At 45.2% G+C, this 144,179-nt stretch overlaps 1 protein-coding gene across 2 annotated transcripts; it reads right to left on the reverse strand.

The window, feature by feature from the left end:
* Positions 1-629: 629 nt before the first annotated feature.
* Positions 630-101,062, reverse strand: LOC111141359 (ADP ribosylation factor guanine nucleotide exchange factor 2). 2 transcript variants are annotated; one of them, XM_022493838.1, is made up of 39 exons: positions 100,863-101,062; positions 88,400-88,430; positions 87,658-87,781; positions 79,915-80,061; positions 78,809-78,988; positions 78,125-78,359; positions 67,802-67,870; positions 66,104-66,255; positions 63,151-63,281; positions 61,818-62,052; positions 60,611-60,710; positions 59,728-59,867; positions 57,586-57,694; positions 56,761-56,935; positions 54,172-54,283; positions 53,455-53,660; positions 49,881-49,965; positions 49,610-49,781; positions 48,871-49,022; positions 47,667-47,795; positions 46,466-46,624; positions 43,517-43,664; positions 42,269-42,368; positions 36,770-36,810; positions 36,496-36,665; positions 30,309-30,460; positions 24,699-24,871; positions 21,269-21,429; positions 20,104-20,234; positions 19,826-19,955; positions 17,541-17,676; positions 16,549-16,687; positions 16,385-16,439; positions 13,684-13,798; positions 10,904-11,034; positions 7,234-7,402; positions 6,061-6,199; positions 4,144-4,261; positions 630-3,595 (listed from the first exon to the last, which is right to left on the reverse strand). In XM_022493838.1, the coding sequence occupies exons 1-39, from the start codon at positions 100,981-100,983 to the stop codon at positions 3,419-3,421; spliced, it is 5,349 nt and encodes a 1,782-aa protein (XP_022349546.1). In that variant the 5' UTR covers positions 100,984-101,062; the 3' UTR covers positions 630-3,418. The 2 variants fall into 2 exon arrangements, with proteins under 2 accessions (XP_022349546.1, XP_022349545.1); XM_022493837.1 differs by having other exon boundaries at positions 13,699-13,798; positions 100,863-100,993.
* Between the last annotated feature and the right edge of the window lie 43,117 nt (positions 101,063-144,179).

Below are 144,179 nucleotides of genomic sequence, written 5' to 3' on the forward strand. Positions count from 1 at the left end.
ATATTTTTACATAGAAAACTTTACATAGCATTTCATATTATATAATTCGGCTTATTCTTTCAAAAATGTATACATCCATTGGGCAAGGAATGCTTTTCATTAAATTACCAATATTAAATGCACTTAATCATCGTGTATAGATTAAACAAAAGTAGCTATTAACTAACTTTTAGGCATTTTAAGGAGGTAAAACATACATTTTGCACATAAAGAAATATTTGATGCAAATATGAAGGTAAAATTTTTAAAAAATTAGAACACTGAGAAAAACTACACCTTTGATGAGTGTCTTTTTTTTTTTTTTGAGAGCAAGGATTTCCAGATAGACTCATTCTTTTAAATATTCAGCTTTGGTTTCTTTGTTTCTCCAACTGCAAAGCTGCTGATAGTAAAACTCCAGGATTTCACATGAGTTCAAGCTACGTCTACTTTAACACAAATGTTAAAACAGAACTCAGAGAATGCAGTAGTAAGGATCTAGCTTCTGTCTCAACCCATATCCATTTGCATCGTAACAACAAACATCTGAATGGGACAGATTACTTGCCTCTGTTAGCAGGTTCCTTCAGTAACTATAAAGACTATGAAATGGAGAGCAGTAATCGCAAAAGAACAACAAAAAGGTCTAGGGTTTTTTTGTGGGTTTTTTTTTTTTTTTTTGGCATTTTGTACAAAAGTCACCTGTCAGAGGAAAATGGTTTGTTTCCAGATATTATGATACAATTTCCATAATGTATTTCTTTGGTTGTACGTGAGGAGTAACAGGAAAAAGGTGTATTTGACTCTTAAGATGCATATTAGCAATCACATTTCCCATCCATGTTTGTTGTTAAGATGCCAGAGCTGGTGATTTCCCGAAAAGACAGCGCAGAAAAACAAAATTGCTCAAAGTAGCAGAGTTGTAACAAAAACTTCTCTAGAGACCCAGCACATATAATCAACACTTAAAGCATCCTGACAAAGAAATAAGGCCTTGGAAATGCTTCATCTTCTCTAACTTTGCTAGTGAATGGTGTCCTGGCCCGGGGCTGCCGTCACACACACTCTCCTCACTAGTGTTTCAGTGGCACAAGCCACATTTACCATGAGATAGAACAGATTTATTCACAAAGTAGAATTTAGGCTGAATGGCTTATTAGTAGAGGTAAGGAATTCCTCTGTACTTCACGGGCCACTGGCAAGAAAAACTACCCCAAATGGTTTGACATCCCGGTTTTTAAAAGGTTCCATGCTGGTATGACTCAAATGCCTCATTCAGAAAATCCAATGTATTAAAAGACAGAGTTAAAAAAAAAATTCAAAGCTGAATGTTTGGGCATGGAACAAAATGAGCTCACACACTTCCCGCTCCGCAAGAGGTGGCAAGAATGAAAGAGAAGGCGGGAAGACTCTGGCGGCGGGGTCACCGTTGAAGACAACGGCACATGAGAACCTCAGAAGGAAAGCAAAAGTCTCCAGGTGGGGACACAGTGGCACGTGCCTGTGCATGCCATCAGGACAGATGTGGATGGAGAGCACGGACGTATGGAGGCTGTGAGCGGCCACAGTACCAGGGAGGGAGTCTCGGCTGCAGCATAAGGACGTAACGCATTCCAGGACAAGGTAAGTCAAAGGTGCTGACGTTTTCCATTCACAGTAAAATTCTCCCACGGTCCTTTCCGCCCAAATTATACAGCTCCTCTTCTCTAATGTATGTAAGTAACATAAAAACCTAAACCTGCTCTTTTTTTTCTTTGGTAGAGAAATTAAAATACTTTGGGGGAAAGAAAAAGAAAAAAAAAAGAGTACTGCTGGCCCAAACCAAACATTCCTCAAGGCTGTAAAACACAAACAAATTTAAGAACTCAGTTTCTTAGGAAACAAAAGCACCAGAAATCCTTCTCCATGAAGAAAAAAATATCCGATTTTAGATAGGTTCCCAACTTGCTAACTTCTAAGGCACCAGAGTTGACATCAATACAACCCAGTTTCCAGGACTGAAGGGCACAGGCGGAGTCTGGGTGTGTTATGACTCTGTGTAACACTGCTTCCACGGGGAGCGCGGTTCTGGGGAGCCCTGGGTGAGGGGGCGGGGTCAAGTGCATGCGCTCTTCCTCAACGACCGGAGTAAATCCAGCTTCCGACCAGACCAGACCGCCTGCAGGCGTCAGGCCCCATTTGCCGCAATCTTTTACAGAAGCTGCTGCATCAGGATTCAGTCCTAACTCCAGTTAAGACTACTGCACCTTTGTTAACACAATAAGGGCCCCCAGAAGCCAACCCTTCCAAAGAATGCAGTTCCGAGGCTCGAGTTCTGCCACCTGGGCACAGGCCATCTCCCGCCACGGTCACGGTTCAGCCAAGCTGGCCCCACCACAGCACAGGCTGACTCTGGGTCAAGGACTCATGACACGTGGCTGGGGAGTTCCACAGGTGGCCCTTCTCCCACACAGCCGCCATCCCTCTCTGGAGGCCCCTGAATGGGGACTGTGCAAAAGCAGGGACACTAAACTCACTATTCTGAGGTAAAAATAAAAGGTTTACTCAAATATAAATGAACTCTGTTAAATTACTTCATTTTTGTTACCACTTCATATATTAGATCAGAGGGTGTGAGATGGACAATCTATTTCGGAAATTTTCATACCCATCCACAAATACTTACTTCTAAGGAAGGCTAATCGTCTTCATTACATTTTTTACTTTTTCCTACAGACTTTTTCTCCCCAGGTTACTAAAACAGGGAGGGCCAGGAGGCACTACCTTTTTAAATTTTTTAACCTTGCAAGCTCTTAATTCTAACTTAATTACTAAACTCTGCTTTCAGTGAAATCTTCAATAATAGCTTTTCATAAAGTACTTTAAAAATCACTCAGACTTTAACAAAACAAAAACAACCCTTCTCCCCCACTTTCTCCAAACTAATCTAACTACAGCTGACTCACAACTGACAAAAACATTCAAAATTCTCCAACACACTCAAACGACGACAAAAAATCCAGCATATTTTAGGTGGCGTTTAGCCGTTACAAGAAATTTTATTAACATACTCTCTAATAACCACGAACCTCTACAGCTATGTTCAGTATTTTCAAGGAGAGCAACCTCCTCCGACAGAACACGTACAGCTGATCACGGGACTCTGCTAGGAAATGGTGCGTGTGCGGCGACAGGCTTGACGGTCTAGCCAGGAAGATGGAATGACGGAGATGAAACAGACTCCCCACCTACTGTGGTAACTGGGTATGCAACACTTTAATGGAACAGCACGTCTCAGCCAGGGACTGATGGGACCCGCATTGAGGCCAACTTCCTCCAGGCCATTCTGAGCTCCCAGATGCTGACTCCGTTTCTACGATCTGCCCCTCCACGAGCTGTGCCAGGCAGAGGTGGCGTGAACGATCTGCAGAGCTGCAGCAGTGGCCTGCAGGGACCAGGGCTACCACACTGGGGACAGTGTCCCTGGTACCTGGGACGGCTCTTCCGGAATCCATATCTTATAGACAACACCTATCCGCAGGAAGAACTTGCGCAGAACTGCTCGGAGCTCAGGAATCAGGTCAAACTGCATAATTTCACACAAGTAGGGGTAGTACATAGAAGCGTGTGCTTTAAACTTGAAGTGGGAGAGAAGGAGAAAGATCAAATTAGACAAGGAGCTCCTCTTTCAGGCACTAGTTTCTCAAAAGTATTCATCTCGCCCTGGAACCTCCTGCAATATTGATGTTTTATTTTTGCTATTTAAAAAGTTGGTGGGAAAAATTTGCAAATTAGAATGTCTTTTAGTTATGTCTAACTCCAAACACAAATTCTTTGGGGCCAGCTTTGCTACCAAAGTCAACGTTCGGTTCAGCAGAGCAGATTCCCCCTTCTGAACCACGGCTTTGCTATCTGGACCCTCTCTTCCAACACAGCCACACTCAAAATCCCTGCAGTTCAACTGCTGTGTGCATGGTTTCAACATCAGCCTTTCTCCACTGGGGATCTCTGAGAGAGAGAGCCCCAGCATGATACGGCACTCTTTGTAATGAATGAACTTTCCTCTGACGAATCTAGAATGGTGCTAGTTATGGAAGAAGTAAGGAAATCATTACCTTAAATTCTGAGTAAAAAGGAACCCAAACCTAGGTCCTAGTGGGGACATTAGAGTTTCCTGGTGTTTACCTTTTCATCGTTTATTTTGAGGGTTTTTGTTAGAAGTAACAACAGAAGACTTGTCCAGGCCTCCCGATGGCTCTCAGAATTCACGGTGATGAAGTAGGCAAGGGCCTCACTGCACACACTGGAGAACAAGAGAGGGGGAGACACGTCAAACACACTGACAGCTCACATTCTACTGGAGGGGAGAACTTTTTTAAAAAATATTATTTATTTATTTATTTGACAGAGATCACAAGTAGGCAGAGAGGCAGGCAGAGAGAGGGGGAAGCAGGCTCCCCGCTGAGCAGAGAGCCCGATGTGGGGCTCGATCCCAGGACCCTGGGATCATGACCCGAGCCGAAGGCAGAGGCTTTAACCCCCTGAGCCACCCAGGCGCCCCTGGAGGGGAGAACTCTGTTCTTGCAACAAGTAAGTAAGTAAATAAGTACTGGGCACCTGCTCTGGCCATGCCACCCGGAGCAAATCACTAAGCCTCAGTTTCCTCAGCTGTAAAACAGGGAGAGATGACCGTACCAAACTCAGGGGGTTGCTGTGTAGTTGGAATGAAGCCTGCCTGTTGATGTCTGCTGGGCCCAGGGCCTGCTCACAGCTTAGGGCCCAATCAGCGTTTGCACACAATGAACACAGAGCCAATCATCCACAGTTGACCACACACTGCCTTTCTCTCTCTCCTCCTGTCACATACAGTTGCTGCTACTTTTTCTTTTAAAGTAATCACCACCACCAATGTGGGGCTGAAACGCACCACCCCGAGATCGAACCAACATAGCCACACAGGTGCCCCTCTAAGACATTTTCTTTCTTTCTTTTTAAAAATTATTTATTTATTTACCTGACAGAGACACAGTAAGAGAGGGAACACAAGCCGGGGGAGTGGGAGAGGGAGAAGCAGGCTCCTCACTGAGCAGTGAGCCCGATGCAGGGCTCATCCCAGGACCCTGGGATCACAACCTGAGCCGAAGGCAGATGCTTAACCAACTGAGCCACCCAGGTGCCCTCTGAGACATTTTAAGTAGATTCCATAACAGTGGGATTACTGCGTCAGAGAGAGAGACTGAACATTTTAAGGCTCCTGATTTTAATGCCACCTGCTTTCTGGAAAAATTCCCTCCCTGGACATTCCCACTAGCATTAGGAGCCAGGAGAGTGTATGTCTTATCACATGGCTGTCAGCACTGCATGTTAATGGTTTTAAATCTTACAAGAGTGTAAAGGGCTTAAACATAGCATCTGGCTCACAGGAAGCTGGGTGGCGAAGATCTACTTTTCTGTCTGGGGCTCTCTCCATGCCACCCCACTGTCTCCTTATCGCTGCATTTCTGCGTAATCCAAGTCAGGACCGCCTGATAATCCACAGGATTCCAATACATTTCTCTTGGGAAGAAGGGAGGGTGGGAGGCTAGAGCCGACATCGCCCTAAAGGGACTTCACTCCAGGCCTGTTGATTTTTTTTTTAAATATTTTATTTGAGAGAGAGAGAGTGACCATGAGTGTGGCAGTGGGGGAGCAGAAAAGCTGGGCTGCACAGAGGGAGAGGGGGAAGCAGACTCCCTGCTGAGTGGGGATCCGGACGCGGGGCTGGATCCCAGGACCCTGAGATCACGACCCGAGCCGAAGGCAGAGGCTTAACCGACTGAGCCGCCCAGGTGCCCGCTGATTCTGAGCTCTAAGCATTTCTTACTGTCTATGTTTCTGAGCCTTAAGAAACTTATGAAAGAAGTGAGGTCCCGCCCTATTCAGGGCATTAAGAAAAGTGAAACACAAGTGCCAGCAAATCGAAGGAAGAAGCAAAAAGGAAAGAAGATTGTGAGGGGGCTACCACATAGGTATTTTTCTCTTATTCTTTTCAATTCAGAGTATCCTTGTGATGCATTTTGTGTCTTATGGATAAGACATTTAATCAGAAACCAGTCTTCTTACGTTAAAAGTCGCTGCTGTATTTCCTCCCAGGAATCCCTGCGGTTCTCATCAACATACATCCGAAACAGGATCCTCAGACAACAGGCCAGGCTGCTGGTTTCTTGCTTTAGAAGATTAGGTTTAGATTTGCCCTTAAAACCTAGAGATTAGACAGTCATGTAAACAGTGCACACTTCTGGGGTAATGCTGAGAAATCATGCATTACCTAGTTACTTTAGGGAACACCGAAAGAAATATTCCACATTCTTCTTTTTCAACTGAAGTCTGACATATAACGTTACTCTTAATCACATTTCCTTAAACAAAGCAGTACGAATCAGCCACAGAGATGTGTGAACCAATCTCACAAGCAAAGCCTTATCGCAGGCAAAGGCATAAATCATCTAGACATGTTAAAGCCATAAAGAAAAATGACATTATAAAATTGTGGATTAAAATAGGCATTTGGGAAGAAAATCAATGGTTATCCAGCAATAGTAACAAAAGTTATATAAAGTATCACTTTTGTGTAAAGTTCACAACGTGAGACTCCCACTGTCACCTTACATATATCGCTTACCTCCAGGGTTTATGTATGTAATTTTGGAAGCGGCCAAGAGAGAGAACCCCTAAAAGCCTCAGCAAATGTAGGACTGCTCTCTGTTTTTCCAAGACTACCAGAGTTTTTATATCACATTTAACTACAGAATTTTATTTATTTTATTACTTTTAAAAGATTTTATTTATTTATTTATTTATTAGAGAGAGCAAGAGAGAGAGAGAACATAGTCGCGGAGGAGGAGCAGGCTCCTTGCCAAGCAGGAGCCCGACTCGGGGCTCAATCCCAGGACCCTGGGATCATGACCTGAGCCGAAGGCAGATGCTAACCAACTGAGCCACCCAGGCGCCCCGGATACATAATTTTAACCTAATGTAAAAAGTCTTGGTTTGCTAGATCCGTTTAGTCTCTATCTATCAATTCATTTTTCCAGCAAATACTTCCTGAAAATCTCCCACGTGCCAGGTGGTAGTATTCCTGGTCCTGGGATGGAAAGTATCCAGCATGTCCTCCTTTTTCCCTCAAGCATGAAATATCTGGCAAGTTATTCCAGCTAAGTGTACAGTATCAGAGGAGTTTCCCAAAGGTTTTAATAACCAGTGCGCCCACCTGTCCTAACTGCTGTGTGGCCTTACCTGCTCTCCACAGGACAGTGCGTTGCTCGTAATTGGAGTTGAAGGCCTTTGAGAATGAGTGGGACTCCTGCAGGCAGTCCAGCAGCTTGAAGAGGTGCTGGGAAGACATGCACTTGTACATGCCCTGATCCTCTGTTTCTATGTGGATCTCTGCATCCAGTGTGTCTTGCTAGAAGGGGAGGGCAGGAGAGCTAAGTGAGGACGGGCTGGCTCTGGACATCGAAGCAGCCCTCACTTGCTGCAAGTCGTCCTCTGTCTGAGAATCACACACCTCATTCCTCACCACCCTGAACATTTCTCTGTTAGGTTCTGCTCACCAGCCGGGGGAAGAACTACGCCCAGCTCCTGCCTGACGTCAGGCTCTGCGGGCCCATGTTTCTGTTCTGTCAGTACTGCCTTTGCTGCGTGAACGTGAGTATGTGCTTCTCCAGCTATTTCACCACAGACTGCACTGTCCTCTCTTTTACATTTTAGAATGAAATCAGAAAACGAGAAAGTCAAATTATATTGTATGTGCTAGAAGGTGTGAGTCTCACAACACACTATGAAAGACGGAAACGGCTAAGCAAAGCCTGAGTGGGATCTTCAGCTTCACCAGATGATTAATGAACGTAGCAAGCTCGAAAACTGTGTTTTTCAAATGTGAAGGGGAAAAAATATAAAAATAGGCATAAAATGCTAGAAATTTTTATTGAATATGTCGTCTAAAATGGGAGACATACTTAGGGATTTTCTATTTGTTGAGCCTTTTAGGGATGGATCTATCCTTCTTATAAGCCACAGATTACAAAAAAAGTAAGAGTTTGTAGTATTCCCCAAATTGATCTATAAATCCAGTGCAATTCTTATTGAAATCCCACATTGCTACTTTGCAGAAATTGACAAGCTGGGTCCTAAAATTCATATGGAAACACACGTGACACAGAATAGTCAAAACGATGTTGATAAAAGAAGCACAAAGTTAAAAGACTCATACTTCCAATTCAAGACACTGTGGTACTGGCATAAAGATGGGCATATAGGTCAGTGGAACAGAACTGAAAGCCCAGAGATAAATCCTTATATTTAGGGTCAAGTGATTTCCCACCTGGGTACCAGAACAATTCACTGGGGAAAAACAGTCTCTACGATAAACGGTGCTGGGACAACTTGATAGCCATAGGCAAAAGAATAAAGGTCAATGAACTGAGCAAAACAAACATAAAACAAACTAAAAAATGGATCAAAGACCAACATGTAAAAGCTACAATTATAAAACTCTTCAAAGAAAACATAGGACTAATCCTTGTTACCCAGAATTAGGCCATGCTTGCTTAGATAGAATACTAAGATTACAAGGACTCAAGAAAAAACGGAAACTCAGACTTCATTAAATTAAAAATTTTTGTGCTTACAGGCCACCATCAAGTAACTGGAAAGACAATGCACAGAACGGAAGAAAATCGTTGTAAATCATGTATCTGATAAGGGACTAGTATCCAGAATCTATAAAAACTCTTATGATTCAATGTTAGTAAGTTAAAATATCCAATTTAGAAATGAGCAAAAGATTTGAACTGACATCTCTCCAAAGATACACAAATGGCCAGTAAACATAGAAGATACTCAGTGTCACTAGTCACTAGGGAAATGGAAACCAACACCACAGTGAGATACCACTTCCCACCCACAGAGATGGCTGTGATAATGAAAAAAACAAAAACAAAAACAAAACAAAACACCAAAAACCACCATTGATGAGGATGTGGAGAACCTAGAGCCTTTATCCATTGCGGCTGGGGAAGGTAAAACAGGATAGCTGTTCTAGAAGACAGTCTGGCAATTCCTCGAAAAGACAGGCACAGAGTTAACGTATGACCCAGCAATTCTACTCTTAGGTACGTGCTCAAGAGAATTTTTTTTTTAAAGATTTTATTTATTGGGGCGCCTGGGTGGCTCAGTGGGTTAAAGCCTCTGCCTTCAGCTCAGGTCATGATCCCAGCGTCCTTGGATCGAGCCCTGCATCCGGCTCTCTGCTCAGCAGGGAGCCTGCTTCCCCCCACCTGTCTCTGCCTGCCTCTCTGCCTACTTGTGATCTCTATCTGATAAATAAATAAAATCTTAAAAAAAAAAAAAGATTTTACTTATTTATTTGACAGAGAGAGAGATCACAAGTAGGCAGAGAGGCAGACGGGGTGGGGAGAGCAGGCTCCCTGCTGAGCAGAAAGCCCAATGTGGGGCTCCATCCCAGGACCCTAGGATCATGACCCAAGCCGAAGGCAGAGGCCTAACCCACTGAGCCACCCAGGAGCCCCCATGCTCAAGAGAATTAAAAACATGTCCACATAAAAACCTGTATACAAACGTTCACAGCAGTGTTATTCATCATAGCTGGACATGGGAACATCTGTCTGTCAACGATGACTGAATGAACAAAATGCGGTACCATACAATGGAATATTATTTTATATATGAACACACATACACACTTATGGAGTACATGGATGTTAACATGCTACAGGTACAGACTGCGACGTGGATGAACTTGGAAAACATTACGCTAAGTGAAAGAAGCCGGACACAAAAGCTCGCATTTGACATGATTCCAGTAATAGAAAATATATCCAGATTAGGCAAATCCATAGAGACAGAAAGGAAATTAGTGGTTCTCAAGGACTGGGCTGAGGAGGGAAGGGACAGTGACTGCTAATGGTTAGGGCATTCCCTTCAGCAGTGATAAAAATATTCTGGAATTAAACAGGGGTGATGTTTGCACAACTCTGTGAATATACCAAAACTCTGAACATTCATTCACGGATCTGCTAGCCCCTGGAGCACTGACCTCTACAACCTACGGTGTAATGTTACTGTCCAACTACCCAATCCTCTGTCTCCAAGGATAACATATTATATAAAAGGCTGTACATACAAAACAAAAAAGTAAACTTTATTTTTTTTTTTCAAAGGGAAATACTGCTTTATTGGAAACAACTTCCCTAAACTATAGTTTTCCAGAAACACAATTCTACTTTTATAATGCAAATTTAGGCACAAATATTACTTTAGAATACTCACTTTGGATAAGCTACTGAAAAATAGAAGAAATAATAAATGGATCATAGTTAACTAAATTTTCTGAGCTGAAATAAGGAAATTATTTTCACATACATCAGGTTAGCTTATTGATACAAAATTGATTATGAAACAAAACTAAAAACATCTGGAAAATTTCAGCATAGCAGCTTTCATTTCTGGATAACAGAACATTCTTATTTAGATCAAGATAAAAAAGTAAACTTTAAATGAAAACTGGTATCTTTATCCATACATTTTTCTCTCTCATTTATGATTAAACTGTATGCCAGTTATGAGGAAGAGTCCCCCTAATGAGTAACACTCTTTTTTCAAAGCACCAAGGTGGGGAGGATGGCATGTGACTAGGCGATGCTAGTAAACTGACTTTCTGGGAAATTTAAAGAAAAAAAAAAAAACAAAAAAAGCCCTGATTTTTAGTGTTTGCTGACTGCCGTGGTATAAATATTCCCATCGGAACCAATTTCTCAAGCCATCAATAGGGCATGACTGAAGGCAGGACTGGGGAGAGGTGAGCACGATGGGCTCCCCAGCACACCGCCGCACCTGAACAACCTCCCCACACACGAGGACATGCCCTCAAAGCGGGTCTTCTTACCTGGGCAGCAGCCATGTGCTCTGCGTCCTCCTTCTTGCTTGTCGCGGGGTAGAACACGATGTTATCGATGGTCTGTATCAATTCCAGCTGGACCACACACTTGATGAGGAGGCTGGCGAACAGTTTCTGATCTATATTAGATGATAAAGATTAACCCTAATAATGATTCAGCCAGTGCTGGATAAGTATTCCCCGATGTGTCAGGCAGGCATGGCTCTTGAGGCTGTGGCAGAACAGTGGAGAAGCCAGACAAAACCCCAGCGCAGAGAGACAATAAACAGGATCTTTAAGTCTGAGGTACAGTATGTCAGATGACGACGACAAAGGTAAGAATGGGGAGGAGGGAGAGGTGGTGTCGGGGTGGGGTTGCGAGTTTAGACGAGCTGGTCAGGAAAGGGCTCCCTGCCAATGGGATGCCTGAGCAAAGACCTGAGGGGAGGTGTCAGCTATACAGGGGCCCCATCTTCCAACCAGCTGCTCTGCCACCTGCCTGACTCCGACAGACAGCTCCGGACAGTGCCCCAAGCACCCCAGGCCCCAGGTTCCTGCAGCAGCCGGACTCTCCAAAATGGCTGCCAGTCAGTCTGAGGGGCAGGGGCGGGGGTCTTTTCTGCTCTTAGTTCCCTATGGCTTTCTGTCTGCTCTGGAGGTGGTATCCTCTTTCTGTATCTGCTTCGGTTTCCCTCAAGAGTCCCCCTTTACCTCTTTTAGTGCGTGGCCATCTTTGACTAGCTAATAATTCTTTAGGTAGCATCTTCTCTGTTCAAATTATTGGTGTGGTTTCTGTCTACTGACTAGACGCTGGCTAATATTTCCTCCCTCCATCTTTGTCTTCCCACTCCCTGGGCTCAGGGGCGGCCCATGTCGGGCACTTCACTGGTGTTGATTGGATATAATAAAAGTAGAGATTCCTTATTCAACTTATTGTTATAGAATCAGAATGTTGAAAATATTAAAGCATTCAGTGATGGCAAATGAGGATGAGATGAGGTCATCTCATCTCTTAAACTGTGTGTGTTTATTTATACGAATTCTCCAGCAGAATCAGTTTTAATTAAAGAAGAACATGGTGGAGTTGCAGCACATGTACATTTAATTTATGCCAATTCAGTGACATCACCTTGGACCAAAAACGAAAAGGAAAGAAACAGTCCAAGTGGTGTGAGACTGTGCCCGCCGCCCCACTCTCTGTACTGACACCCACACGGCGGGCTCGGTTGGGAGAAAGTAAGCATGTTCCCAGGAGGAAGGGCAGGGCTCTCATGTCCCAGGTTCCTCTCAGAGTACAGACCTCTTGCTGCACCAAAAGTGGCTCTATTTCAAGAACTGTATGTGTGCACCGCCCCCCCTCCCCGCCGGCCCACAAGCCAAGCCTTTCTCTGGAGCTGCTGAGGCAGGAGACCTGCTCCCCGGCCCCCGCGGCAGATATTGAGGAACAGTGTGCGAGTGTCTGACATGCTGTCTTTTTAATGGATTCCAAGGTTGGTTATGTTGGTTGGGGACCACGCACGGCTGTGTCTAATACACTGCTTCAGAAGTTAACAGCGGCGTCAACACCGACGGCCTGGCACGAGGAGAAGACGGTGGGACTGCTCTAAAGAAAAGCAACAGGGCCACAGCTAGAAAAAGACCAGACCACGAAACCAGGAGTGTTCCAGTTTCTCAGTCAGCTAGAAGTGTGTCTGAGTCTCAACCCTACTCCACAGGGGCAAGTCGTATTATCTATCTTGGTCCCAGATCACACAAACGTAAACAACAGCACCTCCTCAAAGGGCTTGAGGGACGATTACACGAGGTCACACACATGAAACACACAGTGCAGTGCCTACCTCACAGCAACTGTTAAATGCATTTTTTTTAAAAAACAACAGTAAACATAGTAAACAGTAAAACATAACCACGGTAAAACACAACCTCTTTGCCACAAGAGGCAAACTGATAAAAGTAATCTGAAACTCATGTCCAGAAAAGGGATCTCTAACACATAAAAAGCTCCCCCAAACCAATAAAAAGATGAACAGCCAATACAAAATGAGGACCAGTTTGAACAGATGATGCAAAAACAGAGAGGTTCTTAAACACATGAAAAACTGCTCAGTTTCCCTTAAAATTAGAAAACCACAAATTAAAATTACTCCGAAGATAGGAAACATCACCTATGTGTTCCTGAGGCTCATGTAAAAGGTACAACCTTAATGGGCAAGAATCTGTAATTATGTGTCAAAATGACAAGTGCACCTCACCCAGCAGTCCTACTGCTAGGAATTTATTATACAGACACACATATTAGGTGATTCAGGGTAGTACTGTTTGTAACAGAAAAAGATGGGGAGTAATATAAACGTTCGTTAGTAGGAACCCAATTAAGCACATAATAATCTATACCCTGGGATGACATACAATAAATAGTATAAAAGAATGTGAAAGCTTTTTAGGTACTGATTTTGAATGGTCTCAAAAATACACTAAATGAAAAAACAATAACACACAGTACTCTGTAATTTGTATAAAAAGGACAGGGGGCTTCGTGTGTGTGTGTGTGTGTGTGTGTGTATACATATGCGTGTGTTTATGGCTATGCTATTTCTTGCGTATGGATACAATTAGAAATGCACATAAGAAACTGGTGACATGGCTGGCAGGGACTGGCAGACTAAGGCATGGGGTGGAAGAAAGGCTTATCATGTTCACCCTTTTGTACCTTCTGAATATTTGAATTATGTAAACATGGTATCTATTTAAAATAAATAGATGAAAACAACTAGAAAATGTGGCCTTACTTGCATAAGGTCTACCTTTCCAGCTGTCATCGGTCGGGTTAGAGAGTTGGCTCTGGCCTCTCTCAGAGGCGTTCTTATCTATGCTGCTTAGAGACTGGCGGTCCAGATCCATATCCTGAAAGTTAACCCAAAGAGAAATACAACGTTCACTTTCTTTATCCACAATTCAGTATCTGGGTAGAGATGTGCCTGTTTTGACACTGTTGGCCCAACTTCAATTTAGGTGTCTGGCTTAGCTTGAAGTAAAATTATACTGCCCGCTTAACTAGGCTGCATAGGACAGACTACGGATGTGATGTATTTTCTCCCTCCCATTAAAATTTCACATTTTCTTATTCCTATTTTGAAGGTGTTTCTCTATATATCAATGATTTAACAATGAGTGTGACGTGGGGCACCTGGGTGGCTCAGTCAGTTAAGCATCCAACTTTTTTTTAAAGATTTTATTTATTTATTTGACAGAGAGGGAGTGAGTATAAGCAGGGGTAGCAGGAGAGGGAGAAGCAGGCTCTTCACTGAGCAGGGAGTCTGATGCAGGGCTCAACCCCAGGACCCTGGGATCCTAACCTGAGCTGAAGGCAGACACCTAACTGAGTGAGCCACTCAGATGCCCCCAAAGCATCAGACTCTTGATCTCAGCTCAGGTCTTGATCTCAGGGTTGTAAGTTCAAACCCTGAGTTGGGCTTCATGCTTGGTGTGGAGACTACTTGAAAAACAAACAAAATAATGAGTGTGGCAAATTTATGAGGACAAGCTCAAAAACAAACTAGTAATAGCTAGCTTTTTTTTTTTTTTTTAAAGATTTTATTTATTTATTTGACAGAGAGAGATCACAAGTAGACGGAGAGGTAGGCAGAGAGAGAGAGAGAGGGAAGCAGGCTTCTCGCTGAACAGAGAGCCCGACGCGGGACTCGATCCCAGGACCCTGAGATCATGACCCGAGCCGAAGGCAGCGGCTTAACCCACTGAGCCACCCAGGCGCCCCAATAGCTAGCTTTTTAAAACATTGACAGATGACAGTTAACAAAAGATGTTTAAATAAGGTGCTTCATTTTTTAAGTTGCTATATCCCAGATGCCTCTTTTTTTTTTAAAGTAGGTTCCACACCCAACGTGGAGCTCTAACTCACAAACCTGAGCTTAAGAATTGCATGCTCCCCTGACTGAGTCAGGCAGGCGTCCCCCAAATGCATTTTAAAATCTGATGGCCAGGGGCACCTGGGTGGCTCAGTCGGTTGAGTGGCTGCCTTTGGCTCAGGTCAAGATTCCAGGGTCCTGGGATCGAGCCCCGTGTCGGGCTCCCTACTCAGTGGAGAGCCTGTTTCTCCTTCTCCCTCTGCCTGCTGCTCTGCCTACTTGTGCTCTCTATCTCTCTGTCAAATAACTAAATAAATAAATCTTGGAAAAAAAAAAAAATCTGATGGCCTTACAGTTATCTGGGAATAGAAGTTAATAATACAAAGCCCCTGTACACCAAGGTATTTATTTTTTTTAAAAGATTTATTTATTTGACAGAGAGAGATCACAAGTAGACAGAGAGGGAGGCAGAGAGAGAGAGAGCCTGAGCCACCCAGGCGCCCCACACCAAGGTATTTAAAAGTGAGACTTGAATCAGAACTTCTCTATGTGGCCTCACACAGAAAATAAGAACCACTATCTCACAGGTGTGGAGAAAAGCATTCTTTATTTAAGATGATAATAAATAAGGATAATTATATCAAGGCATTATTTCTATCAGCAAAACACCGGGACTGAGAGTTCAACAAGGGAGAATTTGTTAAATAGGTTACAATAACGTACAGCCACTGAAAAATATGCTCTCAAAGAATATTTAAGAATATGGAAAGGGCGCCTGGGTAGCTCAGTGGGTTAAGCCTCTGCCTTCGGCTCAAGTCATGATCTCAGGGTCCTGGAATCGAGCCCCGCATTGGGCTCTCTGCTCGGCAGGGAGCCTGCTTCCTCCGCTCTCTCTGCCTGCCTCTCTGCCTACTTGTGATCTCTCGCTGTCAAATAAATCTAAAAAAAAAAAAAAAAAAAAAAAAGAATCTGGAAAAATGCTCACATGCTGTTGGGTAAAATGTTATGTGCCGAGTATGCCCAAATTTCAAACATGCGTGGGTTAGATGTGTGCCGTTACACAAAGAAAAAACTAGAAAGGCAAACTGTGGTTTTTACGGGGTGATATGACTTAATTTCTGTACTTTCTAGAACCGATGCTAATGAACACATATAGATGTCAAGCTTCGCCCTTTTTTGTTTTTAAAGTCATCTCTACCCCCAACGTGGGGCTTAACTCACGACCCTGAGATTAAGAGCTGCAAGCTCCACCATTGAGCCAGCCAGGTGCCCCTAGTTTTTTTTTTTTTGTTTTTTTTTTTTTTAAAGATTTTATTTATTTATTTGGCAGACAGAGATCACAAGTAGGCAGAGAGACAGGCAGAGAGAGAGAGAGAGGAGGAAGCAGGCTCCCCACTGAGCAGAGAGCCTGATGTGGGGCTCGATCCCAGGACCCTGGGATCATGACCTGAGCCTAAGGCAGAGGCTTTAACCCACTGAGCCACCCAGGCACCCCATGCCCCTAGTTTTTAAATCTTATAATCTTTTTTACTCACTTCCCATCAGAAAAGCATAAACTCTTTGGATTGCTTCATTTTTTGCTCTAACAGGAGATCAGAGAAAAGACAACAACAAAGAACCCTACCAAATGTTTTTCTGACGAATCTTCCTCCATTCCTGCAGGTCTCCAGGTCAGCAAGCTGAAGGGAATGCAAGAGAAGGAAAATGATCCATGTGAAAGGCAACTTGGGAGTCTTAAGATGTCTGCTGTGCACGGAAATCAACAGCGAGAGGCACATGCGCACTCACACGTGTGGGATGGTGGTTTTGAAGATATCCAGCATACAAATGCACGTCTCATCCCAGACGTCCGGGCTGAATTTCTCCCCATTGGATATGACTAAGTTTTCTAAGCAATTGGTACCTGACCGAGCCAACTGCTCATTATCTGCAAAATAAAGTGATATTCATCACCAAACTTCCACTGTGGTTTTCATTCCCACCAGGGCACTGATGCTTCGTATCATGGGATGGAGATGACATGACGCAGGGCGGGAAGGGGGGGTTCTGCAGGCTCTTATTTAAGGAAGCAACGATCCCGATAGTATTACAACTTTTATTGTTTAAGCAGGCTATAATGAGATAAAATTATTTATCACAGCTTTATTGCTAGGGATGGAAGAAGGTCAGTTTGTGACTTAATTAACTGGTTTCTTGTATGATAAATGGTAAAAGGTGGAAATATTAGACCAGCGTTTCTCTAAATTTCGTCCCTCAAACACTGCCATACTGGTATTAACTGTTTTATCATTTATTTTAAAACTGAGTCACTTTTTGGAAAAACTTAACACACTGAAGCTTTGTCCTAAGCCAAAACTATCTATAGAATCAGGTCAAATGGGCTACGTGGGTATTTTTCCTAGTATGCACTCTCTCAGCACTTAAGTACTCAAATGGAAATGTCCACTGATGAAGCTGTTGCTACCTGACCCCCATTGTACATTTTAAAAACATTACAGAAAATTTCAAATGTAGACAAAAGTAGAAAAAAACAGTATAATATATAAAGGCAAATTTTCTAAGATATAATAATAATTACAACCTATCTTTAAGAAGTGCTTTATAAACTGGCTTGGGGAGATTGTTTTTATGCTCCAATTATGTAAAAATGCACATTTTCCCCATTTAAATTATATACTATAATTCCTTGGCATTACCTTCTTGCTTTTACATATTGAAAAAATTCAACTCCCGTTAAAAATTAAGGCAAGAAGAATGACAGCCAGAGACATAGCGAGTACCTTGTTTCACACACCACTGCAACTGTGCAAACACATCAGAAAGAAGTACTTCATTCAGAGCTTCGTAAAACTGGGTGAACACGTCACAGATGGCATAGAGGGCGTGATTGCAAGTTGTCGTCATCCACTCAGATTTCTGAAAAAAACAAAAAGGTAATGTTGAGAGGCCACTCTCCTTGTGGGGAGACAGGCACTCTCCTACATGATGGGCATAGCTGTTCTAGTGTGCAACCTGGCAGTATCCGTCAACAGTCTTTACAACACTCACAACCACAGGTGTAGGAACAGGGCTGACAGGAACAGACTCTAAGGAAAGAATCAAAGATCTGGGGGCACCTGGGTGGCTCAGTGGGTTAAGCCTCTGCCTTCAGCTCAGGTAGTGATCTCAGAGTCCTGGGATTGAGCCCCGCATCGGGCTCTCTGCTCAACAGAGAGCCTGCTTCCCGCCCCCCCCACAGCCTGTCTCTATGCCTACTTGTGATCTCTCTCTGTTAAGTAAGTAAATAAAAATCTTAAAAAAAAAAAGAATCGAAGATCTGAGTGTGAAGGTCTGTGAATAAAGATGTTTACACCACACTGACATTTCACGCTGAAAACACAGATACGAACCAATACCCAGCAAGACGGCAACTGAATGATTTGGAAAAAGTGAATATGAGATTACGCTAACTACACCTTTTTACACCAAAAATTTACCTCTGGTTATTTCATGGCACTATTTCAAGTATTTAATATAGAGAGAGATTCAGAAAATCATCGAATAGGGAGGGGTTGTTGGTACTGCTAAACAAGATTCCAAAAGTGGAAGCCATAAGGGGAAAGACTGCTAGATTTGATTCTTTAAAAGCTAAAATTTTCTAAAATGAGAAGAAAATGAGCATAACAAAGTGGGCAAAATCATCTGCAATTTATGTAAGGACATACTACTTTATGTATACACTGAAAAGCTCTTAATAGGAAAAGAGGTGACTAACTCAAGAGATGGGCTAAGGATGTGAAACACCAATTCATAAAAGAAGAAATGTGAATTAGTAAAGTGAAAAAAAGTATGCAACCTCACTAGCAATTAAACTATGAGGCAGGGGCACCTGGTGGCTCAGTCGGTTGAATGTCTGACTCGTGGTTTCTCAGGATCATGAGATCAAGTCCCATGTTGGGCTCCATGTTGGGCTCCACGCTGGGCATGGAGTCTGCTTAAGATTCTCCTTCTCCTGGGACGCCTGGTGGCTTGGTCAGTCAAGTGTCCAGCTCTTGATTTTGGCTCAGGTTGTGGTCTCTGGGTGTCTGGCTCCCAGCTGAGCAGGTTAGTCTGTTTCTCTCTCTCTCTCCCCTCCTCCCCCTGCCACTTCCCCTGTTCACGCGTGGTCTCAAATAAATAAATCTTAAAAAAAAAATTCTCTCTGCTCCTCCCCACTCCCTCATGCACGTGCACTCTCTCTAAAAAAGAAAAACAAAACAAAAAAACTGAGGCGCTTGGTTGGCTCAGATGGAAGAACGTGTAACTCTGTTTCCAGACCATGAGTTTGAGCCCCATGTGAGGTGCAGAGAGAGATGGAGAGCCACAGTGGGCATGGAGAAACAGGGGTGCTCATGTACCGCTCAAGTATAAAAGGCTGCAAATTTATTTGGAAGTAACTTACAAGTACGTATCAAAAGCCTCAGTAATGTGCAAGCTCCAAACCTGATACACCACTTGCCCCAAGTAAACGAAGAAAAAAACAAGTACAAAGGTGGCGGCTAAGAACATTCATTTCAGGGCTAAGAGAAACTGGAAATAACTTCTTATGGGCCAGGGGATATGTGCAGCTAGAAATATTTTGCAGCTTTGGAAAAAACATCATGGAAGACTCAGGATTGTAGAAAAGCACTCATGTCTTAAGTTGAAAAGGAAGTTTATGGTGTGTGCTGGCATTCCTTTTTTTTTTCTTAAGATTTTTAACTTTTTTTAAAAAAGATTTAATTTATTTATTTGACAGGCAGAGATCACAAGCAGGCAGAGAGGCAGGCAGAGAGAGGGGGAAGCAGGCTCCCCAAGAGGCAGAGAGCCCAATGCAGGGCTCGATCCCAGGACCCAGGGATCATGACCTGAGCCAAAGGCAGAGACTTAACCAGCTGAGCCATCCAGGCGCCCTGGCGGTTTCCATTTTAAAATACACCCCAAAAGCTCGAAGTGTAAGACATGCTTGGGGATCATGATGCAACCCTGCAGCTGACGAAAGCAGAGAGCCCCCTCCCACTCCCACCCCCACCACCGTGTCCAGGGCACCGCTTCAGTCATCACCTACCTCTGACTGCTGCTCAGGGAGTTTCATATTGTCAAAAATCCTGAACACGATTCTGAACAGGTCCTGCCACCAGTGCTTTTCAAAGGTGTGACCGTAGCTCTTCATGATCTCAAACATGACCGTGAGTCCTCTGGAGGAACAAAGTCAGGCGCAGAGAGGGAATGGGGGGAAGAGAGGAAAGAACAGCAGAGAAGAGAGGGGGAGAGCATGGGGTCAGGTGAGCAGGTGACTGAGGCTCATTCTGTGGCAGAAGGGGCACCATCCTGGGACATGGTTACCTTGTCCGAACATCTAGCTTGCATCTGTTAATGATGCAGGAGAGCTCAAACAGAATGGGGAACCAGCCTCGGACCCAGACCCTGTCGCCAGGAGCCACATTCATGTCATCGCTGGTGTATTCCTGTAGCACCTGTCGGGAGAGTCACCTCTGAGATGCAGACTATGCAAGCAAAGGAAGAAACTAAAAGGGAACTACACGAAGATTAAGGCCCCACACATTTCCCCCTCTAACAACAACCGTTCAGCAAGGGCAGGATAGGAAATCCCTAGGAGGCAAACATAAGCCTCTCCCAAGTACATATGAGCAGTTATGCCTACGGACCTTTGTGGGTTTTGGAATAAGCTGAGTGGGCAGATCACTGCTAAGTTAACTGAGGCACTAGAATATGAAGTCAGCTGCCCAAAGTCATGCAGCTAGGAGCTGGTAGTCTTTCCCAGTCTGGATGTGAAGCTCCACTCCCTGCCCTACCTCTGGGATTTTGAGCCCTTCAATCTGTAATCACTCTTGAAGCGAGGTACTGTCTGTTGTAATGAAATTTCTTTATCAGCTCTGGTTACCCAACATTAGGCAATTTCTCTCTGAGCCTCTGTCAATGCCCCCGGTACAACGGGGTCATAATTGCCAATCTCATAGGTGGAAACTAAACACATTGATACACAGAAAAGGTCTGAAGGAGGGATCTGTATCATAGTTTAGATGTGCCAATTTCAGTGTCCGAGACTGCTATTTAAACCAAGCGGGCCTCTTCGGAAAGGTGAGACATAAAAGCCCCAAACATTTCTGGGAGAAAACAAAAGGTGATTTTTAAAAATGTAACTTCTCAGCCGTGTCACAATGGTAAAATCTCATTTCCTTAAGAGGGAGGTTTGCTTCCTTTTAAACAGAAACATCTAGCTTCTTCAGCTTTGCCACAATTCAAAGCTAAATACTATCATCTTCTATAAAACCAGCTGACAGAACACTAGGTAGAAGTTCAGTAGGAGTAAAAGAAGTAATTTCATACATGCAAAACGAGAGAAGGGGTAGAACCCCAGTAACAGGCAGCATTTTGAAGTGAATGCCCAGTTTAGGGCAAACATGCATTTCTAAAAGTGTAGCGGGGAATGCTCTTTGCGATTCTTTTTCTCCTCAGTGCCCAGCAGGGAGGAGAGGAAGTGACGTACCCGAGGCCTCTCGGAGACGTATTTCCCACAGAAGCGGATGAGCCGGATGGCCTCCATGCTCGTGTCGGGGAAGGCCGCGTTGCAGGCAAACTCTGACAAGCACTTCACAGCGTCCTGAAAGGAATCGATGGCTGCAGGGAAATGGTGCTGGAAGATAGTTGCTGCGGAAACAAAGCCATGTTTTTCATAAGACCAGAGACTTACAAATGGGGATCCTACACCTCCCACCCTGAGGGGACTACTTCTGTGAAAATCTAAGAAAAGCATGTCACTATCTCTAGGAGACAGCATTTCTTATTCAATTGTTCAGGAAATCGATTCAAGAATGAATCGATTGGGCACTGCCTGGGCTAAACTGGTTCCTGAGCTCCAGTACTTTCACTCATTCACTCATTCACTCATTCACTCATTCATTCATTCATTCAATCATTCACTCATTCATCCAGCCAGCCAGCCAGCCAGCCAGCCATCAAACATTTACTGAGTGCCAACTATGAGCAAAGCACAGTTGTGGGCCCTGGGGACAGAGGTAACCAATGAAATTTCCTGCTTCATGATACTCGTGCTCCAATGGGCAAGACAGACAATAATCGCCTAAGCCAATACTTATATAAAATATAAAATAATCTGAGGTTGGGTGAGTGCTGGGTGAGAGGAAAGAAGGCAGCAGGGGCTGCTTAGGCTGGGGGTCAGAGACGGACTCTCTGAAGAGGACCTATCAAGTGTCCCCAAGGAAGTGAGAGAGGACAAGCCACGAGAAAATCAAGTTTCACCAGGATGCCAAGGTATCCATTTCAACTTCGCTATTTTAGGGTGGAGCTGGAGGAAATGGGTAGAATAAACACTGATCTGTGTGTGAAGTTGGCCCTCAGTGGTCTGCCTGATGGAAGCTCTAGCCCTGGTTCAGTGAACCTGAGCACTCTCCTTTAACTCCCTGGCCATCCCTATCCCAGGACCACACCGCGTGCTACCCGGGTGGAATGCTGTGAAGACAAAGGGAGATAAAGAAGGTCAATGAGCTAAGGGTGAAAGGCAATTCAGAAGTCTAAGGTCTTCTAAAATCCTACGAACATCACCTAAGACAAAATATAAGTAGCAAGAAGCTTCTTAAGAGTTAAAAGATCTCTTGGGGCGCCTGGGTGGCTCAGTGGGTTAAGCCGCTGCCTTCGGCTCAGGTCATGATCCCAGGTCCTGGGTTCAAGCCCCGCATCGGGCTTTCTGCTCAGCAGGGAGCCTGCTTCCTCCTCTCTCTCTGCCTGCCTCTCTGCCTGCTTGTGATTTCTCTCTGTCAAATAAATAAATAAAATCTTTAAAAAAAAAAAAAAAAAAAAAAAGAGTTAAAAGATCTCAGGGCGCCTGGGTGGCTCAGTGAGTTAAAGCCTCTGCCTTCAGCTCAGGTCATGATCCCAGGGTCCTGGGATCGAGCCCCACATCAGGCTGTCTGCTCAGCGGGGAGCCTGCTTCCTTTCCTCTCTCTCTGCCTGCCTCTCTGCCTACTTGTGATCTCTGTCAAATAAATAAATAAAATCTTAAAAAAAAAAAAAAAGAGTTAAAAGATCTCGGGACACCTGGGTGGCTCAGTTGGTTAAGCTGCTGCCTTCGGCTCAGGTCATGATCCCAGGGTTCTGGGATCGAGTCCCACATTGGGCTCCTTGCTCATCGGGGAGTCTGCTTCTCCCTCTGCCTCTGCCTGCTGCTCTGCCTGCTTGGGCTCTCTCTCTCTCTGACAAATAAATAAATAAATAAATGAAACGTTTAAAAAAAAAAAAAAAGAGTTAAAAGATCTCAAAAAAGATTAAAGCTAATCTGATGCTTTCTCACCGTTACAAAGGCCAAGATGAGTAAACAGCCTGTGGTGTGATGACAGGCAGGACCAGGGCCGTCTGGTCAGTCCAGAAGAGAGACACATGGCGCCAACTCTGGGCTGGCCTGTCTGGGAGTGAACCCTGCCTCGCTACTTCCTAGCTGTGTGACCTCAGGCAAGTTATTCTACTTTACTTTTCGGTCCCTCAGTTTCCTCTCTGGTCAACTGTGGGGAGTATTGGCACAGCCAATTCTCGTTACTCATGGTAGTTGTGTTCTGTAAGTCGACTGAACACTGACCACGCCCACGGGGAAGAGCCACTGCTCCCAGGGGAGGTGTGGAGGTAGGTTCTGTGAGCCTCTGGTCACCATGTTTTAAGCAACTAATCAATGCAGAACCTTGTTTCATGTGTGTTTCAACAAACATAAGACATAGTATTGGGTTCAACACTGAACTTTTGGCCAACAGCACTTTAATTCAAGCTTGAATGAAGCTTATCGAAAACATACATTTTCTCTATAAGGCACATCACAGCCTTCCTGCGCTCAGGGACACCAGATAGCACTCTAGCACTGTGCTTCAGGGCTATTTATTCATTTTTGCTTTAAAGATTTTATTATTTATTTAAAAAAAAAAAAAAGGGGGCGCCTGGGTGGCTCAGAGGGTTAAAGCCTCTGCCTTCAGCTCAGGTCATGATCCCAGGGTCCTGGGATTGAGCCCCGCATCGGGCTCTCTCCTTGGTGGGGAGCCTGCTTCCTCCTCTCTCTCTCTCTGTCTGCCTCTCTGCCTACTTGTGATCTCTCTCTGTCGAATGAATAAATAAAATCTTTAAAAATAAATAAATTAAAAAAATTAAAAAAAAGATTTTATTATTTATTTGACAGAGAGAGAGACAGCGAGAGAGGGAATACAAGCAGGGGGAGAGGGAGAGGGAGAAGCAGGCTCTCTGCTGAGCTGAGCAGGGAGCCTGATGCGGGGCTCGATCCCAGGACCCTGGGATCACGACCTGAGCTGAAGGCAGATGCTTAATGACTGAGCCCCCAGGCATCCTATGTATTTTTTAAGATTTCAATTATTTATTCATGAGAGACAGAGGCAAACACAGTGGGAGCCTGGTGTGGCACTTGTTCCCAGGACCCTGAGATCACGACCTGAGCTGAAGGCAGATGCTTAACCGACTGAGCCACCCAGGTGCCCCCTTCAGGGCCATTTAAAATGGGACCAACAAAAAGATGGTGGCAGTAAGTAAACCATGGAAAGGACATTTACTTATTTATAGTGAGAGAGCTGAAATCAGAAGGCAGAGAGTCGCCTTGTTAGCCTGGGCTGGGAACACGTGCCTGGATGACTCAAGTACGGCCCCGATAAATGCACACACACATGTCCACAAACAACCAAGAAAGCGCCAGGAGCACTGGTTTTGTGGTTGCGAATAATGAGAATCGACTGTGCTTCCTTCACAGGGTTTCTGTGCACATGTCTAAGCACATGTTAAGAGCTCAGAACACCTCCTGGCACGTTATCGTATCAGAGTAGACCTGAAACAAGGAAGCCTCTTTGCGGAGTAAAACAGGAAATAAGTGGTCACCCTTCTAGGTTTGCAAGTGCGACATTAGAGCCACTTACTGACGATGTGGCCCGTGGTTTGGAAGGCCAGCTCCACAATGTTCCCGTCGTGATCTGAGGCTGCCTGGTGGAACACAGCAAAGATGTTCTTCCAGCCCGAGCGGATGTTGGCTGCTTGGGAGTTTACCATCTGCGCAACACAGCGGATCACCATGTCCCGGATGGTCGGAGACCTAAGGAAAGAAGGGGGCAGCCATGTCATTTGTACTCTGAATGGAGAAAGAGAAATGAACATGGAAAAACCTGCATTTTTGGGGCACCTGGGTGTCTCGGTGGGTTGAGCCTTTGCCTTCGGCTCAGGTCATGAACTCAGGGTCCTGGGATCGAGCCCCGCATGGAGCCTGCTTCCCCCTCCCCCTCTGCCTGCCTCTCTGCCTACTTGTGATATCTCTCTCTCTGTCAAATAAATAAAGTCTTAAAAAGAAAAACCTTATTTTTTTTAAAGATTTTATTTATTTATTTGACAGACAGAGATCACAAGCAGCCAGAGAGAGAGGAGGAAGCAGGCTCCCCATGGAGCAGAGAGCCCAATGTGGGGCTCGATCCCAGGACCCTGGGATCATGACCTGAGCTGAAGGCAGAGGCTTTAACCCACTAAGTCACCCAGGGGCCCCAGAAAAACCTAATTTTTATTCTTCTATTTTTATTTTACTTTTTTGGAGCTGGACATGGGGCTTGAACTCATGAGCTTGAGGCAAAGACCTGAGCTGAGATCAACGGTGGGATGCTTAACTGGGCCACGCAGATGCCCTCCCCCCGACAAAAAATGCATTTTTAAAAGCAGATTTGACATAGTAATCCACATTCACTAAAAAAAAAAATTAAACTACATACAACAACAAAAAACATTAAGACAATCACTGGGCAGACAGTCAGATGCTTTCCCAGCACCATCCTCCCACCTCCTTGATAAGAGAACTCTGATTTCAAAAAAAAAGAGAATTCTGATTTCATGCAGGCAGCAACATGCCTGACCTCAGGGAGCCAGTCATGACCAGGACAAGACAACATGACAATCTTGTCTCATGTGCCAGGTCCGCCATGCCCCAGTCTCCCTTGTAGCCAAGGGAGCTATATGACCTGTTCTAATGACTCGTAAGAGGAAAATCTGGGGGAATGTGAAGGGGAGGGGTTTCTACTATAGTTTTTCGTCTTATAAAGAATACACATGGTAGGCTCTGCCCCCTTTCTTGGTATCCCCATTTTGAACACAGTATGATGCCTGGAGCTAGAGCCTCTGTTCAGCATCACAAAACAACAGGCTTTGTCAAAGATAAAAAGTGATCCTCTGGATGGACAAACAAGGAACAGAAAGAAGCTGGGTCCTTGGGTGTCTAGATGGCTCAGCTGGTGAAGCGTCTGCCTTTGGCCTGGGTCATGATCCCAGGGTCCTGGGAGCAAGTCCCTCATGGGGTTCCCTGCTCAGCAGAGAGTCTGCTTCTCCCTCTGCCTCCACCCCTCCCCTGCTCTCTCTCTCAAATAAATAAATAAATAAATAAATAAATAAATAAAATCTTTAAAAAAAAAATAGCAAAAAGAAAGAAGCTGCATCCTCAATGACAATTTGGGCTATGGAACCAAAGTTGGGTCCGCCTGCCTCTGACTTGTTACGTAAACAATACACAGCCTTGTAGTTCAAGGCACCGTTGGTCAGTTTTTTGGGCTGAAAACCTTTACACTGATGATACTCATAATTTTGAGTCCTCAGAGATGACGATTCCTAAATTCTTGGTGCCTATCTTCTTGGATTTTTAGGCAGGGATATATGTGTAGGATAAACACATATAAATGGATGGGAATATACAAATGTTAATTTAAGATGCAAATTTTTAAATTTAATCATTACAAAACCAAACCTGACGACCAAAAAATGGCCCATTTTCTGAAGCAGCCGCAAGGTCCAACACAGTGTTACTTGGATATTTGCAAAAGGTTAGCACGTATGTCTTGCAACCTATTAAGACATACGCAGTCACGGGGTGGGCACTATTATCATACAAACAACAAGCAGCAAGGCTATACAAACCTCTCTTCCACACATCACTAGCTTTGAAACCCATTAGCGTGGCTTTGGGATTGCAAACTTGATTTGCAAATTTTATCTGGCTTAGGGTAACATTCATTTTCATCTGTGGGATCCACACTAACTGATAATAGGTCATTTAGGGAAGACCAGGAGAAAGTCAAAAGAGTTAAAACTTAGCTAAGAGTCCACAAAGCAAATACGTCACCCATAGGTAACAAAGTAGTGACTACATACCGAGGTGACTTCAGTACATAATAAGATTGAATTCATGACTGCATCCCCCATCGGGAAGAAAAGCAGCTCACTGGGAAGAACTACATGTACTTTTTAAAGATTTGGGGGTGGGGGGAAGAACACGAGTGGGGCGGGGAGAGGCAGAGGGAGAGAGAGAATCTCAAGCAGACTCCGCACTAAGCGTGGAGCCCGGTGCTGGGCTCAGTCTTATGATCCTGCAACCTATGAGACCTAGAGTCAGATGCTGAAATCAAGAGTCGGTGCTCAACCAGCTGAGCCACCCAGGTACCCCTCTACATGTACTTTTTAAAAATGCTTTTCAGGGGGTGCCTGGTTGGGTCAGTCAGTTGAGCATCCAACTCTTGACCTTGGGGTTATGAGACTGAGCCCCGTGTTGGGCTCTATGCTCAGCATGGAGTCTGTCTGTCCCTCTCCCTATGCTATTCTCCCTGCTCACACACGTTCTCTCTCACACACAAATAAACAAAATATTAAAAAAAAAATGCTTTTTGGGTGTCTGGATCCCTCAGTCAGTTAAGTGTCCAACTCTTGATCTCAGGGTCATGAGTTCATGCCCTGTGTAAAAAAGAATAATAATAAGGGGCACCTGGGTGGCTCAGTCGGTTAAGGGTCCTGTCTTCGGCTCAGGTCATGATCCCGGAGTCCTGAGATCGAGCCCTGCATCGGGCCCCCTGTTCAGTGGTGAGCCTGCTTCTCCCTCTGCCCCTTCCCCTGCTTGTGCTCTCTCACTCTCACTCTCTCTCAAATAAAATATTAAAAAAGGAAAGTTTACTAAAAAAAATTATAATAATAAATCAAGATGGTTTTTGCCTGATTATTAACAGTAATATGTGATGACAACAAACATTTCGGAAAATGTAGAAAACATGTAATGAAACAAAAAAATTCCATTTTGTGACAGTATGATATTTCACATGGAGAGATTGATAAAACTGTCCTTATTACACTGTCCAATTCCACAACCTGACCTTTTGACTAAAGCATTAAGTATTTCCCGTGTAACAAACACTGTAAACATCTTTAACAGCTGCACAATATTCCATGTTGTGGCTGTACCAACACTGAGTTTACACTTTTGTATTTAGGTGTTAGCTGTTTTTTTTTTTTTTAATTACTTTTTGTGATTTACAATGTCTTGTTGTATTTCAAAGTTAATTCCTTAGAAGAGTTACATAAGTGTAGAATTAGTGAGTCAAAAGGCAGAGAAATGTTACGGTTCTTGCACACTGCCCAGATGCTTCTGAAAATGTTACAGCAAGTTATAGTTCCACCAACAGCATCGGACAGTGACTGGCAATGCCTGATTCCAAACTCACTGTCTCTTTTCAAATGCTGGCTGGGATTCTGGCCATCAGCGGCACCACCCAAGCAGGGAGGCTGCCACGCCAGGCTTCCATCTCCTCAGCACTCCCAGCAGTGTCCCCAAAGGTAGGAGGGTATTTCTGTGCATACATTAAAATCAGGGGTGAAGGGTGCCTGGGTGGCCCTGTCAGTTGATCATTTGACTCTTGATTTCAGCTCAGGTCATGATCTCAGGGTCATGAGATCAAGTCCCATGTTGGGCTCCTTGCTGGGGATGGGGTCTGCTTAGGAGTCTCTCTTTCCTCTCTGTCTCCTGCTCTCTCTAAAATAAATAAGTAAAAATAAAATAAAATCGGGGTGATGCCAAATTCTGGAATGGGCTTTGTCTTAAAATGAGCAGTAAGAGAAAAACAGAGAGAGAGAGACTATCAGGAAGACTTTGCTGCTGCTGTTTTTGTTACCCCAAACGACCCACGTTGGCTATGGCCTTTGAATTCATAAGCTTTCATTTTCTTAAAAAAAAAAAACAAAAAAAAAAAACAAAAAACCACATAAAAAACCCACCCAAAACACACACAGCAATCTAAGCAGATCTCATGGACACATTTTAGTGGTGGGGACAGACACCTGAAAGCCATCCTTGACATTTCCTCCTTTTACGCCCCACAGCTAATTCCTCAGCACACAGTGTAGGCTTTCCATTCAGAATGTACGCAGAATCCAATTGCATGGCACCTCATCCCCTGGTGCAAATCTGAACAATGACGGCGGCTTTTCATTCTCCACGGGCAAATGCAGGATGATCCCGTAACACACGTCAGACCATTTCGCTTCTCTGCTCAAAGCCTCCAGTGGCTTGTGTCTTTCACAGAGAACAAACCCAAGTGCTGACAAAGGCTGACAGCTCCACTGCCGCGAGGGCTTCACCCACCAGGACTTCCTGCCTTGTTTACTCTGCCCACCCAGCCTGGCCGCCTTGCTCCTCCTGGTGATGCTAAGGACACTGGGCTTCAGGGCTTCTGTTCTTGCTCTTCTCTCTGCTCCCAACACTCTTCCCAAGACCACGTAGAGCCACTCCTGGCTGGTTCCTCACTTTGCTTAAGGGTCAACTTACCCAATGCATCTTGGTTGACTGTCCTATACAAAGCCTTGATTTAAACATTTATTTACTTGTTTATCTCACTAGAATATAAACAAGGTGTTTTGGTTTTGTTTTTTTTTTTTTAGATTTTACTTATTTACTTGACAGACAGAGCACATAAGCAGGGGGAACAGCAGAGGGAGAAGCACGATCTCCGCTGAGCACGGAGCCCGACACAGGAATCCATCCCAGGACCCCAGGATCATGACCCGAGCCAAAGGCAGATGCTTCACCGACTGAGCCACCCAGGTGCCTCTAAACAAGGATTTACTGTCTAATTTCATTATAGCAAACTTCAAACACACACAAAAGTAAAGAGGATATGGAAATGAACACCCACATACGCAGCTGCCCCGGTGATTAAATCAGAGCCAGATGAAACAGGAATTTTTGACTGTTTTCTTTAGTGCTGTCTAGTCAGCACCCAGAAGGGCACTGGCTGCTGGCAGGCTGCAAGGACATAGGCCAAGCGAACGCAGGAACATGGTGAGTGCTTCAGAGGGACAGCTGTCCCCATGTTTTCTATCACCCTCTTGGGGCAGAAACGATGGGTCACGTAATTCTTTGGTTTACGAGACCAACCCCTTACTGGGTCATATAATTCTTGGCCCTGTTTTAGGATGCCTCGGCGACAGCTCTTTCTCTGAACAATGTCAGCGCCCACCCCAGTGAGAGTGCATGGCACATTTCCACTAGTTGTGGTGTCATCTGTCCTCCCGGGAATGGTCACACACACATCTCAGTGATGTACTTAGAAACGATACATGTGACTCACAGTCTGCTCATCTTACCTATTTCCATCAACAAAGGAAGAAGATACCAACTGCGTGATTAGTGTCAGGAGGTCTGTTTAGGCCACCAGTGGGGAATATGACAATGCACATACCTGTTTTTCTTCATGATATGCTCAAAGGGCCTCAGAAAATCTTTCTGGAAACGGAAGTTGGCTAATTCTCCCTTCTCGAGAAACTTCATAGAGAGTTGCCTTAAGGAGTCAACAGCGAAGATCGCCACGTCTTCGTTGGGGTTACAGCCAACCTGAGCAGGAATGGGAGGCGAGGTGAGAGAGGCACAGTACAAGAGTGGTGGAGGTGGGGTTCTGGGTGCCACAGACAGACAGCCTGCCTTCAAAACAAATGCTCTGGAAAAAGCATACCTAAGGAGAAAAGAAAATGGTGTTTCTTGGCTATGACCTGGGCAATTCTGTTTTGTTTTGTTTTTTTTAAAGATTTTATTTATCTATTTGACAGAGAGAGAGAGAGAGAGATCACAAGTAGGCAGAGAGTCAGGTAGAGAGGAGGGGTAAGCAGGCTCCCCGCCAAGCAGAGAGCCCAGATGCGGGGCTCGATCCCAGGACCCTGAGATCATGACCCCAGGACCCTGAGATCATGACCCGAGCTGAAGGCAGAGGCTTTAACCCACTGAGTCACCCAGGTGCCCCTGGGCAATTCTGTTTTAAGTTTAATGATGCAAGATGGGTGGCTTGGTGGGTTTAAGCCTCTGCCTTCAGCTCGGGTCATGATCTCAGGGTCCTGGGATTGAGCCCTCCATCTGGGCTCTCTGCTTGGCGGGGAGCCTGCTTCCCTCTCTCTCTCTACCTGACTCTCTGCCTACTTGTGATCTCTCTCTCTCTCTCTCTCAAATAAATAAATAAAATCTTTTTTAAAAAATGATGCAAGATCAGTACTGCACATTTAATTAGAAGTGCTTTCAAATGTGCTATTTAATTTTTTAAAGATTGTGGCAAAATGCACATAAAACACAAAAGTTACGATCTTAACCATGTTGAAGTGTACAGTTCAGTTGTGGTAAGGACATCCTCACTGCTGGGCACCACATCTCCAGAACTCCAGCAAAGCTGAAACTCTGTGTCTATTAAACAATTCCCTATGTTGTGCTCTAATTAATTTTATCTGATTATACGAGAGGTCAAAAGACTTTAAAGTCTCTGTAAAGCCTTTTCTTTTTAAAGATTTTATTTATTTATTCGAGAGAGAGAGAGACAGTGACAGAGGGAACACAAGCAGGGGGAGAGGAAAAGGGAGAAGTAGGGTCCCTGCTGAGCAGGGAGCCCTATGTGGGGCCCGATCTCAGGACCCTGAGATCATGACTTGAGTTGAAGGCAGATGCTTAAGGACTGAGCCACCCAGGTGCCCCTCTGTAAAGCCTTTGCATACTTGCCCAGATCTGTCACCTGAAGCAAATGGTTATAAGTGAGTGTTATCGGCCTCAAAAAATTCAGCACAAATATTGAGGTTTTTAAAATTTCCTTAAAATTGTACTTGCCTATAGTTTACCTACTTTTAGAGACTGGTGTTATGGGTATATATTTGGTAGTTGCTTCTCAGACTTTTCCCTTAAGAAGACTCCTTCAAGCAGAGCAAGGGGATGTTTCCTACCAGAACTCCTGCCAAAGGATCTGGGGCATCTTGCAGTAGCCAGTTCCAAGAAAGAAACTTCCCTGGCATGTGGTCTGACCTGAAAAGGTTTTATTTTTAATGGAAGTAATGTTGCAGTAAAAATTGGAAACATCAATAGGAAATGGTTACATAATGGTATGTTCACAGGCATGGAGTTAACATTTGGCAGTTAAAAAGAAGTATGTCCAGCCTTTAAAAAAAGAAGAGGAAGAAGAAGAAGGAGAAGGAGGAGAAGAAGGAGAAGGAGAAGAAGGAGAAGAAGAACAAGAAAATCCTATCACATGCTACAACATGGATGAACCTTAAGGACATGATCCCAAGTGAAAGAAACCAGTCACAAAAGGACAAATACTGTCTGATTCCAGTTCTATGAGGTAGCTAGAGTAGTCAAAATCATAGAGACAGAAAGCAGAATGGTGGTTACCAGGGTCTGGGTGAGGAAGGAATGGAAAGCTAGTATTTAATGGGTTTAGAGTCTCAGTTTTTCAAGATGAGAAAAGAGCACCAGATTTGTTGCACAAAATGTGAACGTACTTAACGTTAATAAACTGTACATTTATAAATGGTTAAAATGAAAAATTTTATGTGTATTTTACCACAACTTAAAAAGGAATAAATTCATACATACTAATAACGTAGTTAAATGTTTAAGATTCCTTGCTAAGTGGAGGAAGCAAGTAATAAAATGATATATGTGATACTAGTTATGTTTTTTCAAAAAATCAAAAGAAACCAAGACAATATTATTTGTATTTCTATGAGTATATACATATAAACGTCCATAGAAAAATGTCTGGGAAGATATATACCAAACTGGTAATAATTAGTTTGGGGAGGGTTCAAAAGGAAGTGGTGATTGTCAAACGTGGCTTTAGCAGTACTTTTTTTAAAAGGTGTTTACGTCATATTCATTAGAGTAAATAGTAATAAAAAGAATATTCCTCTCCTCAACGTCAGGATTCAGGAAATCCCACAGCAGGAATACCACTCCAGGGCTTACCGTGCAGCTCCGCACACCCCAGGACACACAGATGTCCTAATTTAGAAGAGAAACATGGAAACTGTTTCCAAGACTCTGCCAGAATGCCAAGAGCTAAGTTACAGCTGTCTTCAGCCACACATTTCTTCAAACCTACGAGATTCTTCTGTGCTGCAGTTCCCGAGGGGAAGCAGAACATCTTCCAGGGGTGGTAGAAAGAATGAAGAGCCCCGGAGGGAGCAACTGAGTTTTCCATAACTTTGTGCTTAATGGCTCTGATGAGATGGAAGGGACAATGGTAATGAAGGTGACGGCCATAGACCGTCTTATCACTATGTCAGCCTACATCCCGAGCTGCCCATAAGTGGTCCGCAGGTAACCGAGAACTGGCACCTAACGAGCCTTAGCAACAGAACTGCAGGTGGGAAAAGTGACTTGTTCAAACTGATGTTCTCTCCTGAAGAAGGCCCACGGAACATGAAATCTAGACTCTAGAAAAGCTGGGAGAGGTTTACCGAAACACTTTTGGATTATTACTTCTGAGAGAAAAAAGGATCCCACGGCTGCTAGCGGCAAGGTTTCACGGAATAAGTGAGCAACGTTTGCTCCAGCTTAGTGGTCCTGGCCTTGGGCGAGAATACAAGGTAAGGCACAGTGACGATAATGGTTCGCATTCCCTCTCTCAAGTAATTTCACACCAGTTAAGTCGACTGGTCCACTAAGAAGTTGTTCACCCAGAAGAGCGAGCAAGATGACTGCTGACTGCTGGCTGATGCCTGATGACGGTGCTACCGCCCACTCAGCAAACAGTGGGTCTGGGTCGTGTGCAGGCTCTCGTGGCTGTGTCTTCCCTGAGGGTTCAGATGAAAGGGTCACCTGCTTCTTTTTGTATGTTTCTTCCATTCAATGGAGGGAGCGCAATTCTCTTTTGGATAAGCTGTTTTTTACTCAGAGTACTTCTAAGCATCTATACTATAATTCTTCATCTCCAGGAGTGAGAAAATTGCTTTGAAAACAATGGAATATATTTTGGTAGGAAACAGTGCTATTGAGCTATTACTTTTCCTTTAAGAAGTTAATGGCATCTCAGATGCATACACACACACACACACACACACACACACACACACACACACACTACATACGTGTTCTGATTTTTAAAAATTTGTTAAGGGGCACCTGGGTGGCTCAGTTGGTTAAGCCACTGCCTTCGGCTCAGGTCATGATCCTGGGGTCCCTGGATCGAGTCCTGCATTGGGCTCCCTGCTCTGCTTCTTCTCTCTCTCCCACTTCTCTCTCTCCCACTCCCCCTGCTTGTGTTCCCTTTCTTGCTGTCTCTCTCTCTGTGTCAAATAAATAAATAAAATCTTAAAAAAAAAAAGTTGTTTAATATATGGGTGGATGTGCCTGTATGTATGTGATGAAACCTCTAGTGGAGGGAAACAAGTGTAGTTTGGTTTTCTTTCAGTAGTTGTCAGTTTTAGAACACACAAATCTCTAGCTTCTGATGTAAAAATTAATGTTAGTTTTCTAGGGATGCCTGGGTGGCTGAGTTGGTTAAGCACTGACTCTTGACTTTGGCTCAGGTCATGATCTCAGGGCTGTGGGACAGAGCCCCGAGTCAGGCTCCACGCTCAGTGGGGAGCCTACCTGAGAGTCTCTCTCCCTCTGCCCTTCCCTCAGCTTGTGTGTGTACACTCTCTCTCAAATAAGTAAGCAAATCTTTAAAAAATAAAAATAAAAGCTAGTTTTCTCAACAAAGGTTTCAGAGTGGCAGCAACAAAAGCCAGAATATAAGAAGCAGTGACATTAACAGTGAAACTACATAGAACGTAACTTGCTCTTTGGTCGTCCAGAAGACACTCGAGGATTCTGCCATGCATTCAAACACCAATGTCTGTCCAGTGACTATAATGATTTTCATGGTGTTAGCCTAAATCTTGACTATGGGATATATATTTTTTAAAAGATTTTATTTATTTATTTGACACAGAGAGCGAGATCACAAGTAGGCAGAGAGGCAGGCAGAGAGAGGGGGAAGCAGGCTCCCCGCTGAGCAGAGAGCCCGATGCGGGGCTCGATCCCAGGACCCTGAGACCATGAGCTGAGCCGAAGGCTGAGGCTTAATCCACAGAGCCACCCAGGCGCCCCGGGGTATATTTTTTAAAAAAGATTTTATTTATTTATTTGATAGAGACACAGCGAGAGAGGGAACACAAGCGGCAGGGGGAAGAGGGGGTGGGTAAGAGAGGGAGAAGCAGGCTCCCACCAAGCGGGAAGCCCCACGGGGGCTCGATCCCAGGGCCCTGAGATCATGACATGAACCGAAGGCAGACGCTTGACTGAGCCACCCAGGCACCCCTGCATATGGGATATTACAGTATTTTTAATACCACTAAGATTTTAATTTCATACTCCACGAGTTACCTATCAGTATGTAAATATGCTCCAGAGGGAAAATGAATTATGACAATCCTCTGCTTCTCGCAATGTTACATTGCACAGCTTTGCCTTTTTTTTTTTTTTTTTAAAAGACTTATTCATTCGCTTGAGGATGGGGAGAGGGGCAGAGGAAAAGGGAGAGAGAAAGTCTCAAGCAGACTTTCCAAAGAGCGCAAAGCCTGATGTGAGGCTCAATCTTACCACTCCAAGATCATGACCTGACCTCAAACTAAGAGTTGGACAACTAGGGTGCCTGGGTGGCTCAGTTGGCTAAGTGACTGCCTTTGGCTCAGGTCATGATCCTGGAGTCCCGGGATCAAGTTCCGCATCAGGCTCCCAGCTCCATGGGGAGTCTGCTCCTCCCTCTGACCTTCTCCCCTCTCATGCTCTCTCTCAGATAAATAAAATCTTAAAAAAAAAAAAAAAAGAGTTGGGACACCTACCTGACTGTGCCACCCAGGTACCCATGCACCACTTTGCTTTTATTTATTATATATTTTTAAAAGATTTTATTTATTCATTTGAGAGAGAAACAGAGAGCGCACAAGCACATGGAGGGGCAGAGGGAGACTCCCCGCTGAGCTGCGAGCCCAATGTGAGGCTCGATCCCAGGAACTGGACATCAGGACCTGAGCTGAAGGCAGATGCTTAACCAGCTGAGCCAGGTGCCCCACCACTTCACTTTTATGAAAGATCTACCTTAGTATCTATTTTCACTAACCAAAAAAGAAAAATCCAAAGGGGATTTTTGCTTTTACAAAAAAAGGTAGAAAAGTGAAAATAACATCGAGCATTTGCTTTGCAGCGAGCTGTTACAGAGGCAGCACGCGCCCCAGCAGCCAGAGTGGCACTGCCAAGCCCCTTCCCCGAGAATTCCACTCAGCATCTCAGCATTAAGCCACCAGAGCTTTGAACGGTGTCACTGAGCATCTGGGCTTTATCTCAATTCTGTGCACTGTCAGCAAGAGGTGTCTGTCCTAAGGTATCAGAAAAGCCTACGAGAGGTTATTTTTGGGGTGTGGGAATGCTCAACAACTTTTCCATAGAAATTAATGGTAACTGCCTCTGTGCTTTACACCATTTCGGCTTATGAAAGGTTTCATAGCAACGTCCTACTTTTAGATAGTAGGGAAATCTGTCTAAGTGCCTGAACTCTCTCACTTCTTCTTTGAATACAGTTGCCTGCTTTTTTCTGGACACTGATAGAGTGGTTTCTGAATCTGAAGAGTTACCTTGTTGAAGTGATCTCCAATCACATGCCATATCCGGGACCACTGCAGCCGGATCCGGTTCATGTTGTAGTACGATATCTCCACAATCTTCTGCAAGCTGAACATGCGGGGGTGGTGCGGGGAAGCCAGCTCGTCCATGGACACGGCGCACAGCCAGCGGACAAAGTCAACTACAGGCCAGACCCAACAACACATGCGACGCTTCATTAGTAATGGCCAGACAGCCACAACATGAGGATTCTGTAGTTGTCACACGCGAGTGACAAATACATACCTATGGCATTTCCATCCAGTCTGGTAGATCCAGTAAAAATTCTAGGAAGATAATTTCAGACACAATAAAATAAAAGTTAGATTTGGAAGCTGCATTTCATTTTCAAACACTGAAGAAAAGGCAAAAAGGAAGCATTTCAGGTCTGGAACCTCCACTAAAATAAATGACTGAGGCATCAGAGGTACAAAACTGGTCAATGAACCTGGAGCATAAATGCTTATAATGGTAGAAAGAAAAAGTGACCCATCAAAGGAGGAAGGGAGAGTAAACATAACATCATGTGATGTCAAAACAGTGGAGGTGGGAGAGTGAGGACCTCCAAAAAGCTGCTCCTCCATAAGACAAAAAAAAAAAAACAAAAAAACCCTAGCAAAAAAAAAGTTATCCAAACCCACTCTCTTTCAGGACTGCACTGTGGAAATTACCAAAGGCTGGAAAAATGTTTGCTCAAGAAAAAAGGCTCAATTTTGGTATAAATAGAGACTATTATGGGGTTTTAGGCTGGCCTACTTCCATTACTGTCTTCTCGGCTCCACAGAAAGGCTGAAAACCAACAGCTTTGAAGTCACAGGAACTGTGAAACCAGTAACCTAGCTCCATAGGAGAGAAGAGAACAGTCCTAGAATTTCCCCCAAAACACGAGACTCAGAGAACTGACATTATTTGACCTGCCTGGCAGTACCCTGGAAACCCCCATTTTCAGGATTTGTCTTTGACTCAGACCTCTTTTGGTGCAAACAGCCTTTTCCCTGGGGCTTTTGTCAAAAGCAACCTGTAGTCACTACCTGAGGTGGCAGTTATAACCGGGACAAGCAAGGACGTGGCCAAAAACCTGAAAGGAAAAGCTGGGAATGAGACACCCACAGGAGGCTTTATTTTATTCTTTTTAAAGATTTTATTTATTTACTTGAAAAAGAAAAAAGCGAGAGAGAGAAAAGCAAGGGAAAGGGACAGAGAGTGCACAGAGGGAGAGGGAGAAGCAGACTTTATTTGACAGAGAGAGAGAAAGCACAAAAGCAGGGGGAGGGGCAGAAGGAGAAGGAGAGTCCCCAGAGCAAGAAACCTGATATGGGGCTCCATCCCAGGACCCTGAGGTCATGACCTGAGCTGAAAGCAAATGCTTAACGGACTGAGCCACCCAGGTGTACGGCAGAGCTTTTTAAAACCTCCTGTGATAGGGGCTCTTGGGTGGCTCAGTCCGTTAAGCATCTGCCTTCAGCTCAGGTCATGACCTCAGAGTCCTGAGATCAAGTCCTGTGTTGGGCTCTTTGCTCAGTGGGGAGCCTGCGTCTCCCTCTGCCCTTCCCCCTGCTTATGTGCTTTCTCTCTTGGTCAAATAAATAAATAAAATCTTAAAAAAAAAATCAGGAATTCTAGAGTTGAAACCTCTAAAACTGGAATGGAAAATTTACTGGAGGGGCTGAACATCAGTTCTGAGCAGACTTAAGAATTAGTGAACTTGGGGCTCCTGGGTGACTCAGTGGGTTAAAGCCTCTGCCTTCAGCTCAGGTCATGACCACAGGGTCATGGCATCGAGCCCCGAATCAGGCTCTCGCTCGGCGGGGAGCCTGCTTACCCCCACCCCCGCCCCTGCCTGCCTCTCTGCCTACTTGTGATCTCTGTCAAATACATAAATAAAATCTTTTAAAATTTTTATTAAAAAAAAAAAAAAATTAGTGAACTTGAAGACGGGTTAAATGAGATTATGCAGTGTGAGGAACAGAAATAAAAATGAATATTTAAGAAATGAAGAAAATGTCACAGACCTGTGAGACACTACCAAGTACACAGACATACACATAAGAGGGAGTCCTAAAAAAAGATGAAAGAGGCTAGAAGAACTTTTGAAGAAATCATGGCTAAAAACTCCCCAAATTTGGTGAAAAACAACAACCTACACATCCAAGAAGCTCAACAAACTTCAGTAAGATAAACTCAAGCACTCAGACATATAATAATCAAAATGTTGAAAGCCACAAAGTGAGAGAATCTTGGAAGTAGCAAAAAAGCAGAGACTCACCACTGTGTAAGGGATCCTACAGAAAATTATCAGTTGATTTCTCATCACAAACCACAGAGGTCAAAGGCAGTGGGATATCAGATTCAAGGTGCTGAAATAAGACTACAAACCAAAAATTCTATGTACCAAAACCAACCTTCAAAAAATGAAGGAGTAACTAAAATATCCTGAGATAAACAAAATCTGAGATAATTCATTGCTAACTGAGCTGCACTATAAGAAATATTAAACTAAGTTCTTCAGGTTGAAATCAAAGGAAAGATAATAAGTCAAAAGTATCTGAAGAAAGAAAGAACACTGGTAAAGATGCCTGGGGAACTATGTATTTTCTGTTTGTAATTCATTTTTATCTATCTGATTTGAGGATGGCAAAAGTAATTGTCAGTAATCTGTGTTGATGGGCAGGTATGTATAAATATGTAACTTATATGGAAACAGAAAGGAGAGGGCAGAGAATGGAGCTGTATAGGAGCCAAGATGTTTCATACTACTCAAGTTAAGTGGATGCTAACTCAAAGTCAAGTGTTAAAGTTAAGATGTTATTAATCATGATCCCCAAAGCAATCAGTAAGAAAAGCTCTGAAAAAACACAGTAAAAGAAACAAGGAAAATAAAATAATACACTAGAAAATTTCTTAACACCAATGAAAGCAGTGATACTGAAGGAATGGAGAAACAAAAAATGACACAACACATATTTATAAAAAAAGAAAAAGCACAGATCTAAATTCTACCCATCAACAACTGAATTATAATTAAATCTAAATAGATAAAACACTTTAATTCAAAGGAAGAGATTGGTGGTCCAATAAACATGGTCCAATCATCTGTTGTCTAGAAACTCACTTTATTATTATTATTACTATTTTTTTTTTAAAGTAAGCTCTACATCCAACGTGGGGCTTGAACTCATATCTCTGAGATCAAGAATAGCATGCTCTACCGACTAAACCAGCCAGGTGCCCCCAGAGAGACTTGCTTTAGATTCGAAGACACAAAGAGGCTGAAAATTAAGGAATAAAAATGACACAGTTTATCAAAAAGTAACCAAAAGAGAACTGGGTGGCTGCACCAATATAAGACAAGAGATTGCAAAATCATTACTAGAGTCAAAGAACATTTTATAACATAAAACGTTTAATTTGTCAAGAAAACATACAAATACATATGCACCTAACAAGAAAGCCCCCAAATCACAAGGCACAACAGATAAAACCGCAAGGGAGAAATGGACAATTCAACAACGCCCAGAATCGGCAAGTCTATAGAGAGAGAATGAAGATTAGTGGCCACAAGTACTAGCAGGGGAGGAAATGGGCAGTGACTGATAATAAGTACAGGTTGCTGAAAATGCTATGAAATTCAGTAATGGAATAGCTTCTCAGCCTTTTGGCTAAGACCAAGCATGAAATTTGATAGCGGTGCTGACCACACAACTCTGAGTATACGAAAACCCACAGAACTGTACACACATATTTTAAAGATTTATTTATTTGAGAGAGAGAAAGTGTATGCAAGAGAGCACATATGCATGAGGGGAGGGAGGGGCAAAGGAGAGGCAGAGGGAAGGAATCTCAAGCAGACTCCCTACGAGCATGATCTTATGACCCTGAGATCATGACCTGAGCTGAAATCAAGAGTTGGACACTTAACTGGCTGAGCCACCCAGGCACCTCCTGAATTGTACATTTTAAAAGAATAAGTCTTTTGGTATATGAATTATATCTCAATTTAAAAAAAATGTAATGGCACACAAAATGAGGCTGGGATAATAGTATCCATGAGCTGGCTAAGGCAGAGAAACAGAAAAGAAATAAGTGTGGTTGGGGCGCCTGGGTGGCTCAGTGGGTTAAGCCTCTGCCTTCGGCTCAGATCATGATCCCAGGGTCCTGGGATCGAGCCCCGCATCGGGCTCTCTGCTCAGTAGGGAGCCTACTTCCTCCTCTCTCTCTGCCTGCCTCTCTGCCCGCCTGTGATCTCTGTCAAATAAGTAAACAAAATCTTTGGGGTGCCTGGGTGGCTCAGTGGGTTAAAGCCTCTGCCTTCGGCTCAGGTCATGATCCCGGGGTCCTGGGATCGAGCCCCGCATCGGGCTCTCTGCTCAGCAGGGAGCCTGCTTCCTCCTTTCTCTCTGCCTGCCTCTCTGCCTACTTGTGATCTCTGTCAATTAAATAAAATCTTAAAAAAAAAAAAAATCTTAAAAAAAAAAAAAGAAAGAAATAAGTGTGGTTAATGGAATAAACATTTTGTACTTTTAGCCTAAACCTAACTGAAAAATGTGAGGAAAAACCCATCAAAAGTATGTTACAGACAGTACCTCTGTTGGAGAGAAGCAGGGAAGCAAAAGGAACAAGGTAATCAAAATACACTGATAAAGAGTTTAAAATACGAAGAGGATTGTTCTGAGAACAATACAAATTATGCCCCAATTCTATACTGCTATCATCTCAACAATGTCTATAATTATTTATTAACTTTTAAAGCTCATTTTAAAGATTTTATTTATTTATTTGACAGAAAGAAAGAAAGAGAGAGAGAGAGAGAGAGAGAGAGAGAGAGAGAGAGAGATGGTAAGAGAGGGAACACAAGCAAGGAAGGGGCATGGGAGAGGGAGAAGCAGGCTCCCCCCGGAGCAGGGAGCCCGATGTGGGGCTCGATCCCAGGACCCTGGGATCATGACCGGAGCCAAATGCAGATGCTTAATGACTGAGCCACCCAGGCGCCATAACACTGCCTGTATTTAGTACTGTGGGAAAGGTCATGAACCACATGAGCAGCAGTGTACATGATTACTGAAGGGTACTTTTCAGGACTTTGTTCATTTTGGAAAATTCATATTTTAAATACTGGTATCTAATGAATGTCTTTAAATAAGAATACCTATATTTCTTGTGAATGTTTAGTTTAAGGAAACAGGTATCATGGAAAGGTTCTAAGGAAAAAGAAATGCAAACTATGAATGTGGCCACCTCTCACTCATACACAGGCTTTACATCTTAAACCCTTCTTGAAATTTTTTAAAAGGTAATTTCTTTTTTTTTTAATTTATTTTATTTATTTTTTTATTTATTTGATAGAGAGAGATCACAAGTAGAGAGAGAGAGAGAGAGAGGGGAGGAAGCAGGCTCCCCGCCTAGCAGAGAGCCCGATGTGGGACTTGATCCCAGGACCCTAAGATCATGACCTGAGCTGAAGGCAGAGGCTTAACCCACTGAGCCACCCAGGCAGCCCCTAAAAGGTAATTTCTACTAAGGAAACAAGGTAATCTAAAACGAGCAAAAACACTTATTTTTAAAAAGGTCAGGAATTCAAATGAACATGAAGGTTATTAGTAGCTGTGGATCACGTGTGCCACTTCCTAGTTGGAGTGATCTAGAGCTCACAACACAAGAGTCAAACAGATTAAGAATCCATTAACCACACAGAGGATCTGCCAAGCTCCTGGACAGTCCAGCTTCACTGGAGAACAAAATCATTACCTGTCTACAGCTACAACCACACTCTGTGAGCTGGTCTCACCAACTGATTCCTGGAAGCTGGCCATCTGTCTTTTATCCACTCCACCACTCACCAAATTACCTGAAACACAATGTGCAAAATCAGAATCGCTTCAGAAACAGTCAAGTACTTAGATCAAAGTATTCTGTGGCATCAGTATGCAGAGACAAGAGCCGGAAGACAATGGTTTGCAGGCACAACACAACAAAACAAAACAAAAACACCCTCAACTGATGACAGGATAAAATTAAACGTAGACTTTGGCATTTGAAATACATTCTTATTCTTAAAATACGAGCTCCCTTGCTTGTACCAACCACCTCCCTTTCTTAATAGTCTTGCTCATTTTTACAGTGTCAAATGCCTACATTTAAGAGAACAAATACACAATTAAGCAGCACCAACTTAGAGCTTCTAGAAGATGGGATGGCCGATACCTGTTCAGCGTCCCATGCGCTTTCCAGGACCTCACTCTAGCCATCCCTGCATGTGACCTAAGCAGCAGCTGCTAGTACAGCCTCCCCCTTTCACACGGTCTGTGCTCTTAACCGCGACTCTATACTATTCCAGTCAGTGTCCCTGGGACCTAGGAGCCTGCCCTCTGCCCTGAGACACCCTGGGTTGGAAACCTGCCCCTGTCACTTCCTGCAGTGCGGTCACTTCAGCCCAGCGTCACCTTCTTCATTCACAAGATGAGGATGGCAACAGTGCCAATCTCACTGCATGATTAAGAGAATTAAATGAGTTAAAATGAGTAAACCAAGTGCTTAGAATGTGGCCAGGCACATTTGTTTGTCTTATTTGCTGTCAGAGCCCACCAACGGGAGCCTCTCGATTCAAGGAGAAACCATTCTACCTTCCAGATAACGAACATGGAAGTGACGCTGCGTCTACTTGTCAAAATCTGGAGATAGACACCCCCACTCCCCTAATACTAGGTACTGAAGCGGTAGCCTTTCTGAAGTAAATGGCTTCTCCCCCCAATATACTTAATATGCACAGAAAGAAAAGTAATGCACCCTGCTGATTTTGATAAAACAGGCATTTACTCAACAGTTTAATCACAGTTAAGAGAGCCAAAGCAGCACTTCCACGTCCACTAAAAAACATACTGTCAGTGGGCACACAAGGAAGAGCTGGTTTGCGTGACAGTCCTGCGAGACAGGAAGCATTTCATTCTGGTTAACTTGTGACTCCGCGACGGCCAGCCGTGGGGCCTGGTGTCTTACCAAGGCCAAGGCCCATGAACTCTTCTCCCGCCAACGTGTGGCCCTTCAGGCTCCCTTCTCTTTCACGCCCAGATCCAGACAGGTAGCGCGTTTTCACCCCGGTTCCTATCAGCTGAGCGAGCTCCAGCTGGCTGATGCACTTCAAGATCTAATGAAAAGGACATCAGGCATGAAGAAGTGAGTTCCCGTTTCCGGCCTGCAAAGGTCACTGCAATCTTAGTCATTCGAGAGCTCTTTGAAACACACGGCTTTTTAGGTGAGAATGAAATCTGAGGGTCTTAGGGTGGTTTTCCTAATCCTGGCGAGGCAACCCACTGACTACAGGCCTGGAAGACAGACTTCACTATCTTTTTTTTAAACTGTTAAAAAGTAGAAGAGAAAATGACCAAAGGAAAAGTGGGTACGATGCAGTTATGCCATAGAGATGTTTAATTATACAAATGTCATAAGCGCTCGAGAAAGAGAGAAAAGCTGTCTGACTGGAGCAGGGCATCCCACCCACCGTGCTCCCCAGTAAGTCGCCATCTGGTCTACTCAGCCTCCCTTGTCCCTTCTCTATTCCACCCCTCAGACGCAAATACTAGCCTCCCAGCTGCTCCGTTCACTTGACACGTCTTTTCCTACCCCCAAAGCCTTTATACTTGCTGTTCCTTACGCTCTTCCCCGCAGCTCACTCCCTGCTTAGATTCCCAGCTCAGACATGTGTCCCCGAGACCTCCCTGGACTGCCCCGAGATTGCACGCACACCCTCTCTACTACCATTCCCTGGCCACAATATTTTTCCCCCCTTAGCCCTTACCACTTTTGGCCTTATGCCATATATTTGCTTGCTCTCGGCCTTAAGTACCAACAGGGCGTCAATGCTGTTTTGTTCACTGCTGAATCCCCAGCACTTAAAATAGCTGGTGATTATTACTCGGTTAACTGAGTGAATCAGAACATGTCCCGGAATGGGTGTGCAGTTGAAAAAGTATTGTAGCTTCCGGGCCCACGGGGTGGTTCTAGGGTGGAGAAGACATACCTGCACACAAGCCTTTTCTCAACAGGAGTTTATCCGAAGAAACAGACATGGGTCTTGACTTCTACTGGAGGAAAAACTGGTTGCCAGAAACTTTCTGAGGGACAGCATGGAGGTCTCCAGGTAAACCCTTCTTAAGGGATTTTCATGGGAACTTCTGACTAAAGCTGGGTTTTGCCTTTCATGCTGACGTTACGACCTGATCTCAGAGCATGGGAGTCCACTATACCACTGAGTACTGCTTGGTAGTGAGAAAGGCACTTAATTCTACCCGACAGAGCCGTGCCCTGATTGCTCCACATACGATGATCCTACTAAATTATTACCAGTAAACTCGTAGTAACTCCCTCCCTCTTCCAGAAGCTGAGGACGGCCAGCGTCTCAAGTATGTCGACAACTGCAGCCAAGGACTTCTTGGCTCCAGCCCGATTTCTGACCATCAAATAGGTGGTAATTCATTTTAACATTTCCGGGTGCTGCTATATCCTTGGCAACCAGCAGGAACCCTACTGAGATCGTGCCTCTGAGGTTAAAAAAAGTTCTGTGAGAGAAAGCAGCTATTTACTCATTCAGTACGTCCTGCGACTCCTCAGAAAACAGGAAATTACTTCTTAAAAACAAAACAAAGCGGGACGCCTGGGTGGCTCAGTTGGTTGGGCAGCTGCCTTCGGCTTGGGTCATGATCCCGGCGTCCTGGGATCGAGTCCCACATCGGGCTCCTTGCTCAGCAGGGAGCCTGCTTCTCCCTCTGCCTCTGCCTGCCATTCTGTCTGCCTGTGCTTGCTCTCTCTCCCTCTCTCTCTCTGACAAATAAATAAATAAAATCTTTAAAAAAAATAAAATAAATTGTTAAAAAAAAAAAAACAAAAAACAAAAAACAAAACAAAGCAACAACAACAACAACAACAACAAAATGGCTCCTGGCTGGTTCAGTTGGTGGAACATGTGATTCTTGATCTTGGGGTCCTGAGTCTGAGCCCCACCCTGGGCACAGAGATAACTTAAAGAACAAAAACAAAAACCGAAACCCAACCGACCATCCCTCCCTACCCCTGCCCTACCCCACCTTTTCTAATATGGAAAACTCCAAGGGTGCAATGGAAGAAGGAAAGGCTGGGTGAAAGGGGACAAAGGTACATGCCGTGATGAGCGGGAGGGGGAGGGCCAACACCTACCGAGTCCTCACCACCTGCCAAATGCAGTTCTGGGCCCTGGACAGGACCTCCTTTCACCTCATGGCAACCCCACGAAGGTGCAGCCCGCATGGGACCTGTATACCACACAGGCAGGCAGAGCTGCAAACCCACACCGGACCGCAGCAGTCCAGCCTTCCCCCTTAAGGACTTGACCCCATGGGGGAGGAGGCAGCCACGTCCCCTCTAGGTGCCCATAGTCCCCACCACTATGCACACTCACCTCTACTCTTACAGTTTTTCTCTCTAAAGCAAGAAGCAGCAATATGTGCAGACACCAGAGAAATCAGGTAATGTAATTTAAGGGAAAAAAGCAGAAAATAAATCTGCATAATTCTATCACGCGGGATTTTTAACACTCTTCCTTATCCTTTTCAGGTATGATTAGGAAAGAGATCAGGCCCCCAGGGACATTACGAGCTCCCAGGAGGAGCCCAAGGGCTTGGGGCAGTGGAAGGAAATCTGTTGCAAAAGCAAACTCGTGCCAACCGGAGCTGGTGGCGGTTGCGCTCTTGTGACATGGAAGCATCTGAACGCACCCACCACGGGCCCAGAAGCTGACTTTCAGAGACGTGAGGTATTTGTGGATAAAGGAAAACCCAGAGTTAAAGCGAGACTTGACTCTAGTTGCAGAACTGGAACCGACCCAAGACAGAAGATGGACACTGAATGAGGAGAATGCTGGGAGTTCTCCTAACTAACAAAAGGCATTGACCAGGGTTTCCAAAGGAAATGCACCTCGTGCCAGGAGTTCCCAAGGTAGTTGCCATCGGTGTGCGCCACTGTTATGAGCGTCTTTATGGTGTCGATGTTTTTCTGCTTCATTTCTGTGATGCTGGAGCTGGCCGTCAGCAGGGAGAAGCGAGCAAGAGCCTGAACATAAGCATCTCGTTCCAGCTGCAACAGAAACCCAACCAGGAGAGCGTGCTGAGGTGCCACCCTTAGCATGCCAGCTGGCACGTCCACGCGCCTGTGTGTGCACGGGGCTCCTGATACCGTCTGTACACAGAGCAACGTGCCAGTTCTTCCGTGCTGGCGTCTTCCTGCTACCCAACATCCCTGTGCGCCACGTGGCTGAAAGCTGGCTCTCTCCTTTGCACCTGACCTCAGACTTAAAAGTTCCATGTTCCCTTCCCTCTGGAGGGAGTAGGAGAGGAATCTGTTGAATGTTAAGAGTGCCACATACACTCTAGTTTCTCCAACAACCCTGCAAGGTAGGCCTATTTCCTCAACTCTACAGAAAAGGGACCAAGGGTGTCTTAGAGAGGAGTTGGCTGGGCCAATGTCATGTGGCTAAAGAAGCAGCAGGGCTAGGTTTGGCAAGCCAGACTGTCTGATGTCCTAGCCTGGGAGCTTGGTACAGAAGAAAATGTCTAACTGTAAAATACACAGGAATAGAACATTCGAGTTTTTCAAAATAAATGGGTGCAAGTTCTTACTTCGGAAATGATGGGTGGGACTGACAGCCTCCTAACTGGTAAGTTTGAGAATTGTACTCAATTCTCAAATGATTAGTTGTTTGAATTTTTTCAAGATGCAAAGGTTTACAGACATACTCATTTTGTAGTAAATTGTTTTCCCAAGAGAAGACTTGGAAATGAAGGGCATTATAATAAAAACTGATCTTAAAAGGAAAAGTAATATTTTAGCACAAGGGCAGGCTAATTAGGCAGGCGGATAGGAAGTCTGTTTGTCGAATCCAATCAAGTGGCTTAGACCCCACCTACCCACTGAGGAGGGTTACAATCCAAATCTCCAGTTTTCCCCCTAATGAGCCTGTTGTCAGCATAAATCTGTGGGCTTCTTCTCAGCAGGCATGAGAAGGTAGTTTGCTGAGACTTTTTGGCTAATTGGAAGTGTCTGATAGTTTCTAAGTTTTGCCAAATCTGAAAGAACACAGCCCACCAGGCTCTCTGGAGCCTTGCTAACTTCCACCCACCTGCATTCCAAAGATGCAGGCAATCCGGATTGCACATCGGATGCCCTCCAAACACAGGGAGGCCACCTCCGTATCATCACAGTTCTGCAGTCCGATGCTATAGGCTGCCAACAGCGGCGTCCACACCAGCTGAAAGGAAGTGAGGGTTCCGTCATGTCTAGGGTTTCAGCACGGAGAAAGCACTCAGAGGCGACGCTGTTAGTTATGAACACAGCCAGCACGCCAAGTTCACTGCTATTTTGATTTCAATCTACGCCGTTCACAATATAAAATGATTCCTCAACTGTTGTCAGAGGTATCACTACAGATACACTCCTCACTACACGTATGGTTCAAAAGGAAGGAAGAGAAATACGTGGGGAGTGTGCCACCACCACGTCTACGTGCATTCGTGGCAGACATCACTCATCAACAGGTGAGCCCACTCCCTGAGAAGTCTACTCAGGGCAGGAGAACGGTTCTCGCACAGTGTATTGGGCAGGCAGTGCCCGTTAGGCTGGCACACAGAATAAAACCTACACACAACTCATACTCTATAGTTTTTTGAAAAGCTCCTAATTCAAATTATTTAGACTTTAGTTTTCCTCCAATTTTCTTGTGAATGCCCTGGAAATAAAAGGTTCACAAGAATCTAGAAGTGCTCAACTAACAGGATATTGACAGCTACTACAAAAATACCTTAGAGAAAAATTACGCCTTATGTCTATAAGGCACGTATCTGTTCTAGACTTTAAAAAAAGAGACACTTCAGGATATTGTCTTTTTACCTCCAACTAGTTTCATCTGGTAAACTCACCCGGAGGCCACGGAGGTGAGAGATCAAAATGAAACTATCTCTTTACCCTGAATGACTCTTAATTCATTTAGTCCCCCCCCCAGCAGCCCTGATAGCAACCCTGTGCTTATCCCATTTTACAGATGAGGAACACAGAGAGAGGCTGAGTAAGCTGACCAAGGTCACAGAGCTACAAGGTGGCAAAGGCAGGATGCAAACCAGCCATTCTGACTGTGGGGCCCATGCTGGCACACTCCCCACACCATCAAAGGGCTTCTGGGAAGGACTCAAGTTGTGTTCAGACAGAAGCACCCAGACCTGACCTTTCCTCTCCTCCACCTCTTCACCATTACAGAGTCACTGGTTGGCTTCTAGCCCGCTCCCTGCAGAGTCAGGCCGAGCCATGTCCTGGCTTCTCAGGATACTCACTTTGAACATCGGGCGGACATGGTCCAAGTGAGTGGCACTGGTGAACGGGGCCTTGGCGTGGCTCACGGCCTCCATCAGCGCTTTGGCCGTTCTGGCCATCTGCTCCATCTCCAGGTTGTACAGCAGCCGTCTCTGTTTTTCACTAGCTACGCCTACAGAAAAATGAGAGTCTAATAGCAGCTGCTGATACCCACTGAGCGCTCGCTGTGGGCTAGGCATGATTTTAAAAGATTTACATTGGTTAAGTCACAAATCTTCCTGAGCCCCTCCATGTGTTCCCAACAGTACCGTTTTACTGAAGGGGGAAATGAGGACAGAAAGGCTCAGCTCCTTGACCAGGGACACACACCCAGTAAGGATTGGAGGTGGGACTTGATCCCAGCCAGTGTGGCTCTGCAGCCTGTGCTCTCAGTCTCTGTGCTCTGCTGAAGCCAAGAGTGTCACGGGCCTTCCCCCATAGAATTCTCAAGGTTGGCACCATCACCACTGGCATTAAAGCAGTTTTAAGAACACTGAGTGGGATAATTTAGCTCTCAGATTACTCATTTTAAATACCTTCTTGTAGCTAATCACAAATCTAGCAAGATGGTTATGAGAAAATCAACATAATCACACTGATTTAAACACATTAACTATTCAGATATCCAGATATGCAAATTAATCATCAGGGGACTTAATCATGCGATCTGATACACTTAAACATTAGGATTAATAGGAATAATTTGTCAGTAGACCTTACTCTGCTTAGCAGATTTGGTTGCGATCGTATGCTCCTTTGTTTCTTTCATGGCAATTTTCTTGCCTTCTATTTCTTCATAGATGCTCGAGAGATATTCTTCCGGGAGATCTTTACTATCGTTGATACCCCGATTCATTTTAATGTATTGTTCTTTTGTCATTTTGTTTTTTACCTGAAATTTAAAAAAATTAAAAGCCATCCAGAAAACATCCAATGGCCCAAATAAAACTCATTTAGCTACTACATCGTATCAATCGTTAAAATATTTTACCTGAGGGCTGTGCAAGTCGGTGGTTAGCATGATAATTGAGTACGCTAGGACATATGCAGTGTCAGCACTAGCAAACAGGGTTTGCCTGGAAGAGAAGGTTCCAGATGTAAGAACATGCACTGGGAAGAGGCCAATGGAGACACGCTGCACTGAAAACAGGCCGACTGTTCCACGTGTTGCCAAACTAGTCAAGAGTGTTCACGCTTTTAGCACCACTGAAGAGTAACTAATGTCCTTAAGTATAGAAAAAGCTAATTAAGAAATTGTGTCAGGTTTTAGGTTTCTTTGAACAAAGCAGTTTTAAGTCAAGTTTTATTATTATTTTTTTAAGATTTTATTTATTTGACAGACAGAGATCACAAGTAGGCAGAGAGGCAGGCAGAGAGAGAGGCTGGGGAAGCAGGCTCCCTGCTGAGCAGAGAGCCCGACGAGGGGCTTGATCCCAGGACCCCGGGACCATGACCTGAGCAGAAGGCAGAGGCTTTAACCCACTGAGCCACCCAGGTGCCTGCCCCTTAAGTCAAGTTTTATTTTTATTATTATTTTTTTAAAAGATTTTATTTATTTATTTGACAGAGATCACAAGTAGGCAGAGAGAGAGAGAGAGAGAGAGAGGAGGAGGCAGGCTTCCCGCTGAGCAGAGAGCCTGATGCAGGGCTCGATCCCAGGACCCTGGGATCATGACTGGAGCCGAAGGCAGAGGCTTTAACCCACTGAGCCACCCAGGAGCCTCTTAAGTCAAGTTTTAAAGAAGATTCTCAAGGTACAGCCAGAACCCTGGATTAGGGTGTGGCAAGCGAGGCACCCGGAGACAAAATGCAGAGACCCTCACTCTGACCATGATGGTGAGGCCGCCGGACAGTCTGCACCCTTGTGCTTCACCTGCCTCACCCTGGTCCTATTCCTGAGAGCATCTACTTTGTGCTGGGCCCTGGGGAGAAAGAGGATAAAAACTGCTGTTCATGGCACCTGGCCGGCTCAGTCAGTAGAGCGTGTGACTCTTGATCCTGTGCTTTGTAGGTTCAAGCCCCATGCTGGGAGCAGGTATTACTTAAAAAAAAAAAAAAAAGAGAGAGAGAGAGAGAGAGAGAGAGAGAGAAAACTACTGTTCAGTTATTCATTATTTACAGCTTACATTACCCACTGCAATACTGAACAGCAGAAATTTGAAGAAAAATATTTATCTTGTTCTACATAATATGCTGGTGAAGTCTGACTTTTTTTGCCTAGGCAGGAAAAGATACAAATGTGTGGCTACACAGCCTCGAAATATGTGGATCTAAAGCTACAAAAACTGGTCTGTCCAAACCATCCTAGGAAGGAAAGGGAGAAACTCTGAAGAACGTAACAAAAGGTCTGAATTCTAACATGAAACAATCTAACATGTTTAGCCATTGAGAGAAACAGACCAAGGTCCCCAGAACTTCTCCTCTGCCTTCACAGCACATTCTAACGTCTACTGGGTCAGTGACCAGATGCTGCTCTGCTGACCACGCATCTAATGGGAACAGCTCACTGTGCACCTGGAGGAGCAGAACCAATTAATATGAAAATCAAGTTGACCGGGGAGGCAAACTGTTATTAAAAATTTCCACATCGGGGGGCGCCTGGGTGGCTCAGTGGGTTAAAGCCTCTGCCTTCGGCTCAGGTCATGATCCCAGAGTCCTGGGATCGAGCCCTGCATCAGGCTCTCTGCTCAGCAGGGAGCCTGCTTCCCCCTCTCTCTCTGCCTGCCTCTCTGCCTACCTGTGATCTCTGTCTGTCAAATAAATAAATAAAATCTTAAAAAAAAAAAAATCTCCACATCGGGGCACCTGGGTGGCTCAGAGGGTTAAGCCTCTGCCTTCGGCTCAAGTCATGATCTCAGGGTCCTGGGATCGAGCCCCACATCGGCTCTCTGCTCAGTGGGGAGCCTCTTCCCCCCACCCCCCCGTCTGCCTCTCTGCCTACTTGTAATCTCTGTCAAATAAATAAATAAAATAAAAAAAAAAAATTGCCACATCATGTTCGCAGTACACTCAGACACTCTTCACTTCATGCCTAGGGGAAAGAGTGTGAGCTTTTGAGTCAGACAATCCATACTCTCTCTCTGCCTGCCTCTCTGCCTACCTGTGATCTCTGTCTGTCAAATAAATAAATAAAATCTTAAAAAAAAAAAAATCTCCACATCGGGGCACCTGGGTGGCTCAGAGGGTTAAGCCTCTGCCTTCGGCTCAAGTCATGATCTCAGGGTCCTGGGATCGAGCCCCACATCGGCTCTCTGCTCAGTGGGGAGCCTCTTCCCCCCACCCCCCGTCTGCCTCTCTGCCTACTTGTAATCTCTGTCAAATAAATAAATAAAATTAAAAAAAAAATTGCCACATCATGTTCGCAGTACACTCAGACACTCTTCACTTCATGCCTAGGGGAAAGAGTGTGAGCTTTTGAGTCAGACAATCCATATTCAACCCTGCTCTGCTACTTAACCAGCTGATTAACTCTGGCGGGTTGCTCAATCTCCCAGAACCTCAATTTCCACTCCAAAAAAATGGACACACCACTCCCAGGCTTACCATTAATTAAATGAAATGTATGTAAAACCCATGGCATGGCTGACATACAGGAAATACGTTTTTTTGTTTTTTGTTTGAGGATTTATTTCGTTTAGACAGAGAGAGCATGTGCATGCACACGCATAGGGGAGGAGGGCCAAAAGGAGGAACAGTCTTAAGCAGACTTCCCGCTGAGTACAGAGCCTGACACGTGGCTTGATCGCATGAACCTGAGACCACAACCTGTGTTGAAACCAAGAGTCAGATGCTCAATTTACTGTGCCACTCAGGTGCCCCAGGGGATGTCTAATAAAGGTTAGCTTTTTAATTTCCACTTCCTACAAAAACATGGGATGCCTGGGTGGCTCAGTCGGTTAGACATCTGCCTTTAGCTCAGGTCATGATCCCGGGGTCCTGGGATCGAGTCCCGCATTGGACTCCCTGCTCGGCAAGGAGCCTGCTTCTCCCTCTGCCTGCTGCTGCCTTGCTTGTGCTCGCTCACTCTCACTCTCTGACAAATAAAATATTAAACAAACAAACAAGCAAACAAAAAACATGATGGACCCACCAAAAGAGGACCTAAGATGAAATCATGCACTTAGGCGGGTTTTATTATATTATTATGTAGCCATTTCTGGAACCTGTTCATCAGTATCTAACCAAAGAAAAACCCAAATCCTTGAGATCTACCCCATATGTTAAATCAAGGAGCTGTTCTTAATTAAGAAAGAGGAGCCCAAGGGCCTCTTCTCAACTCATAAAATTACTCTTATCAAGATAGCATGGGCTCTACCTGTATGAACATGGACAAGTTACTTAGCCTCTCTGATTCTCAATTGCCTTGACTGCAGAAAGGGGACACAACAGAAGCTGTGAGGTCTTACCTGAGATAATCCCTCAGCAGTGTCAGGCACATTGTAACAGAAAATTTACTTGTTTGGTGCAGATTTAGAACGATTAAACTCAACTCCCAACCAAATTAAGATCAGTGCTCTGAGGTAGGCAAAAAGATGACATGGAAAGGACATCGACACAGTGCTCACCCCTGGTTGCATTCTATGTATCTCGCAGCAAATTTCTCCATTAATCGATCAATCTTCTGGGCTTCCCCAGGCAGACGGAAACCTTCTAGAAACGTCCGCAGGGCTGAGACAAATTCCTTTTCGCAGAAGTCAAGTTGATCCACATAGGCATACATCACTTCCTTGTTGAACCTTGTGCTGTCTCCCAGAAAATCACCTACTTGGGTCTGAAACATATACACCCACTCATGTCTAGAAACTGTCATATGTGAACCAACAGTAAAACACACTTCAGACAGAGTGAGGAGGCAGAACGCACTGCTCTCAACACTGAGAAGAGGCTGGCCTGCTAGAAAAGCTGAGACTCCAAGCCTGCCCACCCACCCACCCATTCCAGGCTCGGTCTATCCTGTCTCAGAATAGGAGGAGGCGGCACAGGAGACGTAAAGATGAAAGAATGATGGGACACACTCAGGAGGGAGGTTAGCTGCAGACAGGCAGCCAGAAGTTTCTAGCAGTCAGGGGACACTTCAAGCTCTGACACTGTTCTAGCAAGTACACAACAGGCTCTTAGGAGTTTTTCGCGATGCTGGCCGAAGGAGTAAGTAGGACTGCTATGACCGGGGTGTGGACAATAGCCGCTGCACTCGGCGTCAACCAGGCTTTAGGTTAAAGCTAGGGAGCATCTCGGAATCACCTGATAAAACCAACACGCAAGTGTCCAACCCCCAGCCTTACAGAATCAAGGCGCTCCTCCTGATGCAGGAATTGGGCTATGTCTTCAACTGATGTTCCCAGCATGCCTTGCTCCTGGAGAAACTGGATGCCTCTCTTGGGTTTCTTGTTGAAACTGTTTCAGGAAGAGACAGGACATGGGTTACTTATTTCAAAATCTGGAGGACAGAAAAAGCTAGCCTTTGAGGCATGAACAAGTCATCAGCTATCAGCTCAGGAAGGTCCTGTATGTCTTGCCAGCTTCTCTGAATTTCACCTTCAGTTTCTGACCTAGCTACAGCAGAGTCTGATGGCCATCCGCAAACATCTGTTCACCTCCTCTCCAACACTAACAGAGCTCTAGATGTTCACCCAGGCACACAACGCCCCAGATTAAAAGCTACATTTTCCTGCCTTAAAAAAAATTATACTTAACTCCCAACCAAACTAAGATCAGTGCTCTTGAGGTAGGTATCAGTGCTCTAAGGAAGTGTTTTCATACTTCCTTAAAGTATGGCCACGTGGGGCACCTGGGTGGTTCAGTGGGTTAAGCCTCTGCCTTCGGCTCAGGTCATGATCTCAGGGTCCTGGGATCGAGCCCCGCATTGGGCTCTCTGCTCAGCGGTGAGCCTGCTTCCTCCTCTCTCTGCCTGCCTCTCTGCCTACTTGTGATCTCTCTCTCTCTCTCTCTCTGTCAAATAAATAAATTAAAAAAAAAAAAAAAAAAGTATGGCCACGTGATAAAGTTCTGGCCTGTGATGTTTGAGCAGAAATGGTAATGGGTACTTCTAGGCAGGATCCTTAGTAACAAAGCTGGCTTCGCTGGGAGGTATATTCCTTTTGTACTTTCCCCTTTATTCGTTAGTGTATGTGTGATGGCTGGTGCTCTAGCAATCACCTTAGACCATGAGGCAATGCTGAAAGTGAAAACCGTGTTAAGGATGGTGAAAGAGAGGGGCTCCTGGCTGGCTCAGCTGGTTAAGCATCTGATTCTTGATTTTGGCTCAGGTCACAATTCTAGGATGAGACTGAGCCCCGTGTCGGGCTCTCTGCTGGGTGTGGAGCGTGCTTAAGATTCTCTCTCTCTGCCCTCCAACGCTTTAAAAAAAAAAAAAAAGGATGGCAAAGGAGGAAAAAGTAAACAGTCTGGATCTTTGACGTCCCTGAGAGCCAGTATAACAGCCCTAGACCATCTGTGTTGGGATTTCCTTTAACAGGGCTTAAGTACTGTTTGTATTTCCTGTTAAAGGTAGGCATACTCCACTATGGATAAGTTCAATGTGCCATTTACCAGGTCCTGCACTGGAGGACGCTATGTGCTGGGGCGAAAGACATGCAGGAAGGACATGGATCAGGTGCGAGCAAGAGCAGCCTGCAGACAGGTGGCTACAGAAGGCCTCCTTGAGGAAGAGAGGTTTTGCCAAGCCTGAGGGAGGAAAAAGACCCAGGAGTGTTCCAAGCAGAGGGCACTATGGTGAGAGGAGCTCAAGGTGTTCAAGGGACTGAAGTGCACAGTGTGACTCGGGTACTGGCAGGAGATGAGGTCATTGGGGTGGGGGGGTGGGGGTGGAGGCCAGATAAGGCTATGATGAGGAGAGGGAAACCTGGAATGATTTTTGGCGGCGGAGTGATAAGACCCGATTTAAGTTTTTAAAAGATTAGCTCCTGCGGGGAGACTAGACTGGGGGTGATAAAGGGCTGGGGAGAGTAGAAATGAGATCAACACTTCAATTAATAAGTACTGTAACATAAGCTTTTTAAACAAACTGAATTTACTAAGTCAACTAATCATTAAGAAGTTGGACAGGATATGAGACTGAGTTTACATATTTCTGTGTGTAAAAGACTGGAAAGAGGGGCACCTGGGTGGCTTAGTGGGTTAAAGCCTCTGCCTTCGGCTCAGGTCATGATCTCAGGGTCCTGGGATCGAGCCCCACATCCAGCTCTCTGCTCAGCGGGGAGCCTGCTTCACCCTCTCTCTCTGCCTGCCTCTCTGCCTACTTGTGATCTCTGTCTGTGACAAATGAATAAATAAAATCTTAAAAAAAAAAAAAAGACTGGAAAGAAACACATTAAGATTTACTAATACCTGTAATGATGATGCGCTTATGAGAGAATGTCATTTTTCCAAGATACACAACTGAGGTATTATGATGAGAGCAGATTACTTTCAAATGGTTCAGAAAAAATTATACATAGATAACACTAATATGGCAAGAGTTCATTCTTCTGTATGTTGGAACTGTTCATAAGATATAGTTGGAAAAAAGTTACCAATGGTGATTTCCTTTAGGTAATAATTACATGAGTGATTAAACATACTTGCTTCATACTTTTCTTTATTTTCTAAATTGGTTTAATTTCTTGCATTAGGTAAAATAAAAATAAAAAGACCAGGCATCAACTATACAAAGCTATTAAATTCTAATCTCAAACTGCCTCTCCTTCTCCCACTCTCTCACTCTGGCTGGCTCAGTCTGGCTTGGCTGCGAGTGCCAGCACGGGCCTTTTGTAACAGTCCTTCCCCTAGTGAAGTCAGTCCCAGGTTCCCAGAGAAGATGTGGCTTTGTCAGAGGCCCCAAGAGATTCGGCTGGAGTAGCAGCCGTACTCACAGCTCGATGCCATGTTCGATAATCTCCTTTTGTTGTTTGATGACCTCAAACTGCTCCGGATCATCCTGGACAGCCACCTGGGTCCCCGTGGACTCCATGGACGTCACACTGCTCCGTCTTGCCATGTCAAGGCCTTTCCCATCCCCCAGTTCCTGATCTGTGGGCCTCTCCTGACCTGCAATGACATAAGAGCAAAGGGAACCAAATCAACAGATGGGACACAGACGCACCTGAGCTCAGGTCGGGCTCTCTGGTTCCCTTTTCCAGACCTGTAACGATAAAGTTTGTCCTTTAAGAGTCATGAGCATGAAACCTTGACATCACTCAAAAATTTACTTTTTTGTGGGACTTGATGAGCTAATTCTAAAATTCACACGAAAGAACAGAAGTGTAAAAACCATCAGGACACTTGAAGAACAATGAATAGGAAGACCTGCCTTAACAGGTATCAGACTCACTAAGGAACTCAAGGCATCTGAAAAGTGTGGTATTGGTGCAAGAACAGACAAATCCATAGAATGGAACAGAAAATTCAGAAACAGACTTACACAGGGAAATCTGGCATATCATAAAGGTGGTGCTTCAAGGTGGTGAGGGAAGAAGAGACTACTAAAAAAAAAAATCAGAACTGTTTCTCCATTTGGGAATATGACATCAGAGCACAACTCATACTATTCTCCCCAAATTCCAGATGAATTTAAAAGCGGAAGCTTTAAGGCATTCAGCAAACTACAGAGTTTTGCTAATTTTAAGACAGTAACACAAAGATGACTTTCCCAACAGTCCTATTGTGAATGGAGGTAATGGTGTGGCAAGCCCTCTCACCGAGGCTGGTCTGGTGGTTGGGATTCACATACAGGTCTTTGCTCCATTCCACCATGCACTTGAGAATGGACACGAGGCACTCCAAACCTTTCTTCCTCAGACTGAGCTCCTGAAGGACAGAAGGGACATGGCACAGAGACTTAACAGATAAACTGAGTGCAGAAATCTACAGGACTATTAGGGAATTCTGGGACAATACCAAGATAATCACTGACAGTCAGTGCTATTAAGCAGAGAACCTAAGGAAAAGTTAACAGGTGACCTAAGTATTAAGGGCTCATTGCAAAAACCCTGAAAATCTCTAAAGCTGTTCATTACAAATACCTTAGTAGAAAAACAGGAGATGTGTGCTTTCCTAAAAGGAACAGTGTTATCTGGAATTTTTTTTTTTTTTAATGTAAACGTCTATGCCCAACACTGGGCTTGAACTCACGACTCCAAGATCAAGAGCTGCACGCTCTGGGCGCCTGGGTGGCTCAGTGGGGTAGGCCTCTACCTTCGGCTAGGGTCATGATCTCAGGGTCCTGGGATCGAGCCCCACATCAGGCTCTCTGCTTGGTGGGGAGCCTGCTTCACACTGCCCCCCCTGCCTGCCTCTCTGCCTACTTGTGATCTCTCTGTCAAATAAATAAATAAAATCTTAAAAAAAAAAAAAAAAAAAGAGTTGCATCCTCTACCTACTGAGCCATCCAGGTGCCCCGGATGCATTTTTGAAAGGATGATATTCACTGCTTATATAATTTTAAAAAAACACCTGTCACTTTCCTTTTTAATAAACCAATAGGGTTGAGTCGCCTGAGTGGCACGGTTGGTTAAGCATCCAACGGTTGGTTTCAGCTCAGGTCCTGATCTCGGGGTCATGAGATACAGTCCCACATCAGGCTCAGCGCTCAGTACAGAGTCTCCTTGGGATTCTCTTCCTCCCTCTTGCTCCCCCTCTGCCCCTTCCTCCCCTTGCGCATATGCACATGTGTACACTCTCAAATAAATATATATCTTAACCAGTAACACCCCCCCCAAAAAAAGAGAAAAGAATTTTCCATCATGCAACAAATGAGTGATTCTGGACACATTCTTCCTCTTCAAACACTCACAAATGCATTACATTTTAAGGCTTCCTCTACAAATAAAAATACTAATTTTTTAAAAAGTAGCATTTCTTAAAAAATTGAACATGAATCACAGATAATCTAAAGAAATGCAAATATTTTCTACTCAAAACAGCACCTATGGTGGCACAGATCTCTCTGTGAATCTAATACAGCCACGGACCTTCTAGGGAAAATGGCCATCCACCAAAATTCTACACATAATGCCAGGCAGCTCACAGACCTTCTGACCAGTTCCTTCAGAAACCTTAGTTTAAGATCCTCTTCTCTGTGTGGGCACTCTAATGAGGCAACTGGATAAGAGACAACTTCCTTTGCCTTACTGGAGCCTAGGAGCCTGTTTTCATACAAGCTTTGGAAAGGTGACTGAGTGAACTGACTTCCTACAGGTCTCGGCTCAAATGTCACCTTCTCAGAAAGACTACCTCTGTGACCCCGTTAAAAATGACAGCACCATTTCTAGCCCTCCTTTATCAGTGCTTTATTCTTCTCTGTGGCTTACTCCTCCGTTGCTGACCACAACAGTTGTACACATTCATGGGCACTGCATTTTGTTCACTGCTGTGTTCTAGCACCAAGGACAGCGCCGGCCTGGCACACAGTGGCGCTCAATAAACGTTTATGGAGATGAATGCACTTTATTATTATTTTTCTCAAATGGATCCTTAAAAATAAAAATCCACGCTGGGCATGGAGCCTATCGCAGGGTTTGAACTCACAACCTTCAGATCAAGACCTGAGCCAGTAAGAGTCAGACCCCTAATCGAATGAGCCACCCAGACACCGTGAAGCAAATGCACTTTAAGTTTAAGCGGCTGCTTTCTGCTCAGGTCATGATCCCAGGTTCTGGGAATGGAGCCCTGCATCAGGCTTCCATGCTCAGCAGGGAGTCTGCTCCTCCCTCTCCCTCTGACCCTCCCCCTGCTTGTGCTCCTGTTCTCTCAAATGAATAAATAAAAAAATCTTACACACACACACACACACACACCCACACACACACACACACATAAATGGGTGTTTTCAGTGTTTTTACCTGCAGAGGAGTCATTCCTAGCTCGTGTCCACTTCTTCCCTGAGCGATTTTGGATAAATCATTCACAAGGCGCTCAAAAATGTTAGCAGCATTTAAATCACAGTCGTAGTTGACATAAATATCTACAACACACTGGGCGTCTTGGAAAATAACACAGAGGTATTAGAAATTATGATCCAACAGACACAGCAGTTACATTTTCTTATTAAATTAGATTCTTTCTTCAAAACTGCTTCCCAGTGAATCACTGACTCAGGTAGACACGAATCCCTCAGGAAATGTGTGTCAGATGTACTACAAGCCTGAGGAGGCCCTCTTCTGTCACCTGCCTCGGCACTCACTGACTCTCGAGCAGCTTACTCTGCCTCTCCAAAGCTCTCTTCCTCATAAGAAAGGGATAACAATTGTCTGATCCACCTCTTAAAGTTGTGTCACTTGTGGAATTATGTCTGATGACAGACAAGTGGGAGGCTTGGTAACCAGCCACACAACTGTATGGTGATAAGGCAAATCCGAATTGACCTTGGGATTCAATCAAGGGCTGGCAGCACTAACACCTTGGACCCTGTGACTGACAAAGTGTTCAGTTTGTAGGTGGAGTGACCATGTATCCTGGTTTTGCAGGAGCAGGGGGCTTCCCAGGGTGTGGGACTTTCTGTGCGAAGACCACAAGGTCCAGGTCAACCAGACGGAGCTGGTCATCCTCTAAAGGAGAAGAGGAGTGGGACTAGATGTCCCACTAATGGTTAGCATTAGGCTTTCAGGTGAGGCTTTCCCAGCACAACATTAAAACTCTAAAAGCAGGAGGTAAAGGTCTCAATCTGGATTTTGGAAAAGCATTTCTGGGTAAGTCAATGGATGAGCACCCTCAGAGTGAAAATACCTGCACAGATCCTTGTCAAAGTCTGAATGACCATCCACCTGTGCTCAAAAGAACTTGTTGATGTTTCTAAAATGTTCAGGAAAATCTCTTTGAAAAAGACCTACATGACACAGAGACAAAGGGGACACCAATTAATACCGTTTAAATTGGGGCTCAAAAACCCCAAAGGCTGTAGTGGACCAGGCAGCTCCAACGAGGGAGGGAGCCTGGGGAGAAGTAAAGGAGCAGCGCGTACACACACACACACACACACACAAACACACACACACACACACCCGCGCACGCACTGCTGAGGCACGTCGGAACCCTGGCCTCCCGGGGGAACAGCTAGCCGGGCAGGACCACAGCAACCGGAGGATGGAGCCCCACTAGAGGAGCCCCTCAGCAACCAGCAAGAGCTGTCAGGCCAAGACGAGGACTAGCGTTACTGTTTTGAGAGAAACCAGAGATCTGGACTGTCATGTAAAATGAAAGTGACCTCCCAATTTGCCAACTAAATCAGATTACTTCAAACAATGTACAGGCTAAACACACATGTTCAGGGGACAGAGACTAGCCCTTGGGTCATTCGATTTAAACTTTGGGTTAAAATGAAAGGCACCTCAGCCATCAAAAGAAATGAAATCTTGCCATTTGCAACGACGTGGATGGAACTAGAGGGTATTATGCTGAGTGAAGTAAGTCAATCGGAGAAAGACAACTATCATATGATCTCCCTGTGATGCAACATGGGGGGTTGGGGGGTAGAAAAGAAAAAATGAAAGAAGATGGGATCGGGAGGGAGACAAACCACAAAAGACTCAATCTCAAAAAATAGACTGAGGGCTGCTGGGGGGAGGAGGGTCGGGAGAGGGGGGGTGGGGATATGGACATTGGGGAGGGTATGCGCTATGGTGAGTGCTGTGAAATGTGTAAACCTGGCGATTCACAGACCTGTACCCCTGGGGATAAAAATACATTATATGTTTATAAAAAAATTAAAAAATTAATTAAAAAAAAAAAAAAAAAAAGAAAGGCACCTCACATCTGGGGGCAGGAACTTTTAGGAAAAGGTAGTCTCTCACTCTGGGGTGCCAGCAAGTGGACCGTGTAAGTCTAGTTCCTGATGACTATGTCACCAGGATTTAACTCTTTGTGTATAAACACTATACAAAAAAAAAACAAAACAAAACAAAAAGAACCCCCCAAATCATTGTGGAGTCCATACCTCTATTTGCATTTTCAAGTGCATTTTGAAGTTTGAAAGAAGAGTAAGAAAAATGGCAAGAGAGAGTTCAAAGACATCAGGCACTGAAGAGACGCCATTTTTGGACAACGCCACACAAAGATACTGCTTGATCGCGTTGATGAACATCTCATGAGTCCTGAAGACCGGGCCAGCGTTCTGCAGGACGGACAGGAGCAGCTGCAGGGAAACCACTTTGGAGCGCAGCTCGTGGGATCTGGCAAAGGGAAAGACAGCGACAGTGCTAGAAGATTCCATTTTAAAGAGTGCATTTCTTGAGAAGGCCTCACTCCTCTACCAGCGAGCTGAGTTTTCTGAGAGCCAATGAGTTAAGAATTGGCACTGGCATCTATATGCCAAGAGCATGAGGGCAGATGGCATGAGGTGGGTCCTCCGGGGAACTGTAAGCCCGTGAGGACAAGAGCTGCCCACTCTCACTATCCTTTTCCTCTCCCTGACATAAAACAGGGGATGTAGGGGGAGCAGAGTAAGCATAAACTTACGGGTTCTGCAACTACAGTTACTTTACATCACACATGTGAGACTAACCCCTGCGTCCTCTCACTCTGGGGACAAACAGAAACAGTGCTCTTTATTCACCCACAGGCCTGGAAAGAAGGAAATGTTCCTGAATCATCTCCTTAACGGTCATATCTCAACAGGAGAGTTGAGGATTATTGTTAGCGACTAACAAGAACAAGGACAATAAAACTCATGAAGTGCCAGGCCCCACACTCAGGATGCGCTGATACCACTTCATGTCATGGACCCTGTAAGGCAATTTCCCACATCCCCACTTTTCAGATGAGGTTCGGTAACGCCTACAGCTGTGGAGGCGCTTTCAAGCGAGCCAGGAGTGAAAGCAGCTCTCTGGCTCCATAGCCCTACCGGTTCTGCAGTAACTGGCTCACTACGAAGCAAGGTTTGGCTTCTCTGGGTTGCACCTGGGGCTTAAACCTGTACCCATGGAGCAGAGGTTTCTCAGCAGGGCAGGGAAGTGAGGTTTGTACCCATCCTGCCCCTGCCCACCCTGCATCAGATTAAATTCGTCAGTCGGGAAAAAGAGAGTAACACGTTCAGTATAGTAACACTTTCTCGTATATAAGCCAAGGAAAGTAACACTGGGCAAAATCTTGGTTGGTGTGGACACAGAGACAATCTATTATAAAAGGGCTGTAGGGACAGCAGGAGTCTGAAAACTGTAAATTCCTGCATTCACACCAATCAAGGAACAGGGCACTGGGGTATCTCGGAACCCCCAACATCCTCCTGAGTCATCTCGGTCATACACGGCCAAGAACTGGTGTCTGCTTACTTTGGATCTGGGGGGCCTTCAGCAAGGGGTTTCATGGACAGCTTGCAAAGGGAGCGAAACACCAGGAAGGCGTCCTTCTGCAGAATGTGAGAGAACCTAGCAGCCACTTGATGTCCCTGTGCATCTGATTCCTGAGGTTAGAAACAAGTAAGAGAAAAATTAAGGGGTCAAAACAAAATTATTTTTCAAAAATAAAGAATGTAATTATTTCATGGAAATTTAAAATTCTGTTATTCAATGGGGAAGTGAGGAATGTGGGGGAGGGGACAATATGCCAAAACAGGAGCTATGGGGGAGTCATTCTGGCAATTCTAAAACCTTGTTCCTTGTTCTTCAAAAGTGGGCATGGATGGCTTAAAATGATAAATGAGCAAATGTTAAACCATTAAAAATCTAAGACAAACACAGTTGACCCTTGAACAACACGGGTTTGCACTGCACAGGGCCACTTAGATATGTACATTGATTTTCTTTTCCTTGTGATTTTTTCTCTAGTCTACTTTATTCTAAGAATACAGTATATAATACGTACATGAAATACGTGTCAATCAATTGTGTATGCTATTGGTGAGGCTTCTGGTCAATAGCAGGCTATCAGTGGTTAAGTTCTGGGAGAGTGAAAAGTTAAACGCAGATTTTCGGCCACATGGTAGGAGAGTGTCATTGCCCCTAGCCCCCCTGTTATTTAAGGGTCACGTGTACAAGTTAATTATATTAGTTTGGATAACACTATTTCTAAGAACACTACTGCAGGATAGATGGGGGGAAAACAACAGGCATTTGAAAATACACTTCTTTAACTAAAAAAGTAAGCTGCTTTAAAAAATAAAAAATCTGTAACGTATGAAAAAGACTAGTATGCTCGACATACAAAAAGTTCTTATAATTCATTAAGGAAATTACAGAAACCTTCCACCCAAATGAAAAGCAGGCAAAAAAAAAACATGAATAAGCAATTCACCAAGAAACGCAAATGACAGATTAACCTAAATAATGTTACTACTAATTATTACGGCGGGATCTTTCTCCCATCAGACCACCAAAATTTGGAATGAAGGTTATTGCTCAATTTTAATGAGGGAATGGGGAAATGAGCACTGATTGCCTACAAGTGGGCAGAGATTCAAGCATTACCTTCCCAGCAGGCTAATGTGATGTTAAGGAACAGAAGCCTGAAAGCTTCCAACTCGTGACCCAGCAATATCACTTGTAGGAATTTATCCTAAAGAAAGAATTAAGGATGTGCACAAGATTTATCTATAAGGATGCTCATTATAGAACTATTTCTCGTGATTAAAAAAAAATGCAGTAACATAAAAACCTAACAGGGAATTGGCAAAAGAGATTATGGCAATCTACAGGACAGAATTTTACATGACCACTGAAACAGTATGTACTGATGTGGAAAGATGCCCATAAAACGGTGTTGAGTAAACAAAGCAAGTCACAGCCTAGTACAAAAGGCAAGAGTCCTTTATGCGGACTGGAGTACATCTGTAAGGACTTTCTTAATGGGGATGACATAATTCCATGGGGACTGCTACAGACTGAATGCTTATGCTCCCTCCACCTCCATTCACAGGCTGACATCTAACCCTCAAAGTGATGGCATCTGGAAGTGGGGCTTAAGAGAGAGGAGTCCTCGTGAATGGTATTAGTGTCCTTAAGAAGACAGCCACTTGGGGGCCTGGGTGGCTCAGTGGGTTAAAGCCTTTGCCTTTGGCTCAGGTCATGGTCTCAGGGTCCTGGGATCAAGCCCCACATGGGGCTCTCTGCTTCCACATGGGGAGCCTGCTTCCTCCTCTCTCTCTGCCTGCTTCTCTGACTACTATCTCTATCTACTATCTATCTACTAATCTCTATCAAATAAATAAATAAATAAATAAATCTTTAAAAAAAAAAAAAAAAAAAAAGACAGCCATTTTGTGAATCAGGAAACAGGCCCTCACCAGACACCAAAACTGCTGATACCTTTATCTTGGGACTTCCCAGCGTCCAGAACTGTGAGAGATAAATTTGTATCATTTATAAGCCACCCAATCTATGGTATTCTGTTGCGGCAACCCAAACACACTGAGACAGGGTCAGGTATTGGTTCTTGGTGGAGGGGTAGGGGAGTTGGGGGTGGAAAAAATCTTATTCTTTGTATGTATAAAGTACAGGTACACGTATAATCATAAATAGATATCCAGTTTATCAGTGGCTTTAAATTCATGAAAGGGGATGGTGTATTAGGAAAAGAAGTATATAAAAAGGCTGGGGGGTTGGGCGCTGATAATGCAAAAGGCTGAGAAACACCCGTGAAAAGGTAGAGAGAGTGGGTTCAAGTGGGATGTTAACATCATCTTTCTCCCTGTTTTGAATGTTTATATATAGCATTTTCAAGAAAACAACAAAGCTATTTAAAAAAAATAATGTGGCAGACACATCTATGGGTCTGAAAGGATATTTGTAATATACACTAAGTTTCAAAAGCAAACCTGCTTTTGCAGCTTTATACAGCAAAACAGCAGTATATCATGTGATTATATTTAAGTCGAAAAAAATGAGAGGGAGAGAAAAATCTAGAAAGATATAAGTAATAGTTAACAAGGGTTATCTCTAGGTTAGGGGATTATGGATGACTTTTATTTCCCTATTTTTCCTTCTCTCTATTTTCTGATTCTTCTATAATGAATGTATATGAGAGAAAAGAGAAAGGCCAGGAAATCTAAGTTTTTAAAAGTCTGAATAAACAAGGTTAGTAACAAAGGTTAGTAATAAACAGGGTTTAGTAACAATGCTATATACACCATTCCAAGAATGTCACCTACTAATACAAAGCACTTGAGGCAAGGACTGTGTGACTGACTGAGTAAGGTCTGCTGGTTTTCACTTGCTGCTTCTGCTAGTGCATCTTCTAAAAAAGTAAAAATCCAAACGGGTCTGTATAAGAGGAGAATCACCAACATACCAGATTATCTGCTGACGACAAGGACTGCCTGTCGTCTGCTATCCCGTTGGTCTGGGAATTTTCATCAGCTGCTGGGGGAACAGCACCTTCCTGGCACTCCAGTTCACCCAGGACCTGCTCGGGTTCTGTCAGGCCGCGCTTCTGTGCTGCTTCTTAAAACACAGGTGCAAAAAATCATCACCAAGTTAGTCCTCATCCCAAAAGCTCTGACACCAGGGAGCAGTTACTCATATCATCTTCTAGCTCCTACTTTTTCCCCTCTCCCTTTGCTACCACCCTAGGAGACTGACATAATAATACTGAGAAAGGCTTAACCAAAGTGGTGTTTAGGCTTTACATGTGTCTACTACCCACACACCCCAGAGGTTTCATTCACACTGCAGGCCATGTCAGTGGTGCCTCTAGAAATGAGCAATACAGCAGCCCTGCCTACCCCTGTCCACTTCTGGAAAAGCTTAGAAACAGCTCAGCATGGAAAGCACAGATTTTTTTAAAATGCTACTGATATAGGGGTTAGAGAAGAGCCATATAAATGAAAAGAGTTGGCAGTTACGACAGAAGACCTCAGTCACAAGGAGGAAAAAAACAAAGTAGACCTGAGCTTCCTGGAAGCCGTGTGAAAAAGGGAAAGACAAAGAATTAAAGTTATTCTATTTTAAAGACATTGGTACCAGGACATACATTTCTACATTCTATTAAGTAATTTTATATAATTCTACATTAAATAAATAATGAAATCTATGAATACAGATTGGTGGTAACCTAAATGAACAAAAGAATAGGGCTTAGAGCAGTGGGTCAAACTTCTCAGACTGTCACCCACAGTAAGAAATACATTGTAAAAATCATGACCCCTGGGGCTCCTGGTTGGCTCTGTCGGTTAAGCATCTGCCTTTGGCTCAGGTCATGATTTCAGGGTCCTGGGATCAAGTCCCACATCAGGTTCCCTGCTCAGCGGGGAGCCTGCTTCTTCCTCTCCCTCCGCCCTACCTGTTTGTGCTCTCTCTCAAATAAATAAATGAAATCTTAAAAAAAGAAAGAAAGAAAGAAAGAAACACTGATTGTAACTCTCTGCTAAATTAACGATTTTAGACCCATTAATGGTTTATTGCCACTGGAGTCAAGTATTCAACACACAGCCATTTACCTGAGATTTTGGGCAAAAACAACAACAAAAAACTCTTCCAATAGTCATTCTGAGCTCTACAAGTTTCGTTCCACTGAAACCACACCATAAAACCGAGGGAGCTATGAATGAAGTCTAAGAAAATGGACAAAGCTTCTCTGTGCATCTGATACCTGCTGACGTGGGGACTGTCCCCTTGACACATCAGTGGCTAGCCATGAACATTCAGTAGCAATGGACACCACCTCAGGATTCACAGCCACTCCTGGAAAAAGCTGGATATATCTGGGAGTGGCCTTTGTCTTCCATGTGAAACACCCAATTCTAGCATCGTCAGACTGCTTGAACCCAGGCCCAATGAGAATAAAATTAATGACTAAAAAGATACCTTTTTAGATATTTAGAAATATCCTTTTCAGATTTTTCTGAATCTCACAGGGAAGACAGGCAGATACAAGCAGACTCAGTTTCTATGACTTCACTGGGGGTTGGCATTCCGCCACTAAAATTATCTGGCCAAGGACTTTTTTGGAGCAGTGAGGAGGAGGAGAGGCTGGGTTCTTGGTTCTTACCTTTAACAGCAGATGTGACCACATCTTCTAAGATCTCCTTCACCACCTCCTGGGCCCCGTCATCAGTCCCTACACAACCAAAAGACACAAACACGAACATGTGGGTATTCCCCAGGAAACCAAAGGGGGAGAAGGAGGTCACATCTCAGGAGGCAAAGGGGCAAACAAGTCCTCTCCGAAGCCCAATCTCATTATGCCAAAAGAAAACAAGACCTGTGCAATCTGGAAACTCTTAGACAGCATCTGCTATGACTTTGAGTTTCCCTCTGTGGATTGCTCTTCCTTGCTAAAGCCCTCTCCACCACCCCGGCGCTGGACGCAGGAGCTGGATTTTACCCAGCTATGCTTCTCAGCAGAACAAAAGATGGAGCTTTCTCTTGTGCCTTCACCTTGGGCACCCCAGGGCCTCGGGAAGTGACATGTCTCCTGTTGCTTCGCTTCCTTTGCACTCAGAACCACCCAGAACTCAGCATGAGACGTCTAATGTGGTAACTGAGGATTTACTACATTTTAAATTGAACTGTTCTGTCAGCGGTTAACTGCTTAAGTGGGAGAGCTTCGGCACCAGTTGTTTTGGGAGAACGAGTCAACGCTCTTGGACTAGACTTTTAGGAATCAACATGAGTGATTTCTCAAACATCCCATTGACCAAAAAGGCCACCACATTAAACCGAACCAAAATAAGCCTGCAAATTCTTTTTGAATTCAGTAAGGCCTTCTGGTCAAGTCCCTATTTTTATGAGTTCTGTGTTTGATCCACAAGGTCCTGGAGAGCAGTACAAAGTATTTTCATTTCCACGGAGCAGCTGACCCCCCCCCAAACTATTTATTTGCCACCCACCCCCAAGCTTCACTGAGGTACGACTGGCAAGTAAAACCACCATAACTATTTAGATGGGTAAGTCAATCTCCATGGAAGATATGGATGTTGCACGCTTTTCTTAGAGGGCGGAAAAGAACTCGGGGAAAAAAAAAAAAAAGCCAGCGGCCACGGTTACAATCTCCTGCTCCCCCATCTTTCGTCTAAACAACGTGGTTTAGAATAGATGGGTGTGTGAGCACGTTTCAGGTGCTCTCAGGCCACCTTCGTCATGTTTGCTGTTTTCGCTGTCACAAGTATCGGTACGTCACACATGTACAGTTACCACTGCTCCTCACACTCACTCACCTCAGGCAAGACCATTCAAAGGACCAGAGGATTCATAAGCCAATTACATTTTCTGAACGTATGTTAAAATCAATGTGTCAATATTTATTTTTTTAAAAAAGATTTTATTTATTTATTTGACAGACAGAGATCACAAACAGGCAGAGAGAGAAGGAAACAGGCTCCCAGCCGAGCAGAGAGCCCAACTCGGGGCTCGATCCCAGGACCCCGGGATCACGACCTGAGCGGAAGGCAGAGGCTTTAACCCACTGAGCCACCCAGGCACCCCAATGTGTCACTATTTAAATAAACACTGTTTAGCAAACGAGCTGCCTAAAACCATCTTCTCTACATGTGACAAGGTATTCCCAAGTTCCCTTCCAGGTCCGGCATTCTCCGATACCACGATGTCATACAATGATGATGGCAGCTGCCCATCTCTACCATACATTCCATCACCTGAGCAATGCCAGCATGCTGAATGCATGTCACTGGGGGCGTGGGGGGGTGGGGTGGGAGCTGCACGCTGGGGGAGGGGCAACAGAGGCTGTAAGGCGGAGCCTGCCGGGTATACCGGGCCTGCAGGTAGGCACTCTCTAGCCTGTGCACTGCTTCCCCGGACCCAGCTTTACGGCGGTATCATAGACAAGTGAGACTTGTATATACTTAGGGGGCACGACTCGATGATGTGATGTATGTATATGTATACAAATCACACTGTGAAATGGTCACCACAATCAAGCTAATTAACACTCTGTCCCCTCACACGGTTACCATTATCTTCCTTTCTTGTCTGTGGTGAGAACACATAAGATGTACACTCGGCAAATTTCTAGCACACAGCACAGTGCTGTAACTATGGTCACAGTGCTACACGCTGCATCATCAAAATTCCGCACCTTATGTAACAAACCATACCCCCAACTGGTATCTCCCCATTTCTGTGACCACCTTTCTACATTCTGTGTCAACACATCTGACTCCTCTAGTGCCTCATACACGTGGAATCATGCAGTATTTGTCCTTTAATGACTGGCTTCTTTCACTAAGCATAATGCCCTCCAGGTTTGTCCGTGTTGTTACAAATGGCAGGATTTCCTTCTTTTTAAAGGCTGGATAATATTCCAGTGTGTGCGTGCTTGTCTACGTGTGTACGCGCGTAAGTGCTTTATCCATTCATCTTTTGACACCGACGTTACTTCCACATCTTGGCTATTGTGAATAATGCTGAACAGGGAAGTGCAGACGATCTTGTCAAGATCCTGATTATAATCTCTCTGAAGATATACCTAGAAATAAGACGTCTCGATCATAAAGTAGCTCTATTTTTAATTTTCTGAGGAACCTCCATACTGTTTTCCATATCGGCCGCACCAATTTCCATTCCTGCGACAGGGTACAAGGGCTCCCTTCCCCCCACATGCTCCCTAGCACTCGTCCTTCACCTTTCTGGTAACAGTCATTCTGACAGGGGCAAGCTGATATCTCATTGTGGTTCTGATTTGCATTCGCCTGATGATTAGTGAAACTGAGCACCTTTTAAAGTATGTGTTGGCCATTTGTATGTCTTCTTTTGAGAATTGTCTATTCAGGTCCTTTGTCCATTTCTCAATGGGTTATTTGTTTTTTTGCTATTGAGCTGTAGACGTTCCTTGTATATTTTGGATACTTATCCCTTCTCAGATAAACGGCTTGCAAATATTTTCTCCTATTCCATAGGATGCATTTAAATTCTGTTGATTGTTTCACTGGCAGTGCTTATGGACTATATTTTCTTTTTATTTGCATTAGCTGTGAACACTTAAAAAATTGGGAGATGTGGGGCGCCTGGGTGGCTCAGTGGGTTAAAGCCTCTGCCTTTGGCTCAGGTCATGATCCCAGGGTTCTGGGATTAAGCCCCGCATTGGGAATCTCTGCTCAGCAGGGAGTCTGCTTCCTCCCACCTCTCTCTCTGCCTGCCTCTCTGCCTACTTGTGATCTCTGTCTGTCAAATAAATAAATAAAATCTTAAAAAAGAAAAAAAAAAGACAAAAAATAACAACAAAAAAATTGGGAGATGTGTCATAAAAATCCAGATCTAGATTATCTGGCAACACCAGGCCACAGTGTCTGAAACTAGGAGCACCTGCCCCCTTTAGCCAAGGCATGAACTCTAAGATGTCCTGGTGCCTCAGTCCTTGCCACTGAGGACAGGTGTCATGGGTCTGTCAAGAGTGGGGAAAATGGGACACTGACGGGGTTGGGTGTCTGAAAGACATCAGAGCGAAAAATTCCCTTGTAGAAGTGACTTCAACACAGAAGAGTGAACGCTCCAGAGCCAATGTGTCTGGTTCAGGTTCCTGCTCTGCCACTTCCCAGTGTGGGGACTTACGTCACATTACCTTTCCAAGCTTCAGTTCCCTCAGTAGTGGACAAGGATGATTTCAGTAGTACTTACCTCATGGAGCTTTGTGAGAATTCAGTAAAATAATAACCAGAAAGCATTTAAAATGGTGTTTGTAGAGTGAGGACTCAAGTGTTAATTTTTCTTTGGTCTGTAGGGTATGATTGTGCTAAGACATTCCTGATGCCCTCATGAGAGAGGCCCTCTCATTTCTTTCTTTCTTTCTTAATTTAAATTCAATTACCCAACATATAGTACATCATTAGTTTTTGATAAAATGTTCCATGATTCATTAGTTGCGTACAACACCCAGGGCTCATCACATCACATGTCCTTTTAAAAGATTTACTTTGGAGAAAGATAGAGATAAGAGTGCATGCATGAGTGGAGGGGGGAGGGCCAGAGGGAGAGGAAGAGAGAGAGAGAGAGAGAGAGAGAGAGAGAGAGAGAGAGAGCAAACTCCCTGCTGAGTGCAGAGCCTGACACAGTGTTCCATCCCAGGACTCTGAGATCCGAGATCGTGACCTGAGCCAAAATCAAGAGGCAGAGGCTTATCCAACTGAGCCACCTAGGCGCCCCAAGGCCTTCTCACGTCTGCCACTTGCCTGGCCCTGGAGACTAAGTCCATACAGAGGTTTCCCAACTAGGGGCACCCGGGTGGCTCAGTTGGTTAAGCCTCTGCCTCTTGATTTTGGCTCAGGTCCTGAGACTGAGCCCCACATTGGGCTCCATGCGGGGCATGGAGTCTGCCTGAGATTCTCTCTCCCTCTGCCTACCACACCCCACCAACTGTCTCTGTGCCAAATAAATAAATAAATAAATAAACAAATTTAAAAAACAGACAAGAAATTTCCCACTAACCACACAGTTTCAGTTACTTAAAGCCATCACTATCTTTCATTCTAAAGAGAAAAAAAAATGTCCATTTCTACAGGGATCCTCCTCTTCCCTCACTGCAGTTTTCCCACTTAAAGAGCACCAGGACCACCATTTTTTGGAGGAATAACAGTGTTTAACTCACTTTCCTTGACAGGCTGTATCCGTAGCAGCCACTGTGCGATATCAAAATCTTCTCAGGCCAGGAAGGCGTGGGAGTCAGGAAGCCCCAATTCCAAAAGAAGGTTCCCGCGGAGGCAGCTGCCGCTGAAGAGCCCCTAACGAGGCCCAGAGGTAGCAGGACCACCACGGTATTCCTGCCTGCTTCCCCTGCTGACACATCAGCCTGTGGGAGGGCTGAGAAGAGGCCTCCAATGCGATAATAACCACTAAAAAGTGTGCTGTGTTTAAGTTTCAAGCATGCTGTCAAAAGGTTAGCAAACCAAACCAAACCAAATCCTTGCAAGGTTCAGAATATGCTGGTTCCTGGGAATGTCTAGCAGTCACCACTTGGCCATTACTGACTGGCCATTTCACAAACTCTGTCCCTAAGCAAAATAAGAGGGTCACCTTGAAGAGGTTCAGATAAAATAAACCCTTGCGGCCACTCCCTCCTTAGCCAGCAGGAGACCCACCCCTGTGGTGGGTATCGCCAGTCACTAACTCATACCCTGAATCCTCACACAGCTCTAATTCTGTTTTGGAAGGGGCTGTCCCTGTATTTCCCGGCCACCCCAGCAGAAAGGGTGGTCGTGTGACCAAGTTCTAGCCAATAAGGGGTAAAGGGTAAATTACTGATGATTGCCTGGGCTTCGGGAAGGCCCCGTAGGGAGCAGCATGACTCAGGGGGGAGACCTTGAGTCCCACCCTCTCTCCTTCCTGCAGGAGGACATGATAGCATCTGGAACCATAAGGTAACCTGGAGGATGAAAGTTACATGCTAAGAATAATCGGGGAAAAAATAGAAGGAATCTGAGACTCACCCTCCCATGCCTGTTTTCTGTCCAGTGAAGCGGGGACCATGGTGGAGGGAGGTAGGTGGGGTAGTAAGATACATTCACTCACTCCATCAAAAAGTTGAATGCCTGCCTGTTCGGCCCTGTTCCAGGCATGTGGAATACATCACTGTTTAAAATAAAGATCATTATCTTCACGGTGCTTATGTTCTAGCTGGAATAATAACTGTGTTATGCTGCACACTACAGTGCTAGGGAAAAAGCAGAGGGGGACGAGGCAGATGTAGAATGGTGGGGACAGATGTGAACACAGGGTGACAGTAAAACACGACATGCCTATTTCCTAGAAACTAGGGTTTGGTTATGCCCACTGTCCAAGCACTTGGTAATATGCAAGAATGCTAAAGGAAAAAAAATCAGGGACCAAAGCTGTTTGCTGTCACATTCCAACCACACGCCAACACTGTTCCTCGACAGGAAGGAACACTTAGGCAACCTACTGTCGCAAAGTAAGTGTCCATCGAGCAGCTAACACAGAAGTCGTAAACCCCTGAGAGGGAGCCGCCCAGCAAGGGAGGCTGTGTCAGAAAGGAGTGGGACCCGGGGGTACATTCTGTTATTTTTATAAAGTGTTGGTCTGAGACAATTTTTGTTTTATCCACAAAAAATACTGAAATTCCTAAAGCAGAGGATCTGGGATTGCTAACACGGAAAACAGGCTCCCTTTATTCTATGCACTGTTCTCACCACCTTCACATCTGATTACCATCTTAACTATTTGCTTTTTTAACTCATTTTTTTAAGTGGAAACTTATTTGAAAGATAATAATAGCAAACACACAGGTCCAAGCGCCAGACACTGCTCTGATTTAATTCTCATAAACCTGTACGATCGGTACTAGCTGTGGCCCCACCTTCAGATGAGGACCCGAGGCTCAGAGAGGTTAAAGATTTCCCTCAAGGTCACACAGCTACTAGACCCTAGAGTCACGATTTGAAACCAGGCTGTCCGATCAGAATCTCCATACTGGCTGAGGAAGGATAACTTTGCTCTATTTTAGAATACTTAACAATTGCATTTGTTCTTTTTTTCTTAAGAAGGAGCTGCAAGGGGGCACCTGGGTGGCTCAGTGGGTTAAGCCTCTGCCTTCAGCTCAGGTCATGGTCTCAGGGTCCTGGGATCGAGTCCCACATCGGGCTCTCTGCTCGGCAGGGAGCCTGCTTCCTCCTCTCTCTCTCTCTCTGCTTGCCTCTCTGCCCACTTGTGATCTTTCTCTGTCAAATAAATAAAATCTTTAAAAAAAAAAAAAAAAGAAGGAGCTGCAAGAAGAAAAAACGAGCTAAGAAATCCTTAAACACACAGGTATTTGTGTACGTACAGTAGCTACTCATTAGCCACAGAAATGTAAACGTGATGTCTCATGCATGTTGGGAGTCAAAAAGTCAGATTCTTAAAAATGATCTTAAAAACAAAAAAGAAAATGGGAAGTGACAGTTTCTGGGCACAGGATTTCTTTTGGGTGTAATTAAAATGTTCTAAAATTGACTACGGTGACGACTGCACAACTCTGTGAATGTGCTAAAAATAATTGGATTGTATGTTTTAAAAAGCTGAATTTATGGTACACAAACTGCAGCTTAATGAAGCTGTTTTTTTAAAGAAAACTGACAAGAACAGCCAGGCATTGAGGAGGAGTGTGAATGGACACATGGGGTGGGGTCCCCAGGGATGACTGCTGGCTGTGCCCCCAAATTCACGTAAGCTAGAATGTCTCAGGCTCAAAAATCTATTTTGTAAGTTTACACAGAGCAATTTAGTCCATGTCGTGGACAGGCTGATAAGACTGACGGACTGACTATTGATTTATCAACTTAGGATAAAAACCAGTAAAGGGAAAGAGATGTTCAAGTCTGTTGTGAACTGTCTGCATCTATGCAAATTCCACTGGGAGGCAAATGATCCCAGAAAGGCCGTGGGGAGGGTTCTCAGCAAATTAAATAGGAAAATGGAGGGCGCCTGGGTGGCGCTGTCAGTTGAGCGTTCGCCTCTTGATTCTGGCTGAGGTCATGATCTCGGGGTCCTGGGATCAAGCCCAGCAGGGTTCCGTACTCAGCGCGGAGTCTGCTTGGGATTTTCTCTCCCTTTCCCTCTGCCTCACCCACTCTTGCACTCTCTCTAAAATAGATAAGTAAATCTTAAAATCAGTAAATAAATAAATAAATAGGAAAATGTATGTCGAGTGCCCAGTTAGCAAACATGGTGCCCAGCACAGTGACTGGCTAGTTCGGGGCAGTTCCAGGATGTGATGACTACAGGATGGACCCCACAGAAGGGCAGGGTGTGTTCTCCCCCATCACAGAGGCCCTAGAGCCCAGGGCCCGCAGCGGAACTCAACAGCCTGGACGCTAGCCCAGGGCCCCATCCCCCTGCGCGGACATCTCCGTCACCTGCCTCTTGGGCTACCTTTACCCTCAGCTTCCAAGGCTGCTCAACCCCTTCTTCTGAAGAACCTATTCTTTCTTTAGAGCTACATCTGGAGAACAAGAAGCCCCTCACTCTTTTTAAGGGTAATAGCACACTTCCATTCCAACCCATTATCTGTGGGTTTGCCACTGGTATTTTTGAAATTTTTTATTTTATTAACATACAATGTATTATTAGCCCTTAGGGGTACAGGTCTGTGTATCACCAGGTTTACACACTTCACAGCACTCACCATAGCACATACCTTCCCCCATGTCCATAACCCCACCACCCTCTCCCTATTCCCCTCCCCTCCGCAAACCCTCAGTTTGTTTTGTGAGATTAAGAGTCTTTTATGGTTTGTCTCCCTCCCGATCCCATCTTGTTTCATTTATTCTTTTCCTACCTCCCCAACCCCCCCCCATGTTGCCTCTCAACTTCCTCATATCAGGGAGGTCATATGATAATTGTCTTTCTCTGATTGACTTATTTCGCTCAGCATAATACCCTCTAGTTCCATCCACATTGTCGCAAATGGCAAGATTTCATTTCTTTTGATGCCATTTGATGATTAAAGGCAGTCTGATTCCCTCATTCTTGGGAGAAGCCTTGCAGGGGGCACCAAGCATTGGCAACAAAACCCACAGCAATATACTAAGTACGAATCACTCTTTTACAGCAGAATTTTAAGTTACTGTGTTTCCGCAAAATGATCTTTTTAGAAGTCAAGTTTTCTTCCCTCATTCATTCCAAAAAAATGTATTTACTGAGTGTCTGCCATGAATGCTGGGCACCATGCCAGTGCTGGGAATATAGTGGTGAACAGAGTGGTCTAAATCTCCTCCTAGGAATAAGTAAACATAAACTCTTCAGTGATCTCAGGTAGTGATAAGCGCTATGTAGAAAAGAAAAGCGGCTGATAGGGCAGAAATGTGGGAGCTGCAGAGAGGGTGATCAGTGTGAACTGAGAGACCTGAAGATAAACGGGGGAGGGGGGCAGGAAGTGCAAAGGCACCAACAGCAAGCATGGCACTCTCAAGGCACACTGTATAGTCAATAAGGGGGAAAGAAGTATAACGGGATGGAGAGGCGGACAGGAGTTAGGTCACATACGGCCTTGGCCTTGGAAGTCAAGGGCTGGGCGGGCACAGATTTCACTGTGAATGGGAAATTACCAAAGGGGTTTACGCAGAGGGGGGTCTGTGATCTAATTCATGCTTTAAGAGATCACTCTGGCTGCTACAGAGGAAATGGGCTGTAGTGGAAACACCGATGCAGCCAGAGAGACTCGTATTTTTATCTGCACAGCTATGCTTACTATGTACCAAGTGTTTAAATATTAATGTTTATTGACTGATCACGGCCTGATAAGGGTTACAGTAAAACCTGGTCCTTGCTCTGAGAGTTTAGAAAGTGAAAATGGTGACAGATCTAGAGGATGGGCCAGGAGTTTCTGAGCACCTTCCCTGAGACACAGGACCGCAGGACTGAGGACACAGCAACTCTGCGCTCACCCAGAGACCAGGACCATTTTTGGTGGCAACTTTCTCTTTTGTCCTTTCCCTGAGTAAACTGATACGGAAAAACCTTCCAGCAACAGCATTTGGTCTGTTCCTGTGTATGCTATGCACGCTAATAATGGAGGAACAAAAGCTGCTCACACACATGTCCTCTCACAGAACATTCTAACCAACAGAAACTGTTGTCAATAATGACAGAAGAGATGAGATGAGGTATAAAGACAGATCAGGTATTTCGTGTAGACCAAGCAGCTAGAGTGAAGATTTACTACACAAAAATCACTTGGGAAGGGACAGTTCCCCAAAAAATACGCATTTGGGAACTGATTCATACAACCTGCCCAGAGAAACACGCAAACATTCTGAAATAATCTTATGATAATCCAATCTGCCATTTCTTGCCTAATGTTTCATTTACTTTAGGACTACAATCAGGTGTGGGAAGTCTTCATTTAAAAAAACAAACAAAAATACATAACGTACTAGGTCACCGGAGAAGAAAACAAAGCTATCTGTCTGTCCACCTGTATGTCCGCCCACCTTCCCACCTTCTTGCTCCTTTCACAGATGTCTGTGAGTGGCCACTAGCTGCCAGGCCATGAGCAAGGTACAGAGATCCCATGTACATATGACAGAGGGGGTCCCCTCGTCCTCCTCGGGGCAGAGAAGAGATACTGAGTGACTAACTACCCAAACAATTAACTACATGGAGATAAACAACCCAATCCGAAGCCACCGTGCGGAAGCTGGCGTCAAGAAGCAGGAGCTTGCTGCGTTCCAGGGGCTAGTTAGAGAAAAGCACCCAGCCGACACAGGACCGCAGACCTCCTGCTTTAGGGGCTATGCTCCTCAAATGATGAGCAACAGGGAAGGGGAAGGCCCAGAAAGAGACAAGCTGTTACCCCTTCAACCGCCCCTCAGCCACAGATGGGTCCCTTGCACGGGGGGGGGGGGGATGAAGAGCGCCCAGGGTGTACCTGATAGTGATGCGCCTCTTTTTCTGGGTGCGTCTCCATTTTCTGAGCTTGCTTTTCCAGAACCACTGCTGGTATGTTCGCCGTTGGTTAAATCTGTCTTTTCGGGAGTCGTTGGTTTGCTCTGTGCCTGGCTCTGCTTCCGATGACTGAACTTTGGGGACACTGTTGCAGCTTGGATCACAGGGGACTGGGGTTTTGACGGGATTGGTCTTTCCAATTCTCTGGCCTCCTGTAACTACAAGGCAACAAAAAAGGGATTCAGTCTAAATGCTCCCAGCACTGGGGTGCCTGGCTGGCTCAGGCGGTGGAGCCTAGGGCTCCTGATGTCAGGGTTGTGGGTTCGAGCCCCATATTGGGTATAGAGATAACTTAAAAATAATAAAATCTTAAAAGAAAAAAAAATATATATAGGTCCCAGCATTTTGAGAAGGACCAGAAAATTTGCCAGCCTGAAGGATAACGTTTTAAACAGAAGGATAACATTTTAAAAAGGAAATAAATTCTTCTGACAAACTCAAAGCAAAATCTGAATGCTGATTCCAAAACCCAAGCTAGATTCTTTCTCTGCTTTTTAAAGCAAGAACAAAAACAGAATTCAGAGGAAGAATGGATGCACTTTAAAATGAAACTGTTCACACATTGGGTGTGCGGTGCCCCCAGCAGCTGATGACCGCCACCACTCACCACTTGGTTTTCCATGCGCGTGAAAATGACGTTCAGCATCTGAGTGAGGGTAGCCTTGGCAGTGGTTTGATTGATGAGATTTTTGCTGGCCAAGTAGATATTGTAACATGTCCTGACCGTCTGCAGGATAGTGCCCTCATGAATTTCAATGTGTGGGGATGTCACCGCTGTCAGAAGAGCCTAAAACAAAAATCCACAAGCTTCACCTTCACAAACATCCATCTGCCTCCCATCCTCCCACAGCCAAACTTTTCTACAGGGTTTGGCTTTGTTTGGTTTGGTTTTGTAAATGGTAAGAAGATGGCTCTGCAAAGCAAAACTCCCTATTGCTCTGAGCTTAAAGATAATTATTAACCTATAAAATTCAAATTATTTGCCATAATCAAGTTGTGTTGAAGAGGACTTTCTATCAATATACTTTTTTAAGAGGCAAAAACACAGTTCTCTCAGAAGGGAAACCGCTTTAACTTGGTCTCACCTACATTAATCACTGAATAGACAGGTTTTGATAGGCAGTCAGGGTCCCAGTTGCCTGGAGGGTTTTCAAGAGAGGTTCAACGGCGGCTAACATGGAGCCATCCCACACAAAGCTAGCACAGTCAGGACTTCAGATCTGGAACGCTGGCTACAGCCCTCCCGATCCTGTTCTCCCGACAAGAAGACGGTACTATCACATGCCAAACCACTTCTGGTAGTGGAAATGGAACAGGGAAATGGAATGGGGGGTGGGATGGGAGCAGGACAAGAGGACAAGGGGCAGATCAGTGTAAGATTATTCAGGACCCACTGAGAAATGGCAGACCCGGAATCCAGGATTTCAAGGAGAAAAGCCCAGAGGATTTTAAGCCCACTCAATTGCCAAGCAATTTACATTGTGATTAGGGCAACTGTTTACTTTGGAAACACACCTGGTTCCACTTTTCTTGTCTCAGTCTGTGCTAATAAATTCTGACACTTAACAAAAGATCTAAGCAACGCTTACACTCTTCTGCTCCAGCTCAGGACCACCTGAGACAACTAACACATGGTAAATCAGAAACCCAAATTCCCAAGGGAGACTAGCTTTCTTATTTAAAAATCCAGACCAGGCCAACAAACAGAAATACCTTAATTATTTGTAACTGAACTCCTTCATCGGTCTGAGGGCCCTGAAAACAGTTGCAAATGGTTTCAACGATCCTGTCGATGAGCCGCTTCCCTGGGGCTCCACTGTCAGGGGCGTTGCCAGTGATGTGCCCATATGCGATGAGTTTCTAAATGCAGAAAGAACAAAGATGAAAGGTTTCTGCCTGGCCAGGACTGAGGCTGCCCAGGGCAACAAAAGACAGGCAGTAGTAAGCTTGGCCTTAACTTCTGGTTCCCACAGACCCCTCGGCTCCCCCGGGGCATGGCAGGCACAGCCACCCTATGGCTGCAGTGTTCACCCCCCTCCCACTCTCCCACGTCTCCCACGGCAGAAGAGCCCCAGGCGAAAGCCTATCCAGTGGAAGAGGCAAGGTGTAGAACAGTCACAGGTACACAACTACTAGTGTGAAAAACTGATGGCCTAAAAGCGATACATAATGGAGACAGGAAGTAGTTGGTGGTTGCCCAGAGCTGGGGGGTAGGGGGTGGTTTAGAGAGAAAAGGGGAGTGACTGGTGATGAACCCAGGGTTTCTTTCTCAGGTGATAAAGATGGTCTACAATTAGATTGTGGGGATGGATGTACAAGTTCGTCAATGTACAAAAATCACTGCATTGTACACTTCCAATGGATGACTTGTATGCATGTGAATTATATCATGAGCTGTTAAAAACCATACATATGGGCTGGTTTTTTTTTTCTTTTTAAAGGAAAGATACATAAGAAACAACCCATAATGTGTTTTGCTGGAGGGTGGAACTCAATTCTGCACTTATGTTATCAAACGTGTGTCAACCCAGTGGCGGAAGAACTGGGGGGCTGCCTCGGCCACGCCTTCTTGGTAGGGCTACTGACTGGCTTGGACAAGGGCTGCCTTTCTGAGGCCTGTGCCATCTCACTTAGGACCTGCATTTCACTGTGGAGAATCTGAAAGCTGGAAAGGAAGTCAAAGATTAGGGGCAGGATGATTTCCAAGGTTGGCCACGTCTCGGAATCACCTGAGGGAGCCCATGACAAACAGAGACTCCCAGACCTCAGTGAATCAGAACTTCTGGGAGACAGCCTGGCCATCAGAGTTTTTCTCCAAGCTATCCAGGTTATTTTGAGAGTCAATCAGATAAAATAATCACTCTTCTAACACAACCCCTCTAGGATATGTGAATTCGAAGGCATCCTCTACTTCCACTGACTTAAAGACACTCTAAAATGCTGTTCTGTTCTCTGTTCTTTATCCTTTTGGGTTCCTAATTTGTCATCTCCTTGCTTCTACATGCACAAAGTGACATATGGGCCTGAGGTTATCTACGGTGCCACCACCACTATGCTGGGAAGACCTGCCACTTCGCAGAGTCCCGACTCCATTTCTCAACAGCTTTCCCCCCATCATTAGCTCGGGAAGCACCACCATCCAGCAAGCAGAACAAGCTGGGTTAAGAGAGAGTGGCTGAGGCTAGAACCGGATCCTGCTAAACTGTGTGACTGAATAAGCAGGAGAGGTCTGCGCACCCTCTGTTGACCAACTCCAACCCCAGAGGGCACCAGAAGGGGCAGGGGATGGGAGCAGCCGTGCGGAAGGTAGAGAGGGTGGGGACGGTGCTGAAATGTGTTTCTGAAAAAGAGCTCAAGATGCCCTAAATTACCTCAACCCTCTCCCTGCTGCTGGACGTGCAGGCTTCCGAAGCAGGTAGCGCTGGCCACCTGGTAAGTGAACTCTGGTTTTTGACACTGCTTATGCCTTACCCCTAATGGTGCACAAGCCCGTCCGGAGCACCAGATTATGAGTGGGATGGTTCTGAACTCCTAAAATGTGAATGTTGAAAAATAGGCCCCGTAGAACCCAGCAACGATGTTGCAAAGCAAGGCAGAGGTGAACTACTGCTGAATTCAAATTCGAGAAAGGACTGGAAGGAGTCTCTCTCTTCTACAGGCTGAAAGCACCTGCCCCTTCAAGTGGGACAGGGTTTTAAAGTGGCTTTACTCCCTTGTCTGTGCAGTGACACAGGGCCAGCAGAAAGCAGAGTTCCTGCATCCTTGGGTATTTCTAGTTCGGCCCTCTTACCCCTCCTTGGGCCAGATATTGGCCTGGGCACTGGAGGTACAACAGGGAATAAGACGGTCCTTCTTCTCCTGGAGTTTATATTCTCCAGGGCAGGGGCAGACCAAAGCCAAAGGTCCTGGCTGGGATTTCCAGGGCCCTGTCTGATTTGTAGACTCTTAAAAAAAAGGGAAACAAAACAAAACAAAACAAAACAAGTTGCAGTGATAATGCACAGCATTATCTCATTTTTGGAAAATAAAAACTACGTGACTGTGTATTTTTGTAAATGTACAGAAAAAAGCCCGGCAACACAGCTGAGGTCCAGCAGCGTGCTTGGCAAGCTCCCTTGAGGAAAGGGCTTTGCACAGTGAGTGGGGTGGAAAGTTACTGGCAGGTTTAAGGATTAACATGATGTGGTACATTCCTAAAGGGTCCCTCCAGTTCCTGCATGGAGAACTGCCTGGAGGGTCACAGGAGTGGGAGCAGGGGACCAGTGAGGCTATGGCAGCTGTCCAGGAGGGAGACGCTGGTGGCTTGAACTCTGGGAGGATGACATGGATAGAGAGTAGAAAATCCTGCTTTATTCCTTGTTGATGGGATGAGATGGGAAAAGGGCAGAGGAGGGAGGCCTCCGGGCAGCTGGCTCACGGACCTTATGTCCAAGGAGGCTGCCTGCACATGGATGTTCACTTTACTCTATTTGTCAATGCCCCTCTACAGGAGAAGAGGTAAATAAAATGATGGCATAACATACCATGTATCAGTCAAAAGGATGCATGCAGCCATACAGCTAGATCTTAAAAACGCTGTGGAAAGCGAAAAGTAAGCTCCAGAACACCTGAAACTTACATACCATTATATGTCAACTACACTCCAATGATAAAGACTTATAAAAAATTATTTTAAAGAAAAGTATTGAATACATAATGATGAAGAGTGTAGATATGGGAGAAATTGTGAGGGTGAAACATGATTGACTTGGGTTTCAAAAACACGGAACCCTCATCATATTTGGTCCTCGTCATCACCTATGGAGGCAAATGGCACTATTATTCTATGAGGATTCCGGACTATGGAAAGGTTAAAGAACTTGTCCCTGGTGTCTCAGTGACATGTTAAGCCAATATATAAATGCTAAGCTATCTGTGACCCGCCTGTGCTCTTTAGCCTTGACTTATTTTCCTCCTTTATGGACAAGAAGTTGTATTAGGTTGGGTCATATGAAGTTCCTGATATGTTTTTCACTCCATGAGAATGACAATTTCATGTGGTTCAACCTAAAATATTATTAAAATGAGAAATTCCTCGTATCCAACTAACATTCTAAAGATGCAAGTAAATTAGGGAAACTTGTCAAGTTCATAAAATAAAAATCTACCACCCACACGCAAGAAAAAAAAACAAACAAGAAAGGAAAAAAGTAGATGACCTGACAGGCAACTGAACTTGGGGTTAGTGGTCTAAGGGATTTCAGCCTTATCGTAAAGTTCTAAAAAAATTTTTAATAGAGATTGTAGCCATGTACAACTTTTATACAATTATGAATGGATTTTACAATGTGCTTTAAAACCCCAAAGTTTTCTAGAAATAAGAACTAAAAGATAATGCCTGTGGTATGAACAAAGGACAGCTGAGATCAGTGGTTTCCTACAGTCCTCACTGGGACATAGAAAGAATATACTACAATTCTATTCTTATTTTTTTTATCTTTTTAGAAGTTCTATTTTTGTATGTTTATAATACATGTAATGTAATAGTAGTACAAATATATAATGTTACCAGTGAAGAAATATGAATACATTAGAAGGATATTCTCAGAAAAAATCTGGTTACTGACATATGCCCAGGGAACCTGGAGATCACGCACTTAGTAAGGCGAGACTGAACCTAATGCCCCTCCCCTGGGGGTGGGTTTGGGGTGGGGGAAACGTGTGGCAGACCAGGTGCTGAAAGGAAGGAATAAAAAGAATCTTTATCTTTTGGTAGAAGTGAGCTGCAGGAGAACTCTTGAGGTTTCTCTCAGTGGGAAGAGGGAACTCTAAGCTAACTGTGTTCCAGACAAACCAAACCCATAGCCCCTCTGCCACCCCATCCCCTCTCCGAGCTCAGAGAAGGATGCCTTTAAATGGCCAGGGTAGAACGTGGATGTGCCTGCACTGGCTTCAATTCTGCTCAAACCAACCTTTGCCCCTGGACACTAGCCTTCCATTTCCAAGGTGGAAGTCACCTCTCCCACACTGGGAAAAGCTAGTCGAGCAGGCTTGGCAAGGACAATGTCCAAGAGCAAATGAAATTTTCATTCAGTATTCCAGGGAGCGCTGGGTCACTTTCTCATGTCGTAAAAAGGACGACACAGCTTGTGTTTTGTATAATGACCAAAGAAATCTGAGTATACCTACTACATCACAGAGAACTTCTAATCCAACCAAAAAAAAAAAAAAAGAGCTAATCTTATGTTGTAGGCCTCAAGACACTCTCATATTTATAGCTCAAATCAGGACAGTGGGCCGAAGTAGAGCAGGATGTCAATATTTCTGTTCCAGGGTTCCAAAAACACACTATTTCCAGGAAAATATAGAACATAAAATATCAACAGCACATTTTTAATCAAAGGGCCAGAACCACAGAGTAGCAGTTAAGAGTAGTGGTCAGCAACCCTTTTTCTGTAAAGAACCAAATTTTTAGGCTTTCTGGTCTCTGTTCCAATAACTTAACTCAGCCTAGTAGAGGGAGAGCAGCCAGAGATAATAAACAATGGGCACAGCTGTTGCTATGCACTGAATGTTTGTGTCCCCCTGTTCAAGCCTGGCTCCCAATGAGATGGTATTAGGAGGTAGGGCCTTTGGGAGGTGATTAGGTTTAGGTTAAGAACATGAAGGTGGGTCTTCATGATGGGATCAGTGCCCTAGAAGAAGAGAAGGTAGATCTAGTGTGTTCTCTCTGCTATGTGAGGACACAGCTGACAACACTCAGCCGTCTACAAACCAGGAAGAGCGCTCTTACCAGGAAATGAATAAGCTGGCACCCTGAGCTTGCCCTCTCCAGCCTCCAGAACTGAGGGAAATAAATATCTCTTGCTTAAGCCACCTAGTCTGTGGTATTTGGATATTAGCCTGACTAGTTTCCAAAAAAACTTTACTTACAAAAGCAGGTGGCAGGCCAGATTTGGCTTATAAATGTAGTTTAACAAGCCCTGGTTGAGAATTCAGACGGCGTTGGCAGAGTTCTAGATACTCACCCCATTCTACCACTTCCTGGGCAGGGGGAGCTTGGTAGGGCTGGTCACTTTATTCTTTATTTGGAATTCTCAATTTCAAAATGAGGATGAGAGTTAAGTAAGTGTTGCTGGGAAGATTAAACATGATGCTATGGACAGAGCATTGAGCACAGGGCCCAGCACAGGCCAGGGACTCAACAGCCACTGTTCTTAGCACATCGGTAATGTTAACTGTGAGCACCAGCTTCAGAACTAGACCATAACATGAGAAGAAAACAACTAAATTTAAACTTATGCCAAATTTCCTCAGAAAATTTCACAGCAACAAATATTTTAGGATGGAAGGAGGACTTGGGCCTGCCATTTAAGAATTCTTGGCTCATTATATGTTTCACATAGGACAATCTGTACAGAATTATATTGAATGAGAAAATAGCTTTTCATTTGGAAGAACTGCTTCTGTGAAGAAACTGTCACCAACTTTCAAGTACAGATATATCAAAGGAGCAAGATTAATAGAGTAAATATTAGACTGGAGATGCCAAAAACGTGGCATGCCCACCGCCACTTGGCAGCCTGTGCCTCAGCAGACATCAGCAATCAATCACTGTACTTTCTCAAGAAACCCGGATGACACTTCAGGTAGCTTTTCTTTTCTTTTTTTTTTTTAAGATTTTATTTATCCATTTTTACAAAGAGAGAGTGTGCATGCCACACAAGCAGGGGGAAGGGCAGAGGCACAGGGAGAAACAGGCTTCCTGCCAAGCAAGGGATCAAGGAGCCTGATGCGGGACTTGATCCCAGGACCCTGGGATCATGATCCGAGCTGAAGGAAGATGCCTAATGGACTGAGCCACCCAGGCATCCCCAGATAGCTTTTCAACCCAGCTTCTGAGCAATCATAATATAGAACCTATTCACTATGCCTGTTCTAGAAAGTACTGGTAAATTTTGGACCTCCAAATATAATTTTTTAATTCATCAAGCTTTTTCCATTGAAGTATAGGTTTCCTGCTGCGGCTAAGGATAAAAGTGAGGTAACCAGAAACCTCAGGAGTAGATCTTAAAAAAATATATAAGAATGCTGGACCAGGAATTACAAAACCCAAGTTGTAGCCCTGTTTCCGTCTTTCACACCTGCGTTATTACTGGACAAGTCATCTTTTTTTTTTTTTTTTTAAAGATTTTATTTATTTGTCAGAGAGAGAGGGAGAGAGAGCGAGCACAGGCAGACAGAATGGCAGGGAGAGGCAGAGGGAGAAGCAGGCTCCCCGCCAAGCAAGGAGCCTGATGTGGGACTCGATCCCAGGACGCTGGAATCATGACCTGAGCCGAAGGCAGCTGCTTAACCAACTGAGCCACCCAGGCGTCCCTGGACAAGTCATCTTAACTTCTCTAGTCATTTCTTCATCAATCAAAGGTAATTTATCACAAAGTCACTGTGGCTCTCACATAGTCGATCCTTATCATTCCCAGAACCTGTATTTGCAAATGTAGCCATTCAACTAAAATTTATTTGTAAGCGCCGAGTCAATACTTGCGGCACTTTCGCAATCATGTGTGGACACATGCAGAGCAGTGAAAAAAAATCAAATCACTTGACGCACAAGTTCTCAGCTGAGGTCAAACAACGAGACACTCTATCTCCTGGTTTCAGCTCTTCTACTGGGAGCAGTATCTTTTCTGTGGCCTATTTCCTGCCACTTTTTTTTTTTTTAATTCTTTGCTTTTTTGTCCATTTTGTTGTTTGGTGGTTTTTTTGCCATTTAAAATGCTCCCTAAGCACCATGCTGAAGTGCTGTGTACTGTCCCTAAGAGCAAGAAGGCAACGATGTGCCTTTACAGAGAAATTACACGTTAGGCGAGCTTTGTTCAGGCACGTGTTACACTGCTGCTGACTGTAGGTGCAACGTTAGTGAATCAATAACATATAGTAAAGAAGGCGTCTTTAAACAGAAACACACAAAGAACAAAGTTATGTATTGCTTTATATACTGATCAGCTGATGAACGTGCTGATGCCAGAGGCTCACAGGCACCTTATCCCGTATTTCCTGTGGGAACAACGGTTCAGTATATGCTTATTCCACATTCACATGGTCTTTATAGAATATTACCACAAATGATGAATAGTGATTATATCTATTTCTCTATTTGATATTCTGAACTTTAATGCCATCAAGAAAGAGGTGGCATAGAAATGCTGCACATGCCCACGTGTACCCCCATTTCCAACTAATCCTAAAGGTTTCAGTTAGAAAAACACACATAAGAGAGTATAACAAAGTACTTCCAAGGGAACACATTCTAGTTCCGGCTGAGGAGGTCGGACCTCTTACCCTTCCCTCCCTCATGAAACTTCCAAAAAGAACACACTCCCTCCTCCATCAGCCTGGAAGCACAGTCCTCTGCAACGACCGCCAGTGGCTTGGAGAAAACCCTCTTTACACCACCAAGTTTCAACACGGTACCTGCAAGCAGTCGAGGGACGTGCTGACCACCCGTGGGGACTTGGACTGGCAAGCTAGCTCGAACGGAAGGAAATACTTGTCAGCTTCAATGAAGTTCGCCTTTGGTGGTGCGGCAGCGCCAAGCCTAGGGAAAAAGCAGAAGACGGCCAGAGCGGGGAAGTGAAAAAACAAAAAATCTGCTTTTCCTACACCTCTAACTCTCCATCCCACTTGCCAGTGCCCCTAAACTGCGTCTGCGGGGTGAGACCATTAAAAACGGAAACACATGTGTTAGGACAAATGACCAAAGTGTCACAGGCAGAAGCAAGGTCTCTGATTAGCAAGCTATGTCGACAGCATCCTGGACTGAATGCTGGCATCAGCCATGTTCTGAAACACGACCAACTGGCTTTTTAACTACGAAGATGAGGAGCAGCCACTTCTGGGGCAAGCTGTCTTCCTGCCCAAAGAAGCAGGACATACAGGCCAAGAGTTTTGCCTCGCCTGTCAAGAAAAGCTACAGCAGCATGAACTTCATCTACTTTATCCTTTCCTGCAAATGTGCAGTTATTGGGTTGGTAACCTACTAACCTAGCATCTGTTCAAACACATCCAGAGTCCTGCCCTGTGCCGGCACCGTGCTAGGAGAGTGTGTGCCACCTGGGAGCTATGAAATATGAGAAAACACACACAGAAAGGGGTTCCCATGGCCACTACCTACTCCCTTAATACCATATTTCAGCAAGGAGAAGAGCTTACTTACCTCTGCTTTTCTATTTCTGCTTTAATTTCATCTGGTGGGGAAGAAAGAAAGCCATGTTAGGAGCATGTAACACTTATATGAAAGAACATTTTACTGAAAGATATTTAGAAAATATTAAAAAGAATGTTTATGAGCTTTTAAAGAATGAAATGCTGATATGAAATGATAAAAAGTGACAGTAATAATAGCTAACACGGACATGGAGGTTACTCTGTGCTAGGTATTGCTCTAAGTACTTTACATACTTTTATTTACTTAACCCTCCAAACAATGCTATGAGGTGGGTGGTATTTACCTCCATCTTATTTAGAGCAGGACCTCTCAACCGAGACACTACTGACATGGCGACCCCGGGGAACAGGTGACCCATGGGGCAGTCCTGTGCTCTGTACAATGTTCAGCAACATCGCTGTCCTCTACCAAACGGGTGCCAGGAGCAACCTCCTGCAGTCTGGAAAACCAAAAATGTCTCTAGACATGGCCAAGTGTCTCCTGGGCAAAACCGCCCCAGCTGAGAATCACTGATTTAGATGAGAAGCCATGGCACAGAAAGGTCAGGTGACTTGCCTCATGTGACATATCAGGAACTAGGGAACCAGAATTTGAATCCAGGCATTTTGGTCACATAGTCCAATGTTCTATTTCCCCATTCTGCAAAATCTATGTTAATGATAGCTACCACACTATTATGGTCATGGAATAACATTTCAACTGTGTAAAAATATGTATAGAAGATTGGCAACAAACAGAACAAAAATCTGTGTTAAGAGAAGGACTATTTTTTCTTTTTTCACATTTTCCATGATAAGCATATATACTTCGTTATTTTTATAGACAAGGTTTTTTTTAATTTAAAAAATTTTTTTAAAAATTTAATTTAATTAAAAAAAATTTTTAAAAAGATTTTATTTATTTATTTGACAGAGATCACAAGTAGGCAGAGAGGCAGGCAGGGAGAGAGAGAGGAAGGGAAGCAGGCTCCCCGCTGAGCAGAGAGCCTGATGTGGGGCTCGATCCCAGGACCCTGGGATCACGACCTGAGCCAAAGGCAGAGGCTTTAACCTACTGAGCCACCCAGGTGCCCCTTAATTTAAAATTTTTAATTTTAATTAGGTAACACCTAAAAATCTACCATCTTAACCATTTTTTAAATGTACAGCTCAGTATACTGACTGCACTCATACTGTTGTGCTAAAGCATATGTAATTTTTATGAATTAATTAAAAATTTTTTACCACGGAGGTTATAACAACTACCCAGTAAAGGTTATAGAAATAAAGTGTCATTATTCACAAATCACAACCTCAGAGAGATGGTCTCATTTCCAGAGGAACAAGGTTCTGTGCCCTGGAAACGAGAGAACACTCCATCCAGATACAGAGAGAAGCCTCCCCACCCGCTCCATCAGATGTACTCCTGCACACTGGGCTCCTCGGGTTCAACATATTCTCAAAGCGCCACTGAAGTAAGTCTGCGCTGTATGCCGTGTATTTAGATATCTCCAAAAGGGCAGCCTTTTCACAGTCCGTGGAGAACCAGTGGTTTGGATACGGCATTAGTTATCCCAGCAACACAGTTTGGTAATTACAAATTTCCTTTTCTCGGAGAACTCCTGTTTTAGACCAAGCTAGGAAGTGAACACTGAACAAGCAGACAGACTCACTAGAGGTGGCAATTTCTAACCTTCAGGCCAACCTTCCAATGTCTTCTCACTACACGCATAAGAAAATGGGTGAGAAACACCCGGATGACTGATATCGAGTGTTTTGCTCATGGACCACCAGGGCTGTGACACTGTGACACATGGGGTCTGTTAAAGAGAGCTCTGTGGCATGGTTCCTTTCCTTTGGGGACAAGAATCCACTAAGGAAGTAGCTGCGGCTTCCTCTAGCGGAGGCCCCCAGGCTGTGGGAAGGGCCCAGGAGGCTGGCAGCCAAGTTTGCAGAAACCTATATCCATAGTACCAAGGCCATGCTCCGTGATTAAGATCATGTCACTGTGTGACACGCCAAAGGGGAGCTGCTGCTCAAACTCCAATGTAAGGTTTCCTTCCAACCATGGTTACTCTGTCAGAGTTGAGATGTTCAATGTAACTGAAGCAAGGAGGCCTTCACTAGAGTCTGTGCTGGCCTCTGAGCTCCAAAATAATCTGTTCTGGAAGGTCACCGGCACGAACTCATCATTGGCTAAGGCACGGTCTGACCTATAGCAGGTGGCCAACAAATGAGGTCTCTTGCTCTTTTCTTAAAAAAGGAGCCAGAAATAGTGCAAAATTTCTAGTGCCATTGACGGAACCAAGCAGAGCCAAGGGGCAAAAGAAAATGAAGGGCACATGCCCACTCAATCCTCACCACAACCCAGGAAGGCCAGAGCACTCTTGTCCTGTAGCTGTAATATGGCTGAGGACCCCAGGCACACACATGTGAAGTCACCTGCCCACCATCATAGCCACCAAGTGCTACTGCAGAGTCAGGATTCATACCCAGGCTGTCTGCTCCAGAGCAAAACTCCAGAACCCCTCAGTGAGGGGACAGAGCAGGAGGATGGGTGAAAGAAGGGGAGCATATGGTAGGGCACACCTGCTCTGGTTTATCGTTTCACATTTTAATAGGCATTGCTCTCCCAAAAGCCAACTGGGCTATCAGCAGGCATAAATGAGCAGGCTGGAAAGCAGGGAGACCTGAGTCGGGTGGGGCAGCTTCCACTGAAAAGCAGCACTATCTTCCTAGGAAGTACTTTCTGGGCATCGCTGCTATCTATGAACCCCTAGGGTCAGACCCCCCCATTCACTGTGACTTGGCACCGACCTCTGCTCCACTCCCAAGCTGAGTCCAACAACCACCTTCACCAACCTCAATATCCCATCACCGATCAAGTTGCCCAAAGTCCCTGCAAACCTTCAACTCTCCGCCACACATCTGACCTGCTACACACCTGCCTCCTATACAAACCAACGCTGCCCTCAATTCCTTCAACTTCCCCGCCAACGTCCTCCTCCCCTGCTCCAAGCCAGGCTGGTGTGGCTGGTCACACTTGGAACCTGGTCCCTATGTGTAACTGTGGCACTTCCAGCTCCTTCCTGTTCCATACTGTCAATCTCCTTTCCTTCCAGATGTCCTACTCAACTGACCTCAGCAGGGTCTTTCTTTGGCCTGTCAGATCTTGACGAGTCCAACACCTCAGCTTTCCCCAGTCTTCAGTTTCCATGGTGGGTTCCATTGGCATGACCATTATCAGAATGACAGGCAATCAATAGCCATGACTTTGACCTTTAATTTCTGGCCAAATCCCAAACTTAGATTATACTACTATCTCCTTTTGACCTGTCGCCACCTAACAACCAGATCTCTGACAACAGGGCAAGTTGGTAGGGCTAGAGAGCCATAATCACCAACCACAAACGGAACCCTCTATCATGCCAGGTGAGCCCATCTCCTCTATCCTCCACAGAGGATTGCATGTTCCTCTGCTCTCCTCAAATACCCCACGTCCCCTCCTAAACATCACCCCTCCTCTTTACTCAACCCATGGAGTGATCTCCTATTTCATTTACAGATTAGAAGCTGCCACAAGGAGACCTCCTCAATTTACCACTAGAGAACCTACAAACCGACCCACTTCTGTACCCAGCCTCCACTCTCCTGCCAGAAGACAGGGTCCAATCCCTCCACTTCTGCAGTCTCCATCCCTATCTGCCTCTTGGGAACTTCATGCTCTCCGTTCCATTTAGAATCTGATCACTCTTCACCGTGCTGGGCCACCAGCACTACCTACCATCCATCCACACTACTCCAGCTCTCACCTACCTCCCACCCCACATCTTTCTTCATACAGCAGCCAGAGGGACTCACTTCAAATGTAAATGAGATCACATCTGCTCAAAACAGCTAATCCATAACCCTTATAATATAAATCAGATTACATCTGCTCCTCTCCTCAAAACTTTCCACTGGCTTCCCATCTCACACTGAGTAAAATCCAAAATCTTGACCTTGGGCTCCAAGCCTCTGTAAGATCTGGCCCCGGGCCATCCCTCTGATCTCACCTTCCACCACCCTGCCCCCCAGCCGGCTTGCCACATGTTCCAGTTTCAGGGACTTTGCAATCCCTGTTCCTGCTGCCTGGAACACCCTCCCTTCCCCCAGACAGACGCATGGCTCCCTCCCTCCCTTTCTTCCTTCAGTTCACCGTTCAAATGTCACCTTCCCTCACCACCTAAAACTGCCATCTCTACCGGGCCCCCATAATTCCATATCTCCTTACATGCTTTTTCACTTTACTCTGGTTTATTTTTCCAATCTCTCTTCACAGTATTTACTGCCCTTGACATATTATTTGTTCATATGTTATCTGTCTTCCCCAGGACAATAGAGACTATGACAACAGAGACTTTTGTCTGTTCTGTTCACTGCAGAATTTCCATCACCTAGGAATTCCTAGGCAGAGAGTAGATACTCAACATTTGTTGAATGAATGAACTGTCCTTTCTCTTTCCTGCATTATTTAACCTCTCACTTAACTGGCTCCCTTCCCAAGTTTCAGCCTCTAAAGAAAGAAAAGATAAGATTAAAAAAACTCCAAGATCCACTCTCTTCCTCCCCTTTACACTAGAGCCAAACTTCAGCAAAGAGCGGTCCACACTCACTGCCTAGTCCCTCACCTCCCACACAGGCCTTAGCTCACTCCGGTCTGGTTTTCACCTTCACCGCACCCCCAAAGCAGCTCAAGTTAAGGTCACAAATGACCTCCATGTCTCTCAATCGGACTGGCATTTTGCTACTCTCCACCTAATCTGACCTCCCTGCAGCATTTGACCTTACTGGCCTCTCCCGCCTTGAGATGTTCTCTACTTCTGCCACCATACCCACACATTTGCCCGGGGCCTGTTTCTTGCCCCAAGTCCTTCCTACTGCCCTTGCAGACTCCGCCTCCTCTGCCCAGCCAGGCAGGCAGTGGCTCCTGCAGCCCAGGCAGACCTCCTCCGCCTCTCCTTCTCTGCCCACTCTCTCCCTAGGCCACTTCATCCTCAGTTCCCACCGAGGCTCTCTTCATTCCCAAATCATGACTTCCAGCCCAGGCCTGCCTCGTAAACATCAGCCGTACCTCCAGCCATTGATGACGCCACCTGTCCGACTGGATGCTCAAAGACAGGGGAGCCTCAACACATCAAGTCCCAACTCAGATCAACCTCCTGCCCCACCTCTCCCCAGATGGTCTCCCCGCACTCCCACCTTACAGAACAGCCCCACCATCCATCTAGCTGGTGAGTACCAATCCTCTTCCTTATCTAATGTTCTTATCCAGCCCATCACCAGGTTTTTGTCAGTTTCACCTTCCGACAGAGTGGGGAATGCATTCACTGTCTGGCTTCCGTCATCACCACTCAAGTCCAGACACTAACATCTCTCACCTGGAAGATGGTAACCACCTCCTCTTTGTCCCTGGGCCATCCCTCTGGTCTCTCTCTAAAATATTCTCAACACAGTGGCCCAAGTGATCTTTCCAAAATACAAACCTGGCTATCCTGTCACTTTCTCCCCTGTTCAGAACTCTTCAGGGCTGTCTTGCTGCTTTTCATCTGAAAATGAAACTCCTCACCAAGACAACCTTGGGGTCCTGCATGGTGGGGTGGGCCCTGGCTACCCCTCCCACCTTATTCTCAAACACTCTCCCCTCTCATTTACCATGCTCCAATCACACAGTGGCCTCTTTCAGTTTCTCTCAAAATTTGTTGCTGTTTTTTAAAAAAAAAAATTTTTTTAATTTGACAGAGAGAGAGAGAGAGCTCACAAGTAGGCAGAGAGCCCGATATAGACTCCATCCCAGGACCCTGAGATCATGACCTGAGAGGGAGGCAGAGGCCCAACCCACTGAGGCACCCAGGTGCCCCATTGTTGTTTTTTTTAATCACTCTTTTCTATTCTGAGATAACTGTCAATTGACATTTTAGTTTCCTTAACAGTTATACGCCTCCCTGCCACAGGGCCTTTGTACATGCTGTTCCCACATGCTGCCAAAATGCCTCTCACCCCAACCTGTTTAATTCTTATTTATCATTCAGATCTCAAGACTTCCTCAAAGAAATTTCCCTACTCTTTTGTTCACTCCCCTGTAGGCCCAGGTTTCTCTCCTTCACAGGACTTTTTAGGTTGTTAGTATGCTCCAGAGGATGTGATCATTTGAATAACAGGCTTCTTCCCCATTAAGTGCAAACTGCATGAGAACAGGGTCCTTGTTTGTTTCCCTTATAGCATGACACCAAATGTGACACCCAAATAAATATCTTCTCAGTGAAAGTCACCCTTGTTTAGTCAACAAACAAAAAGACCACATAAATAACAAATATGCACTGACCACTCCCTGGGACCAAGGAAAAATTTAAGAATTTAACAGCACGAGAAGGCCGTTCTCCCCACAAACCTGTAAAACTTAACAAAATACCTAATAAAAAAGCTAAAGGGCTTATTTACAACCAAGCCAGTAAACTGAAAGAAGTTTCTTATAGGAAGACTCCAGGAATGAGTCAAGGTTTTCTAAGATAACCTTGCTGGAAAGACAGTCAAGTGTTTTCCTGGCAGGTCCCTGAAGCCTGGTGAAATTGGTGAGAACTAAATACAGTTCTGAGCTATTTATACAGGAGACTCCATGTACTTGCTGATTAAGTACACGTTTTCACAAGTCTGCTCTTTTCCATAAAGAATAGTCTTACTGTTTTCCCCAGCACTGCTTACAGAGTCTCCCCTGAGATTTACAAGTACAGGACAGAGCTCTAAATTCATTCAACCGCTTGCTTCACCGGTGTCGAAATGTCAGAGACTAGCAAAAATGCCCATAAACCAACTTATACAGGAGGCAGAGAGGAGCAAGCATTCAGGTCCTTCTCCTCTAACTATGGTAACGCCAGTGCCTCTGGATTTTAGCAGGTCAGCTGTCAGGCTCCGGGTGTCGGTGACTTGACCGCACCCTTCACCATAATCCTGGGGCGTCGGTATTACCACTTTTATCATTTCAGGAAACTGGGGCTCAAAGAAGCTAACTTGCCATCCCAGGATCACAGGACTAACCAAGAAGCAAAGTTTCCAATTCAGCTCTTAGTGAATTTCCTGCCAAACCAATAAATAAATACTTTTCGGTAATCAAAATCCAACTTTTAGATGCTGCTTCTAGGCAGACGACCCCCTCCTAAAGAAACGTCATAAAGCTTTCCAACAAAAACGAATCTGTCAAGGTCCTGAGCCCTGGTATTTCTCAAAACCTTAGTCTGGAGCATGTGTAAACAAAATGTCTCATCAAGATGCCAGAATTTGCTAAAATTAAAGGCTTTATTCTGTATTTCAACAGAAGGCTTACTCTATTTGCCATGACAACTTAGGGATTTTTAAAAATATTTTTCAAATTTTGCACTTAGGTTCTTCCTAATGGTGAGAATAATTATTTTGAACACATTAGAGAAAAAAATCATCATCATATGGAGGACAAAGTGATTTACTTTTTATCATATGGACGTATAAATGTTAAATTTTTTTGCACATTAATACACAACTAAGATTTATGAATGTACTCTCTCAACTGGCTCCTTCCTAGTGACATTTAAACTAGTTCAAGTTTTTTCTACTTTAAAAGAAAGAGGGAAAAAACCTCCTAGGATCCACATCTCCAGCCTCCCCTTCACACCATGGCCAAACTCTGGGAAACAGCTGTCTGTGTTTCTCCACCTCCCATGCAGGCTTCAACCACTCCATGCTGGTTTGCACCTTCACTGCATCGCCTCAAGAGCTCCAGCTAGCATCACCGAGGACTCCCCTTCCCTCTGAATCCCATGTAGGAGACAGAGAAGCAAATCTAAAACTGGATTTTACGATTTCTATCTCAGGACAGAGCATGTGTTAGAGCTCTTTCCCACCTGGCTGTGCAGATGTGGGCAAGATGTCCTCTGAGCCTTGGTCCCCCTTTGCCTGCGGCACCCAAAGACAGACACCAATACTGCATCACAGGAAACCAGGGCAGTTTCCGGTTTTAGAATTAATCAAAGGCAGTTTATTGCGGATGAAGAGAGTTGTCCTAAATCAGAACACTTCATAACTCATATGCAGCTTATGGGACTTAAGCTTTTTATTTATTTATTTTTTTTAATTTTTTTGGGGGGGAGGGAGGACATAAGCTTTTTACCTTCATTTCTTTCTTCCTATTAGTCCCTAAGTTAAAGTAAACCAAAGACATATACAGCAAAAAGATGCAGGAAAAAAAGCTGTCATCTTCTTGACTAGAGTCTTCAAATACACCCCAAAATTCAACTACAGAAAATATGGTCTCACTTCTTATCGAACGCTTTACTTAAAACTTCAAAACCTTCCTGCAGTGCAATTGTTTAAAGACTCCGTCGAGTATGCTGTATACACTTTCATTTGGAGAAGCAGTGCACCATGACAGTACATGGTTAAGGTCTTAAGATCTGGCTCTGGAGCCGGACCGCCAGTGTTCCGTCGTGGCTCCGTGGCTTACTGGCTGAGTTATGCTGGCCAACTTCTCTGGGCCTCAATGAGGATAATAATAGTAAGAACTAAACTGCATGTAAAGCACATGGCATTGTGCCTGGAACATAGAAAAGCTTAGTACATGGTAGAGAGCAATAGTTATTATATAACATGTGATTTTAAAAACTGACTCAATTAGTTGATAAATGATGCGTCAGGGTAGCTTCATCACGGTAATAAGTGTTCCACTCTGGTGAGGGATGCCAGGAATGGGACAGTCTGTGCACGTGTGGGGGCAGGGGCACATGGGAATTCTCTGTACCTTCTGTGCAACTCTGCTGTGAACCTAAAACTGCTTGAAGAAAATTTATTTTTTTTTTGAAATCACCCTGTTTCATATGAAAACATAAATTATGTTTACCATTTTTATATTTTCTTGATAATGACTAAGAATGACACCTACTCATTACAGAACACTCAGCCCTTGCTTAGCAATCCGTGCCGATTAAGTTATTAAGTATTTTGGATCTCTTATCAAATATACATGAAAAGAATACCGTTAGAACAATTCAGTTACTAACGCTTTCCAGATTTCCAGACAAATTTTTCCATACTCAACTTAAAAACCTTTAGATTATCTTGTCAAGTTTCCAAACCCCATAGAGTTTAAGAACAGTACTATCATTTAAAGAGGGATCATGAGAGAAAACAGCCCTGAAGACAGTTATGAAAGGGAGGTTTTTGTGCTTTTCATAGGTTTTCTGTGCCCCGATGGAGGGCCAAAAGGTTCAAGATCATTAATATACATCAAAGCTTCGTTAATAAGGTAAAAAGCAACAATATCGCTGGGTGATGAATCCTCTTACAGGTTATTTTGATATCTCCAGATAAAGGTTGGAAGGACACAGTCTCCTAACTGGGCAGTCTGTACCTACGCATTTGGCATTTAGTGCAGATAAACCACTGAGATTACTCCAAACCTGTCCATCCCAATCACCACTGTTTTTACAAGGGACAAGCCCTGTCTTCATTGAGCTTAGCAAGTTAACGCTCCAATAAACAGAGCCTCCTGGTCGTGTAATTACATTCTTATTTATTGCATCTACAAACCACATAGAGCAATAAGTCATTCCTAACCGAGGAACCCATGCAGGTGAAGAACATCAAGCCGGAGCGCTCAGTTTCTATGACGTGTCGCAGCTTAAACTAATAATAAAAAACAACAGCAAGGCTTTACAGAGCAACGACTACATGTCAAGTTCCTTAGAAATGTCAACTAACTTCGCCTTTATAATAAATCAATGAGGAAGGTATTAATACCTGTCCAAGACCACAAAGATAAGAAGTGGAAGGCAAAGTGATTTGAACTCAGGCAGTCTCGAGTTCAGAGAACACACTCCTAACCTCTGTACTTACTATGCAGTCCCTGTATCCCTGAGCCCGTCCCGCAATATCACAGCTGCTTCCTCTAAGTGCTCTCTATCATCTAAGCATTTCAACTTTGAGCAGTCATTTACGGTTCCTCTTATCAAAATGCATGACAATCTACACGTGGTAATCTCTAAAACGCCAGCCCCACTGCAACACTTCTTATACACAAGCTCATACTTAAGCTTGTTCCGGCTATTCTGGGCACAAGGGATGCAGAATGAACTATCACCGTGTACTTTGGTGTAGGTTTTCTATTGCTTATAAATAATAGCCATTTCTATTTAACAGCAAGGACACAATTACTCTCTTTAAAAAGATGGCCAGTTTAGCTAACGCTGTGCATAGGTTCCCTTGTAATAGTTCCTATTAGCCAATTCGCTGGCAACGATGAGACACCCTGTCTTTTGGTTACTCATTTAACCTATAGCCAAATTACTTTTCATCAGCTCTTTTTTTGTTTGTTTAAGATTTTATTTATTTATTTTTTGAGAGACAGTAGCATGAGCAAGGAGAGGCAGTCAGAGGGAGAGGGGGAAGCAGACGCCCGGGGCCCCCCCCCCCCCCCCCCCCCCCCCCCCGCTGAGCAGGGATCCTGAAGCAGGGCTCAATCCCAGGACCTGAGCTGAAGGCAGCCGCTTAACCAACCAGACGCCCCATATATCAGCTCTTTCTTACAATTCACTACTAAAACACTGAACACGCATTCCACAGTTTGGGTTGGAAAAACCTGAACTTCTGAACAAAGAAAGGATGCAAAAGTATCTAATAAGCTCTCAATGTTTTGACCCTTTATGACCCATAAGACAATTTTATAAGGAGGTTCCAACAATGGGATACACAATTTGGTGAAAATCTTATGTCAGGTCTTCTGAGGGAGGAATGAAAACATCTCTGTCAGATTACTATTTTTAAATTTCTGCAACAATACTCTTAAAGTAATATGGAGAGGTGAGAATCCAGGCAGATTTCAAAATGGAGTTATAAGTATTGGGTTTTTGCGTAACAAACTGCTTTGTAGTGCTTATCCTGCATTCCCAATAAAACAATATCCAACAGTTAGCCTTGATTTTCTGAACAGAAAAGCTTTACAAATCCAAATCTTAGTAAATTCCTCCAATTGATCCTGGATTTCACAGGACTAACATCTGTTTCCAGATTATCTAAGCAACAACAACCTCTCCATCTATAGTTCTTGACCCTTGAGGGAGCCTCAGACCCTTCTGAGAACCAGATGAAAGCCATGGACCTTCCCCCCAAGAAGTGCAGAGTTCACAAGCTCGTCCCTAGGCCTCAAGAAAAGAATTCCAGCACTATACCTCATACCAAATGTAGTGAGAAAAGTGATGGCAACGTCAAACTCTCTGACAGAAAAATCAAAATTTCCATTTACTCAGTCAATTTGTTAGGAAAAAACAAGTCTTTTTACAGATTCCAAACCAAAGGCATGGGGGGGGGGTGAATTAGCTTGAAGCTAGCCCTGGGCAAATGTATTGATCCTAACTGTACAGAACTCTCTTCTCCAGAAACTCCACATGGTGGGTACTTCTTGCCTTTCAGGACTCAGCTCAAATGTCACCTCCTCAGAAAGAATTACTTTCTTGACAACCTATCAAAAGCAGTCATCAGGCCCTCTTTATCACATCTTGCTGTTTGACTTTCACAGAAGTATTTATCAGTATTCAAAAACGTCTCATTATTTTTTTGTTGTTGCTTCTTCTTTTAGAGTATAATCGCCACAAGAGCAAATACCTTGTCTGTCTTGTTCCCTCCCTACTGTACCCTCAGTGCCCATCACAGTGCCTAGCAGACAGTGGGCATTTGATAAATATTTCAATGATCAAAACTAAAAGACAGCATGTCGATGTTGTAATCAACTACCAAGGGTTTAACTAGCTATGAGTTAGAGTTCCCTTCCTCTTTCTACAATCTGTGGGTCCACTCAATCAACATCTACCACGTGCCAGGCACTACTGCGGGTGAGGGGGGTCCAGCAGTGAATAAAATAGACAAGTCTCTTTACCCTCACAGACCCTCTATTTTAGAGAACTGCCCGCAATAAGAAGATCTCTTGCACCTACCTAGGAGGTGTAGAATATGACGGAATTATGGGAGAGCCCGAAATGAAAGAAAAACATTCTCCAATCCGGGACTCCGAAAGCAAGCCTCAGGGGTTTCCCTAAACCAGTTGAGCAGCTCTTCCCACCTGCTCTGCTCACGTGGGGAACCCTAACTAAAAGAACGCAAGTAAAGAAAAAACTTGGGGCAAGGGCTACTGCTTCTGAGGGTGGTGAGGGGAGGAACCAGGAAACAGGACGGCAAGGAGTCGTGGCAAGAGCCCTGGGCTGGGAAGCTGGAGAGCTAGCACCAGCTTGTCACTAACTTGCTAGGTGACCTTGGGCCAGTCCCAAGCTGCCAGGGCATCTGTTTCCCCCCGGCTATCATGAGAGGGCCGGGAAGGTAGGATTCGAGGTCGGGGGAGGTGGAGGCCAGGAGGCCGGGCTGGATAACGGCCTGCGTGGGGAGGCCGGCGCGGAGCCGGGCCGGAGCGGCTCACCCACCGAGCGCCACCTGGCAGGCCCTGCGCAGCTGGGAGTGCTGGGGCCGCTTCACCTCCTTGTCGGCTAGGATCTTCTCCAGGGCCCGGGACACGAACATGCTCTTGGTCTGGCTCTCCTGCATGGCCCCGGCCCGGCGGGGGCTGGCAGCCCCGCGGGCGGGCGGCGCGAGCAAGCGGGCGAGAGAGGTTGCGGGCCCGGCGTCCCGGCCAACACCGGCCGCGTCCGTCCGCGCCGCCCCGTCAGGAAGCTACGCCGCGGCCCCACGGCGCCGCCATGTTGGAGCGCGTCACGTGACCACGTGACTGGAGGGGCCGCTACGGCCGCCGCGCGTCCGTCGACCCCGTGACCTCCTGCGGGGCGGGGCCTGCGGCTGGGGGCGGGGCCCGATGGGCCAGGAGGGGCGGGGCGAAAGAGAGAGGAGTAGGGGGAACAGAAGGTGGGGTAGGCGAGTGGAGGTGTAAAAAGGCTGGAGGGGACGGGCGGGACAGGAGAAGGGGGAGAGGGAGGACAGGTGGGGAAGGGGGCGATTGGAAGTGAAGGGCTGAGGGGAGAGCGGAGGTAGGAAGAGGAGAGTTCAGGAGAGGAAAAGAGGGGAAAGGAGGTGAGGAGAAGGAGAGAAAATACAGGGAGGAGGGGGAATTGGGAGAAGGGAAGAGGATTGAAATGGAAGAGGAAGTGGGGTGGGGGAGAAGTGTGAGAGAACGGCAGGAAAACACGGAGGGAGAAGGAGAGAGGAAAGGAAAGGAACGGGTGGAGGGAAAGAGGAGGTGAAGCGAAGGCCGGAGGAGAAGGGGTATTCATGGACGCTCTCCAGATACAGGGTCTCGCGGTGCCTGTTGGCGGGGCGCACACCTTCCGCCCCCCCTTCCCGTCGCAGCCCTGGAGCCCACACCTGGCCGTCCAGTGAACTGTGCGTCTCGTGCCGCCTCCGTGCACCTCCCTTCGGAGTGTGTCCGTCCACGTTCATAAATCTGTGGTTCTCCTCGGTTCTGTGCACGGGGCAGGGGTGTTAGGGGCGTCTGACTGGAAGAAACGGGGATCAGCAGTGTCACACAGTCTTCAAATGAGTGTAAGGAGACAAAAGTCTGGCCGCAGGGCCCCTTGCCTTCTATCCCACCACCAGTGATGTCACAACACCATTGGTGATGCCCCCTGGAGCCCTTCTTTCACACCGCATGCATCCCCCACAGGGAGCCTTGGTGCTGAGCAGGGCTCCTGCAAGGCCAGTGTCTTTCTTGAAAACCCCAGCAACTTCCCAGGCAGGCATGCTCAAATGCTCTGCTCTCAGTTCAAACATCTCAGGAGGCTCTCCCTGACCGCTGGGTTTACAAGACCCCCCCCCCCCCATTTGATGTGTTTTTACAACACTTTCTGGCCTTTTGCACTTACCGACTTACATGTTGTCAGACTAGGGTATAGGCCGCAAAGGATCAGCATTCTCCCCAGGGCCTGGTCCAGAGCCAGGTAGAATGCTTCATGGCCATAAATTCCATTGGTGTAGTACAGCTTTGCAGCTCTTCTCATCAGGAAGTGAAGTTTGTTTCTCTACCGCCTTGGAGCCGTTTTGTGACTTGCCTTGACTAATGGAATGTGGTGAAAGTGAGCCTGGGCAGCAAGAGGCCTCAGATGCTCAGAAACGTTCTGAAGAAAGAGCACACACAGAGAGAGGTCCTGTCTTTCCAGTCGTCCCAGAGCTCCCAGCCCCGCCAACTCACCAGCTGATTGCAGCACCTTGAATAACCCTTGCGAGGCCAGCAGAACTTCAGAGCCAAGCCACAGAATAGCAGAAAGCAACACGTTTTTGCTAGGCTGACCCACTATGTTTGGGGGTTGTTTGTTACACAGCAGTGCATCACTGAGACAACTCTCAATCCATACGTGTTGAATGAATGAGTGAATGAATGGATGTGTGAGACGCTCCAACAAGGCAGTACAAGCCACAGACTAATATGTTTTGTGCCATCCCCCACAGTGAGGTGAGGCCATGCCACTTCCTGCTGAAAACCCACAGTTACTCTCAATTGCCCTTGGAATGGACTCTAAGTATCTCACCATGCCTGACTTCTCTGCCCTCATCTCTCTTTTCCCTTCTTCCTCCTCAGGACTCCGGTGCCATTCTGGATTTGTTTTTGTTCCTATTAATGGCTTGGCTTTAGTGCCTCCTAGTCCATGCTTCTCAATGAAACCAGTACCAACCCGAGGGACCTTTTGAAATTTTATTGTCATGAGTGGGGAGCAGATTGCTTGACAACATCCTCTAGAGAGCTGGACAATCCTATGTAATCTCGTGTGGCTGCAGTAGATATTCTTGGAGGTGAAAAGCCCATTAATTGTCATCTGAACCTAGAACGTACATTTGCTTGACATATAAACACAAAGCATTTTTCATAGCCTGAATATATATCGAATTTTCCAGGAATGCGACTATTACTGTAGTTCAAGAGAAAACTGCATTTTGTCTGGAACTTTACCAAATGTTGCTCTCCATTTCAAAACCACATTACTACCGTTTGTGCTGGCTCTGGTATTTGAGTCACCACAACAGCACCTCCGACCAGTCTGCAATGGTCATAATCCAGGGAATTCTACTTTTAGGTTCTGGCATCTGACGGCTTTATTTTATCTCTTAGTGTAATTGTGCCTTGGCATTTATATACTGGAATGAATTTGCAGATTGTACATCTCTTTCTTTTTGTTTTGTCTTTGTTTCTTGTTACTTTTTTAAAAAAGATTTTATTTATTTATTTGAGAGAGAGAGTGAGCAAGAGAGGGAACACAAGCAGAGGAGGGGCAGAGGGAAAGGGAGAAGCAGGCTGCGTACTGAGCAGACAGCGCAATGCAGGGCTTGATCCCAGGACCCCGGATCAAGACCTGAATCGAAGGCAGATATAACCAACTGAGCCACCCAGGTGTCTCTTTTGTTAACTTTTTAAAATTACGTGTGTAGAAAGAATCTGTTATCTACGAATTTTGTTTCAGATTTGTGATTATAAAAAAAGGAGTGCAGTGTCTGTTGGGGTTGGAAAGCATATCTGGATGACATCTTCCTGTCATTCTGTTCCCAGCTCCAGGGTCACCCATGTGGGAGGCTTTCACCAACCTCCCACATCACTGGATTCCATGTCATCTTGATTTATTTTCTTTATCACACGAAACTCAATTTGAAATGGGGGTATTTATTTATTTGTGTATTAGTTATTTATTGCTGCATCATTACCTGAGCCTGTAAAACTACCTGAACACTTAATGGCTGAAACTCAAACATTTGTTGGAGCGCCTGGGTGACTCAGTCTGTTGGGCATCGAACTCTTGATTTTGGCTCAGGTCATGATCTCAGGGTCATGAGCTCGAGCCCCACATCAGGCTCTGCGCTCAGTGGGGAGTCTGCTTAAGATTCTTCCTCCCCTGCCCGTCTCCTCCAGCCTGTTTGCTCTCATTCTCTCTCTAAACAACAACAACAACAACAAACATTAATTGCCTCATAGTTTCTGTGGAGTTTGAGAGCAGCTTGGGTAGTTCTGGCTCAGGAGCTCCCACGAGTGGTAGTCAAGTAGTCAACTGGGGCTGCAGCCATCTGAAGGCTCGACTAGGGCTGCAGAAGCTGCTTCCAAGGTGGCTTACTCACATGGCTATTGGCTGCAGATCTCAGTTATTCATCTTTGCAAGGAGCTGCTTGAATGTGCTCATGACATGGCACCTCACTGTCCCCCAGCAAGGGATCCAAGAGGAAAAAAAAAAAGAGAGAGAGAGAGAGAACAGCCCCAGGAAGCTCCAGCGAGGGTTCTATGACTTGTGTCTGAGGTGGCTCGCTGTGCAGACTGGTCAAGGTCTATTGGAGACTGGACTGTGGTTGATGTAAATGTCAGTGGTGCAGTTTTGCAATGGGGAATGACATTTGGCAAAGTCCTAGACAAAATACAGTTTTCCCTTGATTTGCATAGAGTTGCTTTAGAAGTGAATGACTAAGTCCAGCCTACACTGAAGAGGAGAAAAATTAGGCTCCCCCTTTTAAAAGAAAGGTCCGTTTTCACATGAGTTTGTTTGCTTATTATCTCCTCTTCCCCAGGTCGCACATACATCCATATAGAGACATTGTCTGTCTTTCTTACAGCTCTATGCCACAGCACGTAGGAGGTGCTCAGTAGCTATTTATGGATGAATGGAAGTGGGTGGTTTGGGGTCCACAGGATTTAATAATTTCATCAGTGACTTCTGTATTTCTATGGTAGGCACAGTAATGGTCCCCCAAAGATAGCCACATCTTAATCTCCTGAACTCGTGAAACTTACAGAGCAAAAGGGACTTTTTTCTGTTTTGTTTTGTTTTTTAAGCTTTTATTTTTTTTTTTTTGTGAGAGAGAGAGAGAGAGCGAGCATGAGCAGGGGGTAGGGGTAGAGAGAGAAGCAGACTCTCTGCTGAGCAAGGAGCCTGACACAGGGCTCAATCCCAGGACCCTGGGATCACGACCTGAGCCAAAGGCAGACACCCAATTGACTGAGCCACCCAGGCACCCTGTTTCTGTTTTGTTTTGGGGTTTTTTTTTTGTTTGACTAATTTCTATGCCCAGCATGGGGCTTGAACTCACAACCCTGAGATCAAGAGTCACATGTTCTGCTGACTGAGCCAGCCAGGCACTGCATGAAGGGAACTTTGAAGGCGTGATTAAGTTAAGGGTTTTGAAATGGGGAAATCATCCTAAATTACCTGGCTGGCTTAAAAAATCATAAGAGTCCTTATTAGAGGGACACATGAGGGCCAGTGTCAGAAGAAGCTGAGATGTTGGAAGTGGAGGTGGCAGTGATGTGGGACCACAAGCCGAGGAACACAGGCAGCCTCTAGAAGCTGGAAAAGGTGGAGAAATGCGATCTCTCTTGGTGCCCCCACAAGGAACACCACTCTGATGGGGCGTTTGGGTGGCTCAGTCGATTAAGTGGTTAAACACCTGTCTTCAGCTCCCATCATGATCCTGGGGTCCTGGGATCAAGCCCCGCATCAAGCTCCCTGCTCAGTGGGCAGCATTCTTTTCCCGCTCACCCTGCTTGTGTGTGCTCTCTCTCACTCTCTCTCAGTCAAATAAATGAATAAAATCTTAAAAAAAAAAAAAAAGGAAGACAACCCTGCTGATCCATTGTACACCTCTGGCCTCCCAAACTATGAGAGAATAAATTGGTGTTAAGCCACTAAATTTGTGGTAATTTGTCACAGAAGTTAAATTTGAATTTCAGGTAAACCAGGAATACTTTTTTTGAGTGTAAGTATGTCTCGTGCAATAACTGGGACATTGTTATATTTTTTTTAAAAATCACCTGAAATTAAAATGCAGTACAATATTTTGTACAATATTACGTATTGTTAATATTAACAATATTAAATTATTAATTTTATAATTAAATAAAATAAATAATAATTATAAAATAATTATAAAAATAGAAAATATATTTTAAAAATAAATATATAAATAATAAAAATAATTATTAAATTATCAAACAATATTAAAACATTATATATAAATATATAAAATATATATAAATAAATATATAATATATAAAAATATATATAATATTAAACAATATTAAAATATTGTTATATTTTTTTAGAAATCACCTGAAAAAATGCCTGAAATTAAAATATAGCTGGAGGGAATATATACATATATATATACAAAAAAACTAGGGGGGTGCCTGGCTGGATCATTTGGAAGAGCATGTAACTCTTGATCTTGTGGTCATGAGTTCAGGCCCCGCGGTGGGTGTAGAGATTACATAAAAAATAAAATAAATCAGGGCATCTGGGTGGCTCAGTCAGTTAAACGTCTGTCTTCGGCTCAGGGCATGATCTCAGGGTCCTGGGATAGAGTCTCACATCAGGCTCCCTGCTCAGTAGGGGAGTCTGCTTCTCCCTCTCCCTCTGTGCTCTCTCTTTCTCTCTCACTCTCTATCTCAAATAAATAAATAAAATATTTTTTAAAAAATAAAATAAAATGAAACAATACAATGAAACTGGATATATTGGATTTTATCTAAGAGTCCCCTCCCATTGTCGCTTTGCCAGAAGCCATATTGGACCCACGAGGCAACGTGAAACAGAAGTTTTCCTCAGCAGAGCAACAAGAGCGAAGGTGCCTGGGTCCCTGACATTCTGGAGAGCCTTGCCTGTTCTGGGGTGCTTACTTATTGGCTTTTACACGAGGTAGACATAAGGACCTTTTATTTTTTAGTTCCCTGTCTCTTGCCTCTGAACTTAGTCCTACCTACTAAAACTGGCAGCCGGCAGAGTGTGTTTTGACTCCTGCTTTCCTCTGAGTAATGTCTCAACTTGGTAGCGTGAGCCAGTCACCTGAGGCCCTGGTGGCTGTGCCTCCAGCTGGCCTTTCCAGCTGCCGGTCTGGTTTCTTCCTGGTACACACAGACTCTTTGTACACCTCACTGTCCCGGAGGGCTTGCCCTGTGTGTCCCTGTGCGTCCCTGTTCCCTTTGAAACATTTATTTTCCATGTTTGCTTTACGGCAAAACCCAAGCGCAGCCTCCCCTGATTCTGCTTGGGGCAGAAGCCCTGTTTGGTGGCAGCTTTCTACTTAGAGGAAGCCTCAGAGGTAGACTTGGAAGACTCTCTCCAAAAGAAGTTATGTATGTGGCAATTGTAGTCTGTTTGTGTACCTGCGTCCAGTCGCACTAAAATAAATAAATAAATAAATAAATAAATAAAGTCAACTTGTTTGGTGTAAATATTTAAGATGCCACCGTTATGGGGTTTTGCTGTTTGTTTGCCTCTGGATCACAGTTTGGACTCCCTGAAAAGAGGACCTTGAGACAAGGATTTGAGTGTGTTTAGGAGGTGATCCCAGGACACAGTCTGGGGGGGTGGAGATGGAGCCAATACAGGCGTGGTATCAAGCCAGTCACCCCCGAGGGTAATCTGCGGTTCCACCCCCCTGGAGAACTCTGGGAGCCAGTACAGAGGGGCCCAGAGAAGAGGAAAACCAGGACACCCGTTCCTCTGGTTCCCATCTATTATCGCCTAAGGGCTGCTTCGGGGCTTGGATTCTGCACCCCAGGCTGACCAAGCCCGCAGCGTCCTCCGGCCAGCAGAGGTGAGTAGCCAGGGCAGATCGCTGGGCCCCCGACACTGCCTGCTATATGCTCTTTGGGTGCTTTTTGTTTTTAAATATGCCAGACCCTGGCCTGAGTGCTCTCCTGGGGCACGGAGGTGTGCTCGGCCAAGCACAGGGCAGACCGGAAGTGCCAGTGGGTTGATACTCTTGGGAGAGGCACCTAATGATGACCAGCGAGGTCTGCGGTGTGTTCTGCTATTTCCCAGAGGTCCTCAGGCTCCCTGGCCAGATTGCACACCCCATCGAGGCTTCCTTCCCTTCCGTGTCTCACTTCCCCATGCACCTGCTGGTGCCTCCCAAATATAATATGGACACTCCAATCCTTATTTCAGAATGTGCTGGGGAGCCCAACTGTGGTCTACAGAATGATAGCTGCCCTAGGACACCCAAGTCCTAATCACCAGGACCTGTGAAAATGTGACCTAATGGGCAACGGGATGAAATTAAGGATTTTGAGATGGGAAGATTATTCTGGATTATCTACATGGGCTAACTATAAATCACGAGAGTGCTGATAGGGTGCCTAAGTGGCTCAGTGGGTTAAGCCTCTGCCTTCGGCTCAGGTCATGATCTCAGGGTCCTGGGATGGAGTCCCACATCGGGCTCTCTGCTCAGCAGGGAGCCTGCTTCCCCCTCTCTCTCTGCCTGCCTCTTTGCCTACTTGCGATGTCTGTCTGTCAAATAAATAAAATAATAAAAAAGTAAAATAAAAAAGAGTCCTTGTAAGTGAAAGAGGCAGAGGCAGAGAAGGGAGCAGTGATAGAAACAGAAGTCAGAGGGATGCTGTTGCTGGCTTTGAAGAGGGAAGGGGGCTGCGATCCAAAGGACAAAGGGTGCCTCTAGAATTTGGAATAGGCAGGAAAACAGATTCTCCCCTAGAACTTCTAGAATGGAACACAGCCCTACCAGCACCTTGCATTTGGCCCAGTGAGACCCATTTCAGACTTCTGACTTCTAGAACTGCCAGGTAATAAATTTACAGTATTTTATGCCGCTAGGTTTGTGGCAATTTGTTACAATTTACCCCAAAACTTAGCGGCTTAAGACAACAATTTATTACTTCTCATCATTCTGGGCTTGCCCAGGATCAGCTGGGTGGTGGTTCCGTCGTGGGTGGTGTTGGCTAGCTCTGCAGTTGGCAGGGATCACACAGGCCTGGGATATCCAGAATGGTTTGCTAGCACATCTGGCACCTTGTGGGGGACAGCTGAGGTGCTGGGACAGCTGGGGGCGCTGGCCTCTCTCCCCTAGACTCAGGGTCTGTCCCCCGTGTGACCTCACCACGTGGTCTCCCAGCAGGGTATCCAGCCTTCTCATGCATAGGCTGAGGGTTCCTCAAAGTGCAAAAAACGAAGCTACTGGGGCGCCTGGGTGGCTCAGTGGGTTGGGCCTCTGCCTTCGGCTCAGGTCATGGTCTCGGGGTCCTGGAATCGAGCCCCGCATCGGGCTCTCTGCTCCGCGGAGAGCCTGCTTCCCTTTCTCTCTCTCTCTGCCTGCCTCTCTGCCTACTTGTGATCTCTGTCTGTCAAATAACTAAATAAAATCTTAAAAACAAAAACAAAAACAAAAACGAAGCTACTAGGCCTTTTTAAAGCTGAGTCTTGGGAAGGCCCAGCATCCTTTCCGTTGCATCCTATGGGGTAAGTCAAGGCAGGAGATCAGGCCAGAATGGATGATTGAAGAGCCACGTGGGGCAAATGAATACAAAGACATGCTGATGACGGTCATTTATGACAACAGCTGCCACACGGCTCTTTCCCAAATACCTGAGGGTCTCCTGGGACTGAAAACAGTGAAGAAATCCCACTCATTTGGGAAATCCCACCCATCTGATGCACTGGTAAAGAGGGCAGATGCCAGATGCACATTGTCTGCGTTTGAATCTTGCCTTTTACTTGTGGGCTGGGTCACCCCGGGGCCAGTTTCTCATACTTTCCCGTCTCGGTTCCCTTATCAATGCCTTCATCGTGCAGTGCCTGGGTGTCTTGTGAGAATACAAGTCAATGTGTAGCAAGCCCTTCACACAGCACGTGGCCTGTAGCAAGTAGTCTGTGCTGGTTCTTACCCGGAGGGCCAGGTTTTGACTTTATCTGCAGATACCCGCTCGCAGAGCCTGGTCTGCAGTTCGGGAGGGGATACAAAGAGGAAAAGGCAGGGTTTCCAGAATTGTATGCTCTATTATTGTTGGGGGGAGGTGCGTTTAGAAAATAAGACACAATCAAGGTTGAAATGACACAAGAAATAAAGTATGGCCTAGGCAAATCCGTAGATACAGAGAGAGGGTCAGTGGTTTTCAGGCACTAAGGCGGGGGGAATGGGAGTGACTGCCTATGGCAGTTTCTTTTGCAGGCGATGAAGATGTTGTAAAATTAGATGGTGGTCACGGTTTCACAACTCAGAGTATACCAGAAAGCCCTGAATTGTACACCTTTAAAGGGATAGATTGTATGACACATGAATTCAATCTCAACAAAGCTGTTTAAGATCAAGACAACCCAGGGGACAAAAAAACTCCACGATGTGGAAATCTGAGAGCTCAGAGAGGCTCATTTACTCAGTGCTTCCCACTGCTCAGGACTCTTCTACATGCTTTGCTTCAATGAACTCATCTAATCCTCACAACTACCCCAGGAGATGTGTATGAATATCAGGCCTTTTTACAGAAGAGAAAATTGAGGCTGTCTGAGCCCTCTTGTCCAAGGCCACACCATTTAGGGGAGCCACAGGGCAGGAGCAGGATATGGGCGGTGCTTTGGCCTAACTTGGATGCAGAGGAGAGGGGCAGACCTTTGCTTCTGTTCCAGCAGTTTATGGTTCTTTTATTCTGTTCTAGGTCCTGGGGACCCTGCAGTGAACAAAATGCCCGAGTCCCTACCTTCACTGAACTTAATTTCTACTGTGGAGAAATAGACAATAAACACGTAAACTAATGCGGGGTCTGGTTAAAGCCTTATGGGTGTATTTTAAATTTTTACCGGGAATTAGTTGGGTGGTAGTTTTTTTTTTTTTTTCTTGTAAAGATTTTATTTATTTACTGGACATAGAGAGAGACAGCAAGAGAGGAAACACAAGTCAGGGGAGAGAGAGAGGGAGAAGAAGGCTTCCCGCCAAGCAGGGAGCCCAATATGGGACTTAGGACCCCGAGATCATGACTGGAGCTGAAGGCAGATGCTTAACAACTGAGCCACTCAGGCGTCCCTGTGGTGGTAGGTTTAAAGTATGTCCACAAAGTCCACACTCTGCTTTGAAACTCAGTGGGCTTTTGAGACCCTATCCACTTATAAACTATGGCAGAAGGGGCGCTATGTGGCTTCTGCAGCTGGGTCAGAAAAAAGCGATCTAGGGGTGCCTGTAGGGGCTCAGTTGGTTGTGTCTACCTTCAGTTCAGGTCATGATCTCAGGGTCCTGGGACTGAGTCCCATGTCCAACTCCCTGGTCAGCAGGGAGTCTGCTTGTTTCCCTCTCCTTCTGCTGCTGCTCCCCCTGCTTGTGCTCTCTCACTCGCATGTGTACGCTTTCTCAAATAAATAAATAAATAAATATTTTTAAAATATGGAAATAGTTGCTGGAGAGGGTGGGAGGGATGCGGCGTCTGTGGTGATGGACACTGGGGAGGGTATGTGTTGTGGTGAGCGCTGTGTATTGGGTAAGACTGATGAATCACAGACTTGTACACCTGAAACAAAATACATTATACGTTAATAATAAAAAAATAAATTGTGGAAAGAACCTAGATGTCCATCAACAGATGAATGGATAAAGAAGATGTGGTATATACACACAATGGAATACTATGCAGCCATCAAAAGAAATGAAATCTTGCCATTTGCGACGACATGGATGGAACTAGAGGGTATTATGCTTAGTGAAATAAGTCAGTCGGAGAAAGACAACTATCATATGATCTCCCTGATATGAGGAAGTGGAGATGCAATGTGGAGGGGCTGGGAGGTAGGAAAAGAAAAAATGAAAGAAGGTGGGATTGGGAGGGAGACAAACCATAAAAGACTCAATCTCAAAAAACAGACTGAGGGTTGCTGGGGGGAGGGGGGACGGGAGAGGGTAGTGGGGATATGGACATTGGGGAGGGTATGTGCTATGATGAATGCTGTGAAATGTGTAAACCTGGCAATTCACAGACCTGTACCCCTGGGGATAAAAATATATTATATGTTTATTAAAAAAAATAAATAAATTTAATTAAAAAAATAAAAAAATAAATTGAAACAAAAAACCCCCAAACACACACAAAACAACTAACTAACTAACTAACTAAATAAATAAATAAATAAAGTAAATGCCTGAGTAGCTCAGTCAGTGAACCGTCTGCCTTGGGCTCAGGTCATGATCTCAGGGTCCTGGGTTCGACCCCTGCGTCAGGCTCCCTGCTTAGGGGGAACCTGCTTCTCCCTCTCCCTCTGCCTCTACCCCAGCCTGTGTTCACTCTCTCTCTCAAATAAATAAAGAAAATCTTAAATAAATAAATACACAAACAAACAAATAAAAAGGTGATTTAGTTTCCACCTTGTTCATGGAAACATTCATGCCTGAACCCTGGAGTCGCCCTGTAACCAGGCACACTTTGCTGGGGCCAGCACACCATGAGGAAGCCCAGAATAGCCCACGCAGAGAGCCCCCATGGCGAGAGGGAGGTGCTGGGCCGCCCCTCCGCAAAGAAAGAGAAGGATGTTATGAACTCCAGCTCCAAGACTGCACCTTCCAGCCCATACTCCTCACAGGCAAGGTCAGCTTCTCTGAAACCTCTTGGTCTATCCACTTGTCTTTCCCCAGAAGGGAAAGGACGACCCTCCAGCCCACGTCCGTCCGCCGCCTCGATGCAATTTGCGTCTCGGCCACAAGAGTGCGACAATGTTCAAGAAGTTCAGAGGAACTCACCACAGGGTCCCGTCTACTCCTCTCCGAAAGAAAGAGGTGCGGAAAAGGTTTTGGCCTCATCCTTTTGCCTGAGACTCATTCTCATGAGCCGCCTGGCACCAGAAGAAAGTCTGATAGCGATGGTACGGGTTCTGGTTTATGGGATCCCTCACCACATTTACCATGAGCCCACCTCTCAAAGGACAGGGACTTTCCTGAATGTATTTTCATTGCCAGCCCTAGGGAAAATCAGCCCTGTTTGATTCTGATACACCCATACTTCTGCCCTGTGACCCTCCCATCACATCTATGACCTTCTCTACTGTCCCCTTTCCTCATTTCTGTGCCTTTCTGCAGTGGGCGCTTACGCCTTCCTCTGTGGGAAAATTTCTTAGCTTGAGTTCATCCACAGCCACCTTTTGTATCTCTTTCCCCGAAATTCTCCAAGGGGATTTAGGAATTTGCAGGGGGCTGGGGGGACGAATTCTCAGAGCCTCACAGACCTGCTGCCCCAGGTACATTGTCCTTTCGTTCCTTCATGATGGCGCTCAGACCCCATAAACCTCTTGACCTTCTGAGGGCTGCTCCTTCCTTCCCGAATATGCTCGGGTGGCCCGTGCTTATGGGCTAATTTCCAAGCTGGCCTCTGTCGAGGTGATGGTTCTCAGGGCCTCTGCGCGCAGGAGGAGAGGGGACCAAACCTCCCGTCTGTTTTTGTTGATGCCCCAACCTGAAGAGATTTGGCAATAGAACCTCTGTTCCTAAAAGTACGGAGACTCTAGGAATTTCAGACTCTCTCTGGTCTGGTAAAAAGGATCTCCCAGACTTGTGGGCATGTGGAATTCACCTTGGCTTGCTCAGGTCTCTGCCCCCATCTGGTCCTCCCATGGTCAAATTGGTCAAAACCAATTTCTGTCTCTGAGTTCTCTTGTTGTTTGCGCCTCAGTTAAAGCCATTATCTTGCCTCCTCCCCCGAAAAGATTTTATTCATTTATTTGAGAGAAAGAGAGGGAGAGAGAGAACTGAGTGGGAGGGGAGGGGCAGAGGGAGAGGAAGAAGCAGGCTCCCCACCAAGCAGGGAACCCGACATGGGCTCGATCGTAAGACCCCAGGATCATGACCTGAGCCAAAGGCCGACGCTTAACTGACTGAGCCACCCAGGCGCCCCCATTATCCTGGTTTTTGTTCTTATTGGAGCCAGAAGCTTCTTAGGGTCAGAACCTCTTTTTACACATCTCAGAACTGTCTAGAGTTAGGGTACCAACATCCCCCTACTTCACACACACGCGCACACATAGCCTCGCTAGACTGTGAGGAGGTGTGTTGTATTATTATCATTTTCTGAACCTGTTCATGGTACTTTGTGGAAAACAACACTGTAGAGAAATCTGCCTAAATTTAAACAACTGCCGTTTATTCTGATATTTTCATCCTTTTCCCTTATTGGGGGTTGTGATGGTGGTGGCAGTTAACATGATCTTTCTCCTTGAAGTAATGATGAAAATATCTTTTTGATCTTAAAGTCTTTCCTTGGTGATATAAAAAGTACATCATCTTATGTAGGTTGCCCAATCATTTGTTTCATTTTGGGGAATTTTTACTGGCCTTGAGAAGTCCAAAAGGCTGGGAACTACTGTCCCACCACAGCTGGCACAGTCCCCAGAGCAGAGAACACCCAATTGCCAGATGTCACGGCAATGTCACTCTGCAGTGTGTACCCGAGAGGAATGAAAACAAGTCCGCAAACTCTTGTACAAGAATGCTCACGGCAGCACTATTCACAACATCCCACCAGTGAAACAACCCAAGTGTCCATCGACTGACGGATGGATAAAAAAGGTGTTGTGCCTCCAGACAATGGAGTATTATTTGGCCATAAAAATCAATGAAGTATTTGTGCGCACTGCCATGGGGATGAACCCTGAAAATGTCACACTCAGTGAAAGACACCAGATGTGAAAGGATGGAGGTTGTATGATTCAACTTCTATGGAATGCCTAGAATGCGCAAATTCGTAGCGGCAGAGAACAGGTTAGTTTCCCAGGGGTTTGGGAGAGATGGCAACGGGCCGGGCCGTGATTATTTAATGGGTACAGAGTTTCTTTTTGGAGTGATGAAAAATTTGGACATAGTTGTACAACTTTATGAATGTAATTGATGCCACTCAACCTGCACTTAAAAATGACAAATATTAGGGGCGCCTGGGTGGCTCAGTCGGTAAAGTGTCTGCCTTCAGGTCAGGTTGTGACCTCGGGGTACTGGGATAGAGTCCAGCTTTGGGCTCCTTGCTCAGCGGGGAGTCTGCTTCTCCCTCTCCCTCTGCACCAACCTCCCCCACTTGTGCTCACTCTCTCTCAAATAAATAAATAAAATATTTTTTTTAAAATGACAATTTTTAGGGACACCTGGTTAAGTCGTTTAGTTGGTTAAGCCGCTGCCTTCGGCTCAGGTCATGATCCCAGGGTCCTGGGATCAAGTCCTGCATCAGGCTCCTTGCTCAGCCAGAAGCCTGCTTCTCTCTCTGCCTCTGCCTGCCACCCTGCCTGCATTCGCGCGCTCTCTCTCTCTCTCTCTCTCTCTCTGACAAATAAATAAATAAATAAATAAAATCTTTAAAAAATGACAAATTTTATGTTACATATATTTTACCACAGTTTAGAAAAAAGAAAAAAATGTGGAAACAATAAAAATGTCCACCAGCTAGTGAGAGGTTAAAAAAAAAATGTGGTATATCCATACACTAGAATGGTATCGGCAGCTAAAAGGAACAAAATACTCATCCATTTACAGCTTGAAGCCTACAATTCCATTGATATGAATATCCAGAAAAGGCAGATGTGCAGACAGAGAAAGGAGATTAGAGTCCCTTGGGGCTGGGGTGAGAGGGCTGGGGAGGGACAGCAAATGGGTCTGAGGGCTCTTCTCAGGGTGATGACGATGTTCTAGACTTGTGGTAATGGCTGCACAATGCTCTACCTTTCACAAACATCAGCAAATTGTAAAGTTAAAATGAGTTGATTTCATGGTATGGACGCTACATTTCAATAAAGCTGTTTTTAAAAAGGAAGAAAATGCCAAGTGTTGGTGAGGATGTGGAGATATTGGAATCCTCGTGCCTTGTTGGTGGGAATGTAAAATGGTGCAGCTGCTAGGAAGACAGCACGGTGGTTCCTCAAAAAAAATTAAACATAGAAACTACCCGATGACCCAGCAATTTCACTTCTGGGCATCTGCCCCGAAGAACTGAGAGCAGGGACTTGAAGAGACATTTGTACACCCGTGTTCATAGCAACATTATTATTAATTTTATTTTATTAAAAAATTTTTGTTTGTTTGTTTGAGAGAGAGAGTGAGAGAGAGCATGAGAGAGGAGAAGGTCAGAGGGAGAAGCAGACTCCCCATGGAGGTGGAAGCCTGACGTGGGACTCGATTCCAGGATTCCAGGATCATCACCTGAGCTGAAGGCAGCCACTTAACCAACTGAGCCACCCAGGCGCCCCGATGTTATTATTAATTTTAAGTTATTTATTTATTTGAGAGAGAGAGAGTACACAAGCAGGAGGGAGAGGGAGATGCAGACTCCCCGCTGAGCAGGGAACCCCACGTGGGGCTTGATCTCAGGACCCAGAGATCATGACCCCAGCCAAAGGCGGATGCTTTACTGACTGAGCCACCCAGGCGCCCCCCATAGCAACATTATTCACAGTGGCCAAAACGTGAAAGCAACCAAGTGTCCAGTAATAGATAAATGCAAAAACAGGAAGTGTGGTAGGTACCTACAATAGAATATTACTCAGCCTTAAGAAGGAAGGGAATTCTGACACAGGCTACAACATGGATGAAACTTGAAGACATTCTGTTGAGTGCAACAACTCAGATGAGAGCAAATACTATATGATTCCACTTCTAGGAGCTCCATGGGGGTAGTCAGACCCACTGAGACAGAAAGTGGATTCCTGGGTGTGAAGGGCTGGGAGGGCGTGAGTGTTTCACGGTGACAGTGTTCAGTCTGCAAGGATGAAAATGTTCTGTAGCTGGGTAGTGGTGATGGGTTTGCAGCAGAGCGAATGCACTTAATGCCACCGAGCTGTACTCTTAAAAAGGGCTAAAATGGTAAATTTTATGTTCTGTGCATTTTACCACAATTAAAAATAGAAAGGTAGGGAGTAAGCAACTGTGTCGCATGCTGCTGAGTGGTCCAAGTTATGGACAGAGACGTCACCAGGATAGGAAACTACAGACTAATAGCCTTATGAATATAGATGCAAGTATCCTCCACAAAAGCCCAGCAAACTGAATCTAGGAACATATGAAAAGGATTACATGCCGGAAATGTACCCCAGGAATGCAAAGTTGACTTAACATTCAAGAATCAATTAATATAATGAACCATATCAACAGACTAATGGATAAAAACCACGTGATCATCCCATAGGTACAGAAAAAGCATTTGACAATATCGAAAAGCCTTTTATGATAAAAAAACGAACAAACCAACCCAAAATGCTAAATGAACTATAAACAGGAGGGACTTCCTCAACCCAATAAAGAACATTTGCAAAAACCCCGCAGCTGACATCCTCCTTAATGATGAAAGAATGGGGGGTGTCTGGGTGGCTCAGTCGATGAAGCATCTGCCTTCAGTTCAGGACGTGATCCCAGGATCCCGGGATAGATAGACTCCTACATCGGGCTCCCTGCTTGGCAGGGGAGCCTGCTTCTCCTTCTCCCACTCCCTTTCCTTGTGCTCTCTCTCTCTCTCTCTCTCTCTGTCAAATAAATAATTTTAAAAATGATGAAAGAATGAACGCTTTCTACCTGAGATCAGGAATAAGACAAGACTATCTGCTCTCACCACACCTGGTAAATACTGTACTGGACATTCTAGCTGGGTCAATCAGGTAAGAAAAAAATAAAAGGTATCTGGATTAGAAAGCAAGAAATAAGACCATTCTACCTGCAAATGACATCACCTTGTATATTATGAATGGTAAGGCATTCATTTAAAAACAATTAGAACTAATAAAGCAATTCAGCAAGTTTGCAGGATATGACTGATGTAAACATCAATTAAATCTCGATAAAATACCAATTAAAACTTTGCAAATGAAATTAAGTAAAAATTCTACTTACATTAGTATCAAAAAGAATAAAGCATTTAGGAATAAATTTATAGAAGAATTACAAAGCTTGTATTTCTTTTTTTTTTTTTTTAAGATTTTATTTATTTGTTTGATAGAGATCGCAAGTAGGCATAGAGGCAGGCAGAGAGAGGAGGAAGCAGGTTCCCCGCCGAGCAGAGAGCCTGATGCGGGGCTCGATCCCAGGACCCTGGGATCATGACCTGATCTGAAGGCAGAGGCTTTAACCTACTGAGCCACCCAGGTGCCCCAAAGATTGTATTTCTGAAAGCTATAAAACGTTGTTGAAAGAAATCAGGGAACACTTAAGCAAGTGGAAAGACAGGTGGACTGGAAGACTTACCATTGTTATGGGGTCAATGCTCTCTAATTTGATCTACAGATTCAAAGCAATTCCTATAAAAATCCTAGCTGGCTGCTTTTCAGTTATCCTAAAATTCAGTTGGAAATGCAAGGGATTCACGATAACCAAAACAAGCTTGAAAAAGAACAAAGAGGGCTCACAATTCCTGAGTTTGAAACTTAGTACAAGTCTATGGTAATCAAGCCAGTGTGGTATTGGTATGAGGGTAAGCATGCCAATCAATGGAATAGATCAAAAGCGTAGAAATAAATCCTTACGTTTATTAGTTAGTTGTTTTTTGACAAGGATGCCAAAAACAATTCAGTGAGGAAATACAATCTTTTCTTTTCTTTCTTTCTTTTTTTTTTTAAAAGATTTTATTTATTTATTTGACAGAGATCACAAGTAGGCAGAGAGGCAGGCAGAGAGAGAGAGAGAGAGAGAGAGAGAGGGAAGCAGGCTCCCTGCTGAGCAGAGAGCCCGATGTGGGACTCTGGACCCTGAGATCATGACCTGAGCTGAAGGCTGTGGCTTAACCCACTGAGCCACCCAGGCGCCCCAACTTTTTTTTTTTTGAATTTTTATTTATCTATTTATCTTAGAGAGAGAGAGAATACAATCTTTTCAGTAAGAGGTGTTGGGACCACTGGATATCCTCATGCAAAAGAATGAATTTGGACCACTTCCTCATGCCATATGCAAAGAATAACTCAAAATGGACCACAAACACAAAGGTCAGGACTAAACTTATAAAATTCTTAGAAGAAAACATTGAAGCGAATCTTTGTGACCTCAGGGGGTGCAAAGTCTTCATATTGATGACACCAAGAAAGCACAAATGACTAAAGAAACAAACAGATAAATTGTACTTCATCCAAATTAAAAACTTTTGTGCTTCAGAGAACACCCTCAAGAGAGTGAAAAGACAAGCTGCAGAATGATAGAAAATGTTTGCAAATCAGATAGCGATAAGGGACTTGTATCCAGAATGTGTTTAAAACACCTACAATCCAACAATAAAAGGGCAATAAACCAATGGACTAGTGGGCAAAGGATTTGCATAGACATTTCTCTGAAGAAGATATTCAAGTGGCAAGTAAGCATGTTAAAGGATGACCAACATCATTAGCCATCAGGGAAATGCAAATCAAAGGTACAAGGTATCACTTCACATCTGCTCATATGACTACAATAAAGACAGGGGCACCTAGCTGGCTCGGTTGGAGAGCATGTGACTCTTGACCTCGAGGTTGTAAGATAGAGCCCCACATTGGGGGTAGAGATTACTTGAAAATAAAATCTGAAAAAAGAAAAGAAAAATGGCAGACCGTCCTAAGTCTGGTGAAGCTACAGTGAGGTTGGAACCGTTGTACAATCAATCCTGGTGGGAACAGAAAATGGTGTGGCCACTCTGGGAGATGTTCAGCAGTTCCTCAAAATATTAAACATGGGGCACCTGGGTGCCTCAGGTGGGTAAGCATCTGACTCTTGATGTCAGGTCAGGTCTTGATCTCGGGGTGGTGAGATGGAGCCCCATGTCAGCCTCCGCACTCAGCGTGGCGTCTACTTAAGATTCTTTCTCCCTCTCCCTCTGCCCGTGCCCCCCAACTCGTGCTCACTCTCTCTAAAATGAAATAAATAAATCTTAAAAAAAAAAAAGGGTGGGGCACCTAGGTGGCTCAGTCATGAAGTGTCTGCCTTCCGCTGGGGTCATGGTCCCAGGGTCCTGGGATCCAGCCACACGTCGGGCTCCCTGCTGGTCTGGAGGCCTGCTTCTCCCTCTCCCATTCTCCCTGTTTGTATTCCCTTTCTTGCTGTCTCTCTCTGTCAAATACATGAAAAAAATCTTTAAAAAAATAAAAAATTTAAAAAATTAAAAAAAAAAAGTAAAAAACAAAACAGATCACGGGGCTAACATTTAACCCAGCCATTCCACCCCCAGGTGCATACCCAAGACAAGTGAAAACACGTATTCATACAAAAAACTTGTACATGAAGGTTCATATCAGCCTTATCACAGTAGCCAAGAATTGGAAACAACCAAAATGTCCATCATTTGTTGATTGGAGAAACAAAACGTGGTCTATCCATAAAATGAAGCGTTCTTTGGTTGTAAAAAGATCCGTGGTACTGATATATGCTACAACACGAATGCACCCTGAATGCAGTACGCCGGGCAAAGAAGCTGGTCACACACACAAATCATATTGTATGATTCCACTTACGAAATTTACAGAAGGTAAATGCGTAGAATCAGAAAGTAGGTGAGCGGTTGCTTAGGGCTGGGGGTGGGGAAAGGGAAGAGAAATGAGGTGTGACTGCTAGTAGGCATGATATTTTTTTTTCTAATTTTATTTAAATTCCATTAATTGACATATAGAGCATTATTCGTTTCAGAGGCAGAGCTCAGGGATGCATCAGTTGCATACAACACCCAGTGTTCATTCCATCACGTGCCTCCTTAAGACCCATCCCCCAGTTACCCCCTCCCCGTACCTGCTCCTCCCCCCAGCCACCCTCAGTTTGTTTCCGATGATTTCTCTTACGGTTTGTCTCCCTCTCTGATTTCGAGGTATGACGTTTCTTTTGGGGCGTGATGAAAGAACTCTAAAAATAAATTGTGGTGATGGTTGTACGACTCTGAGAAACCAGTGAATTGTGCACTTTTAAGAGGGTCAGCTTTATGGCGTGTGAATTACCTCTCAGTAGAGCCATTAGAACATCAGTTAACAAGTATAGAAAGTAGATAAAAAGGCCAAAAATGATGAGGAAGTAGTTGTGATAGAAATTGCCTGTCAGTTAAACTTTAAAGCAAGTTTATTAAAGGAACGTTTTGAAAAGCAATTGTAGGAAAGGATTTATTGCAGAGTTTAAATTCTTTTTTTTTTTTTAGTGTGGAAGAATTTTAAACATACAGAAAAGTAAAGGGAAACATATGAGTACATCCATGTCTCTATCACCTAGTCCAGCAATTATCAACTCATGGGCCATCTGGTTTTAGCTACACTCTCACCCCAGCCCCTTGCCCCTAAGTTTTGAAACAAATCCCAGAATTAATTTGTTCCATTAATGCAGGAATATTGTTAAGGATATTGTCCAGGGGCTCCTGGGTGGTTCAGTGGGTTAAAGCCTCTGCCTTTGGCTGAGGTCATGATCTAGGGTCCTGGGATCGAGCCCCGCATCGGGCTCTCTGCTTAGCGGGGAGCCTGCTTCCTCCTCTCTCTCTCTGCCTGCCTCTCTGCCTGCTTGTGATCTCTCTCTGTCAAATAAATAAATAAAATCTTTAAAAAAAAAAAAAAAAAAAAAAAAAGATATTGTCTACCACATCTCATGTCTTCCTCATGAAGACCTGTGGTAGATTTTCTTTCTTTCTAACCCTTGTATAGGAGAAGATGAGTAATTAGGCGTGGGTTCCTTTCTGCTAGTGTCTTTAGGATGCCAGACACCTGAAAAGTCTTTGTGGTAAGCAGTTTTGTGAACCAGATGGACTCCCAGCTTTATTTTCTCACCTGTGGGGGTAACTACTAGTGGCCTATTTGTTATCTATTCTGCCTTCTTTCCGACTAGGAAAAGTACCCGATTTCATTTGACACTGTGCAGAGCCAAAAGACAGCATTTCTTGGTCCCCTGTGTAGCTAGGACTAAATCCTGGCTAATGACTTTTTTTTTTTTTTTAAAGACTTTATTTATTTATTTGTCAGAGAGAGAGAGGGAGAGAGAGCAAGCACAGGCAGACAGAATGGCAGGCAGAGGCAGAGGGAGAAGCAGGCTCCCTGATGAGCAAGGAGCCCGATGTGGGACTCGATCCCAGGACGCTGGGATCATGACCTGAGCCGAAGGCAGCTGCTTAACCAACTGAGCCACCCAGGCGTCCCGGCTAATGACTTTTAAATAGAAGTTTGGGGCTAGGAGTTCTAAGAGGCTCTTTAAAGAAAACTGGGATTACAGGGTTTTCTCCCTTCCTTCCTCCTGCTACCTGGAATGTGGCTGCAATTGCTGGAGTTCCCGTAGCCATCTTGCACCATGAAGTGGCCTTGAGGGTGGAAGCCACATTCTCAGGATAATTAAGTGGGATGCTAGAAGGAGCCTCTGTTCTCAATTCTGTGGAGCCGCCACACCAGTTCCAGACTTCCTTCCCCCAGATTTTATTTATGTAAGAGAAAAAGAAACATCTAAGTTGTTGAGGCCACTGTTATTTCTGGTCTCTCTGACCAGGAGCTATGGACGATACTTAATCAGATAGACTGCTCCTTATTTTTTCTTCTCCCTGACTCCCTCATCTATTGATTTCATCTTGCACGTATTTTTATAAAACCACTTTAAATCCTTTATGGACTTAGAGTCAAAATAAATAATTTATTAAAGGGTAGCATTACACAATCGAGCACATGGATTCTTATTTCAAAGAGCAACAACAAAAACCATTTGCAGACAAAAAGTTAAACTGTGTCTTGTGATTTGCAAAACTGAAGTTTGAATCAGGAAGGAAATCCGTTGCTTATTACCACAAAGATGGGCACCACATGGAAAACCAATTTCCAACAGAGAGCGTTTTTAAAATTTGAAAAGCTGAACAAAAACGGACCACATGTCCCACCATGGAGGAAGGGCTAGGCCATCCGCAGTGTGTTAAGACGAAGGAATATCAGATTGCCACAGAGAATGACAAATATGACCGTGATGTGGAAATGAGGGAAGGTGCTCCACGAGGTAACAGGAAGAGAGAAAGACAGGACCTGGCCCTTGCCCGTGCCTGCTTAGTCATCACTGTGCAAAATAATGTCTCTGGTATCTTTAGGCTCAGAGGAGGTACACAGTTAACAATAATCGGGGATTCGAGGAACGGAGGGTGGGGCTCTTATTTCGTGGAGCTGTTGATAATTCAGTGTTACCATTTAGTGCGTGCATATTGAAGAGTTAATAGACGTACCCAGAAGAAGTGATCTAAAAATTGTGTGGCATGGAGGAAGCCTCAGGCAGAGAAGGTGCAGGACACCCCTGCCAGGCCTGGCAGTCACCCTTTTGGTGCCAGATTGTAGGATGGGCTGGAGGGTCCCAAGAGAGGAGTTGAGTCAATCCTGGAGAGCCAGGGAGTACTTGGGAGATGGGGAGCCCATTGGGGTGCCCATTGCAGAAGCATTTCGGTATTTTAACAACCTGTGTAGGTGCACTGGTACCAAGTAAGTATCAGCTCCGATTATACAGAAGTTTAAATATTTGTTCCTTAAGTGAAAGTTTTAGAAGATTTAAATATGCTTGTAGAAGATGGAACCATATGCTACTAGTAATAATGTCTGCTTTTTGTGCTAAGCACTTTATAATTTACAATTTCATTTAACCTTTGTAACAGCAGCCCTGACATGGGATCTTTTAGTGACAAGTGACTGAAATCCAATTCCAGCTGGCTTGAGCAAAGAAGGGAAGTTACATACCAAAGTATGTAACTAAAAAGTCTAGTGGAATTCAGGCATGGCTGAATTCAGGGGCTCAAAGATATCACCAGAATTCAGTTTTCCTCTCCCTCCATCACTGCTCTGCTTTCCCTGCTATTTCTCAAGTAGACTCTCTTTCCACGTGGTAGCTCTGTTGGTTCAATGCCTAGATTATCCTTCTAACGACATCAGCATAAAGAGAGCTTTTTATTTCTAATAAACCTGATGAAAGTTTCAGGATTGAATCTCAATGACCTGGGTCTCATGCCCATCCCTGAACCAACGACTGTGATTGGTTCTGGAACGCCACTAGAACACTCTGGCCAGTCACAGGTCCATCTCGGGATCTGGGGCATGAAACACATGCAAGTGACCAAGTTGCAAGGAAAAGGGGAAAGCTGGCCAGGCACAGTGTCAGATGCTACTACAAGTGTCCCCATTTTAGTAACAAGGAAACTGAAGCCTGTGTGTGAATCAGAAGGGACGACAGCCTGGCTAGAACACAGTGAGCGAAGGGAGATCATTGGGAGAGGAGTCAGCAAGGGCAGGGGTCCAGATCATGTAGGGTCTTAAAGCCCGTTGGAAGGACTTGGGCTTTTGTTCTGAGGGGGAAGGAAGGATCAGAGCAGAGGAGCGAAGTGATCCCACAGCAGTGTTAGAGAGAATCATTCTAGCTGCTCTGGTATTCAAATGTAAAATACTGTATTTCTTTCTCTAGCATTTCCTGTTTATTCATGTAATAAACGTGAAATGGACATGGGACCAGGCACCGCCAATCAGCACATTCCACTTCCCTGGCTAGTGATTGTGTCCAGGAAGGGCACATGACCCACACCCGTCCAGCAAGATCCAGTCCAGGCACCTTCTGCTCTAACTGTTCAAAACACCCATTGTTGCTGGAGATACGAGTTTCACCACTAAGCACCACCACATAGTAAGATCCCACCTGAGAAAGAGGTCAACACCAAGGACACAGGACAAGTGATGGGGAGGAAGAAAGTCTAACCTCCATGACATTGGCTGGCCCCTAGATCCAGCCCAACCTGATGTCATCCCAGAACTGGATTTCTCAGTTCTGTGAGTCAATATATTCTACTTTCACTGAAGCCATCTTTTTTTTTTTAAGATTTTATTTATTTATTTATCTGTCAGAGAGCGAGCGAGCGAGCGAGCGAGCTAACACAAGCAGGCAGAGTGGCAGGCAGAGGCAGAGAGAGAAGCAGGCTCCCTGCTGATCAAGGAGCCTGATGTGGGACTTGATCCCAGGACCCTGGAACCACGACCCGAGCCGAAGGCAGTGGCTTAACCAACTGAGCCACCCAGGCGTCCCATCACTGAAGCCATCTTGAGCTGGGTTTCTAATACTTACAACTGAAAGAATCCTGAGTGAGAGGACATGTAGACGGATTGAGCCCCACTGTCTGCTTGTTCCAGAGACAACAGTCAGGATGCTTTTGACTAGTGCCTTGCTCCCTAATGAGTTCACAGTTGACTGAAATAGGCTTTACCTGTCTCCATCTAGATCACAGACTCTTGCGCAAGGACAGTCTTAAATGTCACTCCCAGGAGCATTTAGCTCTTTGTAGAGCCTTTTCAGGGCTGCTCCCTAAGTGTGCCCAACAATTTGCTTGAGGATGTGACTCCCAACAATAAAAAATGTCAAAAAGTGAGGGTGGGCTGGGAAATTTGCCTGCCTCCCAGGCTAGATTACCCATCCCAGAGTCCCCCATAGACCCCTGGCCAGCACCGAACCAGGACGCAAAAGGAGAGTAAACAAGAAAAGCTTTATTCCCTTTCTTTAATTCCAAGGAGGAGTTTACCTGATATGATCAGCACTTGGCCACCTCCTACCATCTTTCATGTCATATCGGGTTTCATTTGTGTCCTCTAAGGGCTGATCCCGCAGTCAGAGCTGTCTCCAGAGGACTCTGGTTGGCTCCCATCCCATCCACCTGAGGCCAGGTGAATGAGAAAAACAGTTTTCTGTCCTCTGTCTCAGCAGCAGACCAGGCTGGGTCCGCTGGGGAAAGCGCTTCTTGACCTAGGGACTGGGGATAGGATTTCAGGATCAGTCTCCCCCATCTGCCACCTCGCCCTCCCCAAAAGGTATGTCTTTGTGTGAGGAAGAGGGGGAAGGGCCCCAGATGCCTTGCTCTAGTCCCCTTGGGGTGAGAGAGCAGGGAGGCGAGCCCAGTATATTATTAGGAGACATGTGATCCTGCTGGTCTCAGTGTCTGTGTCTGGGCAGCTCTGTCCAGCTGAGCTGCCCAGCACTGCCTCCTGCCCCTCTCCTCCAGGAACCTAAGCTCGCATCCTTTCCATCCTTTTCTTGATACCCACTGGGCACTTTGAGAACACCCCGCCTTCTTTGCCTCTGCTGTGCTCTCCGCCCGTCCTGTCTTCCCTCCCGTCCTGGCTTAGTGAGCTCCCAATCATTCCTCAGCACCTAGTTCAGGGAGCCCCTGTGATGCCTTCCAAATCCTAATCCCTCTTCCACCTCTTCTCTGCACCCAAACCACAAACACATCAGAATTTGTCTCTTTTGTGAATTGTTTAAACTCCATGGAAAGGGCTTCTCAAGTTTTGCCATCCCAGGTACCCTTTGGAAAACTTAAATTTTTTAGCTACAGACCTGAACAGATTAAATCATATCCAGAGTCATCACATGGTTTACCCAGTAGCTACCCTGGCCCTGTCTATTTTCTTTAAAGATTTTATTTATTTATTTGACAGACAGAGATCACAAGTAGGCAGAGGGCCAGGCAGAGAGAGAGGGGGAAGCAGGCTCCCCGCTGAGCAGAGAGCCCTGATGCAGGGCTCCATTCCAGGATCCTGGGATCATGACCTGAGCCGAAGGCAGAGGCTTTAACCTACTGAGCCACCCAGGCGCCCCCTACCCTGGCCCTGTCTTTGAGCCACTGGCTGCTCGGGAAGCCACTCTTGTGCTCACATAAATGCACAGCTCTCCTTCGGCACCAGCTCGGCACCTGTACCCCTGGGGCTAATAATATGCCTCTGTCCTCCTGTCCACCTTCCCAGTGCAGTTCAGCACAAGTTCCCTAGTGGTCACCCAGCCTACCTTCTCCCCTCCCTCACTGCCATACTTGACTCTTTGCCTTACCCCCCAGGAGTCCCTCCTCCTTCTCTGATGCCAAGCCCTCTCCTAAATGCTTCAATCAAGCCATCTCCACTTGCTGTTCCCTTAGCCTTTGCCTGATTCCCACTCAGCCTCCAAGTTTCCGCTGGAGTGATACCTGCTCAAGAAGCCTTCTCTGGGGAATGCAAGCTGGTGCCACCACTCTGGAAAACAGCATGGAGGTTCCTCAAAAAGTTGAAAATAGAGCTACCCTATGACCCAGCAATTGCACTACTGGGTATTTACCCTAAAGATACAAACGTAGTGATCCAAAGGGGCACGTGCACCTGAATGTTTATAGCAGCAATGTCCACAGTAGCCAAACTATGGAAAGAACCTAGATGTCCATCAACAGATGAATGAATAAAGAAGATGTGGTACACACACACACACACACACACACACACAATGGAATACTATGCAGCCATCAAAAGAAATGAAATCTTGTCATTTGCAACTATGTGGATGGAACTAGAGGGTATTATGCTTAGCAAAATAAGTCAATCAGAGAAAGACAATTGTATGATCTCCCTGATATGAGGAAGTCGAGAAGTAACTGAGGGTTGCCGGGGGGGAGGGGGGTAGGGAGAGGGTGGTGGGGTTATGGACTTTGGGGAAGGTATGTGCTATGGTGAGTGCTGTGAAGTGTGTAAACCTGGCGATTCACAGACCTGTACCCCTGGGGCTAATAATACATTATATGTTAATTAAAAAAAAAAAAAGAAATCACCAGAAAAAAAAAGAAGAAGCTTTCTCTGACCCCCAGTCTTAATTAAGCACCCCTTCCCGTGACCCATTCATATAGTACAGGCTCCTGGTCCTGTGGGAAGTGGGGCAATATTACCATCTCCAGTTTATGCAAGAGTTCTCTCAACTTTCTCTAAATGCTCCCCGTTTTTGTTTGCCTGTTTGTTTTTTCATGTTGGTGGGTTAAGTCTTGGGTCATCCCCAAAGCTGAGGAGGGATATCAGCTGCTGGCTGATGTCGCATTCACAATTCAGTTTTTGGAAGGACAGATAATAAAACTTCCCAGTGGGTGCCGACACGCAGCTAGGACAGCCTGCCGTGCTGCTAAAGTGTCTTCAGAGACATCTTGTTTCTCTGACTTAATCATAAATGACCCAAAGATGAGGGTCTTTGTCCCTTACAGCATGTCTCCCAAAGCCCGTAATGCAGGTCTGGGCATAGTGAACACTCTTCGTTCCTTTTCCTGAAACTCACCACCCCCAACACACACACACACACACACACACACACACACACACACACACCCCTCTCCCTCTGTGGTCCATGGGGCAGGCGTAGTCTGCTGGTAACCACAACTTTGGTAGGACAACTCAAACCCCCTTTTAGAGAAACAGGCTTAACTGTAATTGGAAGAACTTTTGGAAAGTCCTGGGTTCAAATGTTAGTCCACATATTTAAGAGGTGGGTGATGTTGGGTAAGCACCTTAACCTCAGTTTCCTCATGTATAAGATAGAAACCCAAAAATGCCTAATCACAGGGTCCATATAATAGTTAGATGATGAGAGATGTGTAACTGTCGTGTGAAAATACACGTAGTATGATCTCATTGTGTAAAATGAAAACCTTCTGTGTGTGTGCGGGAACACGTGGGAAAGAGTCTGATGGGACTTATCCCGCACTGATGGAGTGGTTATGTCTGGAGAGGGTGGGCTGGGAGGACGGTCAAGTATTTTCCTCCTTTGTCATGGTCTTATACTTTCCTGTTTGAATTTTTCATGAGACCACGTTCACATGTACTATTGGCTGCTGTAGATTAGGTTATTGTTGGGCAAATATTTACTTTCTCCTCCTCCACTTCCATGGAAGGGATGTACTTTTCGGGCTCTCATCTTTGGCCTTGGCCATGTGACTGGTTTTGGTCAGTGGGACATTAGTGGACAGGATATAAGCCAAGGCTGGACACGCACTGGGAGAATGAGGCTTGTCCCCTGTCCCATGGGTGGCCTGCTAGTTCCCCAAAATGAGCGGCTTGTAAGTTACCCTGAACCAGCCCCACTGCCTGGAGGTCCAGCAGAGGGCAGGAGGTTGGTACTGTCTCCCTAGGAAATACACAGAGGCACGAACCACGTGTGAGCATATATTCTGTAGCAAAAACTGCCTGATACACTTGTATTATTTTTACTTTTTATTTTTTTTTATTTTTAAAAAGATTTTATTTAGGGGCGCTTGGGTGGGCTCAGTGGGTTACACCTCTGCCTTTGGCTCAGGCTCAGGTCATGATCTCAGGGCCCTGGGATCGAGCCCCACATCGGGCTCTTTGCTCAGCAGGGAGCCTGCTTCCCCCCCCCCCCTCTTTGCCTGCCTCTCTGTCTACTTGTGATCCCTGTCTGTCAAATAAATAAATATAAATAAAAAATATAAATTAAAAAAAATATTGTATTTATTTATTTGACAGAGAGAAAGAGAGAAAGCACAAGTAGGCAGAGCGGCAGGCAGAGGCAGAGGGCAAAGCAGGCTTCCCGCTCAGCAGGGAAGGACCTCCTTCATCCCCTAAGCCTCATTCAAGGGCTGCTTCAGAAGACACCAGGAGTCCTTCAAGCCCCTCGTTTGAATGGGTTGCCCTTCTTCATGGTACTTTGCACCCACCACTTCTTCTGTCTTACAAAATGTTGAGTTATTCCCATGCCTATCTTGCCCCCTTGCCTTTAAGGAGCTTACAATCTAGTTGCACGAACATGACCTAAATACAAAGGAATCTTCTCTTTTCTCATTTAGGCCCACTTCCTCTGAGCCTCTCACAGCTGCTGTGTTTTGGTAAGCGGGGTCAAAGATTCTAATGTTTAAGGTACTTATTTTGTGTCCACTGTGATTACCAAGTACAGTTCAAAGTGGGGTCTATTATTATCCCCGTAGTGTGGTTGAAGAAACAAGAGCTGAAAAGGGACGATGATGCAAAGTCAGAGAGAGCTTGTGAGGGGGATTGGGCCAGAGTTGGGGTTCGGGCTGGGGTCTGGATCGAAAGCTTCATCCTGGGTTCTGGTTGCAGACTCCCTTCTGCAATCAGAGACTTCCTCAAGCATTTAGTGAAGGGTTTTAGGTGAAATGAACAGACAGAAGAAAGATTTTGTGATTGGTTATTACACATCAAGGGCTGGGTAGTACATCTGAGAGCTGGACACCTGCTGGGTTTGAGGGCAGCTCCCTCCACATTCACTGTCTGCATAGAAACAGGACTTTTTCCACTCATGGAGCTGACAAAGGCTCCAGGTGACTCTGCAGGAGCCCTGGTTTGTTGGCTTGTTTTCTTTCTTTCTTTCTTTCAAGACTTATTTATTTCAGAGAGAGAGAGAGAGAGAGAGAGAGAGAGAGAGAGAGACAGCAGGGGGAGGGGCAGAGGGAGAGAGAGAATCTCAAGCAGGCTCCACACTCAGCACAGAGCCTGATACAGGGGTTGATCTCACGACCCTGAGTTCACCACCCTAGCCGAAGCCAACAGTCCAGCCCTTAACCGACTATACCACCCAGGCGCCCCAGAAGTCCCGGTTTCTTCACCAAAGCTGAGCGCTCCCCCTGGTTGTCAGCCAGGAGGTGGGTCAGGGACAGGCTTAGGCATCAGGCAGTTGAGATTTGAGTTCTGACCCTGCCGTTCATTCGCTGTGCACCTTGAGGCAAGGCAATCCACATTTCTGGGCCTTAGACGATGGGAGCTGGTAAAATTGGGGCCAGCGTGGCCCACAAGCACTTTTTGTTGGATGGCACATGGTTTTATTTTGATTCATTTTAGGGTATTTGGCAACATTAAAACAATAATATGTTTGTGTGGAAAGAGTCACGGACACGTAATTGGCCAGACTGGATCTTGGTGCCATGAAGAGGGGACGATTTGGCAAATTTATTGCATATGAAAAATGCACACACAGAAATTCTACCTTTTGGAATTTGGTCCACAGATACACTTGCACATGCAAAAAATTATATACTTTGGGGGTCACTCAGGCAGCCTTGTTTGTAATGCAAGAGTTTTGAAAAACAGCCCAGTGCCTCCCGACAGGGGATGGTTTAGGTCAGATATGGATCATCTACAGGGTGGAATATTATGCAGCTGGGAAAAAAGCCAAGGGCACCACCTAAGTACTGATATGGAAAGTTCTCTAGGATATACTGTTAAGTAAAAAAGCCAGGTGTAAACCTGTTCTCTTTTGTCTAAGGAAAGAAATACATATGTATATGTTATTGTTTGCTTGTATAATCCTTTTTTAAAGATTCTATTTATTTATTTGAGAGAGAATGAGAGAGAGAGAGCACATGAGAGGGAGGAGGGCCAGAGGGAGAAGCAGACTCCCTGCTGAGGAGGGCACCCGATGTGGGACTCTATCCTGGGACTCCAAGATCATGACCTGAGCCGAAGGCAGTCACTTACTACACTGAGCCACCCAGGGACCCCTGCTTGTATAATTATAAAGAAACCTTAAGTATTCAAGAAAAGTTGTCGGCTCAGTTGGCTAAGTGTCTGCCTTCAGGTCATGATCATGGGGTTCTGGGATCGAGTATCGTGTCGGGCTCCCTGCTCAGCGGAAAGCCTGCTTCTCCCTTTCCCCACTGCTTTTGGTCTTTCCTGCTCTCTCTCTCTCTCTCAAATAAATAAAATCTTTAAAAAATTTTTAAAAAATGTTTAAAAAAGTATACAAGAAAATCAATTAACTGTTACCTTTGGGAGTAGGAGACTGGAGTGGGAGGGAGACTTTTTCTGTTTACCTTTTCAAAATGTTTTGAATTTTGAAAAAAAAAAACCCACACACACCACACTTAAAACATCAGATGTTTTCAGATATAGATGATCCAGTAGCCCTGCATGCAAGAGCCGGCTTCAAGCTGGGTGGTGAGGATTCCCAGATGGGCTGCATGCTCTCTGGTTTGCCACAGTCCTCACCACTCCTTGTTGGCCTCCTGAACCCAGACCTGGAGTCTGTTGCCATCTATCCTTTTGCTCGCTGTAGCTTTTCTCAGACAAGAGCTAAGGGAAAAGGGAAACCTTTCTTATACCTGGGTCTCCATCCAAGGCGGCAGGCTCATGGCACAACAATGTGAATGTATTAAATCATGACACTACATTTACACCCAAAAATGGTGAAGATGGTAGGGGCGCCTGGGTCGCTCAGTAGGTTAAGTGCCCAGCTCTTGATTTCGGCTCAGGTCATGATCTCGGGGTCCTGTGGTTGAGTCCCGTGTTGGTCTCTGTGCTCCACGAGGAGTTTGCTGGAGAGAACCTGTCTTTCTCTCCTTCTGTCCCTCCCCTGAGTGCTCATGTGTGCGCATGTGCACACGCTTTCTCTCTTTCAAATAAATAAATAAATCTCTAAAAAAATGGTTAAGATGTTAAGTTTTATGTTATGTATATCTTACCACAGTTTTGTTTTGTTTTTTAAAATGTAGTAGGCTCTGTACCTGCAGATAGACGCATAGAAGGTTCCTAGCATGAACAGAAGTTCCAGAACCAATTACCATCAGCCCCACTTGGCCCATGTGCTGGTTCTGTGGCCTGTGGGATGGAAAGGCCACTCTGCTTCTCTCACAGACATTGCCTGTGCAGCCCCTCGAGTCTGTAACTCTGGACTAAGTGGTTTCACGTTCTCTCTTGCCTCCATGATTCCTGACATGCTTTTGCCCCTAACTTGCTGTGTGACCTTAGACAAACCACTCCCCCTCTCTGGGCCTCTACTTCTCCACCTGTTAAATGAGAAGCTTGAAGTGGGCTATCTCAGGGGCTCTTCAGCCCTTAGAATCTCCCAGCTGATTTCTCCTTGAGCAATTCTTCTGTCACTGTCTCCAGAGAGATGACGTGGGCTCGGGCAGGGGCGTGGGGAGCAGAGGCCTTCCTTTCATGTTGGGGATGTGTGGGCTGCAGTGGGAGGTTCTCTTTTCTTGCTTGCTTTTTTTTTTTTTTTTAGACAGAAAGTTATTTTAAACCGTAAGTGGGGAGCTGCTAAAAGCCACACGCCTCAGATCTTACGTGCTACAATGCTTCTAAGGGGAGAGAGAAAGCAGAATTCTTAATTCTTACTGTTCTCCCCTCACCCCCTCATCCCAAGGGAGGGGCGACTCCCTCCATTCATCTTTTGCTCTGCTGAGTCACAAAACTGAAAAACACTTGTCTTCTGGACTTCCACGGAAAACCAGTGCTCCTCACCCTTGCACCTGTAGGCGGCTTCTGCAAACTCTTGATCAAATGCAGATTCCGGTTCAGCAGGTCTGGGTGGGGCCAAGGGTGATGGTTCTAGCAATCTCCCCTGTGATGCCCATGAGCTGAGAGGTCCTGGAGGACGGTGCCTGGGCTGCTGTGAGCTCAGAAAAATCCAGCTGGAAAGTCACCTGGAAACCACTCAGCCACTCCTTCTCATTTTGAATGTGCCCCGCTCCCTTATTTTAAATAATATTCTTCAAGCCTGTGATACAGGCATAAGGCAAAAAGAAAAAAAACAAATAAATCTAATGCTTCAAGGGGCGCCTGGGTGGCTCAGCAGGTTAAACCTCTGCCTTCAGCTCGGGTCATGATCTCAGGGTCCTGGGATCGAGCCCCGCATCGGGCTCTCTGCTCAGTGGAGGGCCTGCTTCCCCCTCTCTCTGCCTGCCTCTCTGCCTACTTGTGACCTCTCTCTCTGTCAAATAAATAAATAAAATATTTAAAAAAAATCTAATGCTTCAAGAAGGCATACACTGAAAAGTTAGTCACCTTCTATTCTGCCTCCCCCACCATCATTCCAGTTCCCAGAGGCACCCTTGTTACACGGTGTCATGTATCCACCCTCCCGAGAGATTCTGTGTACAGTGATAATTGGTAGCCTAGCTCTTCTTTATTGGCCAATGCTCGTGTCCTTGACACTGAGCAGAGCCCCTTCTGGAGATGACTTAATTTAAGCTTTCCAAGAAGCCTAGCAATGAGGACCTGATTTTACAGCTGAGGTCCTGGCCCTCTTTCAGGTTTCGACGCCTCTGTAGACCTGCCCCCTACTTTTGTGGCAGCGAAGACACCGTATCATGTTCTGAAACTTGCTTCCCCCCACCCCTTACCAATTTATCTTGGAGGGAGCTCAATCACAGTCCATGGAGACCTGCCTTTTGACCAACAGCATAGAATTTCTTTGCAAGTATGAACTTTATTCATTGAAGTGAGGACCTCTTTGGGGGATGGGAGAAGGATGGGTCATTCCAGTCCCTTCACTACAAACTGGTGTAACATGTAGGTCTGTACATATATCATGCCACACATGTATGAGGATATTTGTAGGATAAACTCTTGGGCCTGGAACAGGCGTGTTAAAGGCCGTGTTCCTTTAAATTTGGGTCATAGACGTCAATGTCAGTTGCGTTCGGAAACACCCAGAGCCACGGGCTCTCCCGCCAGAGCCGCACCTACACTGTTTTATAAGCTTTTGGCTTTTTCTGCTGCTGATTTTGAGACGACTTACAAGAAGCAGAGTTGGATGAGGCCACCCTTCCCTGCTTGCTGGTCAGAATCCCCAGCCGAGGTGTGTGGCTTTGAGATCATCTTCCATACCCAGTGACCGTGTTCTCCCGGTCAGGTCAACCTGCTCCGCTCTGCAGCAGGTTTGTCATCAGGGATTTAGTGGCTTAAAAATAAATGGCATCGGGTTGCACCCGGGAGCCCTGGGCAGCCTTGAGCCTCTATAACCTTTCCCCCAACCCCCCGGGGCCCACAGCTAAGAGACTAGGGGAAGCTGCACAGAATAATGAAGTTTGGCTTCTCAGTCCCCCAAAAGGCAGAGGGGCCCTGGCACAAAGGTGAAATTTAGAAGCTAACGGTTGGGGTTCAGCCCACGGTCTGCCACTGCCCCTCCATCTAAATGACCTCCCCTCACTGTAGAGTGGTGGTAAGCCCCAGACTCAGGTGCCCCGAGACCTGGGTCCACATCCTGCTTCCTCCTCGTCTGAGCTATGCTGCCTTAAGTTCATGATGTAACCTTCTGTACCCCAGTTTTCCCATCTGAGAAACTGGGGTAACGATAGATAGCATGGCTATGAGAATTAACCACCTTCATGTACGTAAAGATTTTGGAACAACATCTGGCACAAAGTAAGTACCCAATAAATACTAGCTGTTCTTTATTCATGTGATTTATTTACTTAGTTGATTTTTGTTTGTCTAAAATGTCAACTCCAGGAGGCCGGAGACCTCAACTCCTTATTCCCAGAAATGTCCCGTGTCCCAGCACAGTGCCTGCACATGGTAGGTCCTCTGTCACAGTCACTGGAGGAATGAGTAAATGGACACTTTACTCCCCCTCCTTGAGCCTCAGTTTCCTTCTTTGCAAATGAGAGATTCTTACTTTGCTCTCTATGCTCATCTCTGTTTTCCTAATCTAGGACGATCATGTATCATTGCTTTTTGCAATTGGAAGAAAAAGTCATAAAAAATGGATAAGCCCTTATTTGTAACCGCTGAAACTTGGAAGCAACCAACACATCCTTGGGTAGGTGAGTGGATCGACAAAACTGTGGTACATCCAGACAATGGAATATTATTCTGCACTAAGGAGAAATAAGCGACCAAGCTAGGAAAGGACATGGTAGAATCCTTTTTTTTTTTTAATTAAAAAAATTTAGAAAATTCATTTGAGAGAGAGTGAGAGAGAGCAGGTGCAAGGGGGAGGGTCACAGGGACAGGGAGAAGCAGACTCCCCATTGAGCACAGAGTTCGGGACCCTGGGATCACGACCTGAGCTGAAGGCAGACGCTTAACCAACTGAGCCATGCAGGTGTCCCGGGACACGATAGAATCTTAAATGACTATTACTGAGTGAAACAAGCCAGTCTGAAAAAGCTACATAGGCTATGATCCCAACTATATGACATTCTGGAAAAGGCAAAACTATCATGACCATGAAAAGCTCAGTGGTTGCCAAGGGTCTGGGGGAGGGAAGAAGGGATGAACAGGAGGAGAACAGGATTTTTAGGGCAGTGAAACCGTTCTGCATGATTCTGCAATGATAAAATATGTGCTATTACACACATCTGTCCAAACCCCTAGAATATACAACACCGAATGAACTCTGATGTAAACTATGGGCTTAGTTAATAATGATAGCAATAGGACTCTAATGTTGGCTCTTAGTATGAACAAACAAGCCACGTTAATGCAAGATGTTGGTAATAGGGGGAAATTGGGGAGCAGTGAGCTGGTATAGGGGAATGCTCTGCACTTTCTCTTCATTTTTCTGGAGCCCTAAATTGGCTTTTAAAAAGTCTATTAATTTAAAAAAGTATAGGCTCAGTTTGAAAACTTTGATTAACTGGCTTTCCTTTGGTTGTTTTTTTTTTTCTTTAAAGATTTTGGGGCTCCTGGGTGGCTCAGTGGGTTAAAGCCTCTGCCTTCGGCTCAGGTCATGATCCCAGGGTCCTGGGATCGAGCCCCGCATCGGGCTCTCTGCTCAGCGGAGAGTCTGCTTCCTCCTATCTCTCTCTGCCTGCTTCTCTGCCTGCTTGTGATCTCTGTCAAATAAATAAAAAAATCTTTAAAAAAAAAAAACTCTTTAAAGATTTTATTTATTTATTTGACAGACAGAGATCACAAGCAGGCAGAGAAGCAGGCAGAGAGAGAGGAGGAAGCAGGCTCCCTGCTGAGCAGAAAGCCCGATGTGGGACTCGATTCCAGGACCTGGGATCATGACCTGAGCTGAAAGCAGAGGATTTAACCCATGAGCCACCCAGGCACCCCGGTTGGTTTGGTTTTATAGCTATTTTACCATCAGAGGTTCTCATCCACACTGGATGAAATTTTTGGACGTGGTGCAGGGACACAGGCAACCAAAGTACAGAGCTCATTTGATGACTCTTCACCGTGTTGTTACATTTTTTGGACAAGTGCACATGGATACAGTAGGGGACATTCCTTTTTTCCTTTGGCCTGGGCCAGTGCACACATCTGGAGTTCCCGTCTCTTTTACAACAGATTTCTGGAGATCTTTGAGATTGCAAAGAGCATACTTTTTGAAGCCCACTCCTTGGATGTGCTCGTGAGCGCTGATGGCATGTTCTCTGGTCATCGCCTCCTCGAGGGCAGAGTGGCCCTCTTGTTCCCATCCTTCTTTGTGGGAGCCTTTCTGCCTGGCCCATATTGGAAAGGAAAAGCACACGGATATTTGATGAACTTGCTACCGAAATCTACCCCAGGTCTGCTCACCCCCAATGTGTGGGCTCTGCCTCTGTTACATCCTCTATAAAATGGGGTTACAGAGCGTCTACCGCCTCCAATTGCTGTGAGATATAAATGAAATAATATGCAAAGTGCTTAGGAGAAAGTCTGGTACATAGTACATGCTCAATTAAAGTAAGCCATTATTAGTATTCATTTGTAGTAAAGAGAAGGAGGAAGAAGAGGAGAGGAGGAGATCAGTTCATATTCCTCCTGCTTGAATTTATCAGGGCAGAATCAGAAGACTTTAATAAGGGCATATTTTGCTTTTATTTTTTTACTTTCTATAAGCTTTGAGATGGAGGGCGGGAGGGAGGTTATTGTCTAAAGACCCCTCGAGCAAGATACACAGTCCACTGTAGGCTTTCTTCCTTTTCTGCTGGGAACCCCAGAAAACTGAGGTTTGAAGTCAAGTGGTGAGATAACAATGGGGGTGTTCAGACCTTGTTGTGGTGTCCCCCCCCCCCATTAAGGGAACATGTCTGCAGAATGCTGGGTTTAGGAGCTGAGAAACTGGAGGTCAAAGAGACAGCATGTCCCATGATCAGAAACCCCAGAGCTGTGTTTTCAAGGAAATCTCCCCCCAGGAAACTCTAGTGAAGCTGTTCTTGAAGTCAGAGGCCCCTTGGCTATCATCTTGTCCAGGCTTTGCAAACTCAACCAGCTACAGGGCCCTGGCAGGGAAGGTTCAGGACTGGAGCAAACTGGGGAGCCCTAGCTTCTCCCAGGGGTGGTGCCACCTTCAGATGGCAGTGACCACCAAGGACCAGAGCCCCAGGTGGCCAGACACTCTGATTTTAAATCTTGTGTGGGACAGACAAGACATGTCCGGGGGTCAGATATGGTTCTGGGTGCTTCTGAAGTCCAACTCTTCACTGGGAAAGATGGGAAACTGAGGCCCAAGCAGGTAGAGTGAATTGTTCAAGGTCCCCCAAAGCCAGTAATAGAATTCTATTTCTGTCAATCTCCTTTCACTGCTGTGCTGTTCTGGGACCAAAGGGGGGGGATCACTGAGAGTCTATGATGGCTTCTCTTGGGTCACAGAGGCCTGACCCAGACTCTTAATGTGCAGAGGGGGCTGGATGGGACCATAGGGCTGCTGGAGGTGCAGTCGAGCCCCATTCTTCTTGTTGGAAAATGAGACCTCCTCTCTGGGTCCCAGTGAAGGGGCATTAAAAAAAAAATTTTATCATTAAAAAAAAAAATTTTTTTAATTGTGGAAAAATACACCTAACATACAGTTTATCATCATAACCATTTTTAAGCATTCAGTTTAGTGGTATTAAGCAACTTCACACTGTTGTGCAAACATCCCCACTGCCCATCTCCAGAACTCTTTTCATCTGGCAGGACCAGAACCCCGTCCCCACTAAACAACAACCCCCCAGTGCCCCTTCTGCCCAGCTCCTGGTGCCCCCACTCTACTTTTTTGTCTTCATGAATTTGACTACTCTAGGGACCTCACAGAAGTGGAGTCATACGATATTTGCCCTCATGTGATAGGTTTGTTCCCCTTGGCATGGAGTCTTCAAGAGTCATCCGTGTCATAGCCTGGGTTAGAATTCCCTTCCCTTTTAAGGCTGAATAACGTGGGGTTGTATGAATAGACCATATTTTGCTGATTGATTTACCCATTGATGAACACTTGGGTTGCTTCAGCCTTTTGGCTGTTGTGAATAATGCTGCTGTAAACATGGGTGTGTAAATATCTGCTTGAGTCCCTGTATTTATTCTTTTAGTGAAGATTTTGTTTATTAATTTGAGAGAGAGAGAGCGAGTGTTTGTGCACAGTGAGGGGGAGGGGCAGAGAGCGGGGGAGAAAGAGTCTTAAGCCAACTCCGCACTGAGCCAGGAGCCCCCCATGTGGGGCTTGATCCCAGGACCCTGAGATCACGACCTGACCTGAAACCAAGAGTTGGATGCTTAACCAAATGCACCACCCTAAGTGCCCCTGAGTCCCTGCTTTATTTTTTTTTTTAAGATTTTATTTATTTATTTGACAGAGAGAGATCACAAGCAGGCAGAGAGGCAGGTAGAGAGAGAGGAGGAAGCAGGCTCCCTGCTGAGCAGAGAGCCCGATGCGGGGCTCGATCCCAGGACCCTGAGATCATGACCTGAGCCGAAGGCAGCGGCTTAACCCACTGAGCCACCCAGGCGCCCCGAGTCCCTGCTTTTAATTCTTTTGGGTATATACTCAGAAGAGGAATTGCTGGATCATATGGTAATTTTATTTTTTTTTTCTATTTTTAACTTTTTTGAGGAACCACCATACTTTTTTTTCAGAGGCTGCCTCATTTTGCATTCCACCAGCAAAGCACAAGGGTTCCGATTTCTCCACATCCTCACTGACACTTGCTATATTCTGTTATCTTGATAGTAGTCTTCCTAATGGGTGTTTGGTGAGGCAGGGCATTTCACTTTCTGTCTGGGAAGTCTTCCTGAAGGGCAGTTCCAGAACAATTATGTGGGTCTTCCAGGAGGCATCTCATGGAGTGCCCGGAGGTGGTTCGGTGACCAAATTCGTGCTAAACCAGGGTTGGCAGAACACCCTCGCTGGTTTTATTGTTGTAGTTGTTTTGATTTGGCTGGCCTTTTAAATTTTATAACAATCACCAGCTTTTCTAAGAACCTCTTTATTTCCATAAAACCTAAGTGCTTTTTTTTTTTTTTTTAAACCTAAGTGCTTTTGTGTGGTAAAACTGTAAATAAAATACTTAGTACAGTGCATAGCATACAGTAGGTGCTGGATAAATGCTACCCAGAGGCAGGGGTGGGGGAGGGGATGAAATGGATGAAGGGGGTCCAAAAGTATAGCATTCCGTAGAGAAAATAAGTCCTGGAGATGTGATGGACAGCATGGTCTCTATGGCTGCATATTTGGAAGGCGCTGAGAGAGTAGGTCTTCAAAGTATCAGGAGAAAAAGATTTGTAACTATGTGTGGTGATGAATGTTAACTAGGCTTCTCGTGGTGGTCATTTTGCAACATTTACAAATATTGAATCATTATATTGCATGCCAGAAACTAATATCATGTTAAATGTTAAGTATATCTCAGTTTAAAAAAAAAAAAAAAAAAAAAGACAAGACTTGGGCTCTCTACGTCAAGAAAGATCACCCCAAGGAGGGGTTTTGGAGGTTTGCTGACAATTTGGTGGGGGGAGTTAGGACCTCCCAGGGTTCCCCGGAGGCTGTCCCTGCTGCTTGGCTGGTTTGGGCTGTCCTCATTCTGGACCCTGTCTGTCACCTCCCAGCACCAGGAGTTAGGCAAAGTGAGACAGCTCTGGCTTCTGGGAGCCTGTCCCCCAGGACAGGGCTGATAAGCACCCCATGCCAGATCAGGCCTGTGTTCTCTGCCCTTCTATCTAGTCTGCAGGCAGGTTCACTCCTGGAGGACTCCTCTGCTCTCTCTGTTTTCTCTCCCCCTCTGTTTCTGTCTCTGTTTCTTTCTGTGTTTCTCTTCTCAACTTTAATTCCCGCTTCTGTTGCTGGGGGCAGGGGAGATGCAAATTCTTCTGCTGCTGGGAGGCTCCCAGAGAGTGTGAACTTGAGAAGTGGAGGTGAAGGTCCACCCTGTGTGTGAGAAAGGCGGTGGGCGCTGAGTGACTTTGTGGAAAATCAGGGCTGAGGAGGGCAAGCTAGAGGCGCACCCTGGGAGTCCAACCGGGAGCTTCCAGAGTCAGGCTGAGGAGGTCATGGGGTATGAGCAAAGCCGAAAGGGGTCATAGAAGAGAGAGCCTTGGTTCTGAAGGAGCCCTGAGTTTTAAGGCCCAGCTCTGCCACCAACCACAGATCCCTGGATTAGGACTGAATCTGTGTGCCTCACGGTGGCCTGCAAGGGTCGGCCCTCAACCCTCTGATCTCATCGCTCCCGCCCCTCCCCCTGGTCTGCCCACCTTACTGTCCTTTCCTTTCTGTTCTGCCCGCAGCAAACTTGTTCCTACCACAGGGCCTTTGCATTTGCCGTCCTTTGGTCTGGAACCCTCTTCTGCCTGGCTCTGAACGTGGCTGGTTGCACCTCAAGCTATAGGCCCCCCTTCTATGTCACCTCTCTTGGGGCCCTTCTTTGACCACCCTAAATTAGTCTTGCCGATCCTTTGTTTATTTCATCCACAGCACTTGGTATTCTCTGAAATTATCTTGTTCATAACATTCTTTTCTTTCCTTTTTTTTAAAGATTTTTTAAAACATTTTTTTAAAGATTTTATTTATTTATTTGACGGACAGAGAACACAAGTGGGCAAAGAGGCAGGCAGAGAGAGAGGAGGAAGCAGGCTCCCTGCCAAGCAGAGAGAGCCCAATGTGGGGTTCGATCCCAGGACCCTGAGATCATGAACTGAGCTGAAGGCAGAGGCTTAACCCACTGAGCCATGCAGGCTCCCTTCTTTTTTTTAAAAGATTTAAAAAAAAAATTATTTGAGAGAGAGAGAGAGAGAGAACATGAGCAGAGGGGAAGGGCAGAGGGAAGGGGAGAAGCAGACTCCCCACTGAGCAGGTGACCCTTAGACCATGACCTGAGCCGAAGGCAGATGCTTAACCGACTGAGCTCCCCAGGTACCCCCATGGCATTATTTTCTATGTGGCCTTCTCCCTGCCACTTTCCCGGTCCACTATAACATGAATCTGCTGACTAGAAGATAAACCCGCTCTCTAGCCTCCAACGACCTATTTCACTATTCTGGGCCTCGATTTTGAGGAAAAGTAACAAAGAGCCCAGCCTTCTCTAACCCTTGCTCAGCACCAGTTGTGAAAACTTAAGAAAATTAGGGGAATGTTTTGAAAAGCACAAACGAGAAGTCACATGTTGAGAGCAGAGAGACCCATCTGGGGGAGAAATTGCTCGTTTAACACACTGAATTTGCTTTGCAAAGTGTTACTCCTCACAACCAACCCCCAAGCAAACAGTCTCACCTTCTTCTTCCCCTTGGGGAAGTAACAACTTCTTAAGGAGATAAGAATATTGATTTTATTTACTCTGATCTGCACCTGTGAGTGGGATGTTTCATGATTTGTTGCATTCTTCAGCAAGTCTTGAAAACTGGAGCTCTAGCAGGAACCTGCTGTGTGACCTTGGGCAGGGCTCCTCCCTTCCCTGGGCCCTACCTTTTTTATCCCTTGAATGAGAGAATGGAAATGTTTGAAACTTGGGCTTTCCCAGTGCTGACGCTTAGGATAACACAGACTCGCCAGAAGGGAGAAGAGACCGCATTGACCCAAAGTGTCCTTGGCATGGGCCTTGTCCAATGTGTCCATTAGTAAACCTGATTGTCCCTGCTCTCCTCAAAGCACTTTCCCATCCATTAGCTGGGAGGGAGGTGGGGCAGCAGGCTGCTGTCTTTTTCCATTTTGGCAGAGAAAAAAAGGGGGAGAGAAACAAGTCCTTGCTTGTCTGTCCAAACTCAATTCTACCATTCTTGCCCCTGGTTGTGCCCTCAGGGCCTTTGCACAGGTCATTCAGTCTTCAACCTGGAATATTCTTTCCCCAGCTACTCTCATTTTATTAGCTCTGAGCTCAGATATCTCCAGGAGGCCTTCTCTGATCACCTTGTTTAAAATAAGAGCCCTCCAAAAGAATAAATAAAATAAATAAAATAAAATAACAGCCCTCCCACACCTATTACTCTCCATTCCCTTACTCTATTTTATTTTTCTTCATGCTATTTTTCAAGACTTGACTTTAGATGATGTCTCCATTTTTTAATTGTCTGTCTCCTCCCCTAGAATGTCAGCTCTGCAAGCTGGGGCTTTCTGTCTGTCTTGTTCAGGGCTGTCTTTCCCAGTCCTCACCGGAACAGTGTGAAAATGTTGAATTGAATTAATCTCCTGGGGACACAAAAGTGGAAGTGACCTTGAAAGAGAAATTTCATTTGTCCCCTGCCACCATGCTGGACTTGGTGGCTTGTGTGGATGTCTATTCTTGGAGAACCTCTCAGCAGAAACCAAGATTCTTGCTGTCTTTAAGAAAATAAAGTGGTTTAAATCATGACCAAGATCTGCATCCTTTCTTTGCAGGGCCCTACCTACCCTGCTTTCTTACAGAGCTTCAGAGAAACAGGAAAAAAGACAAGATATTTAGGTTAAGTGCTGCAGATGAATGATATGGGCAAACTGTTAAAAAGAGAGATTTGATTCCTTCTTGCATGGGACCCAGGGTTTCTGTGCTCCTTTCTAGAGTGCTGGGCGACAATGAACTTGACGATCGTATTCACTTGATGATCTTTACAAGGCTTAGTATTATGTTCAAGGCTTATGTGCAGGCCTTTCAGTACTTCATCACCAAGCCTCAAAACAGCCCTGAAAGGTGGGGGTTGCTGTGATGATGCTCCTTTTACAGGTGAAGAAAGAGGCACAAAGCCCAGGGGCCAGGATGCTCATGTAAGTGACACATGAAACCCCTCGTTCAAGGGATGAAAGTTTCTGAGCTGGAGCTCTAGAGTCAGACTGCCTGCCTCAGCCAGGGACTCGAGGACCTTGGGTGAATTAATTAGCTGCCCTGTACCTCAGTCTCCTCATCTGGAAAATGGGGCTAAGGCTGCTGACACTGGGGTCAATACGGATTCGCTGAGTTTAGTCTGTGATGTGCTTAGAATAGAGAAGGGCACAAGGTCAGTGCTCAGTGTTTGCTAGTTATTTGTATTGTCATTTCCTTGTGCCCTTTTTTCTCATACCCAAATACCTGGTGGGCTTCCTGAGGAGAAGTTCTGCCGGTCAGCCAGGCAAGCAGCTGAGGTCCAAAACCTAGAGTCCGGCTTGGACCTCCTCTTCTGGCAGGAAATCACCCCCTCACCCCACCCCCCTACCCCCCCTCCCGCAGGGGAGTGACAACCTCCTGCAGCCTTTCCCACCCTCCCCCAACCACCACACTTCTACCAGCCCCCCACACAGGTCATGTGCCTGTCCCTCTGCCCGCCTGTGACTCAGCCTGGCAGCTGGACCAGATGGTGGGAGAGTTGGAGATTAGCACTGCCCGGGGTTGCTCAGAGCAGCTGCCTAACTGCAAAGGTCAAGGTCTTGGGTTTCCCTCTTGCACGGTGCCCTGGGAGGCACAGTCGAGACCCACAGAGGCCAGGCTGGGGGTTGGCTCACCTCTGCTCGCCACCAGG

Source organism: Enhydra lutris, unplaced genomic scaffold (genome assembly GCF_002288905.1).
Source record: "Enhydra lutris kenyoni isolate GAN:26980312 unplaced genomic scaffold, ASM228890v2 scaffoldscaffold6, whole genome shotgun sequence".
Lineage (NCBI taxonomy): Eukaryota > Metazoa > Chordata > Mammalia > Carnivora > Mustelidae > Enhydra > Enhydra lutris.

Excerpts from the sequence above, each read along its gene's own strand:
- LOC111141359 (XM_022493838.1), bottom strand. The coding sequence starts at position 100,983 with ATGCAGGAGAGCCAGACCAAGAGCATGTTCGTGTCCCGGGCCCTGGAG. Across the intron at positions 49,782-49,880 it reads CCGACTTGCACAGCCCTCAG|GTAAAAAACAAAATGACAAA; the intron begins GTAAAATATTTT and ends TTTAAATTTCAG. Across the intron at positions 16,440-16,548 it reads AAAACCACCATCCCACACGT|CTTGCTGACCTGGAGACCTG; the intron begins GTGAGTGCGCAT and ends CATTCCCTTCAG.